The sequence below is a fragment of the Psammomys obesus genome, unplaced genomic scaffold (genome assembly GCF_907164565.1).
Source record: "Psammomys obesus unplaced genomic scaffold, mPsaObe1.curated_primary_1811, whole genome shotgun sequence".
Taxonomy (NCBI): Eukaryota; Metazoa; Chordata; class Mammalia; order Rodentia; family Muridae; genus Psammomys; species Psammomys obesus.
Window position 1 is genome coordinate 109013 of NW_026585690.1, and position 127556 is coordinate 236568.

General features: G+C 44.8%; 2 protein-coding genes across 10 annotated transcripts; one reads left to right on the plus strand and one right to left on the minus strand.

Annotated features, from left to right (window-relative positions):
* Positions 1–9883: 9883 nt before the first annotated feature.
* On the plus strand, positions 9884–28809 carry Ccni (cyclin I). Of its 3 annotated transcripts, none has more exons than XM_055595702.1 (7): positions 9884–10416; positions 12673–12830; positions 21415–21543; positions 21866–21940; positions 22872–23012; positions 23262–23492; positions 27286–28809. In XM_055595702.1, the coding sequence occupies exons 2-7, from the start codon at positions 12717–12719 to the stop codon at positions 27751–27753; spliced, it is 1158 nt and encodes a 385-aa protein (XP_055451677.1). In that variant the 5' UTR covers positions 9884–10416; positions 12673–12716; the 3' UTR covers positions 27754–28809. The 3 variants fall into 3 exon arrangements, with proteins under 3 accessions (XP_055451677.1, XP_055451685.1, XP_055451693.1); XM_055595710.1 differs by having other exon boundaries at positions 27310–28809; XM_055595718.1 differs by lacking the exon at positions 12673–12830 and having other exon boundaries at positions 27310–28809.
* A 5190-nt stretch (positions 28810–33999) lies between these two features.
* Positions 34000–121646, minus strand: Septin11 (septin 11). Of its 7 annotated transcripts, none has more exons than XM_055595649.1 (11): positions 121281–121646; positions 76336–76450; positions 66928–67123; positions 60326–60512; positions 57174–57335; positions 53313–53409; positions 52309–52477; positions 44694–44826; positions 42259–42446; positions 36859–36926; positions 34000–34383 (listed from the first exon to the last, which is right to left on the minus strand). In XM_055595649.1, the coding sequence occupies exons 1-10, from the start codon at positions 121605–121607 to the stop codon at positions 36902–36904; spliced, it is 1599 nt and encodes a 532-aa protein (XP_055451624.1). In that variant the 5' UTR covers positions 121608–121646; the 3' UTR covers positions 34000–34383; positions 36859–36901. The 7 variants fall into 7 exon arrangements, with proteins under 7 accessions (XP_055451624.1, XP_055451668.1, XP_055451659.1 ...); XM_055595658.1 differs by lacking the exon at positions 34000–34383 and adding an exon at positions 34973–35005; XM_055595693.1 differs by lacking the exon at positions 36859–36926.
* Between the last annotated feature and the right edge of the window lie 5910 nt (positions 121647–127556).

The window sequence follows — 127556 nt, forward strand, 5'->3', positions numbered from 1 at the left end:
CTCCCTACTCTTGCTCTTTCTAGCCTCAAGGCAGTGTTTTATTTTTTTATTTTTATTGTTTCTAGCTCTTAGTTGTGTCACTCTTTCTTATTAGTTCCCTTCAACTTGACCATACCTTGGTAAATAAACCACTGAATTTTCCTTGGATACCCCTTAGCATGCTGTTGTTTATATTACTAGGACTCTAATTGACACAGGATGCTAGATAAAAAGGAGTCAAAGATGACTCCGTGTTTCTCTAGTCTAAGCATCTGGAAGAATAGAATTGCCATTTACTGAGCAAGGCTTCATAAAGAAAATAAGTTGTTCAAAATAAATTCATTAGGAGAAAGGGTAGTCCACAGAGTACAATGAAAAGCAGAACTATTAAAAAGGTGAGTTTTTTCCTGGCCTGCTGAGAGTTTCCGGCTTAGAAGATGGAAATGAGCATGCTCAGTACTCCCAAGGGGAGAATAGGATCAAAGCTTTCCACCTAAGATCAGCTCACTACTTGAAAATAGAAATGGAACAAAACCATTGCTAGTTGCAACCTGGGCTACAGTGATTGGTAAACTTCCCACATAGAGGTAAGGAGCAATGCTAAAAACCCTTCTCTGCACAGGCTGCCTTCAACTCCGCTCTGTTTGAGGCTGCGTCAGTTGTTCTGTCTCTAGGACAAAACACTCTAGATCTAGGGCTTCCTTAAAGTAACAGCCACAAATGTCTGGAGACTGCCCCAAAGAGGCACTGCAGGAATTATACATTTGGACAATTTTGTTGAAGTGCCCAGAATTTTTTTTTACAATGCTGTGATAAACACAAATTCATACATGAATACAACCCCACTCAGCACAGTATAGGTTTACGAGAGGCTTAAATAGCACATCCATATGTGCTTATGCCTGCAACTAAAATTAATAAGCTGGTAAATCGCACATTATGGCTTTAAAACGCTTGCAGGAGCCTTTCCAGGAAGCAGAGAGCCATGATTCTGTCTAATGACAGGTACTAAAGCAGGCCTATGACAGGGTTGCATTCATTGGGTACAATGGGCTGTCTGTGTTCCAAGGACTCTCCTGGGACGCAGTCATTTACCTGGGGCAGGTGGACAGACTCCCTGGAGAATGTGGCCTACAATGGAGCCTTGGTTTCGTCTTTAAGCTCAAACCAGAACTGAGAAAATGGCTTGTTGGTACAGGGCCAGGAAGGCACTGAAAGCATTCTAGAGAAAGTCTGCAAGTGGGCAACAGAGCCTTGGGGTTTGGACTCAGCTCCTTCCTAACGTTCTGGCAGAAAATGACCTTTCTTTATAAAGTAAAAAAGACTTTTCTTTTTCTGAATGGAGCTAGAAAGTTTTATGTCTAAAATAAACATGATTTATGTTCCAAGAATACTCAAGTCTACCAAACTCTAGTTTTGGCTGGCTTATACCTTCCTTGGAACATGACCTTCTATTCATAACCCTGATATGAGACTCTGCTCTTTATTTTCAAGGTCAGGGAGACCCAGACCCCAGAGGGTGCTCAGGAGAGGCCAATCTCTGTTACAGAAATCATGAAGTTCATGTTCCAAGACTGTGAGGCTCCAGCGATCAGTAAAGTATAATAATTCAATGGCTTGCCATAGGGTTTTGCTATTGTTGAGGTCTTCTAAATTTTTATAATGGAATTTCCCTGAAGCTATAAAAGTAGGCTCCCCTCCCTAACTCAGAAATATTTTCATTTGCATTTAAATTCCATGGGAAAAAAAAAAAGGAGAAAAAAATTCCAGAGATTTTGATTTATACTATACTTCATACTGTTAAATTAGCTCAGTAGTTTAATTCAATATATCAACTGTTTTACTCTGAAACAGTTCATATATGTAAACACTCTTTGCATTTTTAAGTTTTATCCGTATTACTAATTAGTGTAGTGAGACCATTAATCTTCTAAAATAGCTGGTAGATACATGTAATTCTGGAAGGCCACTGTTTTGGGCTGAGTTCTTTTATTTGACTCTGATAGACAAGACCTAATCATAATGACACCTCTCACTTTAGGAACTCTAAAACAACAAACAGGGTGCTGTCAGCAAGCAGACAGGAGGGCCGGAGTATCTGCCCTGTGTGATAAAGAGGTCCCCTCTGTTCTATCAGGAAAGCGATTCCACCGTAATTAATCTCCTCCTTGTTCCTTTTTTTTTTTTCTTTTAAGTCTTTTTCTGTCTCAAGACCTACCGTCCTCTCTGCTCATCTCATTGGATAATTCTACTTTTGATGAGATGAGAATTACTATTAAAAGCCAATTAGTCAAAATTGATTTAAAAATTTTTCATTTTATACATATCATACAACTATCAGAAGCATTATAAAAACATAAATTATTATAAAATATACTTTTATATTAGTAATTTTTAAAAATTTTAGTAATTTTTAAAAATTAATCTCATCTTTTTAAGTTTCACTTAGTATTCATGTTTGTTCTTTGTTTGATAACATGGAAAAACGGTACCTGGGGGACATGTTATCTGCCAATGAAAAAATTCTGTGAAAGACTGTGATTCTCATTGCTGTTATTTGAGATTTCTGGCTGTCCTTTTCTTCATTGGCTTTTCTTTCTGTTTTTAAAACAGCTGAACACAAATACAGATTGCTAGGGCTGGAGAGATGGCTTAGGGTTTAGGGGTGCTTCCTGTTCTTCCAGAGGTCCAAAACTTGGTTCCCAGCTCATGTCAGGTGACTCACCACTGCCTGTGACTCCAGTTCCAGCAGCAATTCATGCCTCTCACTTTGGATGGAACCTGCACTCTCCTGTATACGCCCGCATTCACAAAGAGACAAGTACACATAATTTAAGATAAAAACAATCTTTTTAAAAGGAAAAATACAGCTTGATGGCATGTTCCATATAAGCTTTGCATAGGCAGTCTGGGTTTTTTTGTAGGGGTGTGTGTGTCTTAAGGCAGTTTCACATAAAAAATTTTAAAATATTTGTATGTTGTATAGTTGTTTTGCCTGTATGTATGTATGTGCACCAGATACATACCTGCTACCTAAGGTGGTCTGAAGAGGGCATTAGATTCCCTGAAGTTATAGGCAGTTGTGAGCCATCATATAGGTGCTGAGACCCAAACTCTGGTCCTCTGAAAGCCCTGTAAGTACTCTTAACCACTGAGCCATGGCTCCAGCCCCTCACTATATAGACTTAAAAAATATTTTTATTTTTTCAATTTCATACATATGGACAATGTATCCTGATCATTTCTAACCCAAATCCCCTCTCCTACTCTCTTGACAAAATTACTCTTCAAAGGCCACCCTTCCAAATATTGCTTTGGGGATCTGGCTTTAACAAATGGGTTTGGGAGAGACACAATCAGTCAACACAATTCTACTAGAAAACCAGTAGGATTCTGACTCTACTTTGGTCAGTAATATTTCATACAAGACCACTGGGTAATGGTCAGCTGTCCTGTGAGTTTGCTTCCTTTATTGATCTGGTCAAATTCTGGAAAATATAAGGTATAAACCCAATTGAACATTGGAAAATAATTTTTTAGCCTTGTGAATTAAGTGTCCCATGAGTTTGTCATCTAACTATGAACAGTCACTGTTCTATTGCTGTGAAGAGACACCATGACCAAAGCAGTTCCTATAAGAGAAAGTTTTTAACTTGGGGCCAGTAGGTTCAGAGGGGTCGTTGGCCATCATCATGGCAGGGAGCTTGGTGGCACATAGATAGGCAGGCATATTGCTGGAGGAGGAGAGAGAAGGAAGAGAGAGAGGAGGAGGAGAGAGGAGAGAAAAAGGAGAGAGAGGAGAGAGAAAGGGGAGAGAGAGTGAGGAGAAAAGAGAGAAGAGAGAGAGGAGAAAGAGAAGAGATAGAGGAGAGATAGAAGAGACAGAGGAGAGCTAGAAGAGACAGAGGAGAAAGGAGGCAGAAGAGAAAGAGAGAAGAGAGAGCGGTTTTGAAACCTCAAAGCTCACCCCTAGTGACAAAGCACTTCCAACAAGACCTAATCCTTCATGGACAGCTCATCAATTGAGGACTAAGCCTGCAAAATACATGAGCCTATAAGGGACAAGCTCATTCAAACCACCATGGACTTCAAGGGTAATTTCATTCAAGATATGGAGATTTCTAACTTTGCTACACAAAATATTTTCAGTAGTTCACAATTTTCCCTTAAAAATACAATCACTGTGTATTTCCCAATAAGCATATTTGTATTGCTGTTATGTCCTCTTCATGGTCTGACATTTAATTTATCCCATGACCTCATTCACAGCTGATGGTCAATAAATATTTGAGGGGCTGGAGAGATGGCTCAGTGGTTAAGAGTACTGTCTGCTCTTCCAAAGGACCTGGGTTCAATTCCCAGCATCCACATGGCAGCTCACAACTCTCTGTAACCCCAGTTCTAAGGGATCTAACACCTTTACACTAATGCACATGAAAAATAAAAATAAATAAAAAATTTTTGAATACTTGTTCACGGAATCACATAGAATTAAATAGCTCAAGCTTTTACTAGGAAATGAGTGTGAAACTGACAGTTGCTGGGATGAAAGTGAGGCACACAGTCCCATTTTGTGTTTAATGAAGACATGGCTTTTGCACTCTGGGTCTCAAAAATGAAAGCACTGAAATTTCACTTTTGTTTGTTTGTTGTTGTTGTTTTTCTGAGAAAGGGTTTCTCTGTGTAGCTTTTGCTGTCCTCTACTCACTTTGTAGAGGAGGCTGGCCTCGAACTCACAGAGATCCACCTGCCTCTGCCTCCCAGAGCACTGGAATTACAGGCATGTGCCACCGTACCCAGCTGGACAAAATGTCACTTTTTAAAAGGATGCAGAATTGAAAGTCACAGGTACGGAGACTGTGCTGAGAAAGCACAATTTCATTAACTTGTTGGCACACACAACATAGAATGTTCTGGCAAGGGCGCTTCGTTCTGTGGAACAATCCTCCCTGAAATTTCTCCACAGGTCCTACTCAGGAAGTAAGCTTAGGAAGAAAAAGCGAAGGAGGTCACAAAAGTCCCCTGTGTTCCCAAGGGGTGGAAGTTGCGGAGGGTTGCTGTGAAACAGTTTTCCTGACAACAGAACATGCCCACTGCACGCATGCGCTCAACAGCTGATGGCTGCTGGGGAAGGAGGTGCCATTTTTCTTCAGGCAGGTTGCCCAGTGAACGGCCCTCCGTGCGTAACTGCAGCACCAATTCTCCTCAAGAGATTAAAGAAAAAGGTCTATGAAGTTGGGAGAAAGGTCTGGTGGTGGGGATCTGAGAGGACCTGGACGGGAGGGACTAGTGTAGATGTGATTAAAATATGCATGAAACTCTCAAATTACATATACATATATATATACATCTCAAGTAAAGCAATAAATATAGCCTTTTAAAAAGCAATAGTATACCCCTGGGGCTGGAGAAATGGCTCAGTGGTTAAAAGTGTTTCTTGCTCTTCTGGAGGACCCACATTTCGTTCCACATCAGGTGGCTCACAATTGTTTCTAACTTCAGTTCCAAGGATCCAATGAGCTTTTCTGGCCTCTTTGAGAATGAGACGTGTGTGCACGCATACACACACACACACACACACACACACACACACACACCATGCATATTAAATAATTATTTTTAAAAACCACAATTTAAAAAAACTTTAAAAAATACTATTACTAACATAGCTCCTTTTTCCTCATACAGCTATCCAGTTTCTATAGCCCTAATTAAAACCCTCTACTTTGAGGAAAATGGTGTATAAGGAATGTGGGAGTAGCTGTCAAGTGCAGTCTGCTCAGTGGTACTCTGGGAGGAAAAAAAAATGACTTGGCATCCAAGTCAGTCTTTTAATATTCATTATCTAATATATGTATGCTGTAACTTCCTGAGTTACAGAGGCCAAGTTTCAGTGGACCAATAAAGATCGATCAGGAGCCATCTCCTGAGGCACGGGAGAGAACAGCTGATATTTAGGGAGGAGGTGAGTTTTTCTCACATAAAAATTGATTCCTCTCTCACTTATTTCTGATGCTATTTTTCCCTCTCAATATCCAACATCATCGTCATGTATTCAGAAAGCAATTTAGACTTTGGAATATAGATTATCTTTCACTTTAGAACAGTGGACTTTAGGTATGTGTGTGCATGTGTGTATATGTGTACTTTTACTTCAGAATGCAGTGGTTATTAATATAATAAGAGGAGATTTCAATGGGAAGGTTGGGTGTTGGCTTCCCAATGCTCAGGAGGCCCACAGCTAATGCTCTGCCCTCACCTACACCTCGGGCTGGATTTTCATGTTTAGAGATAGGGTTTCACTAAGTTGTCATGAAAACCTGGAACTTACGATCGACCTGCCTCAGTTTCCTGCATCTGTGAAGGCCAGACAAAGGCATCAGATCTCTTGGAACTGGAATTGCAGCTAGCTGCACTGAAAACCAAAAGCCAGTTCTCTGCAGGAGTAGCCAGTGCTCTTAACCACTGAGCCACCTCCCCTGACTCCCTTATGGCACTGTCAGGCATAGTTCACTTTGGCTGATTCTCTATCTCTTCCCCAGCAGTTTGATGTTGACATGGTGTTCTGAACCCTTCATCCCATTTCACATGCATTAAGAGTTCTTTATGTAGCGGTGGCGCACTCCTATAATCCCAGTTTGGTCTAGAGTGAGTTCCAGGACATCCAGGGCCACACAGAAAACCCTGTCTCAAAAAAAAAAAAAAAAAAAAAAAAAAAGGGGGGGGTGGTGGCTGGAGAGATAGCTCAGAGGTTAGGAACACTGACTGTTCTTCCAAAGCTCCTGAGTTCAATTCCCAGCAACCACAGGTGGCTCATAACCATCTATAATGAGATCTAGTGCCCTCTTCTGGCCTGCAGGCAGAACATCATATATGTAATAAATAAATATAAAAAAAAAGAGAGAGAGGAAAAAAAAGGAGAGGTTTTTATGTTGTTAAATTGATGCCCCCTCTCTCCTGATGTCACCGTAGTGGGTCTGGGAAATTTACTCTTACATTCAGTCTCTGGAGAGATGGATGAAAACAGCAGGTAGATCACAGAGATAAATGATTAGAATGGTATACAAGTGTTCTCACTCTTTCTTCTACAAGATAGTACCTTCATAGACAGGTACTCTGTCTATGAAGCTCTAAAAAGCTCATTTAAGACAAAGGAGACAGGCAATTCCACTCACTCAACATTAATAGGCTTATACTATGGAAATCAGTGTTGTGGTTCCTTAGGAAGATGGGAATTACGCTATCTCAAGATCCATATACACAAATGACACTTCATCCTACTTAACCCTGTTTAACCATCCTTGGTTAAGCATTTGTTGCTATATTTATAAGAGCCAGAAACTGGAAACCTAGCTATCCCTCACCAGATGAATGGACTAAGAAAATACAGTACATTTATACGATGGAATCCCACTCGGCGGTTAAAAATGAAATCATGAAATTCACATGTAAATGAATAGAACTAGAAAAAAAATCATTCTGAGTGAGATAACCCAGAACCAGAAAGACAAGTACAGTATGTATTTGCCTGTATGTGGATATTAGCTATCAGTCAGTGATAACCAAGCTGTAAACCACAGAACCACAGAGGTTAGGTATAGAGTAAAAACTGGGCACTGACAGATATCCCTAGTAAAAGGAAATAGAACAGATGGGGGAGGAGACTCAAAAAAGAGGATCAAGTAGGGAGTGGGGGAGAAGAGGTTGATGAGGGAGGAATATGAGGAGAGTCAACTAAAACTAAAGGCCATTTGACGGGTAGCATGGAACCTTAATACAGTAGAAGCTTCCTAAAATATATACATATATGAAGGTGACCTAAATGAAATTGCCAAATAATGGGGAAGACAGATGCCCAACTCCATCTCTTGTCACCAAATGAAGCTTCCAGTACTGGGAAAGGGTTACATCTGAGTGAGCTGTTGGCCAAAAGGGTCCCATGAGAACCTACAAACAACACACTGTTGCCAAGGTTGTTCCCCACAGGGTGATGGCAAGGCCCTGTTGCTGAAGACAACACCTACACAACTCACTGGGCATGGAGAAGTTGCTGGTGCCTACGTAGACCCTACACCCTTATGGGCTAGCATTTGGTTTAGTAAGGTACTCTACACACTACCAAAGAAACAAAAATACCAAGCCGGCTATGAACCCTTCGATCTACAAGGGTGCCCTGAATGCTATGGCCATGTGGTTATCAATGTGCTAGGGCAACGGTGGCACAAAGCCCGTGAGAGGAACTAAAGAACGAGATGGACCGCATACTGCTGCTGCTGCCTGAGGGACCAAGGACCTGGCAGAGGTACACTCTCACCCAATCTTCTTTGCAGAAATGAGCTGAACTGATTCCACATTGTAACAACAGTTGTGTTACTCTAAATTATGCAGAAAGAGTATTATCCAGAAAAAGGTTGGTCATATAAAGACCATGTAGCAACACAGAAAAGACACGAGTTGGGGAAATGCGGGGCACACTTGTCACCTGCTTGAAATCCTTCCCTCACTTCCTGTTCCCCATTGTGGCCTGTGGAATCTTCCTACCTGGCCTCTGCTTTCTCGACTCTCACAGGAAGGTCAGTTTCAGAGCCTTCCAGTACGTTGCTTCCTTTGCTTGTCCTTTCCTTTGCCTAGTGCTTTCAAGTCTCACCTTAAATGTCACTCCTTGTGAGAAAACTCCACTGATAACCCACAACAGGTTAAAGGTGTTTCCATAGCAGTCTGAAATTTTCCGTCTTAATCCTTCTGCTACTGCTACTTGTGTATTCGGCCACTAATCAAACACCGAGAGCCTTTCACATAAAGAAATGCAGCTGTACAGTAAAATCGTGTATCCGGTAATTTCAGATCACGAGAATTGGTTCAGTGGCTATTCTCTGCGCTTCAACTGCAAACTCCTTCTCTGTCTTCAAGCTAATTCCAGTTGTGTTTTTTGTTTTTTTTTTTTAAGAACGTGATCTATATTCCCCCTACACACACTAATGTAAAAATGAGTGCTTGACTACGTAAATGCTTAAGATCCAGGTTTCCCCCTTTCCCCAAAGTTATCTGCTAAGAAGTCATTCTTGTCATAATTAGCACCATTATAAGATAAGCAACATTTACCATCTGAAGTAAAAAAAAGGACTCCAAGTAAATAAAACACATTTACTTCACAGCTAAGGACCTTGGGATAAAGCGGACTCTGAAATAAGAGACATATTGGCTGGTGACTAGAATTCACTTGTCGCCCAGGGAAGTAGTCAGTGGTGTAACCCAATGTTTTTAAAAGCGGCCTTTAAACTGATTCCTAAAGTGTTTCAGAGTCTGCCATTAGCCACAGGACAGTAAAAAAAAAAACACACGCCGATACTCGTCAAAGGGGACAACATAATTTTGTGTGCGGTCAACAAAGAACGTGAGCTTTACAGAAAAGGTCAGCAGCCGCTTCCAAGAAATTCGTTCACGAGCTCTAAGGATAAGTCCGGTTGGAAACCACCGGGCGACTCTAGGTTGGGTTAAGGCGCTCACCCAGAAACCCTTCCCTGAGGCTAGCGCTCGGCGATTGCTTTTCTTCCCACAGGCGCATGCGCAGCACACTCTCCGACCGCCGCACGCCTCCTCGGCTAATCGAGCCGCTTACGTCACCGAGCGGGCGGAGAGGGGTTCTTCCGCGCCCCCGCCCAGGCAAAGGAGTCCGCGCGCCCTTCCCTCTCTTTGTGCACACAAGTCGCACTTCCTCCTTCCACCCCAGCTCCAGCGCCTTCCCTAGACCTTCTCCGGAAGTTCACCTTCTGTTCGGACTGTGTTATGCGTCCGTGGGACGGCGAGGGTGGCGGGGAGGCGAACGGCGGCGTTGTTGACAGACGCGCGCGGCCGAGATCAGTCCGCGAGGGCGGGGCCAGGCGGCCGGCTCTTTGCTGCTCGCCCCTCCCTCCCCAGCCTTCCCCCGCGAGCGGACGCGCCAGCGCCTCTGTCTCGCTTTTTCTTATTTTCTCCCCCCTTTCCCCTTCCTTTTCTTTTCTTTTTTTTCCCCTTCCCCCCTCCACCATTTCCCCTCGGAGGCGCTTCCCCCGGGCAGGGGCAGAGCCGGCCTCACCCCGCGCCTCTCCCCGGCCCCCGCCGCCCTATGGCGAGAGGGCGCCCCCTCCTCACCCGGGCAGCAGCGGCGGCGGTCGGAGGAGCGGGACGGGCGGCGGCGGCCTCGGGCCCGGGGTCATCATGGAATTAGTTCGCTGACTGACCCTTCGGCCGCAGCCGCGCGTCCCGCCGAGCGCCCGCGCCCGCCGGCCCGGTTTGCCCTCTTGTCCCTCCTCAGTCGGTCCGGCCCTGGTCGCGCGCGCCCCGCCGCCGCGCGCCGAGGATCATGAGGTGGTAACGGGCCCCCGGATGACCCCGCGTCACCCCTGCGAGGCCTACAGCTCTGCCGGGGAGGAGGAGGAGGAGGAAGAGGAGGAGAAGGTGAGCGCGGGGGCGCGGCGCGGCGGCCGTGCGCGCCGCCCGAGGGGGAGCTCGCGGGGGCGCGCGCCGCTCCCCGAGGACCGGTCCCCTCGGTGGCCCTCTCCCGGGTGCCTTCGGGACGGTTCCCCCCCACACACACACCCTCCGGTCGCCACCTCTGCCAGTGCTGGGTGGGTCTCCTGATTGCAGTCCGGTGTTTGTGTTCCCAAGTAAGTTGTAGCCACGGCGCGTCACCGACCGGGGTGCCAGTTCGAGGAGAGCCTGTGCTAATAAAGAAGGGGACACACCCCCGTCTTTACTTCCCCTCCGCCCCGCACCCCTCCGGCCACCGATCCCGTGTGGCCACCGAGGATAATTTACGGGACAAAGCAGAGTGAATGCCAAGTGGATAGTGCAACTCCCCCCCCCCACGCCCCCGCGGTAATTGCGGGAGGGTAACGTTACTAAGGGCTTGGGCGGGTGAAGAAAACTAGAGAGGGGAGGGAACCGAGTTGCATCGTAAAGGACAAGAAAATGACGAATTCTGCAAGGAGAGCTAAGTGCTGTCTGCTGAGTTTCCAGCTCCACTGCAGATCATTTAGGCAGAAGTTGGACATTGTAGTAAAATAGTGGAAGGCTCGGCTGAAGGTCTTAGGATAGCAAGGTAAAATACTTGGACTTCACTCTGTGTCAGTGAGGAGCCATTGAGCCTTTGCGCAGCCGCCTCGTATACCCAGCAAGTTTCAGGACAGCTAGGGCTACCTAGCGGGACCCTGTCTTAAAAGGGAGCAGGGAGTTCAAGATTAGAAGCGAAGAGTGTTTGTTTATTCTGGCCCTGTAAGACTATTCAACCTACCTGTCTGTGGTTGTGCATCCATTTAAAGATTTAGTAATTCCACTGTCATAGGGTTAAAGCAAGTCTAGTATGAACAATAGCTGGCCAAATAGCAAATCTTTGAGGCCTGTTTCTTGAGAAAAGCGCCTGACAAGTGTAAGCTATTATTTATTGGGCACAGTGCTAAATTCAGGAAACTGTTGGTGGTCAAGAAGCTCATGATTAGTGGAGAGAGTTGGTCTGGCAATGATCATGACAGTAATTACGTGCGAAGGCAGGGTTATGTCCGAGCACAGATACAGCAAGGCAGGTTATAGGGTGTTCCTGCACAATTCCAAAAGGTGATGTTAATAAGATCGATAGCAATTTTAGTGGGAGGAATTGGACCTACAGAAGTCACTGCAAGTTGGAAGAACAATGGATAGCATGGAGCTTGAACCCACTGTTTTGGAATCACCTGTGACCCAGTGTTGCTGGTGCAGTGTTGTTGGTCAAGCAGGGCATAACAGGTAGGAGAACCCTAAAGGCTCACATTGATAATCCCTCTTCAGAAAAAGGAAGTAAGAACCAGAAGTCAACAGGCAGTACAGGATTAATAGTAGAGTTGGCATTGTGATTACCATAATAGGATAATTGTGTATTAATGAAGTTGTTCATTGTTAATGGGCTTGTTTGTGTACCAGCATTGTGATGCGCTCTTAACTCAGAAGTCAGGGGGGCCTTAATGTATGTTGGTGGTAGAGTTTATGTTGAACAGTAAGCATTTTATTAGCTTGTTCACTCAAATTTAGCTGCCTAATAAGCAAGAACAGTATAGAAGAAGTTGAGACAATGGGAGGAAAATATAAAGCCATTTTAAACGTTAAGGGTTATTTTAATACAAGCATTTTCAAGAATAAATTTTCCTCTTAGCCTCACTTTTCTTTGCATCATGTTAAATTTTTCACTCATCTCAAAATATTTTCTAGATTCTCTTTTTAGTTGATAACATCTGAATATTTGAAAATCTTATTAAGGGCCTTAATTGTGGAGCAGAGATGCCCTTAAACCAGTCTTAACTGCTCACTTGACTTCAAATGGTTTAATGTGACTATCAAATTAGTCCATTTAAATGATAAAAAAGTAATGGCCCTTAGCGATTATTTTTGTTTTATATTTAGAGAGAATGTTTGGAACAAGTATTTCTGAGAATTTCTAATATAAAAAGTTAGTGGTCTTAGTTTTTTGCTAGTTTTAACAATACTGAGTTATAACTGAATTTCAAATTTAATGTGAGGATGCTTTAGATAACATTGTTGCTAGCTTTAATATGTGGTATTTTAAAGAGCTATTAAATCCTACACTGCCTCATAACATTTTTATTTTTTTATAAATTGCTTAATAAATACTAACATTTGTAAATGTGTATATGGTTGAACATTATTTATATTTGATTTTAATAGGGAGCTACATCAAGCTGGGCGGCAGGCAGATCCAAAGCGATATCATGAAGTTTCCAGGACCTTTGGAAAACCAGAGATTGTCTTTCCTTTTGGAAAGGGCACTCTCCAGGGAAGCCCAGATGTGGAAGGTCAATGTGCCGAAGGTACCTACAAATCAGGTAATTTCTCTCTTGACAGGTGCATTTTATTAGAAGTTCGATATTTCATAATGTGTACCCTGATGCTACACTGCGGATGTTTGTACGGTTAATGTGTTCTCAGCTAGGTGTAGGTATGAGTGGTGCATAGTTACAGTCCTGGTTCTTAAGAGAAGTACTAGTTGGAGGCCAGCCTGACCTACACAAGACCTTGTTTTAGGAAAGCAAGCAAAAAACATTCCTTTAGAAACATCATTCTTCTAAAACAAAATATGATAAGGCTTCTGTTTTATCTGAGTTATAGGCAATTACATCCATTCATTTTCCTTATATACTAATACAGTAGTAAGCTTTATTTCTAAATCTCTAGTTAGCTATGAAGAGGAAACATCTTTATACGCTTATATTTAGGGAACAGTAGCAACAAAAATCTCTTGTCATTATTTGTAAGGAGTTCAAGTGAATTACTAAGGTAATGTCAGTGCTTGAGAGTCTTGAGAAAGTTGAACTCTTGCTATTTCTATACACTTGAAAATTTTTTTATTTTATTTTACATCTATCAATATTTTGACTGCATGTATGTCTGTGTAACCTGTGTATGCCTGGTACCTTTGGAGGTAGGAAGAGAGACCCCTGGAACTGGAGTTACAAGTAGTTGCTAGCCATCATGTGGGTACTGGGACTTGAACACATGTCCTCTGCAAGAGCAATAAGTGCTCTTAACCATTGCGCCATCTCTCCAGTCTCCTGTACAGTTTTTCTTTTAGACATTTTTATACTTTAATCATATTCTGGTAGTTAACATTTTGTAAGTAAAAGTTTATCTGTTTCAACAGTTTACTATGTAAGACTTGTATGTCTTTTTAATCCCTAGTACCTAACAAGGTACTTGCAGTGTAGAAGAATGGCCAGGAAATTTTTAATATGTATAGTGATCAAATGACAATGCTGTTTTATTGAGTATTTTGCTGTATTTCCAGGTACAGTTCTATGCATTGAAGATATGAATGGAGAAAACTCTCTAAACTTCTTTACTGTGTTGGGACTCAAAGCCTTCCAACAGAGTTATAGAACTCCGTCTTTCCCTTTACTCCTGCCAGCTCCTTAAGTCAGTATGTAGCTAACTGTGATAACCATGGGCAGCATAGCTGCGACGGTGATACTTGGCTGAACTGCCATGTTACCTGCTCTGTTTCTATAGCCTCCTTATCAGTGAGGTAATATTAGAGAACAAGACAAGATCAAACCTTAAAAAACAGACCTATTCCCCCCCCTTTCTTGAAACAACTTTTTAAACAGCAGAACAACTACAACATAGTTTAAAGTATTTGTAATCTGATCACAAAAAAAAAAAAAGATGCAGAATATTTATGGTGTGGCTTACAGATTCATACAGCTAAAGTCATTCATCAGATCTTACCCTAATATGTAAGATTCCAAGTTGAATAATCATGAGTTATATTAATGGATCTCTTTTCTTAAAACATTTCTATACTATCTCTTGATATTGATTTCCTTATCAAATAGAATCTACAAACTAAATTTTTGAAATTTTTTAAAGGATGAATTCTTCATCCAAGTAGTTTAGTTTACAGAAAATTCTGGGACATGTGAGATAGAATACTAAGATTAACACTTACACATACAAAACCCCTATTCACGATTCTGATATTAACACACTTTTAATTTATTTTTTTATGTATGTGGTTGTCGTAGTGTTTGTGGAGATCCAAGGACAACCTGTGGAAGCAGCGCTCTCTGGGGACCCAATGCAGCTTGCTAGGTCCAGGCTGCAAGGTCCTGCAGCTGCTGACCCTGATACCACTTTACTCACATAAATTTCGCAAACGTTGATCTGAACGCTGCAAATAATCCTCGAGACCAAATTGTTAATCACTCCTAACACATATTGCTGATGTGTGGCAGATTTTCCTGAGGAGACACAACACATGTCTACTTGCCCCAGATAGAGAGTCTACGACAGACGAAAATACAGATGCCCCAAAGTCCATCTTGGTGAACCAGTGAACTTTACTGGGTTTACTTCCAGGATCAGAAAAGACTCAACTATACCAAAGCCCACCTCAACTCAAAAAAGTTGCAAATCTGGCACCCACAGCACAGCCTTAGGCAGCTTGACAGGGTGAAAAGAATCCTTTCCAGGGGCCTCAGTTGGTCCTAAACCTTTTCCAAGCAGCTCCTTTAACACATTGACTAGGACTCCTGTATTTTCAGATACCAACTGTGTTATTTTGTACAAAAGGAGTTAGTAACATTTTCTTTATATAACAGTTGAGTTTCCTAGAAAAGTCTCAAAATACACAAGGTTTTTTGTTTTGCTTTGAAAGCTGCAACTTCAGGAAACAGGAAATCAACTTGTTACTTTCCTTTTGGTCAGTGTGAAAATAGGTGGGCATGAGGTTTTGCATATATTATCCAAGAACTTGATTTTCTAGTTTTACCTTCAAATTTTCTTCTGTTGTTTTTAGTTTTCAAGACAGGGTTTCTCTGTGTAGCCTTGGGCTCTCACTTTGTAGACCATGCTAGCCTTGAACTCACAGAGATCCAACTGCCTTTGCCTCCCAGAGAGCTGGGACTACAGGTGTGCGCCACAACACCCAGCTTGGATTTTCTTCCTTATTTGCATCTGTTCTTAGAGAAAGATCTTCAACTGTATTGGACTTTCAACATTGTCATATTCTTTTCCTTGGATCCAAAATTCTTCAATAGGCTTCCTGTTAAGGCATTTCCGCTCTGTGAATACTGATCATGGACTGAGAGCAGAGGACCTTCTTGACAACGAGGCATAGTCATTTTTTTTGATGGCCAGTCCAAGGGCAGGCTTGTGCCCTTGACAAGTTTTGTGGTGGCCAAGCTCAGGGGTACAGACTTTTTAGAGACAAAATCATAAAAGTCCATAGTTTACATCCAAGTTAGATGAGGGTCAGAGTAACCTTAAAATGTTCATTCCTGGCATAGCATGGTACTTGTTTTACATACAACATGCCAATTATTTTTTATTCGCATCTTCTCAAGTTATTTTAGTTTAATTACTTGGTAAATACATCTGGACTGTGGTCAAGGTCATGGCAGTCTCCTTTTTGTTGCCAAGGCACATGTGACTATTGGGAGGAGAGAGTCTGGAGCCAGAACAGGATGGTATTAGTCAAGGAATTTTATCTATTTAAGGGCTTGCTTTAGTAATGCCAACTAGGTCTACTTAATACTTAAAAAAACTTTGAGTGGGCTTGCTCTGATGGAATAGGAAGGGACATGGCTTTAGGCTTAAAAGAGCAGTTCTAATTCCTGGTCATGAACTGGCCTTTCTCCTGTTACATTAAGTGCTGGTTAAAATAGAAAAGTGCAGTATTTTAGAGCTTCCTCTTAGGCTATTTGCTTCTGCTTTCTTTTACTTCCCCTTACTTGTCCTCTGCAATTGCAAGATGATTCTCACAGCCCTTTTTTTATTTTAGGCCTCACCCCCAGTCAATATTCTTGTTACACCTGTGACTCCACCCATAGAACTGCCTTCACCCATAGAACTGTATTTCCTTTGTGATAGCATAGTGTAATTTCCTGGAGTTTGACTACGTTTCCTTGGTGGTGGTTGTGTGTCATTGTTTTCTGACATGCTGTAGACTCCCAGGAAACATTTGTTACTTTCTAATGATGTGTTGAGACAGGGTCTCGTGTATCCCAGGCTACCCTCAGACTTGGGTTGCAGATGAATACTACTAGCCTTTAACTCCTGATCCACCAGTGAGTGCTGGGTTTTAGGTGTGTGTTAGCAGACCAGTTAAACTTTGAATGGCTATGGCACCTTTATAATTTATTCAGTAGTGGTCTTGGTTTATTATGTGTTCTTGTTATCTACAGAAAACTTCTATACAGTAAAAGTTTGTAATAGTTGCATTAAAGGAATATAAGGAACAATTGAAAACAGTGACACTTTCAGATAATCTACATTTATTTTGCTAAAGTCTTTTTGATTGCAAAGAAAGGACTGTCAAAAGCTTTAAAGTGGTTTTTAGAGTTTTGGAACACTTAAGGAATCAGACCATCTGATAAATAGTTTCAAAAAAATGTATGCTATAGACAGCTGGAACACAGATGTGCATGAATCACTTGGCAACTAGATAGAATTATCTGAAAAATTTTAAAAATTGGAGTTTTCAGCTGGGTATGGGCTTGTAATCCCAGCACTTGGGGGAGGCTGAGACGCTAAGATTTCTGAAAGTTCCAGGCCAGCAGGCTAAGAATAACCCCTATCTCAAGTCTTCACATCCAGACCTTTTGAATTATAGTGGCAACTGTTGGATTTTGTAACTTAATTACTATTGTGAGGGTATGCTACACCCTGTGTGTGGAGGTCACAGTGGAAACCACTCTTTGCTTATACTTTCAGTGGAGTTCTAGGGTTCAAACTTACATCGGTCAAATTTGAATGGCAAGTTCCTTTACTTAGCCCTTTGCTGACCCTAGAATTTGTATTTTAAAACTGCTTTCAATTTGTATGTATAGAGTGTGGGAACAGATATAATCTAACTGTACAGTAAAAGGAACATTTTGTTTAACTTCTCTGATAATACAGTAGTGTTCCTCTGCTTTTGATCTATTCTATCTTAGAAAAGCTCTAATTTCAAATTATTACAAGGCTTTCCTAGAACCTCAGAAATACTTCTAGTGTGCTTGTGGAGATAGATAGCTCAGTCGGTAGTGTTTGCCTCCCAAGCATGAGAAACTAAGTTTGATTCCCCAGAAGCCATGTAAAAATGCTGGGTTTGCTAGCTCCCGCTTGTAGTCGCAGCATTGGTGTGGCAGAGGCAGAATCCTTGAAGTTCAATGGCAAGCCAGCCTAGCCTAGTTAGAAGCTCCAGGTCAATGAATGAGGAACCAGCCCTGTTTGAAAGGAGATGGGTGGGATTCTTGATATCCATGGTGGTTGTCTGGCCTCCACATGCACACATGCAAATGAATGCTCACTAGTGTACGCACCCACACACATGATCACATACACATGGACGCACAAATACTGCCCCTGCTACTTAGTGGGTTCTGGTTCCATCCATGTAACTAATACAGAGTAAGTCTGTATTTTAAATGCTGGTGCTGTACATACTTAAAACATTTTTAAATATTTTTACATATTTTTCTTTCACAGAGTCGTCATTTTAACTGACACTGTGGGGAGGGGGTGTACATACATCTCATTCTTTAGCCATTTTTCATTTGATAAGACTTACCTTTTACCATTCCAGTGTTTTCTTTCTCTGGGTAGACTCTTGCTAGTGTGTTTCTTGAATTGGTGTTTCAGATGTTATTAATGCATAGTAAAATTAGACAATGACTTTGGCTTACTTTGGCTTCTTTGATTAATCTAGCCCTTAACTTGGTTTTCTTTAGTCGACAATCCGATATTGGCTTGTGTTTGTCTTCAGCTGCATGGATTTTATGTATCTTGTGGATATGCGTACTTTTTGTTGTGCTTGGCAACAAACCCAGGGCTCACAATGCTTATTAACACAGAGCTACACCCTAACTCTAAAGCAGTATGGCCCTACCAGCAGCTTCCCTGGTGATGAATAGAGAAGTGTGAGCTTGCAACTTAGAGTACATTTGTTTCCAAAAATACTGATTTTTTTTTCTAGAATTTAATCATTTTATTACTTGATGTTTTACTTTTTAAAAATATAACTTACTGGGTTTTTTTTAGATAGACACTTTATTTTTCTTTTAACTGTAATGTTTAGATTTATAAATTTTCCTTGTATCATTTAACTTTTTTTACATTTATCTACTTACTGTGTGTGTACGCACATACTTGTGTGTATGCCATGGCATTTTTGTGGGGATCAGAAGACAACTTTGTGGGGTTGGTTCTTCTACGTGTGGATCTTGGGAGTCAAACTCAGGTTGTCAGGGTTTGCCAACATGAGCCTTTACTTCTGGGCCAGCTCTCTGGCTCCTAGATTTAAAATTTTTCTTCAGGGCTACAAACATAGCTGACCAATCCCATGTAATTTTTGTTAGATGCACACTTGAGTTTTTAATTTTCCGTTACTGTATTTTTCAGATTTAGCTTTTTGGTTGTATTTAATTTATCTAGCAAAATTCATCTTTGTTTTTTTAATGAAAATTTATGGTGTGAGTGTGTTTATGTTTTTAGATCTCTTAATAACAGATCTTTAGGGTTTCACTCTGGAAATGTTTTAAGAGGAAAATCTGTATTAGAGTTTGAATATATAAAATGACTTAATTACCATGTTTAAAAAATGACAATGTGTAACATTTTATGAATTTTTGTTCTTAGGTAATGTAGAAGTAGGGAAGAAGAAAAGTAATACTCATTCCTTTTTCACGTCATTCCTTTTGCACGTGTTATTGTGCAGTTTATATCACTTAGCTATCATAACTATGGTAATTATCTATGTAATAGGTGATTGTGTTCCTTCTATTCATCCTTTATAATTTTCCTTAACTTTTGTTTGAGCACAATTTTTAGGATACTACTTATGATTCCTTGTCTGATATTTCTTGGGTGCTGTTTCTTCTAAGATTTCATTATACTCCCATACCAGGTCAGGTTTCTCTAGAGCAACAAACCTAACTAACTCCGGTTTAATACCATTTTATGGTCTGTCTGACTATAAACGACTTTCACTCATTTACCGACTTTGTAGTGAGTTATTAATTAAAACAGATTTTAAGTCACTTTTCTCTTACTAGTATTTCTATTTATCACTGTGAAGTTGTTCTAAAAGGGTTGACCAGGCAGTAGGTGTATGCTATTCCTCACTAAAAACACCAGTTATAACTGAGTTTAGAGCTAGATGTAAGAATTACGAACCCCTACACAGATGTAGCCCATGGCAGCTCAGTCTCCAAGTGGGTTCCCTAGTAAGGGGAACAGGGGCTGTCTCTGACATGAACTCAGTGGCTGGCTCTTTGATCACCTCCCCCTGGGGGGAGTGCAGCTGTACCAGGCCACAGAGGAAGACAATGCAGCCAGTGCTGAGACCTGATAGGCTAGGGTCAGAGGGAGGGGGAGGAGGACCTTCCCTGTCAGTGGACTTAGAGAGAGACATGGGAGGAGAAAAGGGAAGGGTGGGATTGGAAGGGGATGAGGAAGGGGGCTACAGCTGGGATACAAAATGAATAAATTGTAGTAAATTAAAAAATAAATTAGAAAAAGAATTACGTAAGTGTATTAGTTGATTTGGCTCATGTAGAACACTCTGTCATGTCAAAGCTGACAAGCAAAGTGACAGGAAATAGAGGAGGAGGAGGACTAGGAATTGGAGAAGTCAGCAGGTGCAGCAGCAGGGACTTCAATGCGCAGAAGTCATTCCCTGTAACATAAAGGAAACAAGAACAATAAAGCAATTCTAGCTAGAATTCATATTTGAGGAGCTACCACCTACAGTCATTGAGTACTTTAATAGCTGTTACGTATTTTTGTAGGATAAAAGAATTAGCTTAGGTTAGGAGTAATCAGGAAAGGTGTTTGTATTATGAGCACTACATTGTACTTAATAAAGATAAGTTTGAATAATTCAGCGCTTCAATAATTTTCTAAGATGATCCTTTATTGAAAATACTCTTCCAATAACAAGTCAAGTAATTTTGTACTTCACTGTATTACATGGCACAGTGTGATGTAAGGGGCTGGGGGGTGGGCTCGGTTGGTAAAGTCTGTCTCCTTGAATGAAGCCCTAGAACCCCAAGCACTGTGGAACCTGGGTGTGCTGGTGCCCACTGCATCCGAGCACCTGAGAGCTGGAGGCAGAGGGTGACCCTCAACTGTAGAGTGACTTTTGAGACAAGCCTGGGCTACATACGGCCCTGTAAGTAGTCCTCAAAGAATCTGTTTCATTTAGTATCAGTAGTACACCAATTGTTCAGTCATGACAAAACTCAAATAAAAGTAAAACAGCCACTATTTTAAAGTGTGTATATACCTTTTAAAACTTAAGTCTTTACTCAGAAGTTCAAAATAGTATTTAGGGAAATTAAAAATGATTGTTTTGTTTTTAAAGGACTAATCGTTCTGTTTTATAGTCAGTCCATTTATATTTCCTAAGATAAATTAATGATTATTTTCTGACTAAAATTATTTTATCCTCAAGAGTTGGGAAAACTTAAATTATTGGTTAATAGTAATTTTCTTAAATTTTAAAATGTTTTGTTTCCTGAATATCTAATTTATTTCAAATTGTAGATATTTGGTGAAATGACCAGTGAAGATTTTAATAAATTATGAGATATTAAATGTGACACGGTATATAAAATTTTCATCTAATGTGCATTTTTAAAGTGACCTTAAAACACTTTAATATTAGTGCATTTTCTGTTGCATTTCCTAACATTTAAAAATAGGTTACATTTATTTATTTTGTGATGTGGTCATGTGTATTCCACAGACACAGTTGAGGGTAGAGGAAACTGGGAGTTGTTTCTCTCCTTTGACCATGTCATCACACCTTGGCAGCAATTGCCTTTACCTGCTGAACTGTCTGTCAGCTCTGTGTTTAGAGAACTCTAAATGTACACCTAATGATAACTGGAACTTCGTAATCTTATATTTTTTTTAATTATTCCCTTATAGAATGTTTCTCCATCCCAGAGAGATGAAGTAGTTCAATGGCTGGCCAAACTCAAATACCAGTTCAACCTTTACCCAGAAACATTTGCTCTGGCAAGCAGTCTTTTGGACAGGTTTTTAGCTACAGTAAAAGTAAGTATTATACAACACAGCCTCTTTTTCAAGGGCGTAAACCATAGGTTACTAGGTTTAAAGATGCTTTCATGACAGTAGATGGAAAGACCCTGAAGACAGTATTTTGTTTAAAATTTTGGAAATGACTTAGTGGGTTTACAGCTTTCTGTAGCATTTATTTAATGACACGTATGAAAGGACAGAACAGAAACTTATTTTTGTGCTTAGGAAGATACAAGCTGGATTAATTGTGAGCTAGATATATATTTAGGTTTTAGAAACAAAGAGTTCAGTTCAATATAATCATTAATGTTGCTTTTTTTCCTTTTCAAAATTTTAGGCCCATCCAAAATATTTGAATTGTATTGCAATCAGCTGTTTTTTTCTAGCTGCTAAGACTGTTGAGGAAGATGAGGTAATGAATCCTTTCAAGGTTTATTCTTTGTGTTTTGGTATGTTTCCTTGGAGGGTTTTTGTTTATTATTAAATGTGTAAGTGTTACAGCTCTGAAAGGAAAGGTTTCCTGATAGTCAGGAGCTAAGGAATACTACAAAGTCACACCACACAATAAACCTCACACAAGAGAGGCACAAGAAGGTGGCTGCCTCTGCCTGGGAGAGTATCAGCAAAGAACTGACCAGGGGGCAGGCATATATAGGGGTTTTGGCGGGTTTGGTAGAAGAGCTTTCCAGGGTGGCCTGGGATTGGTGGGATCTGTGGCCTGATTTTGGGCTTTTGTTTGGGTGGCACTTGGTGCCTGCATCTTGAGGGTCTAGAAACAGCCATTAGAGTATCTGGGGGCAGGGCCTGGCCACTTGCTAAAAAATGAATACTGTCTTATAAACTCCTATTTTAGTTAAGTGTTTAGATGTGTTGTTCCTCTAAAATGCTTGCTTTAGAAGATCAGCTATCTCTTAAAATTTTGCTTATTTATTTGGGTTTTTTGAGACAGGATTTATGTAGCCCTGGCTGCCCTAGAACTTGCTTGGTAAACCAGGCTGGCCTCAAATGCAGAGATCTGCCTGCCTCTACTTCCCGAGTTTTAGTGTTTTGCCTGAATGTATGTATGTGTACTATGTGCATGCATGCCTGGTGCACACAAGTCAGAAAAGGACATTGAGTTCCCTGGGACTGGAATTAAGACAGTTGTGAGTCACCATGTAGGTGCTGGGAATTGAACTCAGGCCCAGGAAGAGCAGCTGCTGCTCTTAATCACTGAGTTACCTCTCCAGTTCTTTTTTTTTTTCCTGAATACTTTTTCTCTATTACTTAATTTTGCTTGTCACAACACATTTTGAACATTTTCAGTTCTGACCTTTGTTTCCCTTTTCTTTTGCCTTGGATAGAAAATTCCAGTGCTAAAAGTATTGGCAAGAGACAGTTTCTGTGGATGTTCCTCATCTGAGATTTTGAGAATGGAAAGAATTATTCTGGATAAGTTGAATTGGGATCTTCACACAGCCACACCATTGGATTTTCTTCACATTGTAAGTTTATCCAAAATGTTTTAGTTCTTACTTGAATAGTCCTGGTCCAGTAAAAGAGGTTGTCTTTTCATATGGATTTGGGGAAAACTATTGAAATTAGTCAAGGAAAAATTAGACTCTGAAAATACATTAAATCACTGAAGCTGAAGTTACAAACTTGTATAGTACCTGAGATGTTATTTCTGTGTATACGTTCTTCGATATTTTCCTTAAATAACACTTTTGTGGTTTTCTTTCTCCACCCTCCAGTTCCATGCCATTGCAGTGTCAACTAGGCCTCAGTTACTTTTCAGTTTGCCCAAATTGAGTCCATCTCAACATTTGGCAGTCCTGACCAAGCAGCTCCTTCACTGTATGGCCTGCAACCAACTTCTGCAGTTCAAAGGATCCTTGCTTGCTCTGGCCATGGTTAGTCTGGAAATGGAGAGACTCATTCCCGATTGGCTTCCTCTTACAATTGAGCTGCTTCAGAAAGCACAGGTAGCCGTCACCTTAACCTCTGTTCGCTACATTCTTTTCATTAATGGAATTGAGATGGTTACTGTATGGTTTAGAAAAACAGAGTCGTGGGAGATTTAGTTTGGTGGTAAAGAAGGCCCTGCCTTCATCCCTCAGCTTCAAAAAAAATCAGTTTGTAACTGGCATCTTCAAATGGCTTCAAATATTAATCACCTCAGTACAGCGAAAAGTTTTGAGATAATTCTACTTAAATGTAGTAAAGTCATAATTCTATGTGTTAGTAACTACTTAAAAGTCTTGTTTTATTCATGCCAGCTAAGAGAATTCAAGTTTAGATTTGCAAACTGCTGTCCATAAAGACCAATGAATCTTCTTTTCCTTCTCTAGTGCATTGCTCTAGAGCTGTCGATTTTCTTTGTGTATGTTCCGGTGCTCAAGAAATACCTCATGTAAACTTGTTTTTCATTAACTTGACAGGATCCTAGAAATCATTTCACTTATCAATTATAGTTTCAGTTTTGGGAATTTGAGAGTTCATTAGAGTGACACAGAAGTCTGGTTGTGAAGACTAAAAGGAGCCAGTGGTCTGTGTGTTTGTGGTATCGGAAGTTTTCCATCAGATCATGCCAGTATTGCCCCTTGCCACTGCCCCTAGTGCACGTGTTAAAGCAAGTGCTCTGCCATTGAGTTACACCCCCAGTCTGCATGCATTTTGTTCTGTCTTAATTGCCTGTGCTCCTTCTGAACTTGACACATTCTCTGGTTTGAAAGGCAAGCCTTACCTCTTGTTCCTCTTAGGCTTCCCCCTACCCAGCCCACTCTAATGTTCCTATACCACTGTTGATCTCCACATGAGGATGGCTATATCTTTCTCTTTACCCCGTTACTGTAGTTTGTATGCTGTGTTCATGTCCCTTACTGTCTGACCAGTAGTGATCCACCCTGATTGTTAGGCTGTAAATTCTGTTGTGATCTTTCTAGCTGCCTGCTAAGTGGTCAGAATGGATGTTCTTATTTAAAACTAAAATAGAGGATTAAAATGTATACCCTCCTACCATAGATTCCTGGTTACTCTTGAAAGGTGCCTAATATTCCAGGAGCTGTTTTCAGTGTTTTATACTGTTTATAATATGTGGGTCCTCTTGGATCTATCATATGTATCATGCTATTTTGCTCCCCCTCTTCATTGGAAACCTATGTGATTGTCTGTTTAATTGCTGTTTGATACATTCCTCTGGTCCGCTAAGTGGTTAGCAATTTTTGTTGCTGTCTTTGACAAGGGATACTTAGAAATGGTCACCATATTGAAATTTGGGCAAGACAGTCATAAAGATAGCCAGTAAAGGTTCTCTTGATTCTCCTAATAAATGGTTCATTTTTAAATGCTTAAATTTTAAGAGCAAGATAAGGGCTTGTCTGTCCCCAGAGTTGGTAATTATAGCATATGGACTTAAGTTAAACAAGTGCACTTTACTACAAAAGCAGCAGCTGGGGCTGACCGCTATTTTAAAAGGGCAAATTTATATTGTGCTAGATTAGGATTGATTTTGGTCAAAATTTGTTTAGGGACCCCAATGGAAAGTAGTTTTTAACATCTTACCATTTTTTTGATAGTCTTGACCTCTAAATAAATAGCTCTCATTTCTCTTTTTCACCAACAGATATAATAGTGAACGTTCCTTTTAAATGTGTTTTCAGGATCATGACCAGTGAACAAGGGGTTAGAACATTTGTGGTACTTTTCCTCTTTTGGGATACCAAGTACCTTTTTATTGCCTATTTTCTATCTAATGGTTCTTTTTCCTGTGCTGCTTGAAATATTGGAAGCCGCGTTTCTTTTATTCATTTTTTAGCAGAAGTTAACATCACTGGGTTAATAATTAGATCTAGTCCACATCAAGCCTAGCCACCTGAGTTCAATCCCTGAAATTCACGTAAAGGTGGAAGGAGACTCCACAAAGTTTTTTGGTCTCTGACCTCCATGTGTGTGACATGGCACACTTGTCCACTCACACATCATAAGTATGCATGAATGCACACACAAAAAAATAAAAATTTAAAACCTTTATAATTGGAGACTGTTAAAATAGTTTTCATTTCAAGGAAAATAAATTCTGATACTTGATGTCATACATAGTGTTTTCTGAAGTATATTACAAAGGGGGAAGGTTAAGTGAATGCCAGCGTCTTCAGTTACGTATCCTGATGGTTTCATGTAACTTTATATTTGTATGCTTCCCATTGATTCTTTTCTAATTAACATAGTGAATATATTTAGAGATGAGCTAATTTTGTGACAAAATGTGTTCTTGTAGGACAGTGCTTATTTCCCCATAGTATTGCAGTAGTTCTGTGTATTTCAGGCTGGGGAGGGGAGTTAAATGTGGGTAAGAATGTCCAAAATAAGTTGGGTCTGATGGTACGTACTCCTAATCCCATCACCTGAGAGGCCAAGGTGGGAGAGCCAAGAGTGGAAGCCAGCCTGAGCTAGAAACAGAAAAAAGAAAAGTGGGCAAAGGAAACTTTAAATGTGAAAAAGTGTACACAACAGGGAAAAAGTGGTCCCCTGCACTTCCCAAGATAAGCTTCCTGGAGGGAAACGATAACAGTTTCAGCGTGTAGAAGCAGGGAAGCAAGAGAAAGTGGAAAAGGGACAAGTGTGTGTTAAATAGACTAGGCCTGTTTGCCAGGAGTGTAGAATATCAGTATGGGGTTACACTGGGAAAGGGCTCTGGGTAAGGTGGTCAGTTTTTCAGAGCCTTGTTCATATCACACTAGTGTTTGGCTTATTCTGAAGGGACTGCCATGCCACTGAAGAAATGTTGATTAAAAGAGAGGTGGATGGCAACGGAGAAGGGCACTAGACAGTGTTACAAGTTAAAAGTAAGGCAGACACTAGATAGGCAGAACTTTAAAGGCCTTACATTGTAGTCATTAACATTTGATAGAAAGCAGTGCTTCTCAACCTTGATAATGCTACAACCCTTTATATAGTTCCTGATGTCGTGGTGACCCAACCATAAAATTATTTTCATTGCTACTTCATAACTGGACTTTTGCTACTGTTATGAACCATAACATGCTTTCTGATGGCCTTAGGCGACCCTTATAAAAGGGTCACTTGATGACCCACAGGTTGAGAACCGCTGGTATAAGCCAATGGCTATGATGTAATGCTTACAATTTGAGTCGTATAGTTATCTGAGGCAAGGCTGGATGGTTAAAGGGGTGATTGTGGTTGTTTTGCTTACCTGTGAGGGCATGTTAAAACAGAAATACACAGCTATAGAAATTAGGGGTATTTAAGAGGTTGAAGTAGTCAAGTATTTGTTACTCCAGAAAGGACTGATATCTGAACTATTCCAAAAGAAAAATACCAATTCCCAAACTGGATTTGTCAGTAAGGTCTTAACTATTTTCTACAAAAATGACTTGTTTGACATTTCCAATAGTTTTAAAACAAAATACTACAATTTAAAAAGATTTTAGCTAAACAAGCTTTCCCATCATCCCTGCTTGTGCCTATCTTGATTTGGCCTTCACTGAAGAAGTTAAGAGTGTCAAGAGAGTGGGGTAAAGGCCTTAGGCAGGAGGCATAGACTGAGAAAAAAGCAGACATTGCTAATATAGCAGTGAGCAAAGAAAGTTGTTCCCTTCTTGTAAGTGCCCAGTGCACAAAAGCAGATATGTTCAAAGCATTCGTGAGAGCATATTTCAGAAGAATCAGTGAGGTAGAAGATGTTAGGGGAGAAAAGAAAGCTGACGGGACAGAGGGCACGGGATGGAACAGTGGCCTATGCTAACTCATGATCAGTGTGATTTTGTTTTTCTGGTCCAGATGGATAGCTCCCAGTTGATCCACTGCCGGGAGCTGGTGGCGCATCACCTTTCTGCTCTGCAGTCTTCCCTGCCTCTAAATTCCGTTTATGTCTACCGTCCCCTCAAGCACACCCTGGTGACCTGCGACAAAGGAGCGTTCAAATTACATCCCTCCTCTGTCTCAGGCCCAGACTTCTCCAAGGACAACAGCAAGCCAGAAGTGCCAGGCAGAGGTCCAACAGCCTTCTGCCATCATCTCCCAGCTGCCAGTGGGTGCAAGCACACGTCTGCTAAACGCAAAGTGCAGGAGATGGAAGTGGATGACTTCTACGATGGGATCAAGCGGCTCTACAATGAGGACAGTGCTGCAGAAAGTGTGGGCTCTGTGTGTGGCGCTGATGTATCAAGGCAAGAGGGCCACGCGTCCCCCTGTCCACCTTTGCAGCCTGTCTCTGTCATGTAGTTTCAGGTGTTACCTTCCAGTGCACACTGGGGCTGACTACTCGGAAGTGAGAACAGGAAGCCAGGAAAGGCTGTAGGAGGGGCATGTGCTTTATCAGACTGATCTCAAGTGAGCCAGGAAAAAAGAAGAACACCCTTATTTCTTTGTGCAGTTACTTACAGTTCAACATTATTTACTATAAAGGCATATATTTATAGACTCACGATCCAAAATATATTTAAAAGTAAAGAAAAAGTTCTTTTTACTAATCAGTTCCAATTTTTTTCTTTGTTAAAATAATAGTTTGCCCCATGTCCAAAAATTAAAAATAAAAATCAATGTTTAGGGGAAAGTTGCAAAAGTCATAGCTAGAAACCTTGTTCCTTCAGTGTCCTCCTCCTCCTGCCTCTGTTGACTACTTAAAAAGACTTGTGCTTGTTGATCTATGTATTCTGAATTCCACTGAATAGGTAAAACCCCCCCCCTTTTTTTTTAAAGCAGTTAGGTGAGGACATTATTTTTTGTGGCAGCCATGTTTAATCCACAGTTCAGGTTTGTTAGTTTGAAAAAGGCACTTTGAAGGTATCCCCATGAATCAGTGGCAGTAGAAAAAGTTCTCTTACTTGTGTGTCTTGTTTCCATTTTTAGTTTAAAACCAAGATTACTGTTATCCTTTTTATCTTAAAGCTTAAAAATGGCATGTAAGTAGGACATTCTAAGCATTTTTGATATTTATATAACAATTTCTGATAAAGTTAATATATCCAGGTGCTCACCAAAGAAACATGTATGTAACATACATGTAGATTTTTGTAACTGATCTGTTTTTGCTCATTTATAATCAGAAGCAACTGTCTGGATATTGGGGCAGCCCTGATTGGAATCTGTAACTTGTAATTGAATTCAGTACCCTAGTTTTGTAGTAAGCTATTAGGGTTTTCTTGATAATGACTTTTCCCTTGTTTCTCTCTGGGTGACTTCTGGCCCCTGAGCTCCCTTTGCAGTCTGAAGACAGCCCTGCAGTCAGAACCAAGCACTGCTGAGAACGCTTCTGGTAGCAATAAAATGTTGTCCTTACCCTTCGTTTCTGTGGGATTTTTTTTCCCCTGGTTTGTTTTGCTTATGAAAAGGTATGGTTTCTGACTTCTTGGGCACTTCATTTTCAATTAACGAAAACAGCAAGAAGCCTAAAATGAAGAGGGTTGGCTGTGGATGTTTACACATTTATAGTATTTTCTTGCTGGTGGGCTGTGGACCTGACAGCTGTTGAATGGTATTGCCTATGAGGGCAGGCTCAAGCTTCTATTTAGGTAGTGTCATTTTTTTAGCCCATTGATTTTAAGTTTGGCAGACCAAGAAGTCTCGGGTCAACATCTGACTTTCTAAATTTGCTTATTTTATATGACTGTAAAAATCCAGTTGGGGGAAGCATTATGTGTATAAGGATGGGAGTTCAGAGACAAAAAAAATGGTTTTGTGTGCAAGGGATTGGTCTCACACAGATACATTTTTTTCTTTCTTTTTTTTTTTTTTAACAAAATCACACATCCTGATTGTTAGTTTTCTCAAATGAATTATAGACGCTCTAGGTTCATAGTTCCATGTGTTCATAATGTGTATGGTCTGAATAGGATCCCCCCCCATACGCATACTTAGATGGGTATAAAACCTGAGTCTACAGTCTGCACAGCTAATCTATAATCCAGAATCTGCAAACTGCAGAAGTGGGAGAAAATAGGACAATCGTTGGGTTCCCTAATGTTAGCGGTGAACTGGCACTGGAACGCATCTGTAGTCTCCAGTACTAAAGAGGCTGAGACAAGATACAGCTTTAGCCTGAGCAGCCTCGGCAATAGTGACACCTCTTAAAGACCAGCAGAGTAGGGCTGGAGAGGTGGCTCGGTGGTTTACAGCTTTTACTCTTTAGATGAGCCGGGTGACTGCAGTTCCAGGGAACCAGTACCCTCTTTCGGCTTCTCTGGGCATGTACATATATGACCCCCATAAGCATAGAGTACGTTTTAAAAACCCAGTAGAGTGAATTTGAGTATTGTTTTCATGGGGGCACTGAAGCAAGTGTTCCTTGATTTGGGTCAGCGGAAATACTTGAGAGCTGCTCCCCTTTCAGCCAAACCTAGTAGCTATCTAGAGCCCTCAGCCATTCCTCAAATCCCTCTCTCCAGAACTTCAGCCCAAGGCTGAAATAGCAAATGCTGAACCCTGGCATCTCGGTGAGCAGCAGCCCTATGTTAAGAATATTCCTGCTCTTCGTTTAGTTCCTGGGCTTTTCTTAGCAAACTGCCAAGGCTGGGAAGCTTGAACATGATGTGTTGTAATCAATCATCTGCTACCTCCTGGTGGTTAAAAGATGCATCATCCTCAGGTCCTCCAGAAAGGTTGAAGGCTGGCATGGGTCCATTGGTTACTGGTGGAGAACCCCGAATGTGTTCTCTACAAGAGGAAGGGAAGCTGGGACTAAGTGGTCCGTTAACACTCCTCGGCTCCCGCTGAAAGGCCAGGTAGAGGTTTTGTTAATGTTCCTGACACCACGGTTGGCTCTGAGGGACGCTGGTGAGAACTGCTTGCCTGCCCAGGAGCCTCCCACTGGCTGCTGTGTGTGCTTGTGTTTGCTTTGCTCAGGGTCCCAAAGTGGAGCAAGCATCACTGCCCAGAGCAACGGGATGGACTGCCTTGAGAAGAAAATAACAGTTAGGCATGTTGGGGTTCCTCCAACATGCTCTCCAGGGGAAAGGGAAGGTGCAAATGTTCTCACCATCCTGAAGGGTAAATAGCCCGAGAGCACAACAAAGTTGGGAGTTAAAGGACATTTTCTGAATGAACTTCGAATCTTGAGAGTTACCTCAGATCTTCACCTTTTACCTGACAGGAAGTTCTAACAGGAGTTAGAACGCTCTCAATTTCTTGAACCTTTAAGCTATTTTAATGAGGTCTTCTATACCCATTATGAGTTCTGGCCACTAGGTGCTCCAGGAAAAGAATCTTGTCAACCTTGTGGAGAAATTTGAGTTGTCCGGGCTGACTGGTTCTATGATGATGGATCATCCGGTTATGAAGTCCCTGGTACATCTGCATGTTCTGTGGTTGGAATTTTATTCCATTTCATGGTGTGTGTGTGTGTACTGTGGGGCATGTGGCTGGAGGTCAAAGAACAACTTAGAGCAGTCAGTTTTCTCCTTCCACCACTGGGGTCCCAAGCTAGCGCTCAGGTCCGTTGGGATGCTCACTGAGCCATCTCACTGGGCTTTGTGGTTACAGCTGTGCATGAATTAAGGTATAGGTGGCGTGAGCTTGTGAGACTGAGGAAAGCAGCAAGGGGCAGACACCAAAACAAAACCCGGAACCACTTGTCACTGAGCATCATGCTGAGTGAGTTGTGTGTAGCCCCACAGAGGCCAGAAATAACAAGAACTGTCAAGCTGTGCAGGTGGCCGGTTCCAAAACCTTGCTGCTGTTGGTCTGAGTTGGATTTAAACAATCATTAGGACATGAGAGATGAAGCACAACTGTCATTATGGAATTAGACTGAAATTTTCTATTCCTGATAGATTTGTTTCCGTGGGTTTTTGGATATGCTGATGTTGCCAGATGCAGTAGGAGGACAGAGCTGTTTGGGCCAGCTCGGTTGCCCTTTGATGGAGAAGGTGTTAAGAGGTAACCAAGAACTCTTTATCTGCTATGGAAGCTTTTGGGTTAAGGGTAAAAAGAACAACTCTTACCTTGACTCAGTGTAACCTTCATAGCCTATCAAATGCCAGAATTGTTCGGCTTACTGTTACATGTAGCTAAGCAGAAGAGAAAAAACCAACAACTCTGTACACAGTGAACTTGCTGCTCATTTAGTGGAAACAGTTTACTTCATTAAGAGTAGGGACGCATTAGCAAACAGTCATGAACCGTGTCTGTGGGAGGGTGGAGCCCTACTGCTTTTCAGAATAAGATCTGTCTTCGATGAGTAAGGACATGGCACACCCCTTTCCTTTGCTCCATGCTTGCTGTGCTCAGGAGCACGGGGTAAGTACAAGTAAGCGTGTGCTAGGCACATGGCACAGAGTAAGTACTGGAAAGAGGGGAAGTACAGATGGCTAGGAGAGCTGCCCCCGCGGCTCTGCAGAGAAAACGTGCCTTTTATGGAGTGTTAATCCTTCCCGAGCACACATGAAGTTGTGCTTTGTGGGAAAGGTATGAGCTCAAGGTAATAGCCTCTGCTCCATGCATGTGGGAGCTACAGGTTTCCACGGTGGGCTGAAAGGGACCACCAGCAATGAGGCAGATGTGGATTTTTTTTGCATCTCAGTGTCCTGTGGACACCCACCAGATTTACCAGTCAAGAATAGTGATTGGGGGAAAGGGGGTTGGGCATTTAGGCTCATGGTCTTCTCAAATGAATATACGTTCCTTTCACTAGTCTGAGTATGGCGGTTGCTTGCTAGCAGCTGGTGTAAATGGACTAGGTGTCACTATAAGCATTCATGCTCAAGGACTTTAGAAGAAGCCTCAGTGCCCTGTTGATCTCCATGGCAGAAAGGTGGCTATCTGCAAAGTAACAGGCCTTGTGCAGGTCATTAAATAGAGTCACAACTGTGTATTTCTTAAGACATCCAGAAAATGTTTGCCCTGAAGTCTGTTTCGATCATAAACCAAAAACAACTCAGAAGAAAGTTTCTTATACTTGGTACCATTGATGGTGGAATGTTTGGATATTTGGTCAAGTATAATGAGAAATGGCCTCTCTCTCTCTCTCCGTCCAAGCTCAGCATACACTAACTCAGGATGTATTTCTCTTTCACAATGGACTATGCTGGTTCCAAGTAGAGCACCTAGACAATACTTGGATAAGCAAGTATCTGAAACTAATAGCCTTTTAAAATTTGAGTGAAAAATCATAAGGTTGTCACCAGCAGAAACAGGTTCTAGTGATTCAATTCTGTTTTTCTTTCCACAATTTAAATTAGGGCAAGCCACTACATTTATTATTGCCAGTGATTGTCCTCAGCATATTTTTACAGGAGGACCTGAGGACCCAATAGTTGTCAATATTTGAGAAACAGCCGTGTGAAGCAAAATGCCACACCAGTAGCTGTCAATCTTAGGAGAGACACCCCAAGGCAATTGGCCAGTGATGTCTGCAACCAGATTCCCTGTGGTCACTGAATGGAAGCGAGCCTTCTTGGAACTCCCTGATCCAATGAAGATGACCCCACTCGCTTCTCACCTAGGCTCTTAGAACAAAGGAAGAGTAATGAAACTACACACTCTTCTTGGGCAAAATCCTGCTGCCTGACTTGATTTTTAAACATTGCTCAAACTATGACCTGAAACGATGCTTCTTAAAATGAATGATGGTATGAAATTGATATTAAATGATTATAAGAAGTTCAGAATAAAGTGAATTGTACTTAGTAGTTTCAACATGACCTTGTGTTTAACATAGCAACACTATATTCTGCCATCAGAGTTGGTACCCACAGCCCTGCCAATAGTTACAGCCCTGAATGTCTGCCACTGCATACTGTGAAGGGACATTTGGGTTGCTTACTAGCTCCAGTGAGACTGACTTTACTTACATTTAGAAATACTTTCTAGTAACACGAGCTGCTTGTCAACAAACTCAACCGACTGCTCTAAGGGACCTCTTTGCAGGAATAAGAGTGGCAGAGGTCTACTGTGTCTTCAGTGGCCCACAGAAGTACTGTACCTTTCTTACGGAGGGGACCACCCAAAAAGATTCTGACCAAATGCAACTCGAATCAGGGCCATGAGCCACTCCCTACAGAGATAAAAATATTTTTAAGGTGCAAACAAGCAAAGTTATAGACAAGTAGTGAATTTGGAAGGTCACTTCCACCATTCGTTACAGATAGGAATTTGGATAGTTGGATTAGCTAGATAGGCATCTGGAAGTTGCCCTCTGACTTTAAGAGGTAGCCTAGCTCAGCATAGATAGGTCAGTACTGGCAATCACTCACTCACTCAACTGGTACAAGTGTTTGTAGATGTGGGTGGATGTTAAGGGATCTGGTGCAAACGCTTTGATTCTTGGCAGGCCTTTTATAGACACTGTGGAGAAAGCCATGTGAGCCCCTCTGAGAAGAACCTCCGATACTGATGCAATCACCTGGGAGGAACATGTTCATGTTTAGTGTTCATTTCATGGTTTAAAAAAAGGAAAAAAATAAATAAATAAAGCCATGGACGGGGGTAAAGCGGAGCTTCACAACAAATACAAAGGCAGGGATGGGCCAGAAAGTATTTTAAGATATCTTTAAATATAAATTGAGCCCCAGAGGCAGAAAAGTCATTTACCCAACACTGGCACAATTCAAACATAGATCAAAACTCTAGTAACAAAAAGGGGCATTTTCAAATTGCATCTAAGATAAGAACATATTAAACAGAAGTTCCCATTGAAGTGAGCTTAGGAAGGGCATAATTTGATACCAAAAGTAAGTTTGAATAACAAATACAGAAAGCAGGATTGGCTAGTTGGAATTCCCCACCCCCAAAAAACGAGCAGAACGCCCTCCCCAAACAGCTTATGGAAGGGATGCAGGTAACAGAGTCAAATGAAAAATGGTTCCTGAATTTAAAGGTAGGATGCCCACTTCTTTCTCTCAAGAGGCAGATGGTCAGCTGAAAAATAAAAACACCGTATCAATAGGATGTTCCAGAGGAAAAATTGCAGCCACCTCTGTGCATGCAATAGCAAATATTATTTTTTTAACCCCAAACCAAAACAATCCACAAAACGAACAGAAGGCAGCATGGACTGCCCCGCTTTTAGGACCTGCTAATGGCTGAGGAGCCTAATGGGGCTGGTGAGAGTTGCCCATAGGACAGAGACCAGGGGTACCATGTGCTGTGGTTGCCCCTCAAGTGGGGTACATGCTCTCTTCGGCCCATGAGGTCTTAAATTAAGAGGTTCAAGAAAATGGTAGCTAAGCAAGAGGATTCCAGCCCAAGCCCCGGGGTTTGGGCCTAAGTTTTCTATTTCTGTCTTCTAATGAATATTATCGTTACTGTTTTTGGTAGTTGAAGTCACTTCGGTAGCCACAGAGGGCGGTGGTTTGTAAACAGACATTGACAGATACAAACAGCAGTGCAATATTTGACCCAGACTTTAAAGAACGGGAGGCGATGGTGGAAATGAGGTAACTCTTCCCCAACTCGTGTGAACAGACAGCTCCTGCTCTTCTAATGCTGTCCATTAAGAGAGAGTAGGGCTTGGCAACAGGATGGCTACATAAAGAAGAAGCTACAGAAGAAAAAAAAGAAAGGTTCAGATTCAAATTGATCCTTCAAGCCAAGAAAAAGAGCATTTCTCTACAACCAGCTGTGAAAGTAGCAGTGTGTCAGCTAAAGGACCAGGTCACCAAACATGGTTGGGGGTGGAGTGGGGTGTGGTAGCCATGGGGGCACCTGGGCCAAGGGAGGGCAGGACACCACCTCTGCTGGACACTGGGCATCATGGGTGCACTGGGCAGGCAGGGAAGGGAGGACGAGTATGCCGAGGTGTGAGCTGCGCTACACCCTCGTGTCTTTGGAGAACTGGGCCAACCAGACAGCAGCACTGAAGTCCCCCACACAAGGCAAGGAAGCAGGAGACAGCGGCCATCCCCATCTCTTTATGTGACGAAACAAGCACGTGTGTGCACACACAGGCATGTCAGGCAGGGACTGGAAAGAACTCACAAACGGGCACACAGAACAATGGTTGGGTAAAAATATATTTCCCCGCTTTAGGTCTTGGCACTAGTGATATATGCATAGGTCACCTGTCACCACACTATGTTAACAGACACCAAGTCGCTCAGCACGCTGCTGAGCCAACAGTTTCACACTTGTAGGAACGATATGCTGCTTCACATGGATACAATTGTTTTAGTTCTTAAAAAAAGACAAGTGTCTAACATGCAGCTTACATACATGACAGTCTGCATCAACACTGAGATTACACAACAGTTTAGAAAACATTGGTTATCCTCAAACAGCAAAAAGAGTATGACAGTTCTACAACTACAGTTTAAGGCATTATCATATTTTAAGATCAAGAAATAGATCAAAGTTCTAATGCTGTTCACAGCTTAATCTTCAATTTATTTTTTTTTTAAATTCCCTTCATACCTACATACAAACTAGACTCTGTAGGTCATAATTCAGCTAACAACTCCATGATAAATGTCCTGTGGCTAGAACTAGGACTTTTGGAAACTGACACCTGACAACTCCTGACACTTGTGGATGGCAAAGCCAAGGGATTCAAATGGATGGTTCTGGCAGGACCACACAGAGACAGTACGACGTGGGTGGGGGAAGCCTGAACACCGACTCCGCAGAACACTTAGCAGTATCTCAGGAAAGTGAGACAGCCACGCCTGTCCATTAGAGGCGCACAGGATGGAGAGGAAGCAAGAGATGCTGCTGGTGAGTTGCAAAGTAAAGGAGCAGGAAAACAAGAAACCCATGCCCGACGTCAGGTGGAAGAGCTCCCCTGGCCACGAGATGCCCTTTTGGACCAGTTAATATAGAGCCCAAGCTGGGAAGGCAGTCCTCAATTACCACTGGGTTCTCATGCCGGCCATTCTGTCACACCCCAACAGCAGTTACAGGGGAGCACAGTCCAGAAGAAGAAAAGATGCTCATTGTGCTTGGGGAGAAGAGCTACAGAGAGAGGCCAGCCAAAGCTGGGCAACAGAAAAAGATGTGGCCATTGGGCATTTAGCCGAAAGGAGTGGCCGTTACTAAGATCTTTCCAAAAGTATCAGAAAGGCAGCCTGGCAGAGACATCATTTTCTGGGTGTTTGTCCAGTGGACGGTGGAAATTTCTTTCCCCAGCTTTATCTCGTCACAACTGAAGGCCTTCTACATGCCCTCCATGGTGCTACACAGAGCAATGGCTGCAATTGGTAATCAGTCCCCTGCTTCCTCTGACATCGAGATGAAGCATAAATTGTGGGGCAAAATATAAATGTGACTGGTGTCAATGTATTTAGCTTAAAAAAAAAAAAAGGAGAGAGAAGAAGAAGAAAGAAAGAAAAGAAAAAGACTACCCAGACTGCTAAACCTCATCTGAAACAAAGATTTCAGAGTTCTTGCACCTGTACTTACATGCAGAGGCGAAAGCACGTCCGATTAGATTTGAGAGTACCGTTTATTCCGTGCAGAGCCAGGGACTACTGTGAAGAAAGGCATAGATACGGAAAGAAAAGAGCAGCAGTAACAAGCTCCAGGAGGCTTGGGAGTGGAGGTGGGAGAGAATCATTTCAGAAGCAATGCTTTTTGTTCGTTTAAGCTTTTTTAAGGATTCTCTTAGCTTTTTATTCCCTGACTCTCCGTAGAATTTATTTTACTGTGAAAAAAAATAATTCAATCAATAATCTTGGCATCAAAAAGTCAATTGGGTTTTTTTTTTTTTTCCTTCTTAGCTTATCTTAAAAAGCTTTTAGGGATTTGAGAATCAAATGCAAAGGGGTATTTTCTATTATGAGGCACAAAGAAAGAAAGAAAGAAAGACAATGCTCACACAAGCAGTGAAGAAGCGGGCGCAGCCACAGTTAGTCAGCGTGCCATTAGTACCTGCTGCTCCACAGCTAGCTGGGAAAATGGAAGCAAAGCCAGGGTCCATGTAGGAGCTCCTCCCTCCCCTGCCGAAGATGGCTGCTGCGGCTGCTCTGTGGCTTCTGGGCCACCCTGGCTTGCACCCCGGTGAAGCCAATGGCCTTGCTTTGCCTAATGAAGCCTAAGTCAGTTTATGAAAGGGCACTGCTTTTTTCTTGTGATTGGGAGATGAAGAAAAGGAAAGCCTAAAAACTTGGCCAGGATCAGACCAGGCTTGCTGGACAATTTTGTTTTAAAGTGGGAAATGCAGCGTGCTTTACCCCATTCACGTGTAACTGGTGACATTAGAGAGGAGATGTAAAGGCAAAGGACTGGGTCCATGAGAAACTTGAGAGAGGGGAAAGCTGGGGGGGTCTGGTTAGAAGGGGACAGCCATGCAGATGACAGGATGAGCAGCAGAAGGAAAAGGGGACAGGATAGACACGTGCCCTTCTCCCTTCTTGCACAGCAGGCAGGCAGGGCATGTCCTGATCCGGAGTCAGGTGGCCTAACTGATGGCCCAAGAGACAGAGCAGGCGGCCCTAATCACTGCACTGTGTTCGCCCCCTCCCCCCCTTAACCTGAGGACAGCCTTTCAGGTTTGTGCTACGGCAATGCAATGTAGAGCAGGTTTCCTATTTGAAGTATTTGGAGCAGTTTTCTCACTGCGCTTCATGAACATTTCTATGCGAAGGAGCCATACTCGGGAATCAGCCTCCAGGTCTCCCCTCAGCTGGCTTAAAGCAAATGCAGGTGTACAGGGAGGGGGTTGGGGAGGTGTGGGGACGATCCCCTCGCTCTAAGTGGGGATCCAACATCCTTAACAGCTAGGCCAAACTCTTTCAGGCGGTCTTTGAGATCTGGACCTGGGAAAGTGTCGTCAGGCGGAAACACCCTGGTGGAGGTGAGCATTCCCCAGCAGCTTTGGCCGGGCTTTGAAGTGGGCATTCAGACCCTAAGACAGCTCACAGGCTCAGACCAAATACCGGAGTGATTAAATGGAAAAAAAAAAAATCATACAGGTGAAAAGCCACCTATAGTGCCCGCTCACCAATCTGCCTCCTTTCCTGGCCACCTTTGGTTTGGGGCAAGTGAGAAGAGACAGTGAAGTGGGGGGAGGGGGCTGGCGAGCCTGAGACGAACAATCATGAGAATGCAAGTTGTTGTCATGGCTACTCAGGGTTTTAGTTCAGCTGCTGAGGTGGTGAGTTTTCACATCAGACGTACAGGTAGCATTTTACCCTGCTTTCCTTGGTCCAAAGCGACATACAAGTGACAGACATGCTTCCTGCTGCCACTTGGGACAGGCATACAAGGCAGATCATTGACTTTCCAGAAACAAAGTCCAGCCACATGCGCGTGTCTGCCGAGATCCCCTTGTTCTATGGGTCTCCACCACCTGACAACATTCAGCAAAGTGAGCTAGGAGTTACTGGTATCTGGGGAAGGGAGAGACAACGAAACCAAACAGGACGCGGATGACAGAGGTACGCTACTACTGCAAAAGCAGGTGAATGCGGGAGCGTCCTTGGCTTGCCAGGCCTTATGCGAAGCTTGCACTGCAAGTTAAAAAAACAAAACAAAAAAAGTTAGAAATGATAACGAAGTAAATGAAAGGGAAATCAGGAGCGCCAGCACCAGCATTCAGTGACGGCGAACGCTCATGCGATGATATGGGGACTGACAGAAATCAAAAGGGAAAAAAATCCAAGTAGGCTAGTCTACAGGAAAAGCAAAAGCAAACCCTGAATACTGCGCAGAGAACACAAGCTCAGTTCCCTTTTGCATGGAATTTACACTGGAAAGTGACTTCTTGAAACCAAGGTGGAAGGAGCCACTGTCTTGTTTGTTTTCTCACATAACGCAGAAATCATTATGGTCTGTGAGAAGTGGAGCTCACACTGGGAGCGAACAGAAACCTCGTCTTCTGCTTCCGGACTGTGGGAGGAGTCAGAGAATAAACGGACAGTAGGCGCCTTGTACAGATGACTTGGAGAAGAGACCTAAAGTAGCTTTGCAAACTGGAATCTAGTGGACAGAGGGCTACAGGGCTAGCTGGGCGGGGCTGAAAAAAGAACATGGTTAGAGCTACAGCAGTGCCATGAGCTTTTCCCCTCAGGACCACAGCCAGGCCAAACCCGGGCTCTGCACAGCTAATTTTAGGTAACACCAAAACATGCAACTTTATTACTTAGTGAAAACAAACCAATTTAAAAAAAAAAAAAAAAAAACAAGGTGAGTAGATAGATGGCTGTGTAAGGTACAGTCATTACATTCCAGTTAACATATGGCACTGACAGTTTGGGGGTTTTTTTGGGGGGAGGGTAGGAGGTGGTCAGATGCAACCCAGCGGATGCCTCCTGGCAACTGTGTAAATCGTTCTCAGGAGAGGGAGCAGGACACCTTCCACTAGAAAAACTTACCCTCAGGCAGTCCTACCACAGTAGTGGAGGAGCCCCACACGAGGAAAAGTGACTTGGTGGCCAGAGACAGACCCCACTAATGGCAGTGCCGGGGTTAGTTCTACTTTGTAACCTTAGGAGATGTTATATACTCTCATGCCACTTACAGCCAAGGAGAGGTACAAAGCCTTACCTATGTTAAAAACAGGAGTGTGTTGTTAGGATAGGAAAAAGGAGTTTAGGATTATTAGCAAGTGAATCAAGACTGGCAGAGGGGCACACGGCAGACGGAAGGGCGCCCCCTGCGGTCTTCTGCTCAGCACAGCCATTGCACCTGCTGCAGCTATGACCAGGAGGAAGTATCTTCCTCTTTCTGTTCAAAGAGATGCTCTGCTTGCCCTGGTTACTGTCTTTCTGTGGTCCTCTCTAGCCAAAACCTTCCACTGATAATAAAGGGAGTAGCTTTTTTATTTTTCTTTCTTTACTTTTTCCTTTTTTTTTTTTTCTTCTAACAATTCAGGCCTCCAACTAGCCTTTGCTTTCATTACACAAGCAAACGGTAAGAAACAAGAAGTGACACCAAAAAATACATGCCACTGCCAGTCACTCATCCTGGTAATTATCGCGAACCAGGTGTAACACCGTCAATAAGGAATGAGAAAGTATAAGCTGAAATAGACTTTAACACAGCCATCATGTAAACTTCAAAAGCACTGTACACTGGTAAAGACTAGATGGGAAAGGAATGGGGTCGCGGGTTCCAGGGTACGATGTCCTCTACCAACCAGAGGGTTCTCATGGGTACAATGATGATCAGTTCTTGGAACTTTTATTGCTAAAAGGTACATCCAGTATACATGAAGTATTCTTTTAACCTTGCTGGTCTTCTATAAACACTTTTAGTTCAAAACTTGTACTTGTACCCACTTTCGTGCTTCAGGGTAAGAAAGCCTACCCTTTGGGCTTCCTAAGCTATGAGTCAGCAGCCTGCCTCTCTCTCTCTCTCTCTCTCATCTCTCATGTACATATGAACAAAAGACACATTCTCTCTCTCTTATACACACACACACACACACACACACACACACACATGCACGCACATACACATACTTCTGTAGTTTTTCCCACATAAAGGATTTGCATCAGGGTTCAGTGCTGAACGGCTTTGACTGTGGCTTGCCATGTGGGGCACCACAATCAGTGTTAGAAGTTTCTGGCACACAGAGCAACACAGCACTGCATTGAACTAGAGCATGGAGGGAGTTGTTTCTTTCTGAATTAACCCACTCTAGCCAAAGCCCAGGCTGCTGGGCTACTTTGATGACTTGAAACTATACCAAACCTCGTTAAAGCCACACATTAGCTACATGGACTAGTTCTGTTAATTGCCTAGACCAGTTTCCTGCTCCTCAGTTCTCTAGACATGTCTCCTCCTGCCTCAGAGCTTGCAAAAGCAATGTGTATAGAGCATGACTCACTAGTGTTTCAATATCACTCTATAGTGCAAATGCCATCGCTCCTTAGGGGGCAAGTCCTGCACACGAGCTAGGACTAAGCGGCAGCAACACTGGGCTGGCTTGCCCACTCTCAGGCAGTCTCAGAGGGACTCAATCCTAGGAGCTACATTTTTCAAAGAAGGAAATTCCTTGCTTGCATCAGTCCCGCCATCTTTCTCGTTACCTAGCTGCCTGCTTTTCACCCAGCACCTTGGCGTCGAAGGACGAAGAACAAGAACCCAAAAGCGGGCTTGCAATGGGCCATGAGAAAATTTTCCAAGTGCTTCCTTGGCACCATACTCATCAAACCTGCAGCTACCTGGCCCCTCTGCTTTAAAGTGACTCAGTGGATATAGAGCTACAAGTCACAGAGGTTCCAAGAAGCACACCTCTCTGCTAGCTTCCGACTGCTGCTACTGGGGCGGCACAGGAAGTGCTGGCTTGAGAGCAGCATCTGGCCCTTTGGCACTTGAAATCAAGGCTGTATGGAAACTGTGTGGGGTGCAGGGGTGGCATGAGGGTAGCTAGAGCTGTGTTCAATGGGTGGGCATTTTGGTTGAATTTCACAATTTGATCATCCTCCAGAACAGTCTAGAATTTAAAGTTCAGTAGCCGGCTTGCCATACTGTCTAACAGAGAGGAGAACCCATGTGAATAACTGTGATTTTTAGAATGCTCTTTAACCAAGAGTCAAGAGAGAGCCTCCAGAGGCACCAAGAGAAAACCGCCTGTCTTCGGGTCTCCTAGCGCTGCTACAGAAGCTGCTACAGAAGCTCACAGGCTCCTCCAGTCCTGATTGTTTGGTCACCACAGTGACGTTTATAAATTAATCCTTTGTACCCTTTAAAAAAAAACCTCTAAAACCTCTGTCATCTTCCCTTGCCCTGCAGAGAAAAATACTTGCTTTTCTTTTTCTGGCGACAGACCAGGTCCCAGTCTGTACATAGGAAAGAGAGACATGCAAGAGGAAGAGATTGTCAGCGGGCCCCAGGATGCGGGCGACACCTGCTTACTTTTTCTTATCCTTGTCCTTCTTGGTTTGCTGGGACCCAGACTGCTGGGCCTGGGATTGCAAGAGCTGGGCTGCGGCCTTCTTCTTCTGGAAGTTGCTCACCTCCTCCTCAAGCTCCTTCTTCTTGTCTTCCACCTTTTTCTTCTCCTCTTGGTGTGTCCGCTTCAGGAGGTCAAACTTCTCGTGAAGCTGGGAGGGATAAAGGAATAAAATACTGAGTGACACAGGCTGTGTGAGCCTGGGCAAAATCGGAATGTGTGGCCTGTGGGCTGCTCTTGCTTCGTGGGGGTTTGAATAGCAATGGTCCCCTAGGCTCATACACTCTAATGCTTCGTCATCCCAGAGTGGCACTATTGGAAAAGGATTAGGAGGTGTGTCCTTGTTGAAGGAAGCGTGTCCCTGGGAGGGCTTTCCAGGCCCTGTGGCTCTCTTCCAGCCCGCAGATCCGGATGCAGAACTCTCAGCTACCTCTCCAGTACCATGTCTGCCCGCATGCTGCCATGCTCCCCACCACGAGGACAATGGACTAAACCACCGAAACTGTAAGCCAGCCCCCAATAAAATCTTTCTCATAGAAGAGTTGCCACCGCACAGTGACTAAAGTGACTAAGTCACTGCCTGAAGTATCTGGGTGGCTTCTGGAGGAGCAGGCGAGGATGCTGAGTCCTGAGCATTTCTGTCACTTGAGCTCCTCAGGGCTGAACACCCTGTGAGCACTCTTTGTGATAAGGGACTTATTTAATTATTTGTTATTATTATAGGTATATTGAGACAAGGTTTCTCTATGCAGCCCTGTCTATCGTGAAACTATGTAGACCGGGCTGGCCTCAAACTCAGAGATCTGTGTGCCTCTGCCTCCTGAGTGCCAGGACAAACAGCATACACTATTATACTCAGAAAAAAGGGTACATTCATTTTGAAAGCATAAAGATGACCAGCAAAGTGGCTTAGTGGATAAAGGTACTTGCTGCTAAGCCTGACCTGAGTTTGATCTCTGGAACCTACATAGTAGGAGAAAGCTGATTTCTGCAAGTTGTCTTCTGACCTACACACACGCACACAATTTTAAATATTGTTATTTTGTTAAGCATGAAGAAGGTAACAATTAACCATAATCTTAATAACAGCATCATAACAGGCAAAGGTGGGTTCTTGTTTCTTGGCCTTAAGTCACAACAGTGCTCACACACATATGTCATTCCCTCTCTTTCCATGCATACACACATACATGTTTTAGCTATGTACACTAACAGTTTAAAGAATACGATGAATAACGTTTAGCTTTTGACAAATAGATAGATAGATAGATAGATAGATAGATAGATAGATAGATAGATAGGTAGGTAGATAGATAAATCCAGAGTCATGGGCTGGGCCACAGCTCAGTGGCAAAAGGTCTACGATGCAAGTATGGAGCTCTGGCGTCATCTTCAGAACCAAACAACAAACACAGCCAGAAACAAAAGCAGGAGTGGGGATGGGAGCGGGGGTGGGGTGTTACCAAATTCTGAATCTTAGGTCATCATCCCCTTGGTTAAGGTCAGCTAATAACGTTCAATTTTTCTTTCTCTGCAGCAAAACCATTTTAAGCGCTTAGGTGCGTAAATGGCCTAAATTTCACTAGCTTCTTAGAAACGATTTATTTATTTCTAATGTGTATATGTGTTTTGCCTCCATGAGTGTCTGGGCAACACCGTGTCTGGGACCCATGGGGAGCAGACGAGGGCACTGAATCTCCTGAAACTAGAGTTACAGACAGTTATTTGTGGGTGCTGGGAACTGAAGACCAATCCTCAGAAAGAGCAGCCAGTGCTCTTAACCACCGAGCCCTCTCTGCAGCCCTAAGTTTCACTAGTCTTTAAAAAAATAAATAAATAAAATAAAATAAAATAAAATAAAATAAAATAAAATAAAATAAAATATAAACATCATTTCAAAGAGTAAAACCTGTATTAGCAGTCACATTGCCACATCCCCAGTCCACTCTGCCTGGATTGGGGAACCAGGCAGAGTCAGAGCTTGCTATAGCAGGAAATATGCTGGGATGGGAGCAGTGGGCACAAGCATGGGGTGTCGTTGAGACCAAAATGCAAAGCACTCCCGCTATTTAGCTTGCTTAGTTGGCTGAACCCCGAATCTCACATTTGAGGATTTATAAACTGAGGAAACCCAAAGCTGAAAAGACATCATGATCAGAGCTAGAGACCCAAGATCTGGCTTTAGCCTCGTTGACTGCAAAAACCACTCAACTTTATGATCCTCAGTTTGCCATCTGCTAAACAGGGACAAGAATATCTAGCCAGTATTCCTGGCCTGTTGGGGAGGCTGTTCCTGTGATCAGGGGAAGGGGATCCGCTTTGTACCAGTGTGAAGTCTCATTAAGTGCAACATACTGATAAAATGCCAGTTCCGGCTCCTAAGGGACAGCCTGCTCACCTCCTTCTCCGCCTCCTTAAGCTCCGCCTCTTTCTCCTTCACTCTCATGACAAACATCTGCCTCATCTCCTCCTCTTTCTTCTGCAGCTCTCCCAGGAATTCATTCCTTTTGGCTTCATACGTCTCCTGAAGACTATTAGGCATCCGTAGAGCGAGAGAGAACATAAGACAGACAGCATCATGTAGCATTATTTCAGTTCATGCCATTTCCCCTTCTCTCGCTCCCAAAGAACACTAAACACACCAAAAGTTCAAATAAAAAGAGGTTTATTCTTATTTACGTTGACATCGCAGAGACAAATATGTCCAAAAGCGTAATGCAGTGGCAAAGGCCTGAAGCTACCAGCCAGGTTTCTTGCACACACTGGTGGGCCTAGTTCCATAGGTGAAATGACAGAATTGCAGCTGCACAGTGTAAGGCCAGAATTCTGGCCTCACCAACTTACTGACCTTGGTAGGTAGGCGCAACTTTGGTCTCCTGCACAGGGGTTTCAGACACTCACCTCCATGGATGGAACTCCAAGTGAGTTAGGAGGAACTTGGGAAAACCATTTGATATACCAGCAGTGCTTAATAACGGCTCCCCCTTCCTCCACTTGACCCCCTTTAGCCTCCAATGGGAAAGACAAACTTAGTGAGAAGCACTCTTCTAAAGGTAGGGCGGGAAGCCGCCACATCTCAAACCACATTATGATTTCAAGTGGTGTGGGGGAGTCTTAATTCCGTTTTGAATCCTGGACTCTTCCCTTTTGCAGAACTCAGAGCCTGAGTTTCATACTGAGTGTCATGACTCAACTACACCTCTAAGTCAGAACAAAGACCTTTACAGAGCAAGTGCCTTTGGCAGCACAAAGGAGCCCCTCTCACACACACAGACACACACCTCATGGACTACAAAGAAAAAGTAGCTAGTGTTTTCTCCGCTCTCCCTTTGCAGTTGGTCTACAACAGCTGAATGGTTGGGAACAGAGCCTTCAGGTAGAGGCCACCTTTAATTCAGACCAAATTTCCAGGGCATACTACAGACCAGATAGCAACTCTGGATGCTCCCAGGCACTCTGTAGTGCCATTCACACCTGTCCAGTCAGGTGGGGGAACACAGCAACGAACAGACAGACACACTCCGAATGAACACTGCAGCGAGGACAGGAAGGGCACACTTCTAGCAGCTCAGGGAAAATAAGATCTGCCCTAATGCTGCCAACCATCTCTGCTGATAAACAATCAAGCATTTTGAGTTTCAGAAGTTCTATTTTATGGGACAAAAACAAGTTAGAGATATTAGTATTGGCTAATCCCAATAGCAATGTTCAGATTTCAGTTTTAAGAGCTATACTCACTGAGACCTAGGACTATATCAACAGTTGACCTTTAACACGACTTCACCAGCTTGGAGTAAATAAACTCTTTGTTACCTTTATCTGCGTATCAGACTGGCACAAGGCAGAGGGTAACCTGGCCTTATTACAAAATCTTATAGAAAACTCAGCTTCCACTCGGAATAATGAATGGACCACTCCTGTCAAGCAATGACCCTTGTACGGAAACAACACTCAGCTTGTGTTCTGAGATCATGATCTGGTTTTAGAAGATCTTCAAAGGTTGTGGAGCCAAAACAGCTGCACGTCCCTGCAGGGGGGGATTTGTCATACACGGTGGACCCACCCTGGCACCACACCAGGGCCACATGACCACATCTCAGTGTACTTTTCTAAATACAGATGTGCTACTAGCTCCACGCCTGGGAACAGGGATCCTGAACATCTGGCCACAGCCAAACAGTCTGCTTCGGAATGTCTTCAAGGTGATGGCCTGTAACCAGTCTAATGGCCACTGCTTGTCTTCAGTAAAAGGCACCTATCCACTTGATTTTGTAAGTGGCTCCCACAGGCCCCAGGAGTATCCACAGTTGCTATCTATTACCTTGGGGCCCTCAGGTCTGGTTGGGCATGAACTCTGTGAGGTAACTCAGAACAGTCAGGTGGCGAGAAAGCTTTTAGGATGCCTCTGCTTCATCCCTTCTCAAGCATAGCCTAACCTGAGCTCTAGTTTCTGAACCTACTTTTAAACTGTGGATCATGACCCAATCCTGAGTTTTTTGTTTATTTGTTTCTTTGTTTAGTTGGTTTGGTTTGGTTTTTTGAGACAGGATTTCTCTGTGTAGCCCTGGCCATACTGGACCTCACTCTGTGGACCAGACTGGCCTTGAATTCAGAGTCCCACCTGCCTCTGCTTCCTGAGTGCTGGGATTAAAACTATACATCACCACACCCAGTCAATCAGGTTTTAACCAGTGTTTCAAAGACAAGGTTTAAGAGGCCTGTATTAGAAAAGAGAGTCGGCACTCTGACTAAACTATGGACACTGGATCATACTGCAAAGTGTTTTATATGTGGAAAGTTCAATCTAAACTTGGAGTGCCTGTCCTAGAGAAAAGAAAAAGCTGAGGGCCAGGCTGGCTACAGGTAAGAATAGTCCCAGCCTTGAGTCTGATAAATGTTGATATCCAGGGAGAAAGGATGAAAAGGGGCTCAACAAATGCCGCTCAGTTGTATCTCTGTATTCTAGGATGTGAACCAGCTTTTGAAGTCTAACACAGGAAACAGAGTAACTGATGAGACTCCAAAGCCTTAACCCAAAGACTCAAGACTGCTATAAGTCACTTATAAATAGTTCAGAATAACACAGAATCATATTCCCCACACACCTCTGCCAACTGAGCCATGAACCAGAAACACCATAAATCCCAACTAATACCTCCAGGCATGGACTCCACCTAGGTCAGAAGAAATCACCTTTATCCATCCATGGGCACTGCAGTAATGGCACCCCTGGCATTTTCCAGCTTACTTTAAACCGCAACCATTGACTCCCTTTGCTAAGTGAGATACTGCAATCATTTCACAAGGGTTTCAGCTGGTCTGGATGATCTAAATTCCCACAGGATAAATTTTCTCCCTGTCTGACTCTCCTGGAACCACGTGATGGAAGGTATGCCAGGGTCTGCTCATTGCCACCAGGACATCCGCAGCACTGTATAGACGTGAATGCATTAATCCTTGTAATAAGGCAATAGAGCCGACACTGCCCAATCCCCGTCCTATAGATGGAGGAGTGTGGACACAGCGGCAGTCGTTTGCTTTGGTTGTACCATGAAGACATGAAGGGTTGAACCTAGGCCGCTCAGAGACGGGAACTCTACCTCCTTTCCACTTGGCTGGTGAGCCAAGGCCTGTACACTCCTCTAAAAACAGGCCTGAGGGCTTTCTGAATCCTGAGAGAAGTATTCTGCAAGCCAGAGAGAAGCTGCCATTTGGAGAGGAGGAGTAAACAATTTGGACAAGGGATATATGTCACAAAGGGAAATGGTGTCTCAGGAGAGAAGCTCAGGGACACAGGACTAGTCCCCATGGTGACCTCTGTCCCTCTAACTTACCCTGATATGAGAGGGGTTGGGGGAAGAAACAGGTGCTCTGATTGGGGGAACTGAGTTCCTAGGCTACACACACACACACACACACACACACACACACAGAGGCAAATGGGAAAGGTGGGCACAAGAAAGAGTGGCTGGCGCCCAGGGGTCCAAGTACTCATCTGGAGGACAAGAACAGAACATGTCTAAATCTAGATGGGGTCAAGGACAATACCAGGGCCACAGGCAAGCCCGGCTGCTCGAATACTGCCTGGTACCGTGCACCCCCACTCCCTGTTGTATCACACTGGCTCCCAGTGGCTTGCACTGTGAGAATCGGTGGGCCAGCACACGTGCATTGGAAGGCCAGGGCCCGCACCAAAAATGGGACTAACTTTACTGCACAGCCTCACAGGAGCCCTCTGCTGGAAGAACTTGAAAGAACATCCAACCTTACACTCAGTTCACCTGGGAGAGGAATTCCCAAACACACCGTGGAGTGTTTTCATGTTGAGTGGCCTGAGCTACATTTAAAGGTTAGTCATGAGTTGTGTGTAAGGTTTTCACTTCAACTAAGTAATTGTTTGCTGTGAAAGAAACAGCACAGAATTACTAAACAAAGACAGTGTGATAGCTCTGATGCTGTTGTAGTTCTTTATCTGTTGGTTTGTTTTGTCTTGTTTGTTTTTTTTCTAGTAAGGCAGCTAGAGATCACCCCAACAGAAGCATCTCAATTTGCCTGAGAAGGTCAGACCTGTGGCACACACCTTTAGTCCCAGCCCTGGGAAGGCAGAGGAAGGTGGATCTCTGTGAGTTCGAGCCTAGCCCGGTCTATTTGGCAAGTTAGAGGCCAGTCAGTCAGGATTACACAGTGGAATGATGCTTAGAGAAAAAAGCCTGCAAATATCCTGGCTTGAAAGGCACACACTCGGAAGCTGGCCGGTTACTGGGTGTGTGAGGGCACTGAGAACATCAAAGGTTGACAGTGGAAGAAGGGAAAAACAGAGCATCTAGGAATGGCACTGTCAAAGGCAACAGGGGTTTCCGTCTGTCTTTCACTCTGCTTCCCTTGTTAGAGGGTCGCCCACCTCCTCTCCACCTTCAGTACTGTCCCGAGGGAGACGCTGAGCTCCTAGAGCAGTTGCCAAGAAAGGAATGCCACACTCACTTCACACCGTACCACTGCCAGGCCCCGAAATGATCGTTCCCCCGGCAAGAGAGACATCTAAGCGAAGTGGGTGACTATACAAAGAGGAACCATCTCCATTTTAAGTGGAAAACCTGTCTTAGTTACCGAGGTAATGGAATGAAAATTCTATTAAATTTTTGTTTGTTTGTTTTTTCAAGATGGGGTTTCTCTATCTAACAGCCCTGGCTGTCCTAGAACTCACTCTGTAGACCAGGCTGGCCTTGAACTCACACAGATCTACCTACCTCTGCCTCCCAAGTGCTGGATTAAAAGCATGAGGCACCACCGCCTGGCCATGAATTTATTTTTTTAAAGCTCTATTTTTACCTAATTTTTTTTTTTTTTTTAAAACACAGGCCTTGGTAATAATGTATAGGTATAAACATTTTCCCATTTCAACATCAAAAGAGAAGTTGAGGGCCTGTACAAATGGGAAGAGGGGAACATGACCATAGCTCCAGTGTCATCTCCGGCCAGTTCTGAAGCCCGGAAGATGATGTGCCCTGAGTAGCTGACCTGTTAAAAGTCCTGCTGGACCTAGCTTGTAGGCCTTTACCCTGGGCTTGTAGGAGTTGCCTCAATAAAAATGCCAGCAACAGCCAGCAGGGGGCCTGCCGGCTTGCCTGCATAGGCAGGAATAGCCACAACCCTGGCCATCCTGGTGAAAGGGCTGGCCTTTTTGATGAAAGGCAAGCAGGCCACCTGGCCCTTCCTGGTAGTAGTAGGTGTGGGTAGCATCCAAAGCCCTCAAATCCCAGAACTTAAAAGAGTGCAGGTATGGAATGGTTCTTAACACGAGAGGCAAATCACCTCTAACAATGTTAACCTGCAAGGAATCCAGACTATGACCTAGTCTGCGCATTGCCCAAAAGACAAAGTTAGCCCTCTCCTTTCTGTTTTTGTTAGTAAGGCTTTGTTGGCTAGAACACAGACATGCCCATTCAGTTACGTTATGGTCTCAGCTGCTTCCCATGGAGATGAACAGAACTGAATAGCTGTGAGGAGATCTGAGGAGACAGCAATGTACAACTGAACCAGAAAAGGAAGTCCTCTTGCTAAGTCTAATCTGTTCCTTGATCTGGAGCAGATAAGGACATGAGTAGTAGCAAAGTCAAGACTCGATCTCAGGTTCCTGAGGCACACTGCTCTGCAACACTGTCTGGTCCTGGCCAACGCAGCAACTTTGCAGGAGTTTCATTGTTCCACTTTTGTGCATGGGAACAAATACTCTCTATGAAAACTTTTTATCTTTTTTCATCACACTTAACCCTTGGTTTTATGGGGTTATCTTCTGATAGATACTTTGCAAGCACAGAAGGATTTGCTACACCCGCCTTCACCGAGCCACTTAGTAACTGGTTGACGATAGTTTCACAAGCCTGCCAGCCTTGGATTAAGTGATACAAACTTGGTTAGAAGTTACCTTCTTGGCTGTATGTCCCTTCTGTGAGGTTTGCATTTGTTCTCACAGGTCACAGACTCGCTAATGGGAGTGCACAGTTGCACTGTAAGGGGGACTAGGCCAGAAAGGACTGAACTTTCTCCAAAGGATTCCAAGAGAGAAGTCTTCCACCAGAGGGCTGCTCTGACCCTGGAGATGATTGCTTCCCGGAGCCCTGACAGCCTTGGGTTCCTTGGCCAGCCATCAGTTCTATGGCTTGTAGATTTCAAAGTTTAACCTAGGGATAGCCACAAAAGGCGGAAACCAGGTTGTTCAAAGGCACTGTGGCTTTCATCAGAGAAGGCTCAGATTCCAGACAAACCTCACACTAGCTCCACTGAGATCACTGATAAGAAACTTCTGGTGCTCAAACTGGACAGTCCCTTCCTCTACCAGCAGGTGGCGACCTGGCCTTGAACCTCACCTTCCACAGTGAACAACACTATCCCTCCATTCAACCCAAACTTTCTCCACCACAGGGGCCTTGGCTGGAAGGTGGGCAGTTGCTAAGGTGCTAAGCTACCTTCTTGCAAAGTTCTCCTAAAATTTGTTTTATGTGCACAGATATTTCGCCTGAATGATATCTATGCTCCACACATGTGCCTGGTGGCCAAAGGGGCCAGAAGAGAATGTCACAACCCTTGGAATGAAGCTGAAGACAACAGCCATGAGGCACTATGTGGGTGCTTAGAATCAAACCCAGGTCCTCTGCCAGAGCAGCCAGTGCTCTCACCTGCTGAGCCACCATCCCCAGCTGCAACTACCTTTTCTGCCTTCCACCTTTGGCATGTCCATCCGTTTGTGATGTAGGAAGTATATAAATTTGCTAAGCTTTTTCCTTTCCTACCCTCTGTCAGAATTGCACACCAGTGTGAGATGACAAAGGAACCTGAGGGCTGGAGAGAACTCAGTGGTTAAGCCCCTGATTGCTCTGCCGGGGGACCCAAGTTTGGCTCCCACATTAGGCGGCTCTCCTGTAATTCTAACACCAAGGAGTCCCGACACCCTCTTCTGGCCTCTGTGGGCATATATGTGCATGCATGAGTGTGTGCACATGCCAGAACACACAGATTCACACACATACACACACATTCACACGACAGCACATGCATGCCCAAGCTACACACATGCACACGCACACACAGAAAAACAGACAAAGCTAAGAGACTTAGGAAGTTAAATCGGTTTTGCACAAATGAATGGGGGTAAATCTTAGCCAGCAGCTGCATCCTGTCAGGGTGTGGGCCAGGCCCTGGACACACAAACATAAGCAGGAGTTAGGGCTAAGGGGCCACAGAGGCAAAGATCCAGAAGGGCAAGCTCCTTTCCCTAGGACTCGAGGCAGGCTGCTCGCACTTTTGGTGCTGTGAACGCCAGCACCTGTGGATGTGGGCAGCCAGAACATCTACCACATCACTTAGCTGAGATAACCATCCCAGACCTGACAGTTTGCCCCATTCTTCTCCCTTCACCAAGCTACTGAGGTACCAAAGCCTCAGCCCCACAACTCTGCCTGTGGTGCACTGACTGATCCACCACCCAGATGCCCGTCTGCTGCGCATGCTCATACCTGAAGGGCTTGCTGTCGGGGTCAGTGTCCTTGAAGCCCATCTCCTCGAGCTTACAGCGCCGATACAACTCGTAGTGGCGAGTGTGCGTCTGCTCTCGCAAGTCTTCCATGTTCACTCGGATCAGCATTTCCCTCAGCTTCACAAAGTCACAGTGGTTTTCGTTCTCAACTACCGGAAGAGAAGCAAAGGAGAGGGGGGCCGTCAGCAGTGAGGCCACAGAGAGCCAAACAACGCTCTGGAGCAGGTGTCATTGTCCCTCTTGAGATCGGAGGCCTTGAAGGCAGAGCGGACGCCTTGCTGGCTCCTCCCTCCACTCCTAAGGGAGCACTGACTGTGATGGTGGAAATAGATCGCTGAGGGAGGAGCTCTACAAACCTCTTCCTCATCTTCCAACCAATCTGCCTAGAAAATTGTGACTCTTCTCTGCAGAGGCAGAAGTCTGGGCTTGGGATGCCACCTGTGGGCCCAACAGGGACCTAACATCTGGTTCCAGAGTCAGGCCCGTAACCACCACTCCATACTGTTCCAACCCCGCAGGGCAGTGTTTAAATAGCACCATTCTTCCTCATCTCCAGATCTGCTGAAATAACATTTCCTTGGAAAACAGCTTTCCCAGGGCTGGGGAAGAAACAAGTGCCCTCTTGTTGGAAGACTTTTTCGTTCTTCCAGCTCTCGGATGCTCTGCTGATGTGACCGGCCCACACTCCTTGTGGTGAGAGAGCCCTTTCCTCTTCTAGGAGTTTTTATTAATTTCCTTAAAGAACCTGACATCTTCAAGGGCTGAACATTTCTCCCTCACACCCACGGTGGCTGAGCACGCGCAGAGGCGAGCTGTGGTGGAGATAGGGGAGAGCATGGGATGGAACAAGACAACACACACAGCCCTATGTACTCCCACGCGCCCCATGTTGATAAACGACACAGGGAGGAAAGAAATGGGGCCATCGTTTCTTCATCATGGCACCCACCAACCTAAGAGTCCCTTTCCTGTGACAAGACATACCCTGCACCACACCCCAGGGGTACTGCCTGGCCTTGGCCATCTTGTTGCCAATCTTCACCTCTTCGGTGCTGCCAACCACTGCAAATGGGAGATGGACCTGCCAAGATGGAGAACAGATAAACCGTTATCTTCCACAGCTCCGGTCACAGCCCCTGACCCCATCACTCTCCCAATCAGAGACCCGCTGTGTCCATCGGGCACTTAAAACATGGCTTGCAGAGGACAGGAGAGATGACTCGGTTGTTAAGAGCACTGGCTGCTCTTCCAGGGAACTGAGGTTCAATTCCCAGCACGCCCATGGCGGTGGGTCACTGTCATCTGTAACTCCAGGTCCAGAAGATCTGACGCCCTCTTCTGGCCTCTGTGGGCACTGCATGCACACGGTACATAGACACACATGCAGACAAAACACCCAGACACATAAAAAAATAAATAAATAAGTAAACCTTTAAAAATATATATGGCTTGTGGGATCAAGATGCTCACTTTTAAATTTCATTTTCTTTTAATTGATTCACATTTAAATTTAAAAATGAAAGCAATGCAAAAAATATCTTCCCATTAAATATTAAATGTATTGATTGATAGAAGTTTGCATTTTCATTTAGCTTTGAGATCAAATCAAATCTTCAAAACAAAGAGAACAGAGCCAGGCATGGTGGTGCACACCTTTAATCCAGCACTCAGAGAGGCAGAGGCAGGTGGATCACTGTGAGTTCAAGGCCAGCCTGGTCTACCAAGTGAGTCCAAGGCAGCCAAGGCTGCACAGAGAAAGCCTGTCTAGGCTGCCAGAGAAAGCCTGTCTTGAAAAAAAAAAACAAAACAAAAAACAAACCAAAAAAAAAGATCCCTTAGCCCAGCTCAGTGGCACACACCTGTAATCCCAGCAGAGGCAGGCAGATCCGTGAGAGTTTGAGGCCAGCCTGGTCTACAAAAGGAGTAGAGAAACCATCTTGAAAAACCAAAAAAAAAAAAAAAAAAAGGGGGGGGGGGAAAAAAAAGAAACAGTTTTATGAAGGTAATACAAAATCTTAAAAAAAAAAACTTTATCGTAGGTAACTGTCTTCGTATTGAAAGACTCTAAAGTGTGTTAGGAATAACGGATACCTAGATCTACCTCTTGACTATAATTTCATGACACGACGCAGATCAGTTGTTTCTGGTGACTGTGAAATCCAACTTGAGGTTGGGGTCATTAGAAGTATACACTGGGTTCCACAGGCCTGCCCCGGAAGCATCACATTGGTGAGGTGTAAGTGGACTAGCTTGCACTGTGTTTCTATAGAATGCGGCTGTTTATTTCCTGGCTTGGCAGTGCTGGAGAGGGACCCAAGGCCTTGTGCAAGCTAGGAGAGAACTGACTGCTGAACTGAGCTCCCAGCTCCAGAATTACTTGAGATGGCTCATCAACGCACAGATTTCCTGTCAGAAGAGTGCTTAAGCCCCAAATGCTGCCTCGAGCCTTGCCCTAGAGCTTAGCTTGAGCAGAGATGGTCTGGTGTCCAAGACAATGGACTCTTCCATACTGAGCTATCTGGTAGTTATGATGACATCCTGAGTGTGCAGGAGAAAATAACTGCTTTCTATCAGCACACAGTGAGGAGATCTTCAGAGCTGCTCTGCGAACTAGTGTTTCTGGTCCCCTCTCCACTGTTGAGAAGAGAGAAATGTTTTCAAGGTAAACCTTCCTCCACACAGAACCTGCCAGAATCCAGAGCTCAGGCTGCACATACGGCATTCTGTGTGATGGACGAGATATTTGCGTTTTTCCTAGTCCACACGACTCTGACCAACAGTTACAAAGGATAGCACCGCTCTGACTGAGGACCAGACCTCTGCTCCCAGAGTGCACCACTCTGACTGAGGACCAGAGTTCTGTTGCCCACACTCATGTTTTTGGGGAACTCAAACCACTTCAGATCTGGAGCCCCTGGCCTCCCATGTACATACTCACATAAACGCACATACTCATACACAAAATTAAAACTAATTCTGTTTAGTTTCGTTTTGAGACAGGATATGACTATATAGCTGGCCTGAAATTTGCTATTTAGATCAGACTGTCTTCAAATTCATAGAGATCTGCCTGCCTCTGCCTCCTAAATGCTGGAATTAAAAGGCGTGTGCCAACCGCCCTCAGCTAAAAATAAAATGGATCTTTAAAATTTTCCTAATCTATCTGACACTACGGCCAAGTCTAGATTTAATCTCCTGATTAAGAGGAGTATCCATGACAACAGAGAAAGCGGCTGGACCAAAAGCCAAGGGGCAGAGCCCCTCCTGGTGTGCTTGGTGACTCCTTGTGCACACACTCCAGACTGAGATGGTATCAACAACATCCAGCCATGGTTTCTTGGCCAAACTGATCAGGGTAGACACAAACATCAAACTATCACATGGGCAGGTCCTTAGGTGCTTCTAACATGATCTGTGACATCAAAGTAGTAGGGGCCTGTACATGGATATAAACAGGTCAAAAGGGAGAGGGGCGGACAGTAAAGGAGGGGAAGAAACAAAGTGTACCACGATCCTAGATATAAATGAGTGTGTGTGTGCATGGGACAGGAAGGCAGAAGCGGGTCTGTTTGGGGGAAGCAAGAAAAATGCCAAGTTGGCACCATGTTCAACATGGCTTGGCATCTTGTCCTAACAGGGCCAACGAGAGAATTAAAGGAAGGACAGACACACACATAGAAAAGTGGGATCAGGTCGGCTGTATGCACTGATGGACCCAAACCTACGACTGCACAACAGCTGGAACCTCTGCGAGCTGACTGTGTCCAGCACCGGGAGGGGGCTAGCTCATCTCGGTAAGAGGTCTGTGTGGGTGAGCAGCGAACATCACAGAAGAAACTGCCGTCGATAGTTTTTGCACACGCTAGTCAGTCATTGGTGTACACTCATATTTGTTCATGCAGTCAACATTCACACTGGGAGTAGAGAAAGGCTTTGTCGCCCTTCTGAGCCTCGAGGTGGTGTGTGTGTGTGTTTGCGCGTGTGTCAACAGCATTGCCATCTCCAAGGATCTGAGGCACCGGTCTTTGACAGTGGCCCCTGTCAAACAATACACATTCCCACAGGACTTCAAAAGCTCCTTACACACAGTCAGGGCTTCCTCGGCTCCCCACAGTAGGGGTTAGTATGAGCAAAGTAAAATGATAGAGATTTTTGGAAACAATTATTTTGTATCCTAAAAACTAATTTTAAAAATACTTATAACTCCCCAAAATAGGTAAATTAATTATGCTTGGTCAAAGAGGCAACTGATCTCTGCATGATTTATGCCTATGATCCTGGCACTCAGGAAGCTGAGGCAAGAGGCTGAAGAGTTAAGAGCCAGCCTTGAGTTTGAGGCCAGTTTGGGCAAGATGAGACCTGGCCATGAGAACAATGAAAGGACCATTGAGACAGTTCACTTATCTCTCTGCTGTGGATAGTATACCCTCAGGTTTTGGTTTACTGTCTGATTCAGGAAAGTCCAGTGAAACAGCACAGAGGGGAAGGCAGCTCTGAGGCAAATGGCAGGCAGGCAGCCAGCCAGCCATATTTCTGCCAACGGCAGAGTCAGGGTTCTCCTTTCTTTGAGCGGCTTTGTATAAGGTCCCGTACTCTTATCACCTTCCTAGAAGACTCCCCCATTGAAGTCAGAGTGGGCAGAAGGCTGAAATAACCCTGCCTAATTTTCCCACGTGACAGTGAGGGAAACTGAGGCACCAGCTAGTTAAATGGCTCGCAGCAACAACAGAGCTGGAGTCAGTGCAGCTGGACCTCAGCGCAGGCTTTGCCAGGCCCTCTGCAGAGCTACCACTATACCAGCTCTGCGGAAGGCCTCCCTCTTGGCCCATTTGACTGGCAACTTACACTCATGGTCGCGTTAATCTCGGCCACGGTTTCCTCGTCTGTGGGGAACTGATAGATCTGGACTCCGTTGCTCACTAGTTCACTCATAATCTTACTCTTGAATTTGTGCAGTTCGTTCTTGGCGATGGTGTCAGCTTTTGCAATTATTGGAATGATGTTCACCTGCAAGGGAAGCACGTCCATGCTCATGCAATCCCGAGAGAAGAGAACAATGAGAAAGGGCGGCAATTAAGCGAAGGCTACAGGGCAACACTGTAGGGTGCGGGCCATGCTGGCCATCAGACTTCCTTCCACGTGTGAGGTTCAGCCGCAGAAGCAGCTCAGCTCCCCGCCCCCCACCGAACGCAGACGTCCTCACATCCCACATGCTTATTCGTAATTTCCTCTCCTGCACCACCTCTCTTTACAGAGTAAAAGGAAGTGCTTTTACCCCCGTGACAAATAGTGACAGCAAGGAAGTGAGTCGGCTCTTTGGAAAAACAGTCGCTCCTTCCAGGAGCTTGATTTTTTCACGCCCATGAAGCAAGGCATTATCAGTGCTAGGCAGCATCCTCTTTTTTCTCTTCTGATGACCTGAACATTTCTCGCAGAGGTTCAAGTATCAAGACAAAAATTAAAAATAAAATAAAATAAAAATAACAAAGGCAATAATAATAATTTTAAATTACCTGTTTTTAAATTTTTCAAACTTAAGAGTTAATTCTTTTGAAGATCATTTTTTTTATCAAATGACATTCTCATCTCACAAAAAGGTCCAGTATCAAAAGCAAGGCTCACCTTGAGCAACGTGACACACACATAATTTTAGCACTAAGGAGGGAGGGTGAGGAGGCCATGCTGTGCTATACAGAGAGTCTGAGGCTGGCATGGGCTACATGAGACCCTCGCTCAAAAACAGCATGGCTCACTTTCAGGGTGTAATTACAAAAAAGGGGCGGCATTAATGGTAGACATGCTGGAATAAGAGCTCTGGACACCTGAGAACATAGGAGCAACCCTTAGCCCTGTCCAAAGGACACAGTTTGCTTTTCTTCTTTTAAATATATTTTTTAAAGATTTACTTGTTTGCTTTATGTATATGAGTTATACTGTCTTCGTGCACACCAGAAGAGGGCACCAGATCACATCACAGATGGCTGCGAGCCACCATGTGGCTGCTGGGAATTGAACTCAGGTCCTCTGGAAGGGCAGACAGTGCTCTTAACCGCTGAGCCATCTCTCTAGCCCCAGCCTGCTTTTCTTTTCAAGGTCTCATGTAGCTGGCGTCAAACTCACTCTGCTGAGGCTGGTGGGAGCTCCTGATTCTCCCACCTCCTCCTGAGTGCTAGGACTACACAATGTCTGTAAGTTTTATTTCACCGTGTAGTTTTAATTCACAGATTAAGATGAACTTTCTCCTTCTCCCTCACAGGCACAGAGGTTTTAGTGAGATGCTGTGGACATCTGGTATCCAGACTACACTCTGCCTAGCTCAGGAGCTCTCAACCTTTCAGGGTTTTCAGGCACATTTGAAATTTTGGCTTTTCTTCTCCAAGGGCCAAATCAAAAAACCCTGACAGACCAGAACAACAGACAGTGCTGACAGAAAATCTTTGTCTTCAACATATCTCTCGAATCCTCTCAAATCTCTAGGGCTCGGACTTCCTCTGATTAAGAGGAGTATCCATGACAACAGAGAAAGGGGCTGGACCAAAAGCCAAGGGGCAGAGCCCCTCCTGGTGTACTTGGTGACTCCTTGTGCACACACTCCAGACTGAGATGGTATCAACAACATCCAGCCATGGTTTCTTGGCCAAACTGATCAGGGTAGACACAAACATCAAACTGTCACATGGGCAGGTCCTTAGGTGCTTCTAACATGATCACAATTGCCTAACACTTCCCTTTATCTTTATAAATGATTTAAATGCAATTTATTGAAAGATGCTACCTAGCTCTCCAAAAACGTCATAATCGAGTTCTCTGCAAGTTTAACCTGCTTTGCAGTTGGACTTTTTGGTTTGTTTGTGTTGGTTGTGTTTGTCTGGCCTCCTTTTCCTTTCAGCTCTCAAATAGAGAGCCACCTCCTTCGCCTTTCTTTAGAATGTCCCCAACAAACAGATGATGCTTAGAGAGAAGGACCTGCCTGTTTCCAAGGACAAAGCTGAAGAGGAGCAACCCTCCCCACAGGGGACCTGCCCCCACCAGGTCAACAGCAAGGCAAGACTCCCAGGAATCGAACAAAGTTCAGAGAATTGAGCAGGGTAAGGAAGAACGTCTGTTATCCTTGCAGAGTCCTCTGGCAGTCGTAGCAGTAGTAATAGTACTAATAACAGAACAATTTAAGGGCCGTAGAGTATCCTTCTGCAAAGCATTCTGCCCACAGAAGCCCGAGAAGCCTGGCAGACAGGCTGACCACTGAACACACTCTCTCTCTGTGAACAGTATTTCTTTTTTTGGGGGGGAGATGTACCCAATAACACACCCTAGGGGTTCTGATCATCCAGTAAGAATCTCCACTGAATGCAAAAGGAAGTCAGAATCTAGGGGAATGTACCATGTTTCAGTCTGTGGTTGCTCTTGACGCCATTTGTAGCATGTATTTTAGGACATATTGTTTTCACTCTATTTCATAACAGAAAACTGAATTAATAACTGATAAAATTGGACATCAGATTTCATCGCACTGAACTGCCCCTTCCTTCCAGAGCTGTAAAAACGGAGTTTACAAACACGGCAGGCCCAGGGCCATAAAATAAATAAAACATAGTCTTTACTTTCTGTGGAGACACAGGTGGTTTTAAAATCTCAAGCACATGTAGTTTTAATCCCCAAGCAGGCAAAACATTAAAACCTGATCTTACTCTAAACTTCAAATTAAAGCCAGTGCTTTAGAGATCTCCAGGAGGCCAAATCAATGTCATAATCATATTTCAATCCCCATTTAAGAATTAAGTATAGTTTCATGTGCTACAAAAGAAGGCTTTGTCTTCTCTTGCCTAACACCCAGATGAGGTTTTAGGCCCTTATCTCACATGGCCAAACTCGACGTCTCTGTAACCCAAGAAAAAAGCAAGCTGTAACAATAACCCAGCTACACGCATCACAGAAAACAACCAGGGACTCAGAGAAATGGTGACATAAAGCAGTGTGGATGGGACCGTATCCAGTACCTTGCTGTCGAGTTTCTTCATTGTGACCAGGTCTAAGGACTTCAGTGAATGTCCCGTGGGGGCAATGAAGTAAAGGCAGGCATGAATCCTCGTGTCGTGGTAGTTGAAGAGAGAACGTTTAATTTTCAATTCCTCTTGCAAGTACGCCTCAAACTGGGCATCAATATATTCCACAATAGGCTTATAGCTAGAATGCAGAACATCATCTTAAAAACAGTTTCAATTTTTGTTTTATTCTCAAAGTTCTTGCAGGTTGCTACAAACAGTCTTTCAGTCAACATTATGGGTGATACTCTGCCTAGGAGATAGGACCCAAGTTCTTTACCTTTCCTGCCTGACTCCTCTGTTCTAGCAGCATACAATCACCTGTACTGGTCCCTACACATCAGTCTTCACGTGCCTCCGGCCTCTGCTTGCAATGTCCTTTAGCCAGTACCTCTAAGAGATCATGGTCCTCAGTAAAGTGATTCTGACAGTTTCTAACGCCTGCTTAGCATCGTGCATGGAATGAAGCCAGCATGTATGTGATTTCAGACTGAGGTATCACTGCCCCCAGGACCAGGACCAGGACCAGGACCAGGACCAGGACCAGGAGCTTTCCCTGGACCTCCGCATCCCCACAGAGGCAAGCAGGCTGAGCACATCCATCAGGTTCATCAAGACACTGAAGCCTGGGCAACTGTGATTTAAGGCTCTTTCCAGTATGAGGAATTTTGTCTTTTAACCATAAACTGTGTGTTCTCCTCTTCCTCACCAAGCCATAGTTAACTGTGTTTTGGATAAGTATGTATGATTCTATTAACTGGCCATGAAAAATCATCAACAGTGTCATATCAGAAATAGATTCTGCAGAAAGTATGTTGATAATTGTGGGGAAACCCATTAACCCTTTCTGTCTACAGGGGAACCAACCAGAGGGACTTGGTTTTAGCAGCAAAGAGATAGATCTATTAGAAACACACAGTGTTACTTCTCTCCAAACTTGGTTTCTAGTGAACAATTCCATTTTCAGAAATTCAAAGTCTTTGAACACCCAGATTCTGAACCCATAAATTAACTGAAAGCCCCAAAAGGGTGCCAAAAATCCTTCCATTAAGGATGGCAGGAGATGTCCTAAGGAGAGTGGCAGAAAACAGATGCATGATCAAGACTGAGAAGAATCAGCCAACAGCTTTGTTTTGTTTAGGAGGGAGGAAGGGAAGGAGGGAGGGAAGGAGAGGAAAAATTAGAGAAAGAGAGAGACAGAAACAGGGAGAGAAGGACGGAGAGTTGGACTGTGTGTGTGCGTGTGTGTGTACCTGTGTATACGGAGGCTGGAGTCAACCTCAGGCATTGCCTGTCAAGGACCATTTACTTCATTTTCTGAGACAAAGTCTCATACTGGTTTAGGCCTTGTCAAGTAGGCTAGGCTAGCTGGCCAGTGAGGCTCAGGGATTCTGCAGTCGCTGCCTCTCCAGAGCTAGAATTACAGACTGGTTCAATGGCACTTGGCTTTTCGATATGTGTTTTAATACTAAATGAGCTATTGCCCCAGCCCCTTGCTTAGGGGTTTTGAGGCAGTCTTGACCTGTAGCTAGCCTTGAACTTGCTATGTTGCCTAGGCTAGGCTCTGCTCAACAGGAACTTGTGGAGTTCCTGACTCAGCCTCCCAAGTGCAGGAACCACATGCATGCGTTCCTAGACTGAGCTACTAAACAACAGCCCCCTGGGCTCCTTCTTTGATGGTGTGACCGTAATCCACTTGTGGAATGTAAACAGAGTCTCTACAGGTTTAAAAGAACAAAAAAAGGTAGACTATGTGTCAGCAATTAAAATTAGAACTGCAAAAGCCTAATGCAAAAGATAGTGATTGATAAGATTCTCTTTCATTTCTCAATTTTTAAATATAGGCACAAATTACATAATAATATGCAGGCTTGTTATTTGGGGATAGTTTGAGTGAGAATCATGACTCCAGGCCAAAGTGCCCGAGACTAAAAGCAAGCATCCTAGTTACTAGCTTCATGGCTTTGGACAGGTCACTAAATCTTTCCTGTTCTTCACTTTCCCCATAAACAAATCAGGTGCAAAAATAATGCGTTGAGCAGATCCTGCTACACACTTGTAATCCTAGGACTAGCAGATAGAAGAAGGGAGATCAAAAGTTCAAGGCCAGCCTCAGCTATACAAGTTCCAGACAAGCCTGGGCTACAAGACGCCCTGTCTTCTAAAAAGGTAAAACAAAATACTGTTTTGTTTTGTTTTTTTAATCAAAGAACTACAGTGACAAGTGAATAACATAGTAGATTTAAAGGATGTACACTGCAAAGACATTTCATAATTTCATAATATCATAAATAAAGAATGCAGGAAATCTAAGGAAAATGGCTGGAGTTTTTAAAAAAAGGAAGGAGTGAGAGAAAGACCCAAGAACTCCACACCCTTTTCAGTACCCATCTCCCTGGTGCTGAGCCCCACCCTGTGGGAAGTGGATAGGCCAAGGAGGTCCACCCATCATGTCTGGAGACGGAGCCTTGGGGTTTCCTGACACTGGGGCAGGCTGGGGGTTTAGACTCTCTTTGGCAACCTCTCATCCCACAGTATATCCTTGTCTCGTTTCTGAGCAGGGCTGTCCTTGCCTTATCTCAGGAGCAGCCCTAGCTTGTTTCTGCGTTCCCTTCTTGCCGCTGTGCTAGTGGCGGGGGGGGGGGGGGGGGGCGCGCCCGGGGGGGGGGGGGGGGGGGGGGGGGGGGACCCCCGCTGGGCATGTGTGTGTGGGGAGGGTTCTTTCAGAACAGGGTTTTTGAGTCCCTTGTTTTCTTTGCACCCCAGGCCTTTTCTGTGGCTGCTTCCAAAGGCCTGCCAGTCCTTTGCCTTCTCTTCCTCCCTCTGTAGTCTCCCTGGAAAAGCATTTCTATTCTGAGTTTCCTTTACCACCTGACAGGTCTCAGCTCTCTACTTCCAGTCCCACCCAGTCTTTCGGCTGAGCTTCAGATCCACACCCTCAACTGCCTATCAGATACTTCCAACTCTTCTTCTATGGCCCATTGGAGCCCTTCGTTCCCACCTTGTCATCCTTAGGCTGTGGGTGCCAGGAGCCTGGAGTTCAACATGGAGCCTCCCTCCCCTTCACAGCCAAGAATGAAATCTCCTCCATCTAGCCTAAGTGAAGGCCTAGTCCGTAAGAGATGTAACTATCCCCTAGCACTAGCAAAGTAAACGTCCAATCAATAAAGTGGTATGAGTTTTGTTTTGTTTTTTAAAGATGAGGAGGAGGAAGAGGGGGAGGAGGAAGAAGAAAAAGGGCCTTTAAAAGAAGAAAAGGAGGGAGGAAATTACATCATTATAAACAAACAAAAGACATGTACTCTTGGAGAATGATTTCCTTAGGCTAAAGTTTCATTATGGGAATGAAACAATGAAACAGCTTCCTCTGGGGAAACAGGCTGGCCAGCGGGCGTTTTCAGCTCAGTGTTCTTGAAACAAGTTCCACTGTCCCTCAACCCCTTTTGCTTCTGCATTCATAGTCAGAAAGAGAAAACCTAAACCTTTTGTTAGTTTCCATGCTAAGAACGTACACCTGTTTGTGCTCTGTGTGGCCAGTTCATACCTCTCAGGCTTGTAGGAGGGGAACAAAGCAGTTGTGATTCTTTACCATAATTTCCTTCTGAGGGAGCATTCCTCATCAATGAGTGTTTTATTCATATACTTCTAATCATTAAAAAAGTACAGTGAAATGAGATGTGTCTGACCTAAAATTACAGGGAAAAACTATTTGACGTGAGTTTCTTCTATGATCATCCCTGCACAGTAGCCAATGGTATTATATGGACACCGACTCCATTTTCTATTATTTAAATATTAGCCTGTTTTTCCTCTTCTCTTGCTGTTAACCAAACACCATTCTCCTTACCTCTGGACTCTTCTGCCAGGAAGCTGAATAAAAACCTGGAGTTAAAAAGTCAAACACTGCACTTTTCAGCTGTTTCACAACTGTGGCAGAGTGGACTGATTTGTCACAATTTTCAGGCTGGTTACCTTGCAGTTCATGGTGTTTCCCAAAGGTGGGTGAACTATTCTGGTTCTGGTCAGCCACAAGACTTTGTTGGTCCTTGCCTCTCCAGACCCTTTCCCTCATCCATGAGTATAGTCAGAGCAAAGAAGACTTAATTAAACAAGATGTAAACATAACGGGAAATTCTCCCAGACCCCTCTCTTCCTGCCTCCTTCTAGCTAGCAAGTCAGAGGCAGATAATGGGTCAAGAATGCTGACATGTCCCAAGTCTATAAACAACTGGGACACTCTTGATGGCCTCAATCTATGGCAGAAAAGCTTGCCTAATAGGAAAAAGATAATCCTAGCTTTGAGAAAATCCTATATGGTTACACACTGATGTAAAAATGCATATTCCATTTTTAGTATTTTGATGGGAGCAGAGACTGCCCAGAAACTATTTTTAGATAAATCACCCAACTTTACAGTTAGTTGCCAACAATGCCTTTTGAGGTCTCGTGCTACAAAAGCCATTCAAAGAGGTTATGCAAGAGTTGTCAAGAAACTAAAGAGGAAAAAAAATATTTGGTATCTAGGTTAGGTTAATATCACACTTCCTCTCTTCTGAGTCTCCTTGGAAACTATTATTTGACCCAAATGAGTCAGATAATGTCTTAGAGGACTCCAGATGCAGATATGGGGTTCCGCACTGTGCTAGCTTTGCTGTTTTGCAGCTTGTTGCTGGCCAGTGAGAACCCACAGCTTGAGCGGAGCTCTCAGCTAGGGGTGAGGCAAAAGAAAAAATGGGCAGGACTGAGGCCATGGCTGCAAGCTGGAAAGGCCGTGGGGCTTCAACAGCAAGATGTTAGATGAAAGCTGGTTCTCAAGCCTGTGGGAAGCCAAGAATCCAGCCGGGGAATGCATAAACATGAAATTCCCCCCAACTCCCAGAAGAGATCTATCCAGCAAGGAGCTGAGAGACACGCTTTGCTCTGTGCACAGTCTTCAACAGGCGGGGAACAGATGCTCCTGGTTCTGTCTCCTGCTCCCACAATGCACCTGTGCCCTTCTTCTGGTCCCCAGGATTTTCTCATTTGTTCCATTTGGCATTCAAAGGGCCTTCAGCTGCAACCTCCCCATCATACGTTGGCACTGAAAGTCAGAGGAGGGTCAGATCTTGGCTGTCCCTTCAGCAGCAATGACAGTCAGAGGAGCATCAGGGTTTGGTTGTCCCCTCCCCAACCTGGTACAAATGACCCCACTTTGATCGTATGCAAATAAAGTCCTTTCACTCAAGTAATAGTTGCCTGTGTTATCACAGGACAACATCTCCTGCAGTGTTTAAAGCACTCTGCAGATAAAACAGACCTCAGTGCTCAGCTAAAGAATGAATTACCTTACTTCCGCCATGAAGCTGTGGGACTTATTTCTATCAGCTATTGTTAAATCGTATCTGGATGACACACATTCCTACATACAAAGGTTTCAAACTCCTCTTTACAGAATACACCCACAGAAACACACACACCATTTTGAGGAAAGGATTTTTGAAAACTCCAACACCGATACTGCTTATAAGCAAAACATTCCTCAACTTACTGGCATATACTGATCACTCTAAGGCAGGAGGCAGTCCTATAATGCTGTCGTTATCCAAAAATGTTTTTGGGCCTGAGGTACTTACCTTAAATCTGTTTGTAAGAGGGCAGGCCGTCTAATGGAGACAAGGGGTGCACCCTAGGGCTGAGCCCCCATGTCTGGCCCCACCCCTGGAAGGACCATGAAATCTACATGATCTGGCCCTGGCCTCTTGGTTTTCTACAAATTATAAGGCATGGTGGTAGAAATTAGGTTTTCTCCCCTTGGTTTGACCAAACCAAAACACCCATTTCCTTTAGACTACAGGGAAACTAAGGCAGGGGGTTCTGGAGTGGAGGCTCATGTAATACTCTGAGAACAAATGGAGGATTTTAAACAGTTATGGCATCTGAAGTTAAGCTTGAAGAGCAGGCTCGCTGACCTTGGGAGGAGCGAAGGTGTGACTCTGAGAGCTGCCGTAACATACACATTACACTCCCACAAGATGTAAGAAATAACAGCTTCGCTCACTTCCCTCCAGGAGGGGCACACAGCCACTCACAGAGAAGACTCATGTTTACGTGGCTTTATAACTGGGCTGTGCGCTTTACAGAATCAAAACTCACTGCAGCATTTTACAATATAGCTTCGAGCTTACCTGAAGAATCAGAGCCAGAGTTTAGGACTTACATAAGAATCCACTGGCCGCGAACAGCTCTATCGGTATACGAAATCCACTGTGCCAGAATGCTTTTAAAACAGTTTATCTTTTAATTAGGAGTTATTTTCCCATACAGACACAGGATTTTGTAGCATAAATTGCCTAGTCTGGTAAATTCTCTGTGTGGAGGAAGCTTTAACCCATCCAATCGAGCTAAATTCCTCCATTAGACTCCACTAACCCTCCCAGTTGCTATTCAGACACTATTTGGCAATTCTTGAAGTCTTCTTAGGCCTTTAAATTTCTGTGTGATGGAGGTTCCTTGAGATGGAGCCTTCTATCTCCAACCCATTTCTATAGCTACAGAAATGTTAAGACATACATACATACCTGTCATCTTTATTAATCTGGTCTCCAAATCCCACCGTGTCAACAATGGTCAGCTTCAGCCGTACGTTGCTTTCCTGAAGTTCATAACTTCTGGCTTTTAACCGCACACCAGGCTCATTGTGAGAAGCTGGGTCACTTTCAAATTTGGTGTTGAATAACGTGTCCATCAATGTGGATTTGCCAATACCTGTTTCACCTATATAACCACAAAAGAAAAAAAATCAAAACTGGGTTAAAAATGCAATGAGGGCAATGTGACTGGAAATTCCACTGTGAATCTCGTGGTTCTTTCTCTGGATGATCCAGGGATTACTTCCTTAGAAAGGCCTCTAAATTCCTTGACTATTTAGTCGAAGGGGGCTTGCCTTACGGATCAGGGTATTTTCTAATAGCCACAAAGCCTGATAGTGCAGGCTTGCTATCCCAGCAGCTCAGGAGGCTGTGGTAGGAGGGTTACAATGAATAACTTAGTGAGACTCTGTCGCAAAATAAAAAGTAAAAAGAAATAGCTGGAGACACAGCTCAGTGGCAGAACACTTCCCTGGCACACATGAGGCCCTGGATTTGATCCTTGGGGGGAGGGGGGGCATTTTTAACTCTTAGTACCTGTGAGCTTACCCTATGGCCACTTTGCATACCACAAGGATAAAAACTATCTCTTTTTAATGTTAAAAAGAAAAAAGATTTATATGTGTCAAAACAATACTTTGATAACAATAACCACTGAAGCTGCACAGTACTTACTGTGTGACGGCCCCAAGACGAGCAGTTCCAAATAGCCTTTCATTTATACTCCCTGTTCCCTCATCACCTAGGCATTATAGCTTGTGCACTTGGCAGAGTACTAACTAGGGCTCCTAAGTATCTTAAAGTCACAACACGAAGTGGTGGAGCCAGGGTTTTAACCTAGTTTATATGGTCTTAGTGTTTACATTTACTCTTACTCTGTTACATCAATTGCTGGGTGTCCTTGCCAATCCCTTGACATATATTCTCATTCTCTCTCTCTCCCTCACCTCTGCTGAGCTGAAGTCAAGCTAAACACTTATTAGCTCATGAATTTCGTGGTCCCATTTGTGATATTTTAGACACGACTTGGAGCAACGACTTTACTGATTAGCGGTGATATTTTAAGTCAAGATGTGGTCTCCTCCTAGGCACAAAGCAGAAGGAAGGTCACCAAAACAGCTTTATCGATCAAACACGGAGGCCCATTGTGAAGCCGGGATGCGCTAAGGATTATTCTAAGCCTTCAGCTTAGGACCAAGCAAAAATTTCTCATAACTCTGGTTCAGCTGCTGAGTCCTAGAAAGAACTGAGCCTTGTCCCTGCCGATGCGGTTGAATTATCAAGAAGGGGAGATAAAAGACAAGATGCACTAGCCGTGAAATGCCCTTTTCTAATGTCCTCTTGGACTCAATTACACGTGCCAACATCTATCAGCTCCCTTCAGCAACCCTAGCCCAACTCTGCCAGCGTTCCTGGACATCCCAGTTCTGGAGGGAAATGGCACTCACTTTCTGGGTGGAAGAAGCCCAGGAGAGAGGAGATTCTAGAACTTGTAGCCTTAAGGCAAATCTCTCACTCTGTAGAAAATAAAGTGATTAGAACCTCTATCGTTGTAATCACTCCTTCTCAACACAAGGTCCGAGTGAAGGGGGATGGAGCTTTCTGGGGGAGGGCTTATTTCTTGTGAGCAGTCTCATGAGACTGGCCACTGAGGCACTGATTCATTTCTTCGATAAAAAGTTGTTCAAGTCCATTTTCCTTACCCTTTAACCTTTCCCCATTGTGTCCTTGATATATCTAAGATCATAGAATTTCCTCCCTCATCAGCCCTCATCCAGCCAGTGTTTTTCCAGTGCCTACTATGAACCCAGCCCTGTGCCAAGTTCTAGGAACACAACAATGAGCTAGGCTGATATGGTATTCTCTCATATCTAAGAATCTGGTCTAGAACATAACCAAATGGGAATTACACTCCAGGTGCCTGCCATAGCCTCCTCCTTCTTCTTATGAACAAGGCCATGCCTTCTCCCCATGACCTTGGGAGTCAAAAAACTGGCCTACAGCTTGGCTTCTGACCCAAGGTGACCAGAGGCCTGGCTGCTGTAGTGCTACATGAGGGCCATTCAAGTAGAACTTCTCTGAATGAGAGACAGTCAGCACATTGTTACGGCGTGAAAAAAGACAAGGTGTACAGAGAGAAGAAAATGGGCCGAAATGACGAGGGAGGGAAGGCTGTGAGCACAAGGAAGCCACAGTGGAGACAGGAGCAATGGCTGGGAAAACAGAAGAGAACAGACCAATACGCGAGGGCAAAATCCTAGAAACTGAGTTATAAAGGTAGTGTTTGTGTACCTACTGTGCTGATGAGTATAGGTGCAGGGATGACAGGGTGAACAAAAATGGACATTGACCAACTGCACCTCAGTTATAGCCTGAGTGTCATCTCAGATGGCTCTGAAGTGTCTGGCTGGACCGTATTTGAGATTGAGTTTGATCTTCCTTTCGTTCCTGAATATGCTTGTGTGTGTGTGTGTGTGTGTGTGTGTGTGTGTGTGATACACATGCCTCTCATGAACTAGTATAAAAACAATATAAGCCAGTCTACTTCTTATAGAGTGGCTCTTCCCGAGCCCACAGCAATGGTTCACGTCCTCACAAATTAGCTATGGGCAAAGCAAAATGATTGTGTGATGGACACAGAAGAAAGAGGATTCTTCCCTTGAGAAACCCGGACCCTAGCAGGCAGCAGCCTACCACTGCGAGCACATGTTGTATGAGGGCTATCTGCCCCGTACTGCAGGACAGTGGTGAAGAGGAAAACGGAGTCCCCCACCACCCCACAATCTCCCCTGAGCCAAAGGTTGTCCGGAGAGACCTACTCCTCTCTCATCTTTCCCCAAGGACAGCAACAAAACTTCCATTCCCAAGGCAAGGGTTCTAGGGTAGCTGAGCCTGAAATGACTATCTCCTTTTCCTCATGAGAATGACGTAAGTGCTTGTGAACTGGGAACAGCATCCATCACGTAAGGAGACATGGCATGCTTGATGATTGTTTACGTAAAGGAGGAGATCGTGAACCATTAGCATTCTGGACCTACTTATGGCATAGTTACTCAGGTGATTTAAAAAAAAAAAAAACTTTCTTCTACATTTCCAGGTCTTAGTTCCGTGCTTTTAAGAGCTGTAATCAGACTCGGCAACACAGCTTGCGGCAGTGTGATTCACCAAACGCGGTTGGTGGAAAACGACAGCTGGAGTAAAAGGGGCCACGGAACTTCGGGGGTTTGCCTTCACGCAGGTTTGGGGTATTGTTCAGGCTACACAAGTGCCCTGTGACTCACTACAAGCCAGACGCTTAGTTCACTGCTCTTCAGCTGTCGTCTTGTTTGTCCTTATTTTTGAGACAGGGTCTCACTGTGTAGCCCTGGGTGCCCTTAAACTCACAGAGATTTGCTGGCCTTTGCCTTCTAGAGTACTAGGCCCACCATGTGCCACCACACCTGGCTATCCCTTGTTTTGTTTGGTTGGTTGGACAAGGTCTTGCTTTATTGCCTAGGCTGGGCTTGAACTTACCATGCAGCCCAGGTAAGCCTCAAACGTGCAATCTTGTGCCTCTGCCTCCCAAGTGTGAGGCTGAGAGGCCCACACAACCACACCTGGCATAGAGGAGATTTTCAGTGTACTGGCTTTCGAACCTTCTGTCTACGCCAGGGGTTTCCTACCTTCCCAATGCTGTAACCCTTTAATAAGGTTTCTAAAAAGAAAAAAAAAATTTTTTTTCATGTTATAGAACCCATACAATTATTTTTGTTGCTACTATATAACTGTAATTTTGCTGTTACAAATTATAATGTAAATATATGATCTGCAAACCCCCTCCAAGGGGTTCACAACCCCACAGAGAACCACTGGTAAACTCTGAGGGGGTGGGAGTGGAGTCCTTGTATTTATCTTGAAGAGTCGCAACCTCCTCCAGCCTGCCGTATCCTTCTGTTAAAAAATTAGGTACAGGCCCCAGCTTCCCTCCAAACACATAATGACATCATTAGAAAAGCAATGACTGACACCAGCTTTGCAGCAGGCACAGAGGCCTTTGTTAATGCTAACAGAAAGTCGAAACCTTCCTGCGGGTGATCCTTTAACAGAGATTTGTAACTTTGGCGGGCTTTTCCGAGTGTTGCTGCCTGAGCTCCACCCACTGAGCTCCACCCACTGAGCCCCACCCACCTGAGCTCCACCCACCTGAGCCCCACCTGCTGGAGCAAATGAAGCCAGCGGTGGGGCGCTCTCCGCAGCTCCTGCCAATGATGGTGAACCTGAAGTTCACTCACATCTCTGTCCCTCCCTTTGGTTTAACTCACAGGCTCACTTCAGCCCCCAGCTTTCGGCGAACATTACAAACAGCCAGAGCCGAGTACGACCCTTTGCTCTTATCTGCCAAGGCTATGCACAAGAGTCTGCGTGCCTCCGTTAAAAAGCTGAGAGTTTAGCCTGGTGTGCTGGCACACGCCTGTAATCCCAGCACTTGGGAGGCCGAGACAGATGGATCTCTGTGAGTTCAAGGCCAGCCTGGTAGACAGGTGAGTCTGAGACATCGAAGGCTACACAGAGAAACTGTGTCTCTGGAAAAAAAAAAAAAAATACAGAGAATTTATTCTTGGACAGAGTTGGGTAATCAGACAGCTGAAAGCCATGTTATTACTCCTCACACACTGGCCTTTGATGAAACACTTAAGCATCATTCCGCCAATCTGCAAGGGGATTTAAAAGACCACGTGACGTGATGCCATGTCATTTCTGCTAACTGTACTTATGGGATGCTCCTAAACCCTCAGCACAACATCCACCTCTATTTTAAAAAATCCATTTGAAAAAATTTAGGTGATTTTTGTCTGAAGCAATTTTTTTTTTGTTTTTTGTTTTGTTTGTTTGTTTGTTTTACTTAATAAATCTGTCACACATTACACTTTTAAACTTGTGTTTGGCTTTATACTACGATAACTGTTGCAGACAAGCCCGGCAACAGGCCTTGAGCTGTGATTCTACCCTGGGCTTCCCCTTATTTTCTGGGGTTCACTTTGTCTTCAATCATTTTATCCTACTAGCTGTAACATAGCCTTCCCTGGGGAAAAGTGGGGCCAAGGTGCATAAGATCTGATTGTAATGTGACAGCGCAGACTTGGCTAAGCAATTTCTTTTCTTTTTGTTTTTCGAGACAAGGTTTCTCTGTGTAGCCTTGGCTATCCTGGATTCACTTCTTGGACGAGGTTGGCCTCGAACTCACAGAGATCCACCTGCCCCTACCTCCCTGCGTGAGCCGAAGCAATTTTAAACTTGTCTATGTCCTCACCTCTCATCCCCCCCCAAAACAATTGTTTGACTTTAAAAAAAAAAAATCCATTTTCAAAATATATTACTGACTGACACTTCTTTCTAACTGGTTCCTGTAGTAGACATTTTAGTGTCTTTAAAAACTCAGTTATGTTACATAAACATGGTTTGGGTTTTAATCGCAGGTGTGGGAAATGGGGCTGATTCAGATTGTCCACAGCAGCAGACTATTTGCCTCATGTGGGCTCTGAGAAGAGCTTTTTGTCATCTGCAGATAGTTTAATTCCTAGGACTCTGGAGAGGCACTAAATGCCAAGACACAGAGAGAGCTGGGTGGAGAGGGCCTCCAAGAAAGAAGAATGCTGCTTCCCCGCCTCCCTTCCTGGCCGCTGTTGATGCAGTTTGACAAGAAGAAGTTGGAGATGTCCTGAAACAAAGACTATACTTACCCCAAGGAACCCAACAACCTAAACACCAGGAAGTAGCCAAAGAGAACTATGCCCCTCTCCACACTAACCTTTCTCTCATACCTGATATTAGAACGGATTGGGGTGGAGAAGGGAGAAAAGGTGTAAGAAACCAGATAAAATAAAGCTGCTTACAGGTTCCTCAAGGCAAGGACATTACAGCAGCTCATTCAGCTTGTGTGTTCTTAAGAATTGACACTTAGACGGATGAATGTGGAAAAGGACCTCTGAAAGAACCATCATCATTTTGGAAAATGAATGAGGTATAAAAACCTAAAATTGTGACAAAAGGTTAAATAAGAACTGAAGACTAGTTGCTAAAAAATGAAAGGCTGTAGAAAACGAAAGGCTTTATTTAAAGTAAAGTGCAATCTGGCAAGAGTCGGGGGTGGGAGTGACTTAGCGTAAGCAAGATGGAGAGGGGAGCCATTAACTCAGGGTCTCACCCTGTAGGCGGAAACTGATCCTTCTTCCTTGCCATTATTCCTGGGACTCAACATCAGTGGCTTCTAGCAGCAGACAGCCAACACGGTAGCTCTAAAGCCAGACTAAGCTCATGTCAAGGTCAGTTTCCACCCTCATTTATTTTCTCTGCTTTCAGCTCACAAAACAAAATTATGATTCCATAGCCTTTTGATTAAAACAAAAACAAAAAGAAGGTTCGTTAATGGAATCATAACTTTTACTGAACCCTTAACCACAAGAAAGTAAATCTTTACTTTCTTTAATCCCAGCACTCAGAAGGCAGAGGCAGCAGATCGCCGAGTTTATGGCCAGCCTGGTCTAGGCCAGCCAAGGCTACGTGGTGAGATCTTGTCTCAAGAAATCAATTAGAGAAGAAGAAAAAGTAAAATGATGCTTCATGGGTAGGTACACCGTGTAAAAATTGCAATAGACAGGGTAGGATGAAAAGTAGCAGAGAAACTCAAGTCCTACTCCTCCATGTGTTCGCCAAATATTTTGATTGGCCAATATTTTGAAAGAGCATTTTCTAATAAGCTTTTACTTTAAAAATCCTTGACCGGTAACGGGAGCCTGTTCTTGTTGTTATTGCTGTAAAACACCTGCAGTAAAGAGCTTTGATGTGTCTCGCTTCTGATGTGCTAGTATTTAATGCTGGACGCTCCTAGCTTCCAGAGAATTCATTTTGCTTCTTAACAAAGAGGCCTGTATCGGTCAGATTTTGTTACTATAATGAAAGGCCTCAGCCAGGGTCATTTTACAGAGAGGAAGTTGGCTTAGTTCACATGTGTGGAGGTTTGGAGGCATGGGGCCAGCCCCAGTTTGGTGCTAGTGAGGACCTAAGGGCAGGTGGCATGACAACATGTATGAGGGACACACATGAGAGCTCATGGCCAGACGGGAGGCCAGCAGCTTGGAAATGGCCAGAATGAGCCTTCTATTACTGCCCTCTCAGCCCCGGGGACCCAGGAGAGCCACCTGAATCCCTTCTGAAGACAAAGGCTAAGCTTCTTTCACAAGCGCCCCATTATTAGAGGTCCCACCATGTCTCAGCAATGCCGCCAAGGCCAGGTCCCCAGCACACAAAAGAAAGCTCAGGGAAGAGACTCAAATCACAGCCAAACTGTGCAGATTCCAAAGGAAATCTGGGAAATCTGGAGCATTACATACCCCGTCTTAGAAATATATCCAGTGTTTATTATGGAGTGAAAAGTAATAATAAGCACACATTACGTTAATTACTTTGAGAAGCCGCACTTACGAACGGAAGCAAACGGCCCATGGTATTACTACTTTTCCAGGAAAGGCAGCATGACAGAAGCTAAATCTAACAGGAGAGCATTAACATAAGGAAATCCAGGCTGTGTCAGAATTGTACCATTTACCATGAGGGGCCAGCCTCTGAGCCAGTGCATGCCATGTACTCAAGAGCCTGCCCAATCGCGTGGCATAGCTCTCCGCTACAGCACAGGAGGCAGAGCGCAGCTCTCTGAGCAGCTCACGAAGCCAGTTTCTGAAAGGGAACTAGGGAGGCTTGGGGGTGAAGTCAGAATAGTAACTGGCCCAGAATTATAATTTAACACACTTTTCAATACAAAACCAGAGAACTGCTACACTAATGAGGAACTGCCCTGCACTGTGATGAGCACACGCCAAAGGGCAACTCATTTATGCCATCCTGTAGGACGGGCTGTAACTCGGGAGGGCCCTGTTGAGTATCAAAAGGTTTGCACATCAGGAGACGGGGAAGCTCAGGATGGCTGCTCTAGCCAGGTCTTTCCTGGCATTGGCATTCTCTTTTCCAAGGCTTGAAACATAGTGCCAGAGCACAGGCTGGGCCAGAGCACTGGCTACACTGCTGACTTTCAGATGGCCTGCGTATCAGCTACGTGCAGCAGGCTCCTGAGAAAGGACAACAGTGCTCCCCTACGGCGCCTCCTCCGGGTAAGCCAGTGTGCTTCTCATACGGAGGGCAAACCTTCCGGTTTTACTGTTTCACTTAGGAGAGAAATCAGCCCAGCACATTCTGCCAGCTTTAGATGGGGGATGGTTCACCTGGCCACATGACATCAAGGTGATGCCTTGAAGAATATGCAAAGGAGCCTGTGGCTATAAGACACCACAGCACAGATCACCACACTGCTCTTCGGTATGATGGCTGTTTCAGGACTGTTCTTGCATCAAGATAGTAATAGATTCATATCTTGATTTTCTTGCCTGCCACCCTTTTTCTACATTTCTCTTCGTTATCTAGAGAGGGGAAGAAAACTCCCCAGGCCAAAGGTGACCTGGGTTTTGGTGGAATGGTGTCTGCATGCTCGAGCTAATCAGATCACTTCAAATGTCTCCATTTGTCTATGAGGAATAAAAGGAAGGTCAAATTTAGAACCCAGTTTAAGAACCGCAGGTCACATTCAAAATAGAACCCTGGAAGTTTTTTCTTCTGTCCTGAGAGCAAAAGCCCCCCCCCCCAAAGTGTCAGAGCCATTTTAACTCTGACTTAATGAGTCTTTAGAAGGCTTCTGGGGAGGTGACATTTATAGGAAGAGATCAAAGACGCTAAGAACATACTGCTTGAAGCAGTGGTTCTCAGCCTTTCCTAAGGCTGCCGGGCCCTTTAACACGGATCCTCAAGATGTGGTAACCTCCAATAATAAAATTATTTTCATTGCTACTTCATAACTGTAATTTTGCTACTGTTATGAATCATAATAAATGTCTGATATTTCCAATGGTCTTAGGAGACCCCTGTGAAAGGGTCAAATGACCCCTGAAAGGGTCACGACCTACAGTTTGAGAACTCCTGGCTTGCAGGCCTCTGAATGCTTTTTACCATATATAACTGAGTTCCTTCAACTTCCTATAGTCTAAATGGGGTCTAGCTCCTCCTCTCCATAAAAAAATTAAGATAAATGTTTTATATCAATATGAGACTGGCTAGCTGCATGACCTCATGGCAAAAATAAAGACAGTTTGAATAGTACCACAACACGACAAAACACTTATCAAATACAACTCTGTGCCACGCAGGGACAGCCATTATTATTACCTTGCCTCACTGGAGGAAAGGGACTAAACTGTTGCCATCCTTTCCCAGAGCCATCTCCCCTTCTGTGTAACAGGTGACGCCTTTACTTACCCACACACAGGATATTGAAACAGAATCCTTGAGAAGTGGACTTGTTGACCAGCTGGTCAGGAAGACTGTCAAATCCAACATGGCCAGAAAGTGATAAGTTTCGAAGCTCTTCATTCTGGAATTTAAGAGAAGAAAATGCTTGAGGAACTATGAACGACATCACCAGACATCACTTCTGCGATCCTTGTGACAGAGAGAGATGCCCTGGTGTCCATGCCTTCTCTGGTGTCTTCACTAGCAACTCTGGAACCCCTTCCTTCTACAGCCTCCCTCCAAAGGCAGACTACCTCCCCAGGGCTTCAGCCCTTGCATTAAGTGTACAGTTTCAGGAAACGAGCTCAGAAGTGCCTATGTTGGATATGCATGAGGTGACCTTCCCCCAAAAAAAGAAAAAAGAAAGAAATGTAATAGCTTCTATCATTCAAGAAAAACTTTCCACTTATTTTCTACACATGCAAACAAACACTCGTCCAGACATACAACGGGGCTCTGATGGAGGTACAACTAAGAAATTTTGCTCCAACCACCACACTGAAATGCATTTATAACTTCTCAGCACACAAAGCCCGTCCATCTCCTCCATTCACTGTCCGGGCAGAGTGGCACTTCACGCAGGCTCTACACACACAGGCCCTCCTCAAGGTGGACTGGGGGAGGCGGGGGGGGCAGTGTTTGGGGGCGTATGTGCAGTCAGGCATTGGCGTTAAGGTTCATGCCTTAGACAACAGGGCTGACCATTTCCATACCTCATGGGCATTGGAGATCAACTAGTGAAGCTTTTCTCTTCCTGAGAAGCAGAACTCACCAGTGGGCAGACAATTACAGTATCCAAGTTCTGCTTCTCAGGCCTTCTGGGAAACAAGAGTAACGGTGCTCGGGCTATGTCACCAACAGATTTTATTCAAATGCTGAATTTGGGTGAAATAACAAACCTCATTGTTTGAATTACTGATTTATTCATATCCCCCCCCAGGTGTGTGTGTGTATGTGGTATTTTATGTGCATACATGTGTATGGGAATGTGTGTGGAGGCCTGGGGTCTGTTTTCATTGGCTTCCTCAATCACACTGTTTGTTTTGTAGGTTTGCTCTGTGTAGTCTTGGCTGTACTGGACTCACTTTGTAGACCAGGCTGGCCTCAAATTCACAGAGATCCGCCTGCCTCTGCCTCCCAGAATGCTGGGATTACAGACGTGCACCATTGAGCCTGGCTTCCACATTACTTTCTGAGACAGGGTCTCTCACTGAACCTCAGTTTTTATGGGGGCGCTGAGGCTCTGAACTCAGGCCCTCCTGTTTGTGCAACAGGCACGTTACCAAATAAGCTATGTCCCCACCCCCACAGTTTTGTTTTTTAAGTTAAAAAGAAAGACTTTGAACAAAAATTTAGTCAACGATTTTGAAAGACTTTTAAAATTCTCCTATTTTTGTATTGTATATTGTGGGATTATGAGTGCGACCTAATAACCAGCGCTGGCTCCATTCTCAAATTTCTATGGTTACTACGTAGAAATGTGACTCTGTAAATGGTAACGCTGATAGATTTTAGTAGTTTTTGTGAACACTAGACTGTATACCAGCTCTAAAATTCCGATTTCATGAACTAGAGCGAAAACCCAAGCCCTCGCCTGTGTGGTGGCAGCTGTGAGATTGAAGTCAATGGGACGGAGAACAGATGTCCATGCTATGAATAGTTTCCTTGAAACCTGCCAACAGTAAATACAAGACCAGAGAGTGGAGCGCTCTGCCTTGAGTGCTGCAACATGGGCCCCGGCACACCAAACAGCTTCACTCACAGACAGGCCCAGTGGGCACTGGTCCTGGAGGATGAGGGAGCCTTCCAACAGCGCTGGACTTCTGGCTCCAGCCCCTGAGCCTGCCCCTTCCTTTCCGATACCTCAGAGGTTCAAACTATAGGTATTTTTAGGGTGTTTACCACATCCGCCGAGCCGTGGGGGAGGAGCATGTAAAGCTGGCCCTGGATTATATTTAGAAATGTTTCCATAGCAGCTGCGCGGTGGCTACTGGACACTAGGCTTGGCGGAGCCATCACAGCAGCCTTCACTTCTGTCCTGTCATACATGAGAACGGTGGGTCACACAGCAGAGAGGCGGCAGGGAAAGACTCAAGCCTCTGCTCCTTCTACTACTGCCAATCACAAATTAAACTTTCAGAGGGAAGACGGGCATTGGTGCTATGGATTCTGGCCTCCTGGGTCTCCAGATACCCAATATCCGCCCGTAAACCAATCCTAGGAAAGCATCCGGTAATTATAGTTCTTATCCCAGAGCCCAAAGCCCAGCGTCTCATATTCTCACGGTTATTCAAAACACGAGAAGCCACCCACACGCCCACCGGGTAGTTTTTTATACCCATTGAAGACCGCACACAAACTGTCGAGTTACAAAACATTTGGGTCTTGAAATTTGGGGAGTTTAAAGCTGCATTCCTTTGTCCTTAGATTGTCTTATGAAATACATGAGATTTTAAATACACCTTTAAATCTTATCATTGAAGCCAGATCCTTCCCAGTGTGAAAGAGCAGCCGCTGCTACCCATGTGCGGTGGGGAGAGGGGAAACGGGAAGTCCTTCACCCAGCTTAAGAACTGGAGGTGTTGGAGGGACAAAGTCACCTGGTAATTCCTACTGAAATGAGGTCCTTCTCCCTGCACTCCATGGCACCCACCTTAGAGTTCACTCTCCAAGAAACGTCCAGTCTAGAGGGCCACGTTTCAAAGCACTGCATGTCTTCCCACACCATCACACATCTGGAAATGACTCCCAAATTCCACCCACACTACTCAGTTGTTAGCCTGACTCCCGGTAGTTCTCTTGGGCTTTCCTCTCTGTACTGAAAGCTGATACAGCACTGGAATCCTATCCTCCCATCCCTAACTCCAGCTGCCCCAGAGCTTCCTGCTTCTCTTCTTGGGATTTACCTGCCACTGAGAACTCCACTCAATTCTCAAGTCTTATCATTGCTACCACTTCCTCTCTCACAGCTTCCCCTGGCTTCTGTGGCTTGGTTCCACTCCCCTCTACCCCTTCCTCTCTACCTTGGTTTTAAAGGGGTCTTGATATCCATCGATTCACTCCAAACTCCCTGCCATCTCAAGGCTGTCCAAATCTCCAATCTTACTGGACCTCCTACTTCTCACCCAGAAGTACTTAACACCACGATGAGTCACCTTCTAAGCCCAAGACAAATCCAGGTGTCTTCCCACTAGACAAGAGAGATCCACATTTCCTCTAATCTTGTATCCAATGGCTGCACCTTACAGACTCCACTGGAACATTTCTACCAAATTTACCTTTATTATGAAATCTTGGGGAATGCTGAATAAACATTTCCCTTTCCAGTGAAAACAAACCTCTTATATTCTCTGATCATAGTAACTATTATGTTTTAGCAGCTAATGTTCCGGAAGTGCCTTAAACAGAAACAAACTGATGCTGTTTTCCTAACAATTGCATGAAGTAGCTATGATCACCCAAGTTCAACTTGTAAGTGAGGAAACGGAGGCACAGCAGTTGTTTACCCAAGGCTGCACAAGCTGAGAGGTAGAGAGTTGAATTACAAGGAGTCAGCATCTAGAGCCAGAGGCCTTGCACTTAACCTTCGCCCGCGCAGGCAGGGTGATCTGTGATGCTGCCAGGTAGCCTCGACTAGAATGTTATGCTTTCAGCTATTATAGATATCCAATATGTTAAGAGAAGAAAAAAAAAAATCTCTAAAACCTTAGTACTTTGGCAGTCATAAAGGGTGGAAATTGAGAATCAGAAGAGGCAATCCATTCCCTGTATATTTTCACCAACCTGGCAATGCCAACACATTTTGGTTTCTACAGCCATGGCACATGAAGCCTGTAATAGAAGGCTTAGTTTTAACCATTTCTGAAACAAAAGTAGCAATGTGAAGCCACTAAGTAAATAAGTAGAAGACCTTAAATGATGTAACACTCCCCTTGCTAATCTATTTGCTGAAAATTTCATATTAAATGAATTCCACAGCCCACTTCATCTTGAGTGGACCTGCGCCCGAACTTGACTGTACAAAAAGCCAGTTTTAAATTTGACTATTTCATTTTTCTCTTTTCAGAATATGTCTTCTTGCATGTAATTACTTAGTCCCCCGCCAAAATGCTACCAAAATCACTAAAGTAGAAGTGTGTTATTTTGCTGTTCATTGATAAACATTGTTCCCAGCCCTAAGAAGTTTTACAATGTTGCAACAAAAACAGGTCATACTAAATAGAATTATATTGAGGATAAAACTGATAAATACCATCTTAACAGAGGGACAAGGGGAAGTAGCTTTTGGCTATAGAAATTTGGGGCACCTATTGGAGCTCCCCTGAATACATTAGTGAGACTGGGGGCATCTTGCAGGGGGCATTTCTAGGTGACAGCTACCAGTGTCAAAGATGTCTCTTGGCAATGAACGTACACCCTAAAGTTTCTAGTCTGAAAGTTTTTAAAAGATGCTCAGCTGACTGAGACAATTACAAGCCAGCTTATATAAGGATGTGTGTTGGGTTGGAGGGATGGCTCAGTGGTTAAGAGCACTGTCTGCTCTTCCAGAGTTCAATTCCCAGCAACAACATGGTGGCTCACAACCATCTTCTGGTGTGCAGGTGCACATGCAGATAGAGCATTCATATACATAAGAATAAATAAATAAACAAAAGAATGTGTGTCAACAGCCTGTTCTGAATGCCTCTCTATTCCACAGGTCCATGTTGTACTTAAACAGAGCAGGATGACCAACGCCCAGAGTGGGCAGACGTGGGTTTGAATCTCACCTCTGTTTCCTACTTGCTTTCAGTCTTTGTTCTGTCAGCAATAAAAATGCAGCACTTGGCAGGGTTGCATTTAATGGTCCTTATGAGTTTCCTTTCCCCAAGTGAGGCGAAAGGGAGGAAAGACAACTCCAATTCTACAATCTGAAATGAATTAGTTCCGTGACTGCTGCTAGACGTTGCAGGAAAAACTGATCCACCAAGCTCTTAAGTTAAAAAATAAATTAAAACCACCCTGAGAAGGGCAGAGAGTGAACAAAACGAAAGTAGAAGAGAGGCTGAGGACTCTGGCCTGGAGGGCTACCCACCGTCAGAGAGGAAGCTCGGTTACAAAGTTGGGGGGACATGGAGCATGCATTCCTGTTCGCAGAAGCCACGTTTAACAACATCAGCAGCCTCCAGAGCTGGAAGGCGTTCTGCATTCCCCACCCTCACTCCAGCTTCTATTTTAATCCATCCCAGACTCCAAATTAACAAGCTCGGCGCGCCCAGATGGACTCTATTCTCCACATACCAAGTGATACCCCGTTATTTTACTTTAAGAACCAAACTGTTCTGCATCAGCTGTGGTTAGTAAACTAGCCTGTGCCCTCTGATCCTTATCAGGGGGCGGAAGCAAAAGAGAGCGTTGCCAAGGAAATGTTTTGTTATCATTAAAACAAAACTATGAAAGCAAGATAATCTTTACCTTTAAGGTCAAGAATGGCTTCCTCCTCTTACACATATATATTTTTTATTTGACACATAATTTTTGTGTACAAGATATAGTGATTAAATTCTTGTCATAGCCTCTGTTTGTGCACAGTAAATCAGGGTGATCCAAGATGCTTAAGTAATCCTGAGACTTACTTTTTCCATCTGTTAAGTCATGTGACTTAGCCAAAGACTCCTCTAAAGTCTCTGGTCCTAGCGCCAATTCTAAGGTTTCCTTTGTATGGAAATCAGAGGTGCTCAAGACCAAAGCTGTCGCTTGCTTAAGAAATGGCAATATGGGACAAACTCCAGACAGCAGTCCCCATAGCCAGATCAAGACAGCTTCTTTACAAGAGACGATGATTGGAGAGTCTATCGGCCATCCTGGGGAACTAAAACCAATAGAAGTGTGTGTGTGTGTGTGTGTGTGTGTGTGTGTGTGTGTGTGTTGTGTGTGCGCATTCCTCCACCTGAACTTTTCGTTTCTGCTTTTCTGCAACAATTATCAATTAGTCAAAACTGTATGGTCAGATCTCAGGAATGGTGGAGGGACAGGGAAGAAGTATAAGAAGGGGAGAAGGGAGGGGGAAGGCTGAGGAGGAGGGGAATGGAGAAGGGAGAGAGGAGGGAGGAGGTAAGAAGGGAAGGAGGAAGTGGGGAGAAAGGGCAGAGAATGCTCCGTCCACAGTCTTCACAAATGTCCTGCTGCAACTATCCCTTCTAACATTTCCTGTGTCTGCAGTCTTTCAGTGTTTTGAAAAAGACCCGTGTGAGTTGGTTATCTGTTGTGAGGAATCTGACAATAAATAAGGTTGATAATTTATTGTTTCAGTCCAACAAAGAGAATCTTTATTGATGTTTTTATTCACCTGGCCTGATTTACACTGAGTAGCAATGTGTGCTAGACTCCATGCTAAACATCAAGTGAAACAACAAAGCACTTCTACCCTGTGGAATGTGTCAGGCAAGTGGATGCTGGTGAGTTGGCCACAACGGTATAAGATGCTTATTGAGTCCTTCCTACCTTGTGCATAGGCTACTGCTAAGGGCCAAGGATCTGCTGGTGAGAAACAGCATCTGTAACTGTGGAACAGTACAGTGGTGGTGGGGAACGCTGAGTTGGTAAAAAAAAATTGAAAATAAGGAAGGGATGCTTCAAGTTTGTAACTTGTGTAATTGCTCAGGCTTCAATTCAAGTAAGTTCGCCAGCCTACCTACTGTATGTAGAAACATGTACAAGTACTTCTGAATCCTAAGTAGGCAGTTACCTCCCGTGGAGTCAAATGCAGGCTACATACTTTAGGAGATAGATATATATATATCTCAGTGAAAACTGGGAGTCTTTGCAGTGTATGATGGGAGGAGGCAGAAATGACTGACTCCAGGTACAACTTCAAGGGAAGCACAGATAGACCCATAGGACAGCATGAGAGAAAGAGCAGGCACATGCCCTTTGCTGCCTCTCCTCCCCAGGAAGGCATGCCTGTGTGGAAGAGGAGGGATGCTTTTCATTTTAGTGAGTTTCTGTTGGATGATCCTGTTTCAGGAGCACAGCTGCCACCCAGCTGAAGAGGAAAATGCAGATTCTCGGGCAAAGTCTGACTAAGGTGCCTCCCAGCACCTGAAGAAATCCTGACCCCACAAACTGCCCGAGAGCTACGTTTCCTCCAAGTACTCCAACTGATCATTTCTGTGAACACACAGCCTTACCAACTATAATCTAGAAAGAACTGAATTGGCCTCAGGCTCTCTTTAAAGAGAAGATTGGTGTAAAGAGGATGAGGACTGCCCTCAGTTCCCAAAGCAAAGGGAGAGCAGAGGAATGTGAATCACAAGCTTAAAGCACAACCGCACAAATCATTGCTGGAGTGGCTTTCGAACTATGAAACATTTCAAGCATTTCACTGCCAGCGAGGGTCACATTCTTTAAGGAGGATTCCGACAACATTTGCAAGTCTGTTTGTCATCTATACCATGAAATCCAGAGGCTGGAGCCAAGAAAACCCCCAGGGAAACATGCACACACACAAAGCAGAACAGAGCCAGAGAGAAGAGGGCAAGTTGGAACTGAGAAAAGGGGTGTCCAGGGCCAGTTCCCAGGTCACAGAGCAGGCGCATCAGTGGTAAACACTAGCCCTGGAGACACCCAAAAATGCTCTGAACAACGGCCCCAATTCCAGGCGCTACTTCTAAGTAACTTTTCCCTTTAAAAGATTTTCAGGAAAGCAACTAACTATGTTTTTCTAGATTTTGGCTTCTGATAAAATCTGTACAAAGCTATAGGTCTTGTAGAAAAAGACAAAGAGTCCACATTTGGACCCTTTCAGAACTTGCCCTATGCTCTGACAGCATCAGTGGGGTCTTACGCCCTCCCACCAAGCTAGCTTTCCCATCTGTGGCCAAAGGTAACAACTCTCATATTACTGCCCCGCCATACCTCTCCCTCTGCCACACTTGCTCTCTCACTGACAACAGCGCCAATCTACCAGCCTAGTTTCTATTTCTACACCTGGAAAGCCAAGCATTTGCAGGCGGGTTGCCTTTTCCTAACCCTCTCCAACCAGACCGCACCACAGCCTGCCTCCGGTGTGGTAGTTCTCGTCTCTCAGCTGAGAACCTGGGTACAGCACAGGGCTAGGGACACAGAGGCAGAGCTTTGGAGAACCAATGCCCTGGGCTGAGACTTACCCTTCACCACACACGGACTGGTTAAAAGGTCAGATGGGTTGCTGGTAAAGCCCCATATAAAGGGCCTGCAAACACTGCGCTGATCTCCAGTTCTTTCTGCCTTCTGTACACCCTACCTTCAGAGAAAAAGATGAATATTCACCTTTCCTCGGCCCTGGCCGCATTTTACCTTCAGCCCATCCAAAATTAGATTTTTCAGATACCAATTAGAAAAACAAAAAACAACAACAAAAACCACTACTGAAGCATACCGAGCCCAACCTGTGGCTTCTAATCCCAGATCCAAGATGGGGAAGCATCAATAAACTAGCCCAAGGACAAATAAACGCTGAGCGTGATGACCCAAAAAACATAGAAGTGGGAGCAAAATCTTCCCTGCAGAAATGTTTTTCAAAAAGTCTGTTTAAACTCAAGAGACCCAAGCTAGCTGGAAGCCAAGAACTGACAGCAACAAAAGGCCATTTCTTACATTTCCAGAGACCACAGCCTTTTCTACTGGAGTCTGGATGACTAGCGCAGGCAAGAGCCTCGACCCTGACCAGGGCGAAGACCTGGGTTTGGGAATGACAGGGTCCATGTGGGCATTCCAGGAATGCTTACACATTTTACAGTGCTCTGAGGAAGGAGGGTGGGAGGGAAGCAAACAGGCACAATGGGTTCGGGCAGATGCTGCAGCTGTCCCATCCCCCCATCACGGTCATGAGCTAATGCATGGAGCATCCATCATTTCAGACCCCTCAGGCTTTCCGGTGGAACTACCCAACTCCATCTAAGCCTTAAAAGGTGCCTACTACACAACTGCTATTTAGACCCTCAAGGGGATCACACTGGTCCTTCCTGCTCTGCCTTATGACAGATTGTGCCTTTCAGACAAGCTTTCTTAAAACATGGGTGAATTCACCATCGAGAGAATTATGAAGCTGGAGTCCGATGGAAGTCTTCCCCCTCAACTTTCTAAGCGTCGTTCTATTCCTCATGTTCATGAATCCATTCCCCGCTACTTCCTGTTTCAAAAACACTGTGGCTTAGTTCATCTATTCTATTCACCGAATGCATTAATCAGCAAATAATAAGGCGTGGATGGGACATTTCCTTCCTTGTGCCATCATTTCTATCACCGGACATAAATTAGCACTTCCTTTTTCAAAGACACCGTTTATTTCTGTCCCTTTCTGAAAAGGTGAGGGGGAAGAGGTGTGGGGAGGGGCTTTGGTCACAGTAATGAACAGAGAACGGCAATCTCTGAAGACAGGGGAAAAAAAGTGAAGCCTGCTCTAAGGCAGGGGGATGTAGAAGCACCAGGGTCTGTCTCCACTCACAACCTGGCCATTTTCTCCTCCCTAGGCAGTTCCTTACGTGAAGCTGGCCTAGTCAACCCTGACATACCCATAGCACCCGAAATCGGAAGGTCTACACCCAAAATATCTCAGGGCATAGTAAATATGCTCTTAAGAAACAAACACACAAAGCTGGGAGTGGTGGCCCAACATCTTTGATCAAAGCCCTGAGGAGGCAGAGGCAGGCAGATCTCTATGAGCTCAAGGCCAGCCTGGTCTACAGAGGGAGTTCAGGACAGCCAGAGCTACAGAGAAACCTGCCTGGAAAAAACAAAAACAAACAACAAAAAAAAAAAGAAAGGAGGGAGGGAGGGAGGAAGGAAGGAAGGATCACACAAATGAACATCTGACCTTACCCTACAAACACCACTCAATGATTACAGTCTGAATTCACAAGCTCCTATAAGAGCTTTCATGATGTCTCAACCTGGTAGTGATGAAACACTACCATGATTAGAACAGAGAGGTTGCTCACATAAATTCGGGGTGTATATTTATTCCAATAGCCACATAACACATTATCAGAAACTTAGAAACTTGGAACACTCCTTTAGCTTTCTTCATTTTATAGGTCATGAGTCAGGGTCATGGGGCTGGGGGGTCTCTGCTCAGGAGAACTCAAGTCTGGCACCACAAGCTGGCTGAGCTGAGCTGACCTGAGCCAAGCTGAGACCAGAGGTCCTAGGGCAAAGTCTACAAACAAGCATTCGGGTGGTTGAAAAGATTCAGTTCCTTGAAGCTAGGTGACTAAAGACTGCCTCTCTTTGTTGGCTGCTGGAGGATAAGCTTAGCTCCAAAGGTCACAATAGTTCCCAGCCGTGTAACTTACTCACCTCAGAGCCAGTAATGGAAAGTCCCCTTGAGTGCCTCTCTCATTTGGGGTCTCCTCCATCAGGAAGAGTGTAGTCCCTTATAAGGAACAGCCAAGCCAGCCATGAGACTCCCCGACTTTTAACTGAGCTTCCTCATTACTAAACCTGTTCCCACCCTCCACGGTGACCAGCCCCGGGAGACAAACCAAATGTTTATGTGTGTACCAGGCAGCTTGGGGTGCGGCCACCTCAGGGTTCTGTCAACCTGAGAATACAGCATTAGGATAGGGCATAACCAAGAATATTATTTCCTCACCTCAGAAAAGACTACAACTAAGAGTCGGGGGGGGGGCATTATTAACCGCATTTCAAACTAGATGGCTCCAGGTCAGCATGGTGTCCCTCCTCTCATTTACACTGGCACTCCTAATGGCCAATGACCGACTTCCTGGAGTTTTTCTCCTTGTGGAAGAATCTGGCAAAAGGGAACTTTGCAATAGCTAGGTGCTGGTCATGTGACAGGAATCCTGGGGACTGAGTGATTACTCAGAAGATAAGTCAGATAAAAGATAAAAGAGAAGATGACTTCCAAGTGTTTCATGATGAAATATAGTACAAAGGTTACTGGGCTGGGTGATGGAAGTTCGCACAGCCAAGGCCTCCCTTACAGAAGGTCAGCTGTGACTGGTTGCAGAAAATGATTGGAGATTAGTGAACACAGACCGGCAACCTCTGGAGACAGGAGAAAACAGGTGAAGCCTTCTCTAAAGCTGTGTGCGTGTATGGCGGGGGCAGGTAGGTGTAAAAGTACCAGGGTCCATCTCTGAATCTGACCATGAAGACAGCAAGAAAAGAAGGAACTCCAAAGGCACAGGAAGAATGAACTGGAAAAGGAGAACCACCATGGGCTCTAGGACTAGAAAGCAGCTTCATGGTTTAAATTTCGAAATGCTTCTTGGAATACAACGTCACGAAGGCACACCCAAGAAGTGGGCCTTTACACACCCCCCAACCTGCCACCACACGCTCTTGCGTTTCGTGGAGAGATCCACAAACAACCAGTGAGCAGGCATATGGGAAGAGCTTCTTCTCCCACCCAGCGAGCTATGAACTTATCTTCCGATCTCTCCAGTGGAACAAGGACTCTCAAGTATAGAGCTGTCTCCTAGCCAAGGCTCTAGGCCACATTGCCAGGCCAGGCAACCATCCAAATAGTTTGCTATTTGATGCAAACTTTCTCAGGGCAGGAGCACGGCGAGGAGAGCCTGACAGAGTGGCAGTGTTCTTCTACCTGTCACAGCTATCACCCCTGTCCTTCTAGACATGTGGAAGGGTTCCGTTTCTTATCTGCTTTTCAAAAAATCAAAAGAAATGGCCCTACAGAATCAGCGCTCTCGGGAGCAGGAGGAAAAAGTTTCTACCTTGCAAGGCTAAGTAAGTGCGCATCTGGGAAACCTCCGTCTGATTGGGAGAGCAAGCTGCATTAGGGGTCTCTCCTCCAGTGCATCTCCATGCAGACCCGTGAGGCTACCCTGTATTTTCAAAGTGTCCTGTCACCGGGTGTTTTAAATGCTGGCTTTCTTGTCTTGATCGCCTAAGGGAAAACAAGCCCCTTTTCCCAGGCTGCCTGCTTGCATTACAAGAATGTTCCCACAGTCCCCTCCGCCCTCCATTGTCAGCTGAACTTACAGGCTTTTTTTTTTTTTTCCCATTATAATCAGGTTCATGTGCCTGAATAACCACAGAGGATCCGAGCAGAACATGAGGAAACTCTCCTCTACTGACAATAATTCTATAAAAAACCCCATCAGCTCTCAAAAATATGTGACAGCGTGGCTTCCAACTCCAAGCAGGTTAGTACACAAAGCACCCAGGTGCTCAGTGAATGAGATGGCATCTAGTTCCCCTGCAATGCTCAAGTTAATTGATTAGAAGTCAGAGGCTCTATGATGGGGACTATTTCTGCTGGCCTCTGATAACGTGATTACAGAGAAGGATCACACTGAAATCAAAACCCTCAAGATTATACAGCTCAGCAGGAGACCCTTGCTATAATCTATATACTCTGAGGAGACTGGAAAGTGAGAAGTTAGCCAGTTAGCTAACTCAAGGTGAACAAAAGACCAGAATTAGCATGAGGCTTGGGCACTGGTCCAAGTAGCTGCCATTAAACACTCCCTATGCCAAGTGGTTTTATCAGAATAACTATTATCCAAGCAGTGAACTCGAAAGGCAAGCAGGGGAGTAATCGACAATTAACACTGACAAAAATAACTACCCTAGCCGTCATCTGAATTTGAGGAAAGTCCAAGCCTTAAATAAATCCTTGTCCACGCGGGCAGTATCAAAGTGCCGATATTCCCATAGCCCCAGCTCCACAGCACCACCATTAAAAACCTCTTTTGCCACAACCGTGCCTAAAGCACACATTTGTGACCAGGAGCAGGGTTAGCACAATGCGGCAGCTGCAACCACAAGGCCTGGAAACAAGGCTTGGCAGCGTGTCCCAGGATCCTTCTCCCTCCGACCCTGCCCACTCGAACCACATACTAATCCGTGAGACATGGAGATGGGCCTATATTCACAGACACCTGAGGATCATAAAACCAGATGTGTCTGGACAGAGAAACTGGTAAGGCCTCAGTCACCAGGGATGGTAAAGCAGCAATAAAGCTGTCTTATCTACTACTCTGACACCAGGATGGGAAAGAACAAGGAAATAAGTTCAGTGCCAAAAGAAGCTCTATCGAGAGACTGGAACACTCAGAAAGGAACAAATGAGGCCCTCTACTTAGATCCGCCTGCCTCTGCCTCCCTGAGTGCTGAGATTAAAGGCGTGTGCCAAAGAGCTGGCTTGAGTTTCTCCACTTTCTAAAAAGGATTTAAAAAAAAAAAAAAAAACTATTATGAGTATGAGCATTTGCCTGTGTGTACATGCGTGTGTGTGTGTGTGTGTGTGTGTGTGTGTGTGTGTGTTTGTGTGTGTGTGTGCTCACACACACTCACATGCCTCATGTGTGCCTGGTTCTCAAAGAGACCACAGAGGTTGCTGGCTCCCCTGGAAACGGAGTTATGGATGACTGAACTGCCATGTGGGTGGTGGGACCTGAACCCCAGTTTTCTTTAAGAGCAGCCAGCTGAGCCATCTTTCCAGCCCCAAGTTCTACCACGTTTTTTTTTAAACCACCCAAAGAAGCAAACATAGAGGGTCCCACTCCCCTTAAACGACCAACAGAAAGCCATACGCCACTACCTACTGAGCCAGAACTTACGTGCACTAGCAAAAGCGAATGGGATCCTTGAGGCTGCCACACCAGAACACCTCCAAGGAACAGTACCTAACAGCTCAGGGGGAGCACCAGATCCAGCCCTTAAGAAAATCCCGATCCGGAACCCTGTGTTGCAGATGGTTTTGGTGCCTTTTCACAGATGGGGAAACCGAACTCATTAAACACCACAGCCGGAGCTTAAACCGGTTCTACCAGATTCCAGGCCTACCGCACTCCTACCTTATCCTGCACGATTAAAACCCAATCTTCTCAAAGGCTACCCACTTCTGCACCACCCCACATGTCAACTCCTGCGCAGCTGTAGATCAGGCTGACCTCAAACTCACAGAGATCGGCTTGCCTCCGCCTCCCCAGCGCTGGGATCAAAGGTGTGCGCCAGCATCGCTCAGCCAGAAGATTGTTCCTTTTTAGAGCAGGAATCTATTGTTTCTTAGTCATCTTACTTTGAACTTTACCTACTATACTACAAACCATCTGTAAAGAGGGCTGTATGTTTACAGAGAGTGAAGGCAGAGACTGAATTGTTGTAAGGTCTATATGACCTGCCCCCCCCCCAAAAAAAAACAAAGGTAACTGAGTAGCAATGCAGAAAGGGGATGAACAGTATGTTTGATGGAGGTCGAGTTTAAATGGGGCTTTGAGAAGTGGAAAAAAACTGAGATGTCCTAGCTGCTTTCTTCCGTGTGGACTCTTCCAATGCTTAGCCCCCACCAGTTGTAAGGATTCAGTGACAAGCAGGCCGCAGCAAAGGTCCTTGTCGCCATGGTATTAGCAGTCCTGGGGAGTCCATAAAGCTAGTTCTTGGTAGCCTTTTATACACAGCAGCAACATGAATATATGCTGACCATAGTAGGGTACCCAAAGCCCCACAGGGGGTGTCACACTATCTCCTGAGATGGGAACTGCAAAGCTTCTCTGTCATAATGCACAGACCCCAGGCCACCATGTGGGGGCTTATATGGAGAGAACAATGGAAGCTAATGGGCAGGGTCACAGCAGGCAGGAAAAGCGAGAAGGACCCGAGAGGAGGAGTCCACAGCTGCTGCCAGAACAGATTCCTTACGATTCTCACTCAAAAGAGCAGAAAACTTGGGCCGGGATGATAGCACATGCATACAATTCCAGGCCTCCAGAAGCTGAGGCCAGAGGAATGTGAGTTCAAGGCCAACCTGGGTGCCACATAGCCCGATCTCCAATAACAATCAAAACCAAAAAAGGAGTAAAAATTCTAATCTAAAGATGACGGGTCAGCGCTGATTCTGAGCAGCCTGCAGCAACTCTTACTCTCACTCATGTCAGATCACCACAGTCCTCTCTTCACTTCAGTGAGTCAGGAACAAGCAATGGCAGAAGAAGGCGGGATGCAGTAAACAGTCCTAACTGATGCAAACCACATGCCCGAGCACGGAAATTCCTATCACTTCCTCCTCCGCTTCTAACAGGCCTCCTCCTGGAGGAACAACACAACAGCTGCGGCCAAACCCCCTGGGCAGTGAGGGAGAACAGCTGTTCTCCATAGTCCCAGCTCCCACCTCATCAAGTTAATACTACAGAAAGAAAGGATGAGCCTTTGGGGGAAAGAAGCCTGGTCCAGATTCATCCCCACATCCTGTCAGAAGAAAGTGAAGGCTGTTCACTATTTAAAATTAGACACACACACACACACACACACACACACGCACGCACACGCACGCACGCACGAGCACACAGGTTTGCTGATGGACCACTATTATACGATTCTGAGCTTATGTAAAAAACAAACCTATAGAGCTGGCCTGATGGCTCAGTGGATAAAGGCACTTGCCACAAAACCCTGGTGCCTGTGTTCAATGGACTACGTAAAGATGGAAAGAACCAACTCCACAAAGTTGTCCTAGATTACACGTGTGTTCTCCGATCAAGCACAACGTGTGTATATATATATATATATATATATATATATATATATATATATATATATACACACACAATAATATATATACACACACAAAATAATAAATTTAAAATTTATTTAAAAAATGTTTTTAGTAACAAGTAATATTTTACCCTCATTGACTAACATTTATGTTCCTGCAGCATGGGCTAGCCTGCTCTTGGTGAAATTTCACTCAAGTTGTTTCAGTTGCTAATTTATTTACTTAGACTCCCATTTCTGGGGGCATTTTAATTTCACTCACATTCTTTGACGTGCACTTTTCTGCAGCTCATGATTGGGAACAAAGTGGGAGTCACCAGCCACTATGGCACCAATACCAACACCCAGTGTGCTGATCATCCAGAGATCTCCAGGACACTTACGACAGTGTGCCCAGGCCTTGGAAACCGCAGCCAGGTGTACTCTACTTAGGCACTGAGTGCAGTACAACAAATGGAAACCCATTTGAAAACCAAGCTTACATAAATTTCAAACCTCATATTGTGTAACATCATACTCGCTCGCTGATGAAAATCAGCGGTTGTGTTCTCTTGAGCCTTTTCCTACACTTTAAATTCCTCTGCCACCAAACACTCTTCCCTTAGATACTGTACTCTTCCCTCTACCTCATCCCACATGATGGAACTGGACATACCTCAAGACAAACAGGCACAAGACCAAAGCTGCGTCCACCACTGCGCTCCATGACTGAGCATCCCTGAAGCCTTCCCAATGCTTCCCTGCGCAGTCACATCATCACCATTTTTTCACCACCACTATGCACACCATTGTGTGCACAATACTGCAGACTGAATCCAGGACCTCACATACGTACAGCAGCAAAGCACCCACCTCCGAGATGCAGTCTACTCTAAAGAATTGACTACCACCCCTCTGGCCTTTAGTCTCATCATCCATAAGAGGGATGGGAGGAAAGAAAGGAAGAAAATTGTACTTTGTTCTTTTGTTGCCACTTTCACGGTGTAAAGGAGATGCTGTCTCCATATATGAAATCAGTACATAAAACCATGTTTTGTTTTGTTTTGTTTTTACAATGTTACTTTGCATGGGCTACAGGAGACCTTGCCTCCAAAAGCCAAAAGTGGAGCTGGAAAGATGGCTGAGAGTTTGAGTACTTGCTGCTCTTGCAGAGGACCCAGGTTTGGTTCCCAGCATCCAAATGGCCTCTCAAACTCTAGTTCAGGAGATCTAACAACAATCTCTTCTGGCCTTTGTCGGCTCTTGCACTTATGTGGTACACATAAACTCACTCAGGCTACACACACATACACATAAATAAAAGACATATCATGCCAGGCGTGGTGATGTGTGTCTTTAATCCCAGAACTTGGGAGGCAGGAGCAGGTGGATCTCTGTGAGTTCAAGGCCAGACAGGACGATATAATGATTTCCAGGACAGCCAGAACTAAGTAAAACCCTGCTTCAATATACAAACAAACATATACATCTTTTAAAGTGCTAGAGAGAAAGAAAAAAAAGAAAGCCACCATTTTGTTTTTCTTAATAGTGTTATTTTACAGGCCACTCTCAGCCTGCAGTCACCAGAAGTGCTAACCTGGAAATCACACGATGTGCACCTCCATCTTCAAGTCATCCTTTGGGAGATGTAGGGCCTCCCCCACCTAGAGCAAACTGCAGGGGAACACAGAGGCTGGGGTTACTTCCTGAGTGTCTGTCCACAAGCAGTCAGAAGATCCCTGGGGAACATTTCAGGGCTGTAAGAGTTCAAATGTTTCCAAGCCAGGAGCCTAGCAGGTATGGCCGAGTTGTAGAGATCTTGCCTACCATGTGTGGGACCCTGAGTTCAATCCCCTACATCACTGAAACCCAAGCGGGCTGCAATCACCCAGCCTCACATCCATTGGGGGGCTGTAGCTCCATGTACTTCGGCAAAAACAGCACACTTCGTTAGAGCCAATTGTAAATGGATCCAAAGACCAGCTGTCCTCCACTAAACAGGCCATGGAAAAGATTTACAAAAATGTGACGTTATTAATCAATTCTACGATCTTAGTTTGAAAAAAAAGCTGTTTTCTTTTTTTCATAGAACAGTGTTATTTATGTCAATGTGTAATAAGTTTATTATTGTTACTTTAAATGAATTCAGTGACAGCAGACTAAAGTTGCAACAAGAAGCCCTGGGAATGGCTAAAAGAAAGGCTTTGTTTCAGCATAAAGTTTACCAACTAACCAAAAATGTTCCAAGCTAATGCTGTCACAGCACACCCTCTGGATGGCAGAATGCTCACAAACATGCCTTGTACTGTCTGTAAGGTGTTCGGTGCCCTTTGCTGCCTAGGTGGAGGGGGGGCGGCTCCAGCCACCCAATTTACCCAGGCTGCGTTACACAGCCCTTACAAGGGCTTGCAAGACAGGCTCCCCATGAGCATTCAACTGCACTGAGAACGTGAGGTACATCCGACCCATCCCGTTTGCTGCCAGCTCCACAACACAGACACTGACCAGGAGCCCCGAACAGGATCAGTGACAGCAAGAAAAATTTGCCTCCAAACTATCTAGAACGCCTTCCTTCTAACTGTCCTTGAATTTCTAGCGTAAGCAAGTCCAGGGGATTTGGCTCAGTTCTGGGTCTGTGGGCCGTAAGCAGGTCATTTATTCTCCTGGGTCTCGGCTTCCTTCTCTGCACAAGAAAAGAACTGGGGGACTGAATTCTTTCAAAGTCCTCCCTGCACCCGCACACTATAAAACCCTGAACAACGGATCCCAAGGGGCATTCACTTGCCCCAACAGCAGCTCACACGGGCATTGGCAGAGTGTCAGTGCTCAGTGTCTGTCTGACCAGTCAACAGCATGGGCTGAGTGGAAGTATTAAGTAGGAAGAGAAAGGGGCAGGACAGAAAGCCAATGCAAGGCATCCTGGGTATTTTTATCCTCACACCGACCCGCTGGATAGAAAACTTACAAAGGGAAAAGGTCCTGATGGGCCACACTTAAGTGAGAGGACATCTGAGTGAGCAAGAACAATGAGAAAGGGAAACCATCCTGGCTCAGAAATAACCACATTTCTCAAGCAGAATCTGGATTTAAATTCACACACACACACACACACACACACACACACACACACACACAGTGAACTATGAAAGGAGGAAGCAGCAGCTTAAAGGCAAGGGAAAGGCGAACAAGACAGGATCATAGAATAGATGTGATATAAAGGCAGAAGAGAGAGGCAAATAACAATATTAATAACAAGCATAATCGTTTATTGAATAAGGATGTCTGTATGCAAGCAAATGCCATCGTGAAACCCACTACTCGGTATCCTAACCAAAATAGTTAAAGAAAGAATGAGTTCCGGTGATCTACACCTGTAATCCAGCACTGAGGAAGGGGAAGCAGGAAAACCAGAGGTTGTCACACCACCCTCAGCTACGTCAGCTAACGGAAGTCAGGTGTCAAAAATAAATAAGTAAAATTTAATGTCTTGAAATTACTAATAAAACTGATAAGTATTCCACAAACTTAGCAATAAAAAAAAAAATGAGTGACAGTAAAAAAATAACCAACTTTTTTTATTTAAAAAAAAAAAGCAAAAAACTGGTGAAAACAGCAGGCAGAAAGCCACGGCCATCATCTGGGGCTCAAACAAGCAATGCTTCTTTAGAAGCCACAAAGATGTCTTCATGCACAAAAAGAAGCTTTAAAGCATCAGTTCACCAGAAAGATCACCAGTCTAAGTCCAGCCTAAGGTTCTATCTCAAACAAAGCACTCAAGGCTACACAGAGGCCCTGGACAAATACTACGCCACTTTCTGAAGGGAGCTGAGTACTTCCAGGCTGAGGTATTTTCCCTCTGAGAAGACTCTCTATCATTTTTATTTTAAAAACATTCAACAATTGGTCAGGGATGGGGCACATGCCTTTGATCCCTGCACTCAAAAGGCAGAGCTCTGTGAGTTCGAAATTGCCTTTGTGTCCCCAAAGTAAGTTCCAGACCAGCCCGGGCTACATAGTAAAAAATGCTGGCTCAGAGTAGCAACAACAAACAAGAACGTAACAAAACCCAAATCTACATCTGTACATTTGTTTCCTTGTTTATTTAAAAAAAAAAAAAAAAAGCAAACAAACAAACTGAGTTTAAAGCCTGGGAACATTTGTTTGCCCAACAGGCAAGTTACTGACCTTTTGTGGGCTTTTCTCCTGATGGCAGTGCACAGGGGCTGCTGGACAAATGAGATGGCGATCAGTGGCTCTCAACCTTCCTAATGCGGTGACCCTTTAATACAGGATATTGTGGTTCCTCGTGTTGTTGTGACCCCCCAACCGTAAGATTCTTTTGTTTCCATTTCACAACTGTAACTTTGCTGCTGTTATGAATTGTAATGTTAATATCTGTGTTTTCATATGGTCTTAGGCAACCCCTATGAAAGGATGATTAGACACCCAGAGGGGTTGTGATGCACAGGCTGAGAAACCCTGGGATTGAGGCTGCACCCAGACAGCTTGTGTGCTGCAGGGGCAGGCCCAGTATCAGCACTGCTACCGATGCCGGCATTTCCATCCATAAACCAAGCGAGAGGAGCTCAGAGGCACTCTCTACCACAAATACCTAACTTTAAGGGTTTGAAAGACCCTCTTGCTGCCTTCCATTCAGCTCAGCCTAGACCCAACAGCTAATTATGAGTTACATGCTAATTATCTAGTAAAAGTTTCTTTAAATTACAGAGCTCAAATGCCTGCCTGCTGTAGACTGGCTGGGTTCTGGGGCCTCCTCCTTTCATGTCCTGAGATCCATGCTCTTCCCTTCCTGGCCTCTTTGACTTGTTCTTAATTTACTAGTTCAGGGCACCTCTCACCTGAACAAATACTTGGTTGGTTTGTTTGTTTGTTTGTTTGTTTTTGTTTTTTTAAGGATACAAAATGAGTTCATTATGTTTAAATTGTTGATTTGAACTTCTGTCAATGAATACTTGGTTCTTAACAGTCGCTGAGACAGCTAAGTATAATTAAACAGACCAGTAAAAAGTGAACTAGATTCCAAAAAGATAGCAAAAGTACAAGCCAAAGAGAAAAAGACAGCGTGCTTTCGGGCTCTATGTAAGCCACCAGAGACAAAAGTAAAGGGATATGGATGAAAAGGAGACAGACTTAACAAAGGCTGAGTGTCAACAGACAAAGAGTGGTGGAGCTTGGGGGAGGTACGGATAGAAACAAGTTATTCACAAACAAACAAATGCCCAGTCTAACCACTGACGTGTAGGAATCGGGGATCACAGCCACCTGGGGAAGGGGAACGGGCCACATCTTGCTTAACCTGAAAACTATGAGGGATGGGTAGGACCAAAGCACCAATGTCAACCACACACAGCGCGCCTTCCATATGACACAGTTTAGTCAGGAATCTTGCCCTTCCTCTTTTCTACTGTGCACTGTGTATGGTCCATGTCCGTGCTCACATAAGTGCATTCACATATGCACGCAGGCACGAGTCTGTGAGCACATGGGGGCTGGGGGTCAACACTGGTGTTTCCCTCCATCACCGACTATCGCACTTTTTGAGGTAAGTTAAATCCGGAGCTCAACTCTTCAGCTCAGGTGGCTGGTCAAGGAGCTCAGGATAGCCTTCCGACTCCGCCTCCCAAGCAGTGGGGTGGGCCCTTTTATTGTATGGTGCTGGGGAGGTCTGTGCTCAGGTCCTCAGGCTTGGTTCAGTCAGGTAGGTAGATCACACAGGCTGCTAGCTCAGCATAACTCTTTACTTTGCGGGGAGGGATGTACCTGGTACCTCACAGCAGGACCTTCTTGCTTGCTTGGTCTGCTTTCAATGCCCAGTGCATCAATGACTGTCTCCCGAGTTGTGCTCATTTTCAAGGGGTTTCTCTTGCCCACTTTCCCAAGTGAATGCTACCATGTTATGAGGCTCATAAAAGGCCTGGCCTATTCCTAACGATGGCACTGCCCCTATATAAATTCAAGGGTCACAGCAGGCCCTTCACTATGTCAGCCCAACACTCCGTTCCAGAGAAACATGCAAAGGATGCAAATTTTTTAAATAACCAATGTTTTCTTATACCAATACACTCGGAGACAGACACGTTATTCTGGAATCTGGTATCTAAACTTAATATTTTAAATGATGCACAGGCTTAAAAACTCTATGTAACTCATATTGAAGAAGAGGAGGAGGAGAAGGAGAAGGAAGAAGAGAAAGAGAAGGAAGAAGAAGAGGAAAAAGAGGAGGAGGAAGAGGAAGTAGCAGCAGCAGCAGCATGGACAGTGTCACAGTACTGACATACAAACGCCACCTCTGCTACTTTTGAGTTGAACGGCCTGGCGTTGTTTCTTGTAGGTCTCTTTACCTTTAACTGTGAGATGCGGGTAACAACTGCGTGCTGGAGGTTTGCTGTTTTCTCAACTGAGATACTGCACAGCGCCAAGGAGTCTCACCCAGCAGTAAGCAATTCAAAAGTAAACAGTGCTCTCTACCAACTCAGTGCCACTCATGACGGGCCCTGATGTGTGTATAAGACACGCATATGATACTTATGCATGTAAAATGCGAAAAGCATTCTTCCCATGAAGCCTGTGGTTCCCAGTTCTAAAGATCACAGGCATCTGCTAATAACCACCTCTGACTCTATTATTTCTAGAACTTTCACTATTTGTGTTGGCAGTTCCCTGGAAGGTAATTAAACGACGAAAACGAAAATCCCAAAAGCAACCTGCTAATTTCCATACAAAACGGCGTCAGGGTTCATTGCTGTACATATAATTTCGATTACTAGGAAAAAATAAGCCCAGGGGAAGGCCAGGAAACACAGCATCAAAGAGAACTAACTAGTCATGCCATTTGCAGTGGCTGCTTCACCCAGGCAAGGTGGTGTTTTCTGAATCCAGGGAGTAAATTACACTGAAGCGTCAACCAGTCTGTTCAACCCAGGCCTGACAAAAGTTAGGCTGAGACAACAAAGAATGGAAATAAAAGGTAAAATCTTAAGTCTACTGAAACTTGCTCATCTCTCAGCCCTTAATGCTCCGCGCTAATACATTCTCTGCCCCTGAGCAGTGGTGGCTGTGAGGGCTCCTATGAGGGGAAAGAGCAGATGGTCAAACTCTTAGTTGCAGAACCTTCTCCAAAGCACGTTATGCCACAGCAATTCCTCCAAACCTAACTCCTCTTCACAAGAAGAGACGTGAGCTTGGAACAGCAATTAAATGTGAAGCGTTTACCAAATAATTCCTTGGTGCCAGCCATTTGTTACTGAGTTTAAGATAGAGAAATGAGTAAGACATGAAAACTACAGTGTAACAAGATGTCAGCTAATTACAGGAGCCCAAGTTAAACAAGAAATCAGAGTGTGAACCTGTCCCTGCCTGGGGGAGGGAAAGCACAGAAGCCTCATCTAGAGGGACGAGGACCTGCAGAAGAAGGAAAGATTGACATGAGAAGACAGATAAGCATGAGGAAGCAGGGCACAGGCTGGGCCTACAGAGCTCAGAAGGGCAAGCCACCCGGGGAGATGAGCCTTCATGTATCCTGAAGGGAACAGAATATGAAAGGGCATCTTTGCAGAAATAATTTAAGATGGTTAAAAGTAGATTCTGCCTCTCTGATAACTGACATTCCTTTGGGGAGCATTTTATCCCCAACAAAAAGACCCTTGAGTTCTACAGTTTATGTGACAGTGTTACAGAATGGATGGCTTTTTTTTAAGAACTGTGAAAGCTGGGTCTGGTAGGCTATGCCTGGAATCTAGCTGGGAGGCAGAAACAGGAGGATTCCAAGGTCAAGAGAAGTCTGGGCTACAATAGTGTAACTAGTTTCTGGCCTGTCTCCAAACCACCACCACACACACACACCACCACCACCACCAACAACAACAACAAAACCATCCTAGCCAGGCATGATAGCTCACACCTGTAATCCCCACACTTGCGAGGCTAGGGCAGGAGTTCAAGGACATAAGGACAGCCTGGGCAACAGTGTGAGTCCCTGTTTTAAAAAGCCATCGCATCTGAAACCTTAACGAATCATCAAAGCGCCTGGAAATGTCAGGAGTGATCCCCTAAAGAACCCCTTGGCTAAAGGCAATAAAATGAAACCTCACTTCCAAGTTTCTGGCCATGAAGACCCCACTTGTTTATCCAGCTGCGATGCATTCAAATCTTATGACTTGATAGAACTTGGCTCGTGCCTATGACCTGAGTTTGGGCGGGCTTCCCTAATTTCTTGAGAAAAAAAAAAACACTGAACATGTATGCATTTATTAATTTCCTTGATGCCTAAAGTCAAAGACTTGTTTTGTTTGGTCGAGGGCCCTGAAATATGATTCGAAGGTCACAACATCTCATGTTTTCCATAACTTTCAGTGTTAAGCACTCAAGATGTCTCCCACACAAATATTCAACAGACTCCATTTAGAAAGCTGGCAGATAAAAAGCTCCTCTCTCTGGGCCAATCAATTCACCACCACCAAACCCAAATCCAAAGCAAAAGGGAACAGTTACAATGACAAGCCACACTTCCGGGAGTAGCAGACCTCAGTGTGGCCTGTAGTGCTCTTGACCAACACTGAGATCTGCCATTTCCAACTAGCTTCTGTTGGCCTGAAAAATGAGACAGAACTCCAGCACCTGACTCTAACTGCAGTCTTTCGTTCAAGGCCAGGGAGCCGCGTCAAGCCAAACATAACACCTGGCCAACAGACAGCTCCACACATGCAGAGAGCCTTTGACTCAGTGCCATGTTTGTGGTACAGTTGTTCCGTGTTTTAGAGGGGCAGAGGGGCCCAAGGCCATGGAACACCCCACACGGATTTACAAGCAAGATGTCCGGATACTGTTCATGCCTTTTCACTCAAGCTGACATCTGGAGTCTCAGAAAAACTACCATTTTTGCGGTTGCAGGGTGGCTGAATATCAACCATTTCATGAAATTCAATCTTCTACTAGGATATTTTGCCACTTCGTTTTAAAGTTCTTATTATGCAAGAACCAAGAGGGCCTCAATCTTGTGATCCTCCTACTTCGGTCTCTTGAAAAACACAATTACAGGTATGCGGCCCCATGCTTATTGCCCATATTTTACTATTGATCTAATTGGTGTTTGTTTTGTGTTTTTTTTTCATCATAGAGAGGTAAGAAAGTAGGCTTTGAGAAGAGAGTATTAAAACCCATATAAAGACAACAGAAATTTGTTAAGCAAAGTCAATGTTAAGCAAAGCAATGTCCTAGGAAGACATTTTAAAATAACTTTCTAAACAACCCCCTTTCTCATTCATCCCAGACTCTTGTTGTCATCAAAAGCACATGGACAAGATGTTTTTCTACAGACAAGAAGAAGCAAGACAAACAGAAAATGCTGGCCTCCCACTGGAAGGGAGGATGAACCATTTACAACTCAGCTTAACTCTCGGCCTTTCCAGCTTCCTCGTCCCTTATCCGTGGATAAGGTGGCATCTTACCCCTCTTCTGATTTCAGCACTAACAATTTATTGGAATTTGGCAACAGAATTTCTTCTACCTATATCCACTTGCATTTTATATCATCATCTTGCCAGATTCATAAATAATTTAGTCTGTAGGAACAGCCATTAACTGTCATTGGACCTAGCTGGGAAGAAAAAAAAAAAGTCCAACCCTTCACTATATATAGCACATGCTTTGCAGAATACGCACTTGCTCACCTCCCACACTCCCTAGCATCGCTCTCTGGCTCCCTCTCCATTGCCACAGTACTCAACTGTACATGAACTCCATTCCTCTTCCCCGATCGGATGCCGGATTACAGTCCAAGCATGTTTCATTTCTACTTAAAACAAACACACATCCGAGGCACACACCACAAAGACATGCTTCTGTTCTTCAAATTTGCTTGTATTCTAAGAGGCATCTCAGGACTGGGATGTAACTCCCTCCGCTGGTCGGACTCCTGCCTGGCACGGACGGAGCCTAGGCTCTGTCTCCAGCATAAAACCAGGTGCAATGGCTTGTGTGTCCCTGAAGGCCCAGAACTTGTGAGAGCCTGGGAGGAGGCATCAGCAGTCCCTCACCCTTGACTACACGTGGGCTTAACATTGTCAAAAAGTTTCAGAAGGGAAAATTTCACTTCACATCTAGATGTGTGTTTTCTTTTCCAACACTGAATCTAAGCTTTGGTAGCCCTCACTTCAGAGCCAGTGTGCTGTGTGCCTGTGTGGTGACAGTGGTGGGAGAGTCTGAGTGTTGCCCTTTCTGGTACTTTCTCTGCCTCCAATAATGGCAGGGTGGGGCGATGCCTCACTGACTCCATCTTGTGTGTGTGCTGTTTGGTGAAGGGTGCTGCCTGCGTACCATGTGTGCAGGGCCCTGGAAGGGCAGAAGGCAATGTCAGCTACATCCCCCTGAGATTGGAGTTACAGATGATTGTGAGACACCATGTGGGTGCTGGGAATCAGACCCGGGCCCTCTGCAAGAGCAGCCAGTGCTCTTAACCGCTGAGCCACGACTCCAGCCCCTCCTTTACAACCTTAGCATATATGCCATCCATTGTACAATTCAAAAATCATATGTATCTACCAAAACCATGTGATAAATCATTGAGGCGAGCTACTTAAAAAAGTAAGTAAATATTTCTTATTAATGTTATGGTAATATTAAGTTGAGCATTTTACTAACTGTAATGTCTAAGGACTAGATTTGAATTATGCAAATGTATTTTCTTTTTCAAGATGTGTTACTGCTGGCTTAAATCCGGACTGTTATAAAATCTGGACTACGTGAAAATCCAGAAAATTAACACTAAAAAGCCTACTCATACTAATCTTGTGCCCTCTTTGCTGAAAATAGTTGCGGCATTTGCCTCCTCAGGTCACAGTTATTATAAGAGCCTTAGTGGCTTTCTCCGTGGAAAGGACAGCATGGCTGATTTGATGATGCTTCATTCCTAAATCTTTGGGCTTAGCTCTACCATAGATTCAAAGGCCTCCTGTAAAATAAGGCAAAGCTTTGCTTTGTGAAGTTATTACATAGAAAATGGCAGGGATCTTTATTAAGGAGGCAGCAGTAAAACATGGAGTAGGCTGTCATTTGAGCCTTGAATGTCACCACAACCCTTTCCACAAATGATCAGTGTTAAAGGCTTAGACACCACCTTGGTGCTATTGTGACATTGTAGAAACTTTAAGAGGTAGAACCTACAGAAGGCCTTATATCACTGGGGAACCTTCAGACCTGTCCTTGAAGGGGACAGTGGGATCCAAGCCCCATCTCTTCTCCTTCATCCTGGACATATTACAACTTTGTCCCCACTATGTGCTCTCCATGATGCGCTCCCTCAGTGAAAACCCATCAATCCACCACAGACAGGGACCTCCAGAACTGAGAACTAGAACAGCTCCTTTTTTGCAGGCTGACTGTCGCCATTGCTACAGAAATGGAGAGTGACCACCTACAGGGTATTATCCGTGTGTCCACTATGGCATGTAACATGGAGTAATAAACGATGAGCTTAGACACAGACCCAGCCCTATCTCCTAGAAACATTTCAGAGGCAAGAGCACCCAAAGGGTGGGCTCTGCAGGAGATAAGGACATAGAAGAAAGCCACATCCTGTGACAGCTGAGGGCATGCTGTGGTCCAGAAAGAGCTGACGGCTTCAACACGGCCCTTCCTCTGGCGTAGTATCTTCTATCAATAGAACCACTTAGCCAGGGCCTGGGAGTGTTTCTGATGACAAAAGATTGCCCACCCATCACAAATCCATCTCCCCCCCAAATCCTGAAATCCAGGCACAGGCCTCCAAATTTAGAATATCCATATTCTGCATCCTATCCCAAAGAGAAAATCATTATCAACTCTTAAAATCAACATCACCCACTCGGCTACAAGCCTGGCTTTACCCTGTAGGGGAAGTACACTTGCAATATCCTTGAAGCGGGCACTGTTTCCTTCACTGTGTCCACAGACTCCAAGGTCCTTGCTACAACTGTTTCTTAAATAAACAGCATTTCCCTCAATTACTCTACCAGTAATAGGCACAAATGCTCAACCTCACAGAAACAGTTTCACAAATGACCGTGTTATGGTCTGTCAATGGTAGGAACACTTACTTCTACCCCCAAAAGTGTCTGCCATGCTGCAAGCATCTGGGACACAGTGTCTCTGCCCTCCAGAGGTCACACCTTTCTAAAACCTAGGTGAGCGACTAAGCATGGCCACTTTAGCCCAGCGAGTCACAGAGAAACAGCCCACTCTGTGCAACTTCAGGCCAGGCTGCTTCTCTCTGGAGCTAAGTTTTCTGAGGAGACTTGTCTAAAAAGGACCCTCAGGCTTTTTGCTCTTTTTAGAGTTTCCATGCTTCAGCAGTGCTGCCATTCAATAAATATTGCATACGAATAGAGTTTCAGTGCTTTAAATATGCATAAGCCCAATGTTCAATATAGGGACAGGTAAGGGAGGCCTGGCACAAGTGGCTGTCCCACTGGGGTTCAATTTGCTTTTGAAATAATGACGGTGGTAATGTTGGTGGTGGCAGCAGAGAAAGAGTTCAAGTGCAAAGATGGCCACACATCTTTGGACCTGTTACCGCTCATTGTCACGTCACAGCCTTCACCATCTACACACTTTGTACTGTTAAATCACAAAAAATCCTCTGGAAATTAACGAGTACTTCTCTTTCAGTGCCTCCAATTGACTCAGGCCCTTTGAGGAGGGAGAGAGGTGGACCAGACACACTGGGGAACAGATAACATGAGACAGATCATGAACTAGTAACCACCCCTAGGTAACAGGATAGAACTCATCATCTTCAACTTTAATAAAAACATCTCTGCTGCCATGGTAACTCATGCTTATAATCCTAACACCCAGGTGACAGACACAGGAGGAGGGTTCTGCCAGCGGCCAGCCTGTATATAGCAAGCTCAGGCCAATGTGGACTAAAATAGTGAGAACCTGCTTCAGGGTTTTTCTACTTAAAAAAATAAAAAATAAAAAATAAAGTCAGAGAGAAAGGTCAGATTTAATTATTTCCAGACTGTACTCAAGAAAGTTGTGTTATATAATATAGGAGCAACTAGTCCCATGTAACTGTTTCAGTATAAGCTAATGAAAATTAAGCTGAATTATGGAGAAAAAGACAGATCAGCAACAAGAGCCCTTGTTCCTCTTGCCGAGGACCTGTATGCCATTCCCAGCACCCACAATCATCAGTAACTCCAGTTTCAGGGGAACCAATTCCCTCTTCTCGCCTCCACGGGTACCAAGCATGCACATGGTAAAACATTCAGCTGTGAATTTTACAGTACGCATCTAATAAAAATAAATAATTTACCATTAAGCTAAGTTACATTTTCAGTTCTGCAGCTATACGAAAGCCATTTTAAGGGTACAGCAGCCATCCGTACATGGCTTTTTGACTGTCATACTGGGCTGCAGTGGAAGAGTGCTTCCATCATCACTAAAGACCCCGTGGGTGAGGCTCAGAGTGTCACCACAGTTAGAAGAGGGTTCAGCCAGTGCTGTGGACTTGGCCTTGAGATCACTGCTGGCTACGCATGTCTCAATCCTGACCCATCACATAGCAGCTGTAGGTACCGGGCTGAGAATAACAGCTAAGAAACCCACTCACGGGGCTGTCGGGAAGGTAAACATTTACCTCCTGAACTCTGACACAAGGGAAAATATTCGGAATTACACAACTTCAGTGAGGAAAGCACAGCGATGTGTACAGGAGTCCAGTGGCAAGGCCCATGTGCAAGGGAGCGTAAACATTCCCAAACACATGTGAAGAAAAAAACAAATGTCAAAGTGACTCTAGTTGACATTTGAGACGTGACGGCGTCACACATTTCAACTTCCAATTTTTTCCATCTACCGTCTTTATTTTAGGAAATAACTTTCTACTTGCTCATCTTTTAAGATAAGGTTGTAGCTCAGGCTAGCCTAAAACTTACTACATAGCTGAGGATAACCTTGAACTCCAGACGTTCCTGCCCTCCATTTCCTAAGTGCATGGAGCCTGTCCCTACTCCAGGCTCCTACTTGCTGTGTTGGTGTTTTGTTTGGCTTCATGGTGTATTGTATGCATAGTGTGCATGGAACTGTGTTACATAGGACATTTCCATACAAGCATGTACTGTACGTTGACCTACTTGCTTTTTTAACTCCTGACTTTCTCTTAGTTAGGATTAAGAAGTAAGGGGCTGGAGAGATGGCTCAGTTGTTATGTCTGAGTACAACTATTCACACAGAAGACCAGAACTCAGTTCCAGCACCTACATAGGGTGGCTCACAACAGCCCCTACCTCCAGCTCCAGGGTACCTGAGGTTTTCTTCTGGCCTGCATTCACCTGCGAACATACACACACACACACACATACACACACACACACACACTCACTAACTCACTTAGTTTTTTTTTTTTTTTTTTTTGTAATTCTAACAGGATTAAGAATCAAATAATGGAAGACTGGCTGGGCTGACACTTGGGGAAAACAAAGTATATGAATAAATGCAAAAACGCAAGAAGGCTAACAGCTCAGACTTGGTCGTAGCTTTCATTTACACAGAATGAAACAGCTTCCCCTTCACAAAGCAGACTATAGAGAGTCTCAAAAAAAGAAATGACAAGACTTAGCCAGGCATGGTACTGGAAGCCTGTCATTCCAGCACTTGGAGGCAGTGAAGCAGGTGAAGACAGAAGAATTAGGAGTTCAAGACCAGCCTGGGCTACATGACCCTCTGTCTCAGAAACAAACAAAAAATAGAAATAAAAATAAAAGTCTCAAAAATAAATAAATAAATAAAAGTCTCTAATGTTGCCTTTACAGGATGAGGTTATTTTTTTTATTCTAGAATCCCAGTTCCCTCTATTCTGGGCTAATCTAAGAGAAGTCAAAGAGGATCCTTTCATCCCTAAATCTTCTATCAAAAAATGCAACAACAATCAAACAAAAAGCCTGATAATCAGTTGCATTAGGACGTAATAACCCAGGAAAAACCACTGACTTCAAAAGCAAATGTTTCCCCCACTCAGGATGTAGAGAGAAGCTGTGGACAGTGCAGGCCAGCAGAGGGGACAGGAGCAGAAGCTGAAAGGGATAGTTTTCTTAAGTACAAGTTCCTTTATCCAAAGCTATGAGGATCAGGATTTGGGTAATTTATCTTAAAAGGTATTTAAAAATTGAGATATTATAAAAATAGTCATAGCCTAAATATTTGATTTCACCTCAAAACATCTAAACATACATTCATTTCTGAGGTTTTGTTTGTTTTGACACAGGGCCAAGGCTTTTTTTTTTTTTTTTAATCAGTGAAATCTGAACAAGTCTACCCAGGTTGCACTTACAATATAGACAGACATCTATCCTGAGATTTCATTTATTTTGCTTTTTTAAAAAATGTATTTTAAGACAGGTGTGGTGGTGCATGCCTTTAATCCCAGCTCTCAGGAGGCAGAGACAGTGGAATCTTTGTGAGTTTGAGACCAGTCTGGTCTACAAGTGAGTCCAGAACAGCCAAGGTCTCTGTTACACAGAGAAACCCTGTCTTGAAAAACAAACCAAAACTGTATTGTATTTAGTGGGTGCATGTCTTTTTGTTGTTTGTTGTTGTTTTGTTTTTCAAGATAGGGTTTCTTTTTGTAGCCTTGGCTGTGCTGGACTCACTTTGTAGACCATGCTGGCCTCGAACTCAGAGATCCACCTGCCTGTCTCCCTTAGTGCTGGGATTACAGGCTTGCCCTACCAAGCTTGTCTTTGTTTAATCCCACCACTAGGGAGGCAGATACAAGTGGATCTCTGAGTTCAAAGCCAACCTGGTCTATATGATGAGCTCCAAAACAGCCAGGGCTATGTAAAGAGGTCCTGTTTGGATGTGAGACAAACAGACAGAAAGAAACACAGAAAGAGACAAAGACAGAGAAAGACAGAGCCTGAGAGCTATCAATCTCTGAGCCTATTTACCCCATTAACCCCAGCTCCCAGACTCTACATAAGGCGGCTTTTCCTCCATCTTTTTATAAACACCTTGCCTATATAAACTCACAAGTTTTATTTTAGCAAACTTCTTACCCTTACCAAATCTTTTCCAACACGTCTAATGTAGAAGCAAGTCAATTTTAACACTTACATTGCATAGATTCACTGAACATGAAATTAAGCCATGCATATATGATGGCTTCATCTGTGTTGGCGTAAGCAGGTTTAAAAACAGTCAACTGTTCCACTCAGCATACAACGGTGAGACCCACACCTGTTGCTAGTAACAGCCGAGCAACTGTTACTAGCGTGCTGGTCAAAACCAGTTGGCGTGTGATGGGCTGCCAGAGTGTTCTGCAGAGAGCATAGCCAGTGCAAAACAGCCAGCGGAGTCCTGAAACATCCCCTCCTCCTGATTCTCATACACTTCTCGTCCTTGTGTGTGCCACTGCTATTCCTGCCTTAAAGCCAAAGACACTCACACGAAAGATCAGCCCCAGAGGAAAGAAAGCTGGTGGTTAGCTTTCAAGTTCTGTTCAAATTCCCAGTCAAAGAGGGGACATAAAATAAGCCCCCTTTCTGATTACGGGAGCCAAATTTCCACAATTATTCATGAGAAAGGCAAGAACCGATCAGCAGTGACTACAGTACCAGACTCTCCCAGTCACAGAAGCTGGGCATCCTTTTTGAGTCTCAGCCTTTTCATGTTGGATACATTTCAAGTTTGTTACAACAGTATAGAACACAGGGCTAGAATCACAGAAGGGTCTCGGGTACCGTACTGGTTGGGGAAGCCTGTGAGAATGAGTTAAGACGTGAGGTAGAAACAACAAGCCTGGATGACTCAGCCAGACCTGAAGCCAAAGACAGACAATGGATCTAGTATGGCCATAGTAGGAGAGCAAGAAGAAATATGGCTGGGACCTCTTTCTTTTTGCCCAGTGTCAGCTGGGGCACAATGCTTGTTGACTTAAAGAACAGGAAACAGGAAAAGCCAGAAAAGAATAAGAACAGCTCTTCAAGGAGAAGGAATTCCAGCACGGATGAGCAACAGACTCATGAGGCCCCATCCCTGGCTGAGGCGCTGTGGCTGTTGACGGCTGCTGAAGGACAGTCATTTTTCCTCAGGAGTGGAGGCACTGGCTACCTATGCGTGCTTCACTAAATACCATCACACCCATGCTCACACAAGCAACCTTAATTAAACTCAGTCTTTTTTTTTTTTTTAAGACATGAAAGTAGGAGGGGGATTTGGTGAAAACATATTATCTAGATATATGAACTTATCAATTTTTTAAAGGAGGGAGAGCTGACAATATTTAGCAACATTGCCAACTCCCACAATAAACCCCACTGTAGAATGTCAGAAGGACATCATTGCCCACTTTTCTGGTTGGGATATGAAACCCCAGCTTACTGTCACTGCTCAGCCATCCATATCACCCGCTGCAAGGCTCGGGGAACATGGCGGAAACAGGGCTGGAAGGACCATAAGACAAGCCAGAAGAAAGGAGGAAGTGCTGTGGACTGCAGGCTTGCAAGCATGGCACGGCCATTACACGCATGACCACACAGCAGCTTACACGCATGACCACACAGTGATTACCGTCACAAGGCCTGCATACAATGGGGCCCCTCGAAACCCGTTATGTAGGGAGGAGGCCTCAAGGGGTGTGGCCTCTGAGGATGCTAATTGGTGATGGGAGAGGGAGGGAATTTTCTTCAATACTGCAGACACACGAGTAAGGTGTCTGGGCTTTGAACTCTTCATTCGTGTCTCTCTGAACAATTCTAAATGAAACCCCATTGAGTTATCAAACACAAAAACAAAAATACAACAAAGTGGCCAGTCCTAAAACCATATACAAAAGTGGCCATATTTATATATTTGTGCACGCATAAATACATACATGTGACATATATGTAACAATAACAATTGGGGAAGGGGAGGCTATTGATTTGTGGGGAGGCATTTGGGAGGGAGGAGTGAATAATCATTTTATTTAACAGTGATATAAAATAAAAATTTTTAAAAACTAAAAATACTTTTGAAAAAGTAAAAAAAAAAAAAAGACATAAAAGAAAAAGAGATCAAGTGAGAAGACAAATGGGATCGACAGGCATTGAAGGAGGGCAAGAAGGATAACCGTGTGAATGCAATCAAAATACTTCATGTACAGGCAAGAAAATGTCAAAATTCAACACATCACTCTGTACAACTAACATATGCTAAATAATACATTATTTTTTTTAAAAAACCCAGTTTAGTTGCAGATCCTCAACCACACGGTTTCAAACCCAGCTTTCAGCTGCAGCTCCAGACAGCAAGCTAATTCATCACTCCAGTGGCTGCAACCCTGCCTGCCCGCCTTAAAACCATACAATGACTAAGAGTCTTAGTTTCACAAGGAGGCAAATTTGACTGTCAACAATTACAAAACTTTCTTAGAGGGTTCAAAGATGAATATGTGCTTCAACTACAAACTATGCAGCCAACATTCCCTCAGAGGGAGGTGGCCAGGCGGTTGATTTGGGGTAGAAGAGACTGGAAACAAAGAGGTATACAACTCACAGTTAAGCAAGCTAGTCCAAGGTACTAGTCTCCGTCTGCTGGAGCCCATACAAGTCAAAGCAGAGCTATCAAAGCTGGGGAGGAAAGACGTTAATTAACGCTGGGGAGAACGCGATGCAAAGATGAATCGGCCTGGCTTATGACCTTTCTAAGAATCTCTCCGGGATTTTGGAAACAGCCTCTGGCCGAGGAAAGAGATCATTTGAGCAATTATCCTTAAAACTCTGGAGCAAACAAACTAATCCAGAACCTCAATATTGCTCAATATTGTGACCTGCCCACAGAGAAGAATTCGTGGCTGGTACTGTACACCAGGTTAAAAGCTCAGAATGGGGAAGGCCATAGGCCTTGAGCCTACTACTGTGGTTTTGCTCAATGGACAGTGTCAAGCTGCCTTTCAAATGTTTATGTTCATACAAATCAGTACTTCTCTCAACTTTGGCCAGAGAAACCTCTGTTTGCAGTGAGCAATGTCTCTTTGAAGTGCTAAGAACATAAGTGTTGAGAGTTCAGGAATGAGACGTCTCTATGACCCACTCCAAATCCTGGGAAAGATGGAAGAAGACGGGATAGAAAGAATATGAGTGCTGAAAGATGAAGAGAAATCTGAAACAGTGTCTTCGGAACATGACATGGCTGCTGTAATCATGAGCCCACAGTCTGGCTACACGTCACCTAGATAAAACTCACCAATCAGATCTTTAGGCTGTTTTATTCGAGCGGATTGGATTAGAATCCTGAAGACCTGTTTGTCTTCCATCTCATCGTTAGCCAGCAAATTATACAGAGAGGAAAACAAAGGCACTCAATCATTCTAAATTGGACTAATTAAAAACATTGTGGTTTCCCTGAAATAGGTAACTCCAGTTTTAAATGAAGGCTATCCATTCAGAAGCAAGCACATGAGAGTCCCACAAAGATCTACACAGGGAAATTACAGAGAAGTTTTGGTCTACACTCACTTCTTTTCAGAGTCTAATTTTTACAGAAGTATGATGTCTGCACTTCATGAAATAGTGGTTTAAAAACCAAGTAAATGGTCAGTTTGCCAGAGCACTGTTTTAACAACCTAGGTAGTTTGATTCCTTTCCTGTATGGAGTCCATGAGCCTCCACACAAGAAACAATGTGATTTCACCCAGGTTAAAACGCAAGGACTTGAGACAGAGCCTTACATGATGGAGTTCCTTTATGTGATGTGGAAGAGCCAAAGTATGGACCAGAAAGAGTGACTCCCACAGTCTGAGGCTCAGAAGGTAGGTGTCCTGTGCCTCAGAACTGCCCAACTTACTGACCTAAGGGAAAGCCTCAAACCAGCACCCTCCATGCCCTCACTCATAGATTCACTTTAGGATGGCAATTCCTTGCACACTTAGACGTGCATGTAGGTCAGAAAAGCTAAGCCTGGGGTGATCAGCACAGCTATGAGTCTACACCTACCTGAGGTTCACATAGCAACAGACAAACAAGCTGTGTAGAAGTAAGGTCTGCATGTGTGTTCAATGCAAGTCTTAGACAACACACTAGGAAAATGAGTTTTTGCTTCTTCAGCTAATGTTTATAAGGAAGGCACGTACACAACAGAGGCCCTTCTCTCTCTCTCTCTCTCTCTCTCTCTCTCTCTCTCTCTCTCTCTCTGTTTGTTTGTTTCAAGACAGGATTTCTCTGTGTAGCCTTGCCTGTCTTGGACTCACTTTGTAGATCAGGCTGGCCTCCAACTCACAGAGATCCACCTGCCTCTGCCTCCCTGACTTGTGGTATTACAGGCGTGTGCCACCACACCTGGCTGGCCCTTCTCCCTTAAGTTTGGCACCCAAACTAAGGATGCATACTCACACCCAAGACTGGGTCAAACACATTGCCAATGTGACAAGGGCCTGTTTGCTTTTGACCACTTGATAATCCCTTGTTACTTATTTACAGATTCACATTTTCATGTGTTTATATGATGGGGGGGCACTCTCATTCTGCAGCTCAGGCTGGCCTCTAACTCTAATTCCTCTGCCTCATTCTCCAGAGAGCTAGGTCTACAGGTACACTACCATGCCCAACTATCTGTTAGTATCTTTAAAAAGATAAAGGAATCCAAGACTGTGCACAGACACCATGACATATTCCCGAGAACTCTAATGGGATGCTGAAATGTTGCAGCCAGCCACTATTGTGGGAATTCAAAGAAAGAAACTGGCCAAAGCCCCTACACAACGGGAGGTCAATAATGAAGGGTCACGAAGAAGCCTCGGAGCAAGAATGTTTAAGACTCGATTCAAAGTTTTCTAAGCAGAAACTGCGGGCCTGTACACTTCTAGAGCTCAGTTCCTGCCGGGGTGAGTGGGGTGTCGGTCTAAGTTTGAACCCAGACGTCAGAACAAAGCTGTTACTACGTCATCACTCACTTCCCCCTGCTCCCCACTGACTATGTTTCTTTGTAGAACTCCAGGCATCACTGTGAGCATGGCTGAGTGAGCGAAATCATTGAACCTGAGGGAAGGGCTGTTGCTGTTCCTCAAAGGTGATACAGTGGCCTGCCTAAGGTCACAGAGTTTGTTAAATCCTGCTTTAGCGTCCTGGTTTCAGAGCCTGCGTTCTTCCCCAAACTGCTACGTCTCGTCTCGGCAGAGGGAGAAGCAAGAGAAGGAAATGCGACATCTGCATTTAGGTCAGACAGGCTGGGAAAGGTCTGCTTTGGAAGCTTCCCAAGGGAAACAATTCTGTCAAGCAGCTGGAAATCCTAACGGCCTCACAGACATTTCCCATAGAGTCGAGTCCAAGCTGGGGCCGCCAGCAAGGAGTACAGAAGGCCTTTCAGAAGGTCACCACATCACGTGGCGATGATACCACCGGAAGCTCAGCATGAGCGAACAATAGGCATGATCACACTCCCTGCCCTCAACTCACTCCGGCTGTTCCTCTTGCGTTAGCTCTCCTTACTACTTTGCCGTCATACCACCACGACCAGCCGCAATCAGAACAGGCCTCAGAAAGTGAGGAAAATCATTACAGACCAATCACTTAAAAAGAGCAGGGAGGGGAAGGTTGGATTTCAACTCAAGAATCTTGAATGAGAAATGAACCTTTGCTGAGTAAATTAATCTGCTCTCTCTCTCTCTCTCTCTCTCTCTCTCTCTCTCTCACACACACACACACACACACACACATACAAACCTCTAATAATGACAGCTGGCTTCACAGAGAATTTAGACAATTCAGTTCATAGGAGAGTACGGTCAATTTGTCATTGAAAACACTAGCTGCCTCTCCCTGGAGGACTGACTTCCCGTCCCATGGCTCTCAGGCTTGGCCAAGTAACTCACAGGGCTACCCTTTACTCAGAGATTCTCCATCCTTACTCTGATGCGTTCGTGGAGGATCCTTTGCTTCAGCCAGTGAAACTCATGGGAAAGCGATCATCAAATCAGTTCAGGATCCAACTTTCGCTCTACCACCAGAAACAAACGGCTGGGCTGGGTGCTGGGATCAGTATACAACAGACCAGTCCTCAGACACAGGACAGATAAAAGAATCTTAAATGAGAAATCACTGCTGGCTGTGTAGGCTACCAAATCTCAGAGTCAATTTATTACCTCAACACACGTCAACCTAATGGATAGAGGAGTAGGCCTCTGCCCACGTTGATCTTAAAAGCTTATGCTTTCGAATATTAAAATGCCGCCCACAGGTGTCACATATTTGAAAGCCTGGTCTCAGGGTTAGAAACGGGCAGCACCTGGTCTTGAACTGGCAGCACTACATTGGGAGGTTGGGTAAGCTTTGGGAGGTGGGACCTAGCTGGAAGAAGCAGCCTCCAGGGCTGTAGCTACTTCCAGGCTCAGAATCTCTGATTCCTGATCCTCCGTGATAGCGAACAAGACGTCATGCAGCTGGAAAAGGAACCGTCCTCATTCCAAAGCTTTACGCACCAACGGGCTGACTCAATCTAGGCGAATGATAGCTCACACCTCACTTACCGGCGGTCCATCACTTCTCACTCAGACACTCTCTGCATGCTGTGTATTGTGAGAGTAGAGGCACAATGGCCACAACAGAAATTTGAATAGAATAAAAGTCAAGATGCTACCAGGCATGGCGACACATACCTGTAATGCCAGTACATGGAGGCAGAGCAGAAGGGTCCTGGACTTTGAGAACATGCTGGGCCCCCTGGCACTTACATTGCTAATTCAGGCCAATGGGACATAGACAGTAAGACCCTATCTCAAAAAAAAAAAAAAAAAATCAAGATTTCGAACAAGTTCTTCATGCACTCAGATTGTTGATGGCTCCTTTTTTCCCCCTAAGTTTCAAAATCAGGTCAGAATAAATTCAGCGGACACTCTTAATAAGATTCATACGTATATGCCGCATAAAAATACACACAAAAAGAAGATGGATGAAACAGGTCCTAAAACTTAAGGTATAGCTTGGTCTTTAGTACATATTCTGATACTCCTAGGACCTGGTGGGCTCTGAATTCCCTTCTCTGATAATTGTAATTGCTGGCTGAAGTTCCAAGTCCTCCTGTTTCTCCTAGATGGGCTTGCTGTGAACCGTGTCTCCTCTCCTAATCCTTCCTCGTATCTCCTCTACAGAAGTTAACCCTGAAGAGTCAGCAGGCTGCAGATGTCCAGTGTCTTCCCTCAAATAATTCTAAGACTGAGAAATAGTTTTGCTTGGGAGCCAGGCGTGAATAGAGTATAAGGTATTTGGAGGGTAACAACAGTAAATAAAGGCATGTCTACATAAAAACATCCACACAATCTGTGCTTCTTGCCTCCTAAGTCCACTCCCTCCAGCAGCTAACAGCTGAGCCACACTGGCTCTCTTCAAGGGGTTCTCTCTCACTTCCAGTACTTTTTGCACGCACCATTCCCTTGGCTTAGAACACTTGGGGACAGTCCTGCTGTGAGGAAAGCAATGCCAGCAGAGTTAGAGGGAAGGAGCGAGTCCCCAGCAGCCCTAAACAGGCTAGGCCAATACCTCAACTAAGGACACAGACCCTGCTGGGAAGTGGGGACCGCATGTGGGGGCTCACCATCACAACCTCTGCACTGGCACACCCAGAGTGAGTGAGTAATACATGATAAAAGAATGTATCACAGAGAAGAATGACTATTTTCAGTTTCTATGGAGATTACAAATTCTTCCCCAAGTGATGCTACTTAGCAAAAGAAATAAGGCAACTTTCATATTAATTCATTTCCTTCTGTGTAACAGGAAAAAAAAGAGGTTTGTTTGTTTGTTTGTTTGTTTGTTTGTTTGTTTTGAACAGAGTTCCTACTTGTAGGGTCCAGAGTGACTTTTAAAGGATGACTCCTTCCTGTTTCTCCAGCCTGGTCCTTCTCTCAACACATCACCCCCACCCCCGAGGGTCACAGTTCCACAGGTGGACAGCGTCTGCTGCTAACTTCCTGTGTCACTGGACTTGAGCACATGGTCTCATTCATGGACACTGACACTGAAAACGAGTCAGGATCTGCCAGGGTGAGTGGGGTGTCGGTCTAAGTTTGAACCCAGACGTCAGCACAAAGCTGTTACTACGTCATCACTCACTTCCCCCTGCTCCCCACCGACTACGTTTCTTTGTAGAACTCCAGGCATCACTGTGAGCATGGCTGAGTGACGATCTGACTTCAGTCACATCAGGAAACACGCCTGACTTCTAACCCAGGCAATGCAAACTTGATTCCTAATCATCCAGGAAATTCTCTTTAGAATCCTGCCTGCAACACCTTCGCCCATGTGCTGTCTTTACACTCTACAGAAGCGGCACTGGTGGACGGCCGGCAGGGCTGAGTGGGTCAGGGAGGGGGTGTTTAGTTGGAAGAGTTTTCTGTCAGTCTAATGTAAAAGAGGCAAGGGAGGGTATCAGCTATCCTGTAAAGTAGGTCCACTTGGGGAAAAGGATTCAAGCTTTGGATTCGCTGAGTCTTAAATAATAGTTCAGCTTTGCGGATCCCAAAAGTGGCAGGTGTAGCCAAGGCCACAAAAAGACAGATCCCAGTAAAAGGAAAAAAAAAATCTAAAAGCAGCCTCCTCCTCCACAACCAAATTAAGACCCCCATGAAGAAAGAAAAGTGAAGCTTCCTCCAGAGTGGCATCTTTGAGGGGCGGAAACGCTTAGTGCTCTGGAGATCAATCAAAGCCGGCCCTCCAAATTGTGGCATCATGGGAGTCCCACCATCATTCATCCCTTTGTGCCCAGACCGACACTAAGCGCCCAGCGTTCAAGTGTTCAGGCGGGCAGGGCCAGCCAGGCACAGTATAGATTCCAGCTTGCAGTTTAAGCAGGATGGGTTATGCTTGCTGAAGTAAACCTCTTTCTGATGAAAATAGTGATGACCTCGGTCACCTGACCATGGCGGAGTGTGTTGCGTTCTGTAGCGCGTTTCTTGAGTCTGACTCCCACTACAGCACAGACACATTACTAAAGGTCATTTAAAATATTTTTTAAAGAAATTAATTACAATATTTTTAACTAATTAATTTTTAAGCAGTTTTAAAAGAAGCATTACTTCCAAGCAGTGGTGGACCACGCCTTTGATCCCAGCATTCAGAGAGGCAGAGGCATGCAGATCTCTGTGAGTTCAAGGCCAGCCAGGTCTACAAAGTGAGTCCTGGTCAGCCAGAACAACGCAGAGAAAGCCTGTCTCGAAGAAGAAGGAGGAAGAGGAGAAGAAGAAGGAGAAAAAGAAGCATTACTGCATTTTAAACTGTTCTGGCAATTCTTAATTGTGACTTTTTGTTCCTCACTATATACAGTTCATATCACTAGCTAAAGAGTTATGAGTTTTCAGAGCACACCAAAGCCACAGAACCCATATTTTGTTTAGACGGCTCTTCCTGCACTTTTTTCATCTCCATTAACCTTTCACCAGACACGCCAATCTGGATTCCTCCACCTGTCACATTTTCAAATCACTGAAATGTCAGTTTAGAACAAAAGAAAACAACACTTTGCTGTCACTAATTCCTCACACGCAAACTCCACCTCTGGAACAGCGTATTTTTACTGAAAACTCTGAAGTGATTCAGAATACAAAACCCTACCTGGTTTCTGTTTTCAGCAATAGCACATACTTCCATTCTCCCTAGTTTACAAAGTGACAGGAGTCTGTAACTTCAACACACGGGGATTTTAAACCTTTTAAAAATGAATGAACACATAACCAAGTAAGCACTGCAAGTCAGGAGGGGCCTTACTTGTCCACAGGTGCGTTTCTAACACCTAGGACTGAAACTGGCACAAAGCAGGTACTCAATAGTAGTATTAAATGGACAAACAAGTACTCTGGTTTTTCTTTTCTTTCTTTCTTTTCTTTTTTTTTTTTTTTTTTTTCTTTTTCTCTGTGTCGCCTTGGCTGTCCTGAACTAGCTTTGTAGACCAGGCTGGCCTCGAACTCAGAGAGACCACCTGCGTCTTGCCTCCATGTGTGCTGGGATTACAGGCATGCGCCACTGCACCCAGCTGGTTTTCCATTTCTTTTAGTTCAGTGGATAAAAGGGCAATTAAGCAAATTTCTTCAAGGACATGATAGGCCGTTTCCACCACTGGAAAAGTTGAAAAAGACCTTCTGTTAGGGAGGGAAAAAAAGTAACTACGTCTGCACTGGGGAAGTAACTAAATCATAACACGACTAAAGTTCTTTTCAGTTCTTAGACTCCATGACATATACCATGCCTTAAGAGAGAGCGTGCCATCTCCCTAAGTCCTGATTCCCAGGCAGAGTAATTTACCATGCATTATTCAGAATAAACAGCTGCTTTGGGATATGGATGCAAAAACACTAATTCACCCAAAATGGTGATGTGTGCACAGGAGAGAAGCATTCTTGCTAAACTAGATATGCTCCTAAAACAACACCTCTGCTTTAGGGTCTCCTCAGGGCCCAGGCCTGAGGCCAGCAGGGAAATGGCCAAGCTAAGGATGCAGACTTAAAATGGAATAAACAGCACCACATCAAACTACAGCTCTGGCTTGGACACCAACAATGTATCTCTCTCTACCTAAGAAAGGTATGAGGTTAGCCTCGAAATTTAAGCATTTGTAGCGGAATATATACATTTCACAGCATAGGAAACACAGCATTTGCTGGACTGGGTGGGTAGCTCAGCAGTAAACTGAGTGAAAAGCACAAAATCAGGGATTCAATCCTCAGCATGGTAGAAAAAAAAATCCCAGGCATTTACGTACAAGAATTCCTGCTTGTTAAAATTGAATTGTTACTCACTGCAAACCTCACACTAAAATGCCTAAAACTGAGAACAACTTGCTCAGATTGCATTCTTCTTCTCTCTTGACAGGAACAGCCATTTGTACAGACAGGAGAGAAAGATTTATGGTTTCCTCAAAGACTCTTTAAATTGTTTTTTTTTTTTTTTTTTTTTTGGTTTTTTTTTTTAGCAAATTCTAAAGAACTAAAGGCAACTCCATTCATGAATAAGGCCACTTCAGAGTAGGTCTTTCCCTTCCCATCCCTTTTCTTTTTTTCATCCAAACCACAGCATAGATAAAGCGGCTGAAGAAGGTAAAAAGTTTCAACATTGAAGATGTGACACAGACTTCTGGAGCTGGTTTGGGGAAATCTTCCGCACTGACTGGGGTTGTCCTCAACACACCAAGTCACAGAGGTGCCCCTTTAAAAACTCCCAGAGAACACCCTGAAACATTCTAACCATCCTATGCAAATATGATCACACATTCTGTGAGTCTCCTAAAAGCCCCATTCAACTATGCAGGGCACTCCTGGGCGCTCCTACAGCAGCAGTGGGGGGAGGGTTGGGGTGTCTTGTTTCCAAGCTTTGAGAAACTGGACCTTAATTCCTGCAACAGGATACAATATGCATAAAGAAGCAATCTTCTCCGTATACACATACTTTTAAAATCTCCCTATTATCTCAACGAGGGGCCTTCCACAAGAACTCTGGAGGATTGAGCTCACATATGGCTGGCAGACCATATGTGATCACGGCCACACAGCTAAATCTCAAACCCGCATATTGTTCCTATTTAACTGACATATATGAGCTCACTAATTTATTGGAAACGTGCAGCAAATTATTTCTTCCACCTCCCCCAGGCCTCAAGAATGCACGGGCAGTAGGTGTTGCTGAAAAAGACACCCCCTACACGGGAGACTTACATTCCCAGACACTTGCTGATGCATCTAGAACACATATTGTTATTTTAGTTCTTTGAATCTATGCCCTGAAAATAAGTGCGGGGAGGGCAAGGTTTAACCTTGGTTTCCTTACCGTAATAATAAACGAGATCAGCCCAGGGACTACGCAAATTCCCTTAGTAATGACAGCCTCCGACCAATTAACAAGAGTATAATTTGTATCAAGAGGAGGACAAAATTCCTAAGATTGTTCCATTTAACAGAGTTTGGGAGGCCTAAAAGAGCCACAGTAACGCGTAAGTGATGAGCAGTGCCCATTTTCTGACCGTGGAAAAAAGTCTTTCAAAACATATCAAACAGCAGAAAAAGCAACCGAACCACCGTATGAGGTATAAGTTGCAAAGGGTGACCCCATAAACTTCCTGTTGGGCTGAGACTCTTCAGGAGTGCAAAACGTTTGTGTGTGTGTGTGCGTGTGTGTGTGTGTGTGCGCGAGAGAGACAGAGAGAGAAAGAGAGAGAGAGAGAGAGAGAGAGAGAGAGAGAAGAGGCGTAAGGACGAAGAGTCGAGTGTCTGTGCATCTGGGGTTTCGCAGCTTTCAGCATCTACCTAAGACTTTTCTGTGTCTGTAAAATATCAGGCCACCACCTGAAGCTAGCTGCAAAGTTCGAAAGGGAAAGAAGACGGGGGCCAAGGGAAGGACTTCACCGGAGCCGCCCCAAGGGAGGACCAGGCAAAAGTGGGCTATGAACGTCGACAAAGAAAACCAAAAAGAGAAAGGAGGACTCCGCCTTTCCCACTGGGCTGGCCTCCTTTCAATAAAAAGGAAAGGCCGCCGCCGCCGCCCCTTCCCTCCTTTTCACCCGAGGCTAGGGATCAGACCCTCAGCTACATCCTCGGAAGCCCTCCCCGCTCCGGCTGGCTCCGGAGCTGCGCACCCGGAGTCGTACTCTGAGAGGCGCCGCCCGTGGCGCGGACCCGGCCCAGAGTCGGGACAGGAGCATCCCCTCCCTGCCTTGGGGTGCTGGGGCAGCTCTTTAAGCACCCCACCCTCCTTTCCTCTTCCCCGAGCCCCTCATTCAGCACCGCCGCCCCCGGCCTGCCAGCCTCAGAGTATTTCAGGACTTCCACTCACCCCCCAAAGGGAGCCCTTTGAAAACTTTGTGTGTGTGTGCGCGCGCGCGTGTGCCTAGGGCTTTGTCCACATCCTGGGCAGGGCCGGGTCACCCGGGTGGGCGCCTGAGGGTGTCCGGAATTTCACAATGCACCGGGGGTAAGCCACCATGGAAATCCCACCCCTGGACTTGCTTCTCCAGCCATGTGACACAGCGCCTCGGCTCCCAATTCTCATGCCCCGATCGCCCCCGGGGCGCGGGAGAACCGCGAGGAAACCCTAGGCAGCCGGCGCCTTCCTCCACTGTCACCAGGCGAGCGTGGTGCGCTGGGAGAGGGAGGTTGGCTGCGAAAGCAGCAGCTCCAGCAACCCCTTCTAAGGGCGCCTCACAGAGGAGTCCTTTTTCTCCCACATCCCCGAAAGAGGGGCGCGCCAAGGCGACCCAGTGTTGCATCAGGTAGGCTCCGAGCCTGCGGGCTCTCCAAGCTCCCCTCAGCCCCAGACTCGCGCCCAAATGCATGCACACACCCACAGCCCCAGCAGCCACCACCACCCAGAGCCCCTCTCCCGGTCCCCTCAAGTCTCCACCCGCACGCGCCCCGAAGCGGAGCCCACCCGGCGCCCCGCGATCCCCGCGCTGGGGACAAGCGAGGCCCCGGCACTCACACTCGGTCTCCCCACAGCCACGGCCATGGCGACTGCGGCTCCCGCGGCGCCCCGCTGCTCTCCGCCGATGCAGGCTGCTGCTGGCGCCCCGGCTCCCGCTGGCCTCCCCCGCGCCTCCCTCGCCGCTGCGCCCTGCTCGCGCCCGGCTCCCGCGCGCCTCCAGCCGCATCTGCTCGCTGGCGCCGCCCCGCCCGCTTTAATTCCAGCAAACATGGCCTCCCGCCTGGACCCGACCATTAGCTGCCCCGGGACGGGGGTGCGGAGAGCGTCCCGGCCCCCAGGCCAACGACCGAACGCGGCAGGTCGACCGTGATCCTGGTCAGCCATCAGGGTGATTGATACTCTCCGAAAGCAGCCATCTCTCCTCCCGTGACTTTCTTCCGTGCACTAAAGTGTCCCGAGCCCGGCCTCTCTGCCTTCCTACCCCCCGCTGCAACACGTGCCGGAGTCCGCGTAAAAAGCCTAGGCGCGGAGGTCCCAACCCCGAGCTGCCACGCGCTGCGCGGGAGCCGGCACCTGGGGCTGCTCTAGGGTGGGGCAGGGAGGCCAGGGGACCACGGGGCGCAGGGGCTGCATCTCGGAAAGTCGCCCTGCTGACACGCCCCGCCCGGAGGAACTCGCTTAGATGGGTAACCCACTAGGGCATCCCACGAGGAAAGAATTGCCCGTGTGCTGGGCTTCCCATCGGAAAGGGGACTAAGCCAGCTGCTGGAAGCCGTCGCTGCGGCGTGCGGCCGGGCTGGGGACCGCTTTTAGAGAGAACGAGGCCATAGCATTTGGTGCAGTAGAGGACCCAACCACCGGCTGCTGCGGACAGAGGCGAAAAACTCCAGTGCGCGCAGGAGAATTTAGTCCGTTTGTGGGCTTGCTCCAGAGAGGTCACCGGTGCGGAGAGGTCAATGGACATCATTGGATCCCCGGAGACAGACCGGAGGACCCAGGAGCCGGAGGCCTGCACGCTCAACCCTGGCTGCGGGTTGTGGACGACAGCGGTGAAGGCGCGAACAGGGGGACAAGTGTGGGACTGGGAGCTCCTCCACCATCGGGAAGGATTTTTCCAGCAGATACTGGAGCTTTACCCTGTGTGGGTGGCAGGCGAAATGGTGGGGTCCTTGTGCCTGCATCTGACAAAGGCTGAACAGTGAGGAGGGGTCACCGCTGTAGGGGACCCACAGGAGACCCACGACCCCGTGATTGAGTTGAGGAATCCAGGTGGGTTGAAGCGCAGGGAAAGAGGCACCGAAGGGCTGTATTCAGCCCGCGTGAACGCGCCCTCAGGGAAACTGGGGCACCTCAGAGTCTGACCTGAGACTTCAAATATCCAAGTTTCTGCGGGCCTGTGGCGTGCCTCTCCTGGCCCACCCACTGTGGACCGCAGGATTCAGACGCCCTGCCCAGCCTTTGGCTGAGGATAAGTGGCCCTGCAGCGCTGGCTGATCTGATGCTTGGCTGCTCTGGTAGGTGAGTGAGGAGCTAGGTGAATCCCACCCTTGGCGTGGAACTTAGAGAAGAGTGTGTTGAAGGAAGAGCTGAGGGGTTTTGACATAAAGCCTGATTTGGCTCACCCAGACTTGAACGGCAATAACTTCTGTTTTGATCACTTCCTGTTCCGTAGGTATCAAGTCTTTTGAGAATGGGAGCTCGCTTATGCCAACACACAGTAGGCAAAACCCTGTCAGGGTTGTCAGATGGCACGGTTTAAGATGTCACATGAGTGAGTGCTGTGCAAAAGCTCTCAAACAGCTGATGCTGTCTTGCTCTCTGGTTGAAAGGGGATATCAGGATAAGACGATTGTGTATAATTCCTTATCCAAACTTAAAACTTTTAAGATTAGGGCCTGGAGCGGTTAAGACCACTGTCCTGAGTTCAGTTCCCAGCAATCACATGGTGGCTCACAACCATGTATTCTGGGCTCTGATGCCCTCTTCTGGCACGCAGGAATAAATCTTTCTTTCTTTCTTTCTTTCTTTCTTTCTTTCTTTCTTTCTTTCTCTCTCTCACTTTTAAGATTAAAAAGGGAGGCTGGTGCTACATAAAACTTGGGATGCCAGTGGCCGGGAACCCTGACTTACTGTCACCCCAGCCATTGCTGCAGATGAACGGGCTGTTGAGGCGGGTGGTCGTAATATGCATCTCTCAATAGACTGTGAACTCAAGAGTGCGTACTTGTCTTTTGGCCTCTAGCACACAATGTACGTGTTGTATAGGACTAGCACCCGAGCCAAACAACTGCCATCTTGGGGCATTCAGCTGTGCCTGTTTCAAACAATCGCCCCAGCTGTGCTTGCCGACTGTTTGCGTCCCTCCTAGGGGAGACCCTCACTGAGTACCCAGCCTCTCCTATCACCTTTTCTATGCACTTGGCCTCCAGGAAGGGCTAGAATAGGCTGGGAAGACCAGGACAGAGGGCATCCAGCCACGGAACTATTAGAAACCCCTCATCCCTGCTGGGTGATGTCAGTTTTCAGTGTGGCCTCCAGCAGGTAACCCTTCTTCACCTGTGCTCGAAGGAAGCCCAATAAACTCCCCAGCTTCCAGAGTGAACTTTGGTTGCAGGCTTGCATGGACCTTAAGAGGAGGGGTAGGTGCTTATGTCTTCCCCCCTGGGAAGGAACTTGAGCAACATTGCAATACTCAGTAAAGTAGAATGATCGGTAAATGTTGAGTCACATTCGAATGGAGATGGACCTGGCTAGTAAGGCTGTGAACAATCATTATTGCCAAGGGCAGGATATAGTACTCAGTCCTGGGGCCAATGAAGAACCCAAGGGGTGTAAAGCATAGATGTGACTTCAGATTTTCATTTTAGAAAAGATACACAGTTAATATTTAACACTGTTACTCAGGTAGAATCAGCGCTCCTTTTTAGTGAGCCCCTGATTGAGATTTTCAAATGAATAGTGCACCTTGGTAGAAAGTACATGTGTCTTATAAAAGGTTCCTGAAGATAAATCATCCCTTGGACCCTTCATTTCGTCCCCTTAGGGCCCTCAAGAGATCATGTGATCTAAAGTTGGCGTGTAGACAGTGTTAAGTTTGACTCTGGAGTTAAGCGACATGAAGACAGAACATTTGCATAGCTTATCCTTAGTTTTTAAGTAAATTATCTGGCTTGTTTCTGTAGCTTCCCCCTTTCCTTTTAAAAATGTAATGTAAGAGCGATTTGGCCACAGTACAGGAAAGAGATACATTAAGGAAGCACAAAACATACAATGAGAACAATGTCAAACAGATTCAATGAGAAAAAGATCCAATAAGAAACAATGTAGATACAATGAGAAAGACACAGAACAGATACAGGAAGATAGAATAAGAAACAGGGAGGCAGCACATGGCAACAAGCCTTTAATCCAGCCTGGTCTATAGCCAGTTCCAAGACAACCAGGGCTACATAGTAAAATCCTGTCAAAAAAATGAAGTAAAGAAAAGAAAAAGAGAGAGAAGGAGAAGGGAGGGAAGGAGGAAGGAAGGAAAGAAACAGGGAGAGTTAGAAACCATCACTACATTCCATTTAGAGAGTAAAGCAATAGCTTAGGCACTCTTTCTGCAACATGTAAAGATTTTCAGTAAAACATTTTTAAATGCATGCAAATTAGAGAAGGAATCTTAAAACTATTTCTGTTCAAAGATGACATGAGCTTTATAGAGAAAATCTTAAGGCTGCTAAGACACCATTAAAACTAGTGTGTGCTCAGCAAGATTGTATAGGATACAATATCAATACTCAAAAAATCAGTTGTGCACATTTGCAATAAACAATACAAAAATAAAATTTGGAAAACAATTTTATTTATATTTACAGCAAAACAAAGAACTTAAGGGAATTTTGTTGTTTGTTTGTTTTTCTTTTCATTTCTCTTTCTTTTGGGGGGAGTGTTTTTTTCGAGACAGGCTTTCTCTGTGTAGCCTTGGCTGTCCCAGACTCGCTTTGTAGACCAAACTGACCTCAAACTCAGAGATCTGCCTGCCTCTGCCTCCCAGAGGCAGACTACAAGTATGCACCACTGCACCAGGTGGGAATGGTTTTAAAGACATGCAAAAATATTTCTGAGAACAAATTTTAATGAGATACTGGGAATTAAACCCAACGTCTTGCATAGGGCTTGCCAGCCAAGCACCCTATAATGAGCTAAATCCCAGCCCCCAGGCCCCACCCCAATTTTTGTGTCCAAATAAATGAAAAACTGTTCATGTGCATGAACTGAAAAACATAACACTGTTAAGGTGACAGACTGAAGACTAAACTACAGATTCAGTGCAGCCCCTTTCAACAACTCAACTAAGCTGTCACTGAAAACCGATGATCGGGTTCCACCATTCCCGTAGTTCAGAGACCCAAAACAGCTACAGATTCCAAGGCTCACACTCCAGGTTTCAAACTTGACCACAAAGCAGTAGGAGCCAGAGTAGCAAAGATACAAGACAGACCTGTTAACAATGGGCTAGAGTTAAGACCCAAAATCAGATCCCTGTCTGCTGCCAACTGATTTTCAACAAGGGTGGTAAGACCATTCAGCGGAGAGTCAACTTCCGAGCAAATGGAAATGCACAGAGAAAAACCATTCACATCTACTAGGGCAGCTACAGTAACTCAAAGACCACTGGGCGTGGTGGCGCATGCTTTGATCCCTGCACCGGGGAGGCAGAAGCAGGTGGATCTCTATGAGTCTGTAGCTAGCCTTGTCTACATAATGAGTTCCAAGACAGCCAGGGCTATGTAGAGAGTCCCTGTGTCAGAAACAAACCAACCCAAACAACAACAAAACCCTCAAAGGCTCAACTTTGAGCCTTCACAATGTGTTTGTGAAGACTGTAAAACACAGACGATTCATATACTGTTGGTAGGGGTGACATTGCAGCCATGGTGAAAGGCAGTGTTGACGGTCCTCAGACAGTTATGCTGTGACCTAGAAATGCCACTGCTGCATAGATAGCCAGGAGAAATGAAAACACAGTCTGCACAGCAGCGTGCACAATGACTTTCACAGGGTTCAACACGATAGCCAAACAGTGGAAATAACCCCGTCAACTTACGAACAGATAATATGCGATATATCCATACAGTGGAGTATTTATTTTTCCATAAAGGGGGTAAGTACCGATAAGATGGCGCATGAATGGATCTTTCAAACATTATGCTATGTGAAAGGGGAATGTCTCAAAAGAGCGCTCATGGTTTGACTCCGCTTATACATCTGAGTCTAGACACAGACAGTTCATTGTTAGTGGGGAGGAGGGACGGGGAGACAGCTAAGAGGCATAGGATTTGCTTCTTAGGTGGTGATAGGATAGATCTCACTGTGAGGTGTAAAGTAAGCACAATCCCGCTGTCCAGCCTCAGTCAGTGTATTTGGTCTTTTAGGTTTTAGCCATCCTAGGAGGTGAGTACTTCTTTTGGGTGGCTTTAATTTACACGTCCTTCATTCTCAGCGATGTTCAGCATCTCCGTGCCAGCTACACACTTTCTCCAGTGATACATCTCTTGCCTCTCATTGGTTTTGATTGGTTGGTAGGTTTTGTTTTTTGTTTTTTTTTTGTTTTTTTTTGAGACAAGGTTTCACTATGTAGACCTGACTGGCCTGATCAGATAGACTGGCCTCGAAATTGTGAAAATCGAAATTGTAATCACGTGCTGTCATGATTGGCTTTCCCTCAGGTTTTTAAATTGGGCTTTCCTGTTAGCTTTGAGAATCATCATAGATGCTTGATACAAGCCCTCCGACAGGTATGTTCTTTACAAATACTTAATCTGTCCAAGACTTGGCATTACCTTTTCTTAATAGTCAAAAGCAGAGATTTTTTTATACTGGGTGGTTTTTTTGTGTTTTTTTTTTTTTTTTTCCTTTATGGATTATGCCTTGGTTTTGGTTTTGTATTTAAGGAGTCTTTGCCACATTTATTGCTATTTTCTAGACCTTTCATAGTTTTTCAGGAGTTTTATGTTGTTTAGTTATTGTTATTTGACTGTTGAGGCTGGCCTGGAACTCAAACCTCCTGCGTCCACCTCTTATCTGCTGTGATTATAGGTGTGTGTGTGCCACCATGCCTACCTGTATTTCCTGTTAAGTTTTAAGTGTAGGACTGGAGGGGTGGCTCAGCAGAAGCCTCTTGCTGTGGAGCCTGCCAACTGGAGTTTGTTCCTTAGGACTCATGTAGAAGGAAAGAAACTACTCCTGCAAGCTGTCTTCTGATTTCTTCATGTGTGCTATGCCACACACACACACACATGATAGATAGATAGATAGATAGATAGATAGATAGATAGATAGATAGAT

Coding starts and splice junctions, on each gene's coding strand:
- Ccni (XM_055595702.1), top strand. CDS start 12,717: ATGAAGTTTCCAGGACCTTTGGAAAACCAGAGATTGTCTTTCCTTTTG. Junction 12,831..21,414: donor CGAAGGTACCTACAAATCAG/GTAATTTCTCTC, acceptor ATTCCCTTATAG/AATGTTTCTCCATCCCAGAG. Junction 23,013..23,261: donor CATTGGATTTTCTTCACATT/GTAAGTTTATCC, acceptor TCCACCCTCCAG/TTCCATGCCATTGCAGTGTC.
- Septin11 (XM_055595649.1), bottom strand. CDS start 121,607: ATGGCTGACCAGGATCACGGTCGACCTGCCGCGTTCGGTCGTTGGCCT. Junction 76,451..121,280: donor TGGCTGTGGGGAGACCGAGT/GTGAGTGCCGGG, acceptor CTTAAATTCCAG/AATGAAGAGCTTCGAAACTT. Junction 57,336..60,325: donor TGAAGAAACTCGACAGCAAG/GTACTGGATACG, acceptor CTTCCCTTGCAG/GTGAACATCATTCCAATAAT.